This window comes from Eschrichtius robustus, chromosome 8 (assembly GCF_028021215.1).
Source record: "Eschrichtius robustus isolate mEscRob2 chromosome 8, mEscRob2.pri, whole genome shotgun sequence".
Taxonomy (NCBI): domain Eukaryota; kingdom Metazoa; phylum Chordata; class Mammalia; order Artiodactyla; family Eschrichtiidae; genus Eschrichtius; species Eschrichtius robustus.
In genome coordinates, this window is record NC_090831.1 from 29,893,517 (window position 1) to 30,037,695 (window position 144,179).

Consider the following 144,179-nt stretch of genomic DNA (forward strand, 5'->3'; position numbering starts at 1 on the left):
CAGTTACCTGCACAAAAAGCTTTAAAACCTGTGCTAATGGTCATTTCATAGGAACAAGTACTGCAGAACTGTAAATGAAACCTGCCCTCAAAATGTCTTGAGGGAGGTAATGGCCAAAACATTTCAAAATGTGACACATACTTTAAGAGAACCCTCTGAAGAACGAAGGGGTAATCACAGCTTGAAAAATAAAAAGGACATGTCTTAAAGCTCAATTTCAACGGATTATGAGGCACGTGCGAATTCAACCACAAAGCGGTATCAGCTCACAAGTGGCAGAATAACCATCAGCAAGAAAACTACAAACAATAAATGCTGAAGGTGTTGTGGAGAAATGCCTACCCTCAACTTCAAGGGGGACGTAACTTGGAAAGGGCCACGAACGAGAACAGAAGGGAGGTGCCTTGAAAAGGTAAACATTGAGCTACCATATGATCCAGCAGGCCCACTCCTCGACCTATAATCTAAGAAGAGAGAATTGGAAAGACACAGGCAGGCAAATCTGCATGGCACAGTATTACAATAGCCAAGATATGGAAGTAACCAAGAAGTCCACCAACAGACGGGTGGACACAGAAGAACTCCTCCATGTACAGATAGAATATTCGCTAGTGAAAAAAATGAAACAATGCCATTTGCAGCACCATAGATGAGTCTAGACGTAATCACGCCACCTGTAGTAAGTGAGAAAGCAAAAGACACATATCCTATCATATCACTTTCAGGAGTTACTTCAAAATTGATACCAGTGAAGATATTTCCACAGAGAAAGGCAATCACAGATTCATTAAAAAACTTATGGTTCACCAAATAGAAAGGGATGAGGATTGGACACACTACCATATTGGGGTTAACAGAGATATACAAACCATGTGAAATATATAATCACCAAAGATGTACGGAAGACCAGGAGAAGACTACTCAACATTGTGTCATAACCTACATGGGAAAAGGATGCGAGGAAGAATAGATACACGTATATGTGTGAAAGAAGCACATCTTGCACACCTAGAACAAACAAGGCATTGTAATCAAATGTGCTGGGATAAAACATAAAAAGTAAATTACAAATATGAACAAGAAGTAATGAGACATAACCTTAAAGGGCTTTTTCCTGGCACATTCCATTCTAATTTACAACCTAGAACACCACTTCCATTAAGCCTCTGTTTCCCTAGTAACCAAATTTGGTAAAGGAGAAATGCTGCCACCTTGTGGCCGTTTCCTGCAAGAGCAGCTTTAAACTCACAGCTAATGGTCACTTAACACTCAGAAGGACTGAGGGCTGTAAAGGACACCTGCCCTAAAAAAGTGTGCTGAAGTAGGGAGTGGACAAAAAAATTCAAAACAGGCAAATGTTTCAAGAGGAGGGTATGAAGAGTTAAGTTTTATTCACACTCTTTTTAAAAAGAAGGAAAATGGATAAAAGCTCAACCTCAGGGAGTGTTAGACCCATGCAATCTAATCTACAAAAGGTTTCAACTTACACCAGTCGACTGACCATCAGCAAAAAGTCTACAAACAATAAATGCTGAAGGGGTTTTAGAGAACTGTGTACCCTCTACCTGCTGGTGAGACGTAAAGGGGTCACAGCCAATAATGAGAACAGAAAGGAGCTCTGTTTCAAAGTAAAAATGGAGGTACCGTTCAATCCAGCAGGCGCACCATTGGACCTCTCACCTGAGAAGACAAGAATCGAGAAGACACAGGCCGCAAAAGCTGCAGAGCAGCCTTATTCACAAGAGCCAAGAGAGTAAAGCAATCAAAATGTACAACAACAGGTGAATGGATAAAGAAGAAGTGGTCCATGTACACAATGGAATATTAGCTATGGAAAACAATGAACCATTGCTCTCTGAGGCACCACAAATGAGTCTGGAGATAATCATGAAACATGAGGTAGGTCGGAAAGCAAAAGACCTATACTCTATGATATCACTTATAGGCGTTATCTAATGACTGACACAAATGAACATATTTCCACAGAGAAAGACACTCACAGAGTTAGAAAACAAACTATGCTCATCTAAAAGGAAAGGTGGGGGGAATGGATAAATTAAGATTAGTGTTACTATATGTATACAAACACATATTATATACATATCTCAAAAAGACCGACAATATAGCAAGGGAGGTCTGCGGAACCCTCTGTAACATTTTACAAGGGAAGAGGATCTGTACTTGAATAGACATATGTAATGTACAAATGAACCAGATTGTGTACACCTAGGACAAACAATATGCTAAGCTTTGCCCCAATTAAAAAAAAATTTTAAAACCAAGAAGAAATAATGAGACATAAACTTATGGGGGTTTCTCCATGCACATTCCAATGTAATTTCCAACCTAGGAACACGACTTCCAGAAAGTCTCTGCTGCCCTAGTACCCAGATTTGGGAATGGAGAAATGCTGCCTGCTTGAGGCCTCTTCCCACAACAGCAGCTTTAAACCCATTGCTAAAGGTCACTAAATATTCACCACACTTGCAGTTCGGTAAATGACACCTGCTCTCTAAAAAAATTCTGGGGTGGAAAATCGACCAAAAATTTCAAAAGAGGGCAACCTTCCAAGAAAACGATTTCAAGAGTTCTACTGTACTCCCAACTGTTTCCTTTTTTGAACAGAAAAGAAAACGGCGGAGAAAAATAATGAGTTTTACGAATTTTCAACGACATGCAAACCCAAATTACAAAATCCTATCAGCTCACAGCAGCCAGAAGGGCCATTAGCATACAGGCTGCAAACAATAAATGCTGAAGCGATTGTGGAGAAATGCGTACCCTCGATTCTAAGGGGGACATGGTAAGTGCCACTAATGAAAACGCAAAGGAGGTGCTTTGAAAAGGGAAACACGGTGCTACCAGTCAGTCAATCACACCCACAGCTGGGCCTATCACCTGAGAACATGAGAATCAAAAAGTCACAGGCTGGCAATCCTGCACTCCAACAATATTTACCATCGCCAACGCTTGGAAGCAATGAAAATGTCCATCAACCGAGGAATGCACAAAGTAGAAGTGGTCCACGTACACAGTGGAAAATTACTCCAATAAGAAATAAAAATTAAGTTTAAAAATCCAACAAAAGTAAGGAGACATCAGATTGTGTGGGTGTGTCCGGGCACACTCCACTCTAATTTATAACCGAGAAACACCACAGGCCGCAAGGGCTTTTCCCTAGGTACCAGGGTGGGGAACATAGAAAGGCTGCCCCCCTCTGGCAGTTACCTGCAAAAGCAGCTTTAAAACCTGTGCTAATGGTCATTTCATAGGAACAAGTACTGCAGAACTGTAAATGAAACCTGCCCTCAAAATGTCTTGAGGGAGGTAATGGCCAAAACATTTCAAAATGTGACACATACTTTAAGAGAACCCTCTGAAGAACGAAGGGGTAATCACAGCTTGAAAAATAAAAAGGACATGTCTTAAAGCTCAATTTCAACGGATTATGAGGCACGTGCGAATTCAACCACAAATCGGTATCAGCTCACAAGTGGCAGAATAACCATCAGCAAGAAAACTACAAACAATAAATGCTGAAGGTGTTGTGGAGAAATGCCTACCCTCAACTTCAAGGGGGACGTAACTTGGAAAGGGCCACGAACGAGAACAGAAGGGAGGTGCCTTAAAAAGGTAAACATTGAGCTACCATATGATCCAGCAGGCCCACTCCTCGACCTATAATCTAAGAAGAGAGAATTGGAAAGACACAGGCAGGCAAATCTGCATGGCACAGTATTACAATAGCCAAGATATGGAAGTAACCAAGAAGTCCACCAACAGACGGGTGGACACAGAAGAACTCCTCCATGTACAGATGGAATATTCGCTAGTGAAAAAAATGAAACAATGCCATTTGCAGCACCATAGATGAGTCTAGACGTAATCACGCCACCTGTAGTAAGTGAGAAAGCAAAAGACACATATCCTATCATATCACTTTCAGGAGTTACTTCAAAATTGATACCAGTGAAGATATTTCCACAGAGAAAGGCAATCACAGATTCATTAAAAAACTTATGGTTCACCAAATAGAAAGGGATGAGGATAGGACACACTACCATATTGGGGTTAACAGAGATATACAAACCATGTGAAATATATAATCACCAAAGATGTACGGAAGACCAGGAGAAGACTACTCAACATTGTGTCATAACCTACATGGGAAAAGGATGCGAGGAAGAATAGATACACGTATATGTGTGAAAGAAGCACATCTTGCACACCTAGAACAAACAAGGCATTGTAATCAAATGTGCTGGGATAAAACATAAAAAGTAAATTACAAATATGAACAAGAAGTAATGAGACATAACCTTAAAGGGCTTTTTCCTGGCACATTCCATTCTAATTTACAACCTAGAACACCACTTCCATTAAGCCTCTGTTTCCCTAGTAACCAAATGTGGTAAAGGAGAAATGCTGCCACCTTGTGGCCGTTTCCTGCAAGAGCAGCTTTAAACTCACAGCTAATGGTCACTTAACACTCAGAAGGACTGAGGGCTGTAAAGGACACCTGCCCTAAAAAAGTGTGCTGAAGTAGGGAGTGGACAAAAAAATTCAAAACAGGCAAATGTTTCAAGAGGAGGGTATGAAGAGTTAAGTTTTATTCACACTCTTTTTAAAAAGAAGGAAAATGGATAAAAGCTCAACCTCAGGGAGTGTTAGACCCATGCAATCTAATCTACAAAAAGTTTCAACTTACACCAGTCGACTGACCATCAGCAAAAAGTCTACAAACAATAAATGCTGAAGGGGTTTTAGAGAACTGTGTACCCTCTACCTGCTGGTGAGACGTAAAGGGGTCACAGCCAATAATGAGAACAGAAAGGAGCTCTGTTTCAAAGTAAAAATGGAGGTACCGTTCAATCCAGCAGGCGCACCATTGGACCTCTCACCTGAGAAGACAAGAATCGAGAAGACACAGGCCGCAAAAGCTGCAGAGCAGCCTTATTCACAAGAGCCAAGAGAGTAAAGCAATCAAAATGTACAACAACAGGTGAATGGATAAAGAAGAAGTGGTCCATGTACACAATGGAATATTAGCTACGGAAAACAATGAACCATTGCTCTCTGAGGCACCACAAATGAGTCTGGAGATAATCATGAAACATGAGGTAGGTCGGAAAGCAAAAGACCTATACTCTATGATATCACTTACAGGCGTTATCTAATAACTGACACAAATGAACATATTTCCACAGAGAAAGACACTCACAGAGTTAGAAAACAAACTATGCTCATCTAAAAGGAAAGGTGGGGGGAATGGATAAATTAAGATTAGTGTTACTATATGTATACAAACACATATTATATACATATCTCAAAAAGACCGACAATATAGCAAGGGAGGTCTGCGGAACCCTCTGTAACATTTTACAAGGGAAGAGGATCTGTACTTGAATAGACATATGTAATGTACAAATGAACCAGATTGTGTACACCTAGGACAAACAATATGCTAAGCTTTACCCCAATTAAAAAAATTTTTAAAACCAAGAAGAAATAATGAGACATAAACTTATGGGGGTTTCTCCATGCACATTCCAATGTAATTTACAACCTAGGAACACGACTTCCAGAAAGGCTCTGCTGCCCTAGTACCCAGATTTGGGAATGGAGAAATGCTGCCTGCTTGAGGCCTCTTCCCACAACAGCAGCTTTAAACCCATTGCTAAAGGTCACTAAATATTCACCACACTTGCAGTTCGGTAAATGACACCTGCTCTCTAAAAAAATTCTGGGGTGGAAAATCGACCAAAAATTTCAAAAGAGGGCAACCTTCCAAGAGGACAATTTCAAGAGTTATACTGTACGCCCAACTGTTTCCTTTTTTGAACAGAAAAGAAAACGGCGGAGAAAAATAATGAGTTTTACGAATTTTCAAAGACATGCAAACCCAAATTACAAAATCCTATCAGCTCACAGCAGCCAGAAGGGCCATTAGCATACAGGCTGCAAACAATAAATGCTGAAGCGATTGTGGAGAAATGCGTACCCTCGATTCTAAGGGGGACGTGGTAAGTGCCACTAATGAAAACGCAAAGAAGGTGCTTTGAAAAGGGAAACACGGTGCTACCAGTCAGTCAATCACACCCACTGCTGGGCCTATCACCTGAGAACATGAGAATCAAAAAGTCACAGGCTGGCAATCCTGCACTCCAACAATATTTACCATCGCCAACGCTTGGAAGCAATGAAAATGTCCATCAACCGAGGAATGCACAAAGTAGAAGTGGTCCACGTACACAGTCGAAAATTACTCCAATAAGAAATAAAAATTAAGTTTAAAAATCCAACAAAAGTAAGGAGACATCAGATTGTGTGGGTGTGTCCGGGCACACTCCACTCTAATTTATAACCGAGAAACACCACAGGCCGCAAGGGCTTTTCCCTAGGTACCAGGGTGGGGAACATAGAAAGGCTGCCCCCCTCTGGCAGTTACCTGCACAAGCAGCTTTAAAGCCTGTGCTAATGGTCATTGCATAGGAACAAGTACTGCAGAACTGTAAATGAAACCTGCCCTCAAAATGTCTTGAGGGAGGTAATGGCCAAAACATTTCAAAATGTGACACATACTTTAAGAGAACCCTCTGAAGAACGAAGGGGTAATCACAGCTTGAAAAATAAAAAGGACATGTCTTAAAGCTCAATTTCAACGGATTATGAGGCACGTGCGAATTCAACCACAAAGCGGTATCAGCTCACAAGTGGCAGAATAACCATCAGCAAGAAAACTACAAACAATAAATGCTGAAGGTGTTGTGGAGAAATGCCTACCCTCAACTTCAAGGGGGACGTAACTTGGAAAGGGCCACGAACGAGAACAGAAGGGAGGTGCCTTAAAAAGGTAAACATTGAGCTACCATATGATCCAGCAGGCCCACTCCTCGACCTATAATCTAAGAAGAGAGAATTGGAAAGACACAGGCAGGCAAATCTGCATGGCACAGTATTACAATAGCCAAGATATGGAAGTAACCAAGAAGTCCACCAACAGACGGGTGGACACAGAAGAACTCCTCCATGTACAGATGGAATATTCGCTAGTGAAAAAAATGAAACAATGCCATTTGCAGCACCATAGATGAGTCTAGACGTAATCACGCCACCTGTAGTAAGTGAGAAAGCAAAAGACACATATCCTATCATATCACTTTCAGGAGTTACTTCAAAATTGATACCAGTGAAGATATTTCCACAGAGAAAGGCAATCACAGATTCATTAAAAAACTTATGGTTCACCAAATAGAAAGGGATGAGGATTGGACACACTACCATATTGGGGTTAACAGAGATATACAAACCATGTGAAATATATAATCACCAAAGATGTACGGAAGACCAGGAGAAGACTACTCAACATTGTGTCATAACCTACATGGGAAAAGGATGCGAGGAAGAATAGATACACGTATATGTGTGAAAGAAGCACATCTTGCACACCTAGAACAAACAAGGCATTGTAATCAAATGTGCTGGGATAAAAAATAAAAAGTAAATTACAAATATGAACAAGAAGTAATGAGACATAACCTTAAAGGGCTTTTTCCTGGCACATTCCATTCTAATTTACAACCTAGAACACCACTTCCATTAAGCCTCTGTTTCCCTAGTAACCAAATTTGGTAAAGGAGAAATGCTGCCACCTTGTGGCCGTTTCCTGCAAGAGCAGCTTTAAACTCACAGCTAATGGTCACTTAACACTCAGAAGGACTGAGGGCTGTAAAGGACACCTGCCCTAAAAAAGTGTGCTGAAGTAGGGAGTGGACACAAAAATTCAAAACAGGCAAATGTTTCAAGAGGAGGGTATGAAGAGTTAAGTTTTATTCACACTCTTTTTAAAAAGAATGAAAATGGATAAAAGCTCAACCTCAGGGAGTGTTAGACCCATGCAATCTAATCTACAAAAAGTTTCAACTTACACCAGTCGACTGACCATCAGCAAAAAGTCTACAAACAATAAATGCTGAAGGGGTTTTAGAGAACTGTGTACCCTCTACCTGCTGGTGAGACGTAAAGGGGTCACAGCCAATAATGAGAACAGAAAGGAGCTCTGTTTCAAAGTAAAAATGGAGGTACCGTTCAATCCAGCAGGCGCACCATTGGACCTCTCACCTGAGAAGACAAGAATCGAGAAGACACAGGCCGCAAAAGCTGCAGAGCAGCCTTATTCACAAGAGCCAAGAGAGTAAAGCAATCAAAATGTACAACAACAGGTGAATGGATAAAGAAGAAGTGGTCCATGTACACAATGGAATATTAGCTACGGAAAACAATGAACCATTGCTCTCTGAGGCACCACAAATGAGTCTGGAGATAATCATGAAACATGAGGTAGGTCGGAAAGCAAAAGACCTATACTCTATGATATCACTTACAGGCGTTATCTAATAACTGACACAAATGAACATATTTCCACAGAGAAAGACACTCACAGAGTTAGAAAACAAACTATGCTCATCTAAAAGGAAAGGTGGGGGGAATGGATAAATTAAGATTAGTGTTACTATATGTATACAAACACATATTATATACATATCTCAAAAAGACCGACAATATAGCAAGGGAGGTCTGCGGAACCCTCTGTAACATTTTACAAGGGAAGAGGATCTGTACTTGAATAGACATATGTAATGTACAAATGAACCAGATTGTGTACACCTAGGACAAACAATATGCTAAGCTTTACCCCAATTAAAAAAATTTTTAAAACCAAGAAGAAATAATGAGACATAAACTTATGGGGGTTTCTCCATGCACATTCCAATGTAATTTACAACCTAGGAACACGACTTCCAGAAAGGCTCTGCTGCCCTAGTACCCAGATTTGGGAATGGAGAAATGCTGCCTGCTTGAGGCCTCTTCCCACAACAGCAGCTTTAAACCCATTGCTAAAGGTCACTAAATATTCACCACACTTGCAGTTCGGTAAATGACACCTGCTCTCTAAAAAAATTCTGGGGTGGAAAATCGACCAAAAATTTCAAAAGAGGGCAACCTTCCAAGAGGACAATTTCAAGAGTTATACTGTACGCCCAACTGTTTCCTTTTTTGAACAGAAAAGAAAACGGCGGAGAAAAATAATGAGTTTTACGAATTTTCAAAGACATGCAAACCCAAATTACAAAATCCTATCAGCTCACAGCAGCCAGAAGGGCCATTAGCATACAGGCTGCAAACAATAAATGCTGAAGCGATTGTGGAGAAATGCGTACCCTCGATTCTAAGGGGGACGTGGTAAGTGCCACTAATGAAAACGCAAAGAAGGTGCTTTGAAAAGGGAAACACGGTGCTACCAGTCAGTCAATCACACCCACTGCTGGGCCTATCACCTGAGAACATGAGAATCAAAAAGTCACAGGCTGGCAATCCTGCACTCCAACAATATTTACCATCGCCAACGCTTGGAAGCAATGAAAATGTCCATCAACCGAGGAATGCACAAAGTAGAAGTGGTCCACGTACACAGTCGAAAATTACTCCAATAAGAAATAAAAATTAAGTTTAAAAATCCAACAAAAGTAAGGAGACATCAGATTGTGTGGGTGTGTCCGGGCACACTCCACTCTAATTTATAACCGAGAAACACCACAGGCCGCAAGGGCTTTTCCCTAGGTACCAGGGTGGGGAACATAGAAAGGCTGCCCCCCTCTGGCAGTTACCTGCACAAGCAGCTTTAAAGCCTGTGCTAATGGTCATTGCATAGGAACAAGTACTGCAGAACTGTAAATGAAACCTGCCCTCAAAATGTCTTGAGGGAGGTAATGGCCAAAACATTTCAAAATGTGACACATACTTTAAGAGAACCCTCTGAAGAACGAAGGGGTAATCACAGCTTGAAAAATAAAAAGGACATGTCTTAAAGCTCAATTTCAACGGATTATGAGGCACGTGCGAATTCAACCACAAAGCGGTATCAGCTCACAAGTGGCAGAATAACCATCAGCAAGAAAACTACAAACAATAAATGCTGAAAGTGTTGTGGAGAAATGCCTACCCTCAACTTCAAGGGGGACGTAACTTGGAAAGGGCCACGAACGAGAACAGAAGGGAGGTGCCTTAAAAAGGTAAACATTGAGCTACCATATGATCCAGCAGGCCCACTCCTCGACCTATAATCTAAGAAGAGAGAATTGGAAAGACACAGGCAGGCAAATCTGCATGGCACAGTATTACAATAGCCAAGATATGGAAGTAACCAAGAAGTCCACCAACAGACGGGTGGACACAGAAGAACTCCTCCATGTACAGATGGAATATTCGCTAGTGAAAAAAATGAAACAATGCCATTTGCAGCACCATAGATGAGTCTAGACGTAATCACGCCACCTGTAGTAAGTGAGAAAGCAAAAGACACATATCCTATCATATCACTTTCAGGAGTTACTTCAAAATTGATACCAGTGAAGATATTTCCACAGAGAAAGGCAATCACAGATTCATTAAAAAACTTATGGTTCACCAAATAGAAAGGGATGAGGATTGGACACACTACCATATTGGGGTTAACAGAGATATACAAACCATGTGAAATATATAATCACCAAAGATGTACGGAAGACCAGGAGAAGACTACTCAACATTGTGTCATAACCTACATGGGAAAAGGATGCGAGGAAGAATAGATACACGTATATGTGTGAAAGAAGCACATCTTGCACACCTAGAACAAACAAGGCATTGTAATCAAATGTGCTGGGATAAAAAATAAAAAGTAAATTACAAATATGAACAAGAAGTAATGAGACATAACCTTAAAGGGCTTTTTCCTGGCACATTCCATTCTAATTTACAACCTAGAACACCACTTCCATTAAGCCTCTGTTTCCCTAGTAACCAAATTTGGTAAAGGAGAAATGCTGCCACCTTGTGGCCGTTTCCTGCAAGAGCAGCTTTAAACTCACAGCTAATGGTCACTTAACACTCAGAAGGACTGAGGGCTGTAAAGGACACCTGCCCTAAAAAAGTGTGCTGAAGTAGGGAGTGGACAAAAAAATTCAAAACAGGCAAATGTTTCAAGAGGAGGGTATGAAGAGTTAAGTTTTATTCACACTCTTTTTAAAAAGAAGGAAAATGGATAAAAGCTCAACCTCAGGGAGTGTTAGACCCATGCAATCTAATCTACAAAAAGTTTCAACTTACACCAGTCGACTGACCATCAGCAAAAAGTCTACAAACAATAAATGCTGAAGGGGTTTTAGAGAACTGTGTACCCTCTACCTGCTGGTGAGACGTAAAGGGGTCACAGCCAATAATGAGAACAGAAAGGAGCTCTGTTTCAAAGTAAAAATGGAGGTACCGTTCAATCCAGCAGGCGCACCATTGGACCTCTCACCTGAGAAGACAAGAATCGAGAAGACACAGGCCGCAAAAGCTGCAGAGCAGCCTTATTCACAAGAGCCAAGAGAGTAAAGCAATCAAAATGTACAACAACAGGTGAATGGATAAAGAAGAAGTGGTCCATGTACACAATGGAATATTAGCTACGGAAAACAATGAACCATTGCTCTCTGAGGCACCACAAATGAGTCTGGAGATAATCATGAAACATGAGGTAGGTCGGAAAGCAAAAGACCTATACTCTATGATATCACTTACAGGCGTTATCTAATAACTGACACAAATGAACATATTTCCACAGAGAAAGACACTCACAGAGTTAGAAAACAAACTATGCTCATCTAAAAGGAAAGGTGGGGGGAATGGATAAATTAAGATTAGTGTTACTATATGTATACAAACACATATTATATACATATCTCAAAAAGACCGACAATATAGCAAGGGAGGTCTGCGGAACCCTCTGTAACATTTTACAAGGGAAGAGGATCTGTACTTGAATAGACATATGTAATGTACAAATGAACCAGATTGTGTACACCTAGGACAAACAATATGCTAAGCTTTACCCCAATTAAAAAAATTTTTAAAACCAAGAAGAAATAATGAGACATAAACTTATGGGGGTTTCTCCATGCACATTCCAATGTAATTTACAACCTAGGAACACGACTTCCAGAAAGGCTCTGCTGCCCTAGTACCCAGATTTGGGAATGGAGAAATGCTGCCTGCTTGAGGCCTCTTCCCACAACAGCAGCTTTAAACCCATTGCTAAAGGTCACTAAATATTCACCACACTTGCAGTTCGGTAAATGACACCTGCTCTCTAAAAAAATTCTGGGGTGGAAAATCGACCAAAAATTTCAAAAGAGGGCAACCTTCCAAGAGGACAATTTCAAGAGTTATACTGTACGCCCAACTGTTTCCTTTTTTGAACAGAAAAGAAAACGGCGGAGAAAAATAATGAGTTTTACGAATTTTCAAAGACATGCAAACCCAAATTACAAAATCCTATCAGCTCACAGCAGCCAGAAGGGCCATTAGCATACAGGCTGCAAACAATAAATGCTGAAGCGATTGTGGAGAAATGCGTACCCTCGATTCTAAGGGGGACGTGGTAAGTGCCACTAATGAAAACGCAAAGAAGGTGCTTTGAAAAGGGAAACACGGTGCTACCAGTCAGTCAATCACACCCACTGCTGGGCCTATCACCTGAGAACATGAGAATCAAAAAGTCACAGGCTGGCAATCCTGCACTCCAACAATATTTACCATAGCCAACGCTTGGAAGCAATGAAAATGTCCATCAACCGAGGAATGCACAAAGTAGAAGTGGTCCACGTACACAGTCGAAAATTACTCCAATAAGAAATAAAAATTAAGTTTAAAAATCCAACAAAAGTAAGGAGACATCAGATTGTGTGGGTGTGTCCGGGCACACTCCACTCTAATTTATAACCGAGAAACACCACAGGCCGCAAGGGCTTTTCCCTAGGTACCAGGGTGGGGAACATAGAAAGGCTGCCCCCCTCTGGCAGTTACCTGCACAAGCAGCTTTAAAGCCTGTGCTAATGGTCATTGCATAGGAACAAGTACTGCAGAACTGTAAATGAAACCTGCCCTCAAAATGTCTTGAGGGAGGTAATGGCCAAAACATTTCAAAATGTGACACATACTTTAAGAGAACCCTCTGAAGAACGAAGGGGTAATCACAGCTTGAAAAATAAAAAGGACATGTCTTAAAGCTCAATTTCAACGGATTATGAGGCACGTGCGAATTCAACCACAAATCGGTATCAGCTCACAAGTGGCAGAATAACCATCAGCAAGAAAACTACAAACAATAAATGCTGAAGGTGTTGTGGAGAAATGCCTACCCTCAACTTCAAGGGGGACGTAACTTGGAAAGGGCCACGAACGAGAACAGAAGGGAGGTGCCTTGAAAAGGTAAACATTGAGCTACCATATGATCCAGCAGGCCCACTCCTCGACCTATAATCTAAGAAGAGAGAATTGGAAAGACACAGGCAGGCAAATCTGCATGGCACAGTATTACAATAGCCAAGATATGGAAGTAACCAAGAAGTCCACCAACAGACGGGTGGACACAGAAGAACTCCTCCATGTACAGATGGAATATTCGCTAGTGAAAAAAATGAAACAATGCCATTTGCAGCACCATAGATGAGTCTAGACGTAATCACGCCACCTGTAGTAAGTGAGAAAGCAAAAGACACATATCCTATCATATAACTTTCAGGAGTTACTTCAAAATTGATACCAGTGAAGATATTTCCACAGAGAAAGGCAATCACAGATTCATTAAAAAACTTATGGTTCACCAAATAGAAAGGGATGAGGATTGGACACACTACCATATTGGGGTTAACAGAGATATACAAACCATGTGAAATATATAATCACCAAAGATGTACGGAAGACCAGGAGAAGACTACTCAACATTGTGTCATAACCTACATGGGAAAAGGATGCGAGGAAGAATAGATACACGTATATGTGTGAAAGAAGCACATCTTGCACACCTAGAACAAACAAGGCATTGTAATCAAATGTGCTGGGATAAAAAATAAAAAGTAAATTACAAATATGAACAAGTAGTAATGAGACATAACCTTAAAGGGCTTTTTCCTGGCACATTCCATTCTAATTTACAACCTAGAACACCACTTCCATTAAGCCTCTGTTTCCCTAGTAACCAAATTTGGTAAAGGAGAAATGCTGCCACCTTGTGGCCGTTTCCTGCAAGAGCAGCTTTAAACTCACAGCTAATGGTCACTTAACACTCAGAAGGACTGAGGGCTGTAAAGGACACCTGCCCTAAAAAAGTGTGCTGAAGTAGGGAGTGGACACAAAAATTCAAAACAGGCAAATGTTTCAAGAGGAGGGTATGAAGAGTTAAGTTTTATTCACACTCTTTTTAAAAAGAAGGAAAATGGATAAAAGCTCAACCTCAGGGAGTGTTAGACCCATGCAATCTAATCTACAAAAAGTTTCAACTTACACCAGTCGACTGACCATCAGCAAAAAGTCTACAAACAATAAATGCTGAAGGGGTTTTAGAGAACTGTGTACCCTCTACCTGCTGGTGAGACGTAAAGGGGTCACAGCCAATAATGAGAACAGAAAGGAGCTCTGTTTCAAAGTAAAAATGGAGGTACCGTTCAATCCAGCAGGCGCACCATTGGACCTCTCACCTGAGAAGACAAGAATCGAGAAGACACAGGCCGCAAAAGCTGCAGAGCAGCCTTATTCACAAGAGCCAAGAGAGTAAAGCAATCAAAATGTACAACAACAGGTGAATGGATAAAGAAGAAGTGGTCCATGTACACAATGGAATATTAGCTACGGAAAACAATGAACCATTGCTCTCTGAGGCACCACAAATGAGTCTGGAGATAATCATGAAACATGAGGTAGGTCGGAAAGCAAAAGACCTATACTCTATGATATCACTTACAGGCGTTATCTAATAACTGACACAAATGAACATATTTCCACAGAGAAAGACACTCACAGAGTTAGAAAACAAACTATGCTCATCTAAAAGGAAAGGTGGGGGGAATGGATAAATTAAGATTAGTGTTACTATATGTATACAAACACATATTATATACATATCTCAAAAAGACCGACAATATAGCAAGGGAGGTCTGCGGAACCCTCTGTAACATTTTACAAGGGAAGAGGATCTGTACTTGAATAGACATATGTAATGTACAAATGAACCAGATTGTGTACACCTAGGACAAACAATATGCTAAGCTTTACCCCAATTAAAAAAATTTTTAAAACCAAGAAGAAATAATGAGACATAAACTTATGGGGGTTTCTCCATGCACATTCCAATGTAATTTACAACCTAGGAACACGACTTCCAGAAAGGCTCTGCTGCCCTAGTACCCAGATTTGGGAATGGAGAAATGCTGCCTGCTTGAGGCCTCTTCCCACAACAGCAGCTTTAAACCCATTGCTAAAGGTCACTAAATATTCACCACACTTGCAGTTCGGTAAATGACACCTGCTCTCTAAAAAAATTCTGGGGTGGAAAATCGACCAAAAATTTCAAAAGAGGGCAACCTTCCAAGAGGACAATTTCAAGAGTTATACTGTACGCCCAACTGTTTCCTTTTTTGAACAGAAAAGAAAACGGCGGAGAAAAATAATGAGTTTTACGAATTTTCAAAGACATGCAAACCCAAATTACAAAATCCTATCAGCTCACAGCAGCCAGAAGGGCCATTAGCATACAGGCTGCAAACAATAAATGCTGAAGCGATTGTGGAGAAATGCGTACCCTCGATTCTAAGGGGGACGTGGTAAGTGCCACTAATGAAAACGCAAAGAAGGTGCTTTGAAAAGGGAAACACGGTGCTACCAGTCAGTCAATCACACCCACTGCTGGGCCTATCACCTGAGAACATGAGAATCAAAAAGTCACAGGCTGGCAATCCTGCACTCCAACAATATTTACCATAGCCAACGCTTGGAAGCAATGAAAATGTCCATCAACCGAGGAATGCACAAAGTAGAAGTGGTCCCCGTACACAGTCGAAAATTACTCCAATAAGAAATAAAAATTAAGTTTAAAAATCCAACAAAAGTAAGGAGACATCAGATTGTGTGGGTGTGTCCGGGCACACTCCACTCTAATTTATAACCGAGAAACACCACAGGCCGCAAGGGCTTTTCCCTAGGTACCAGGGTGGGGAACATAGAAAGGCTGCCCCCCTCTGGCAGTTACCTGCACAAGCAGCTTTAAAGCCTGTGCTAATGGTCATTGCATAGGAACAAGTACTGCAGAACTGTAAATGAAACCTGCCCTCAAAATGTCTTGAGGGAGGTAATGGCCAAAACATTTCAAAATGTGACACATACTTTAAGAGAACCCTCTGAAGAACGAAGGGGTAATCACAGCTTGAAAAATAAAAAGGACATGTCTTAAAGCTCAATTTCAACGGATTATGAGGCACGTGCGAATTCAACCACAAATCGGTATCAGCTCACAAGTGGCAGAATAACCATCAGCAAGAAAACTACAAACAATAAATGCTGAAGGTGTTGTGGAGAAATGCCTACCCTCAACTTCAAGGGGGACGTAACTTGGAAAGGGCCACGAACGAGAACAGAAGGGAGGTGCCTTGAAAAGGTAAACATTGAGCTACCATATGATCCAGCAGGCCCACTCCTCGACCTATAATCTAAGAAGAGAGAATTGGAAAGACACAGGCAGGCAAATCTGCATGGCACAGTATTACAATAGCCAAGATATGGAAGTAACCAAGAAGTCCACCAACAGACGGGTGGACACAGAAGAACTCCTCCATGTACAGATGGAATATTCGCTAGTGAAAAAAATGAAACAATGCCATTTGCAGCACCATAGATGAGTCTAGACGTAATCACGCCACCTGTAGTAAGTGAGAAAGCAAAAGACACATATCCTATCATATCACTTTCAGGAGTTACTTCAAAATTGATACCAGTGAAGATATTTCCACAGAGAAAGGCAATCACAGATTCATTAAAAAACTTATGGTTCACCAAATAGAAAGGGATGAGGATTGGACACACTACCATATTGGGGTTAACAGAGATATACAAACCATGTGAAATATATAATCACCAAAGATGTACGGAAGACCAGGAGAAGACTACTCAACATTGTGTCATAACCTACATGGGAAAAGGATGCGAGGAAGAATAGATACACGTATATGTGTGAAAGAAGCACATCTTGCACACCTAGAACAAACAAGGCATTGTAATCAAATGTGCTGGGATAAAAAATAAAAAGTAAATTACAAATATGAACAAGAAGTAATGAGACATAACCTTAAAGGGCTTTTTCCTGGCACATTCCATTCTAATTTACAACCTAGAACACCACTTCCATTAAGCCTCTGTTTCCCTAGTAACCAAATTTGGTAAAGGAGAAATGCTGCCACCTTGTGGCCGTTTCCTGCAAGAGCAGCTTTAAACTCACAGCTAATGGTCACTTAACACTCAGAAGGACTGAGGGCTGTAAAGGACACCTGCCCTAAAAAACTGTGCTGAAGTAGGGAGTGGACAAAAAAATTCAAAACAGGCAAATGTTTCAAGAGGAGGGTATGAAGAGTTAAGTTTTATTCACACTCTTTTTAAAAAGAAGGAAAATGGATAAAAGCTCAACCTCAGGGAGTGTTAGACCCATGCAATCTAATCTACAAAAAGTTTCAACTTACACCAGTCGACTGACCATCAGCAAAAAGTCTACAAACAATAAATGCTGAAGGGGTTTTAGAGAACTGTGTACCCTCTACCTGCTGGTGAGACGTAAAGGGGTCACAGCCAATAATGAGAACAGAAAGGAGCTCTGTTTCAAAGTAAAAATGGAGGTACCGTTCAATCCAGCAGGCGCACCATTGGACCTCTCACCTGAGAAGACAAGAATCGAGAAGACACAGGCCGCAAAAGCTGCAGAGCAGCCTTATTCACAAGAGCCAAGAGAGTAAAGCAATCAAAATGTACAACAACAGGTGAATGGATAAAGAAGAAGTGGTCCATGTACACAATGGAATATTAGCTATGGAAAACAATGAACCATTGCTCTCTGAGGCACCACAAATGAGTCTGGAGATAATCATGAAACATGAGGTAGGTCGGAAAGCAAAAGACCTATACTCTATGATATCACTTATAGGCGTTATCTAATGACTGACACAAATGAACATATTTCCACAGAGAAAGACACTCACAGAGTTAGAAAACAAACTATGCTCATCTAAAAGGAAAGGTGGGGGGAATGGATAAATTAAGATTAGTGTTACTATATGTATACAAACACATATTATATACATATCTCAAAAAGACCGACAATATAGCAAGGGAGGTCTGCGGAACCCTCTGTAACATTTTACAAGGGAAGAGGATCTGTACTTGAATAGACATATGTAATGTACAAATGAACCAGATTGTGTACACCTAGGACAAACAATATGCTAAGCTTTGCCCCAATTAAAAAAAAATTTTAAAACCAAGAAGAAATAATGAGACATAAACTTATGGGGGTTTCTCCATGCACATTCCAATGTAATTTACAACCTAGGAACACGACTTCCAGAAAGGCTCTGCTGCCCTAGTACCCAGATTTGGGAATGGAGAAATGCTGCCTGCTTGAGGCCTCTTCCCACAACAGCAGCTTTAAACCCATTGCTAAAGGTCACTAAATATTCACCACACTTGCAGTTCGGTAAATGACACCTGCTCTCTAAAAAAATTCTGGGGTGGAAAATCGACCAAAAATTTCAAAAGAGGGCAACCTTCCAAGAAGACGATTTCAAGAGTTCTACTGTACTCCCAACTGTTTCCTTTTTTGAACAGAAAAGAAAACGGCGGCGAAAAATAATGAGTTTTACGAATTTTCAACGACATGCAAACCCAAATTACAAAATCCTATCAGCTCACAGCAGCCAGAAGGGCCATTAGCATACAGGCTGCAAACAATAAATGCTGAAGCGATTGTGGAGAAATGCGTACCCTCGATTCTAAGGGGGACATGGTAAGTGCCACTAATGAAAACGCAAAGGAGGTGCTTTGAAAAGGGAAACACGGTGCTACCAGTCAGTCAATCACACCCACAGCTGGGCCTATCACCTGAGAACATGAGAATCAAAAAGTCACAGGCTGGCAATCCTGCACTCCAACAATATTTACCATCGCCAACGCTTGGAAGCAATGAAAATGTCCATCAACCGAGGAATGCACAAAGTAGAAGTGGTCCACGTACACAGTGGAAAATTACTCCAATAAGAAATAAAAATTAAGTTTAAAAATCCAACAAAAGTAAGGAGACATCAGATTGTGTGGGTGTGTCCGGGCACACTCCACTCTAATTTATAACCGAGAAACACCACAGGCCGCAAGGGCTTTTCCCTAGGTACCAGGGTGGGGAACATAGAAAGGCTGCCCCCCTCTGGCAGTTACCTGCACAAGCAGCTTTAAAGCCTGTGCTAATGGTCATTGCATAGGAACAAGTACTGCAGAACTGTAAATGAAACCTGCCCTCAAAATGTCTTGAGGGAGGTAATGGCCAAAACATTTCAAAATGTGACACATACTTTAAGAGAACCCTCTGAAGAACGAAGGGGTAATCACAGCTTGAAAAATAAAAAGGACATGTCTTAAAGCTCAATTTCAACGGATTATGAGGCACGTGCGAATTCAACCACAAATCGGTATCAGCTCACAAGTGGCAGAATAACCATCAGCAAGAAAACTACAAACAATAAATGCTGAAGGTGTTGTGGAGAAATGCCTACCCTCAACTTCAAGGGGGACGTAACTTGGAAAGGGCCACGAACGAGAACAGAAGGGAGGTGCCTTGAAAAGGTAAACATTGAGCTACCATATGATCCAGCAGGCCCACTCCTCGACCTATAATCTAAGAAGAGAGAATTGGAAAGACACAGGCAGGCAAATCTGCATGGCACAGTATTACAATAGCCAAGATATGGAAGTAACCAAGAAGTCCACCAACAGACGGGTGGACACAGAAGAACTCCTCCATGTACAGATGGAATATTCGCTAGTGAAAAAAATGAAACAATGCCATTTGCAGCACCATAGATGAGTCTAGACGTAATCACGCCACCTGTAGTAAGTGAGAAAGCAAAAGACACATATCCTATCATATCACTTTCAGGAGTTACTTCAAAATTGATACCAGTGAAGATATTTCCACAGAGAAAGGCAATCACAGATTCATTAAAAAACTTATGGTTCACCAAATAGAAAGGGATGAGGATTGGACACACTACCATATTGGGGTTAACAGAGATATACAAACCATGTGAAATATATAATCACCAAAGATGTACGGAAGACCAGGAGAAGACTACTCAACATTGTGTCATAACCTACATGGGAAAAGGATGCGAGGAAGAATAGATACACGTATATGTGTGAAAGAAGCACATCTTGCACACCTAGAACAAACAAGGCATTGTAATCAAATGTGCTGGGATAAAAAATAAAAAGTAAATTACAAATATGAACAAGAAGTAATGAGACATAACCTTAAAGGGCTTTTTCCTGGCACATTCCATTCTAATTTACAACCTAGAACACCACTTCCATTAAGCCTCTGTTTCCCTAGTAACCAAATTTGGTAAAGGAGAAATGCTGCCACCTTGTGGCCGTTTCCTGCAAGAGCAGCTTTAAACTCACAGCTAATGGTCACTTAACACTCAGAAGGACTGAGGGCTGTAAAGGACACCTGCCCTAAAAAACTGTGCTGAAGTAGGGAGTGGACAAAAAAATTCAAAACAGGCAAATGTTTCAAGAGGAGGGTATGAAGAGTTAAGTTTTATTCACACTCTTTTTAAAAAGAAGGAAAATGGATAAAAGCTCAACCTCAGGGAGTGTTAGACCCATGCAATCTAATCTACAAAAAGTTTCAACTTACACCAGTCGACTGACCATCAGCAAAAAGTCTACAAACAATAAATGCTGAAGGGGTTTTAGAGAACTGTGTACCCTCTACCTGCTGGTGAGACGTAAAGGGGTCACAGCCAATAATGAGAACAGAAAGGAGCTCTGTTTCAAAGTAAAAATGGAGGTACCGTTCAATCCAGCAGGCGCACCATTGGACCTCTCACCTGAGAAGACAAGAATCGAGAAGACACAGGCCGCAAAAGCTGCAGAGCAGCCTTATTCACAAGAGCCAAGAGAGTAAAGCAATCAAAATGTACAACAACAGGTGAATGGATAAAGAAGAAGTGGTCCATGTACACAATGGAATATTAGCTATGGAAAACAATGAACCATTGCTCTCTGAGGCACCACAAATGAGTCTGGAGATAATCATGAAACATGAGGTAGGTCGGAAAGCAAAAGACCTATACTCTATGATATCACTTATAGGCGTTATCTAATGACTGACACAAATGAACATATTTCCACAGAGAAAGACACTCACAGAGTTAGAAAACAAACTATGCTCATCTAAAAGGAAAGGTGGGGGGAATGGATAAATTAAGATTAGTTTTACTATATGTATACAAACACATATTATATACATATCTCAAAAAGACCGACAATATAGCAAGGGAGGTCTGCGGAACCCTCTGTAACACTTTACAAGGGAAGAGGATCTGTACTTGAATAGACATATGTAATGTACAAATGAACCAGATTGTGTACACCTAGGACAAACAATATGCTAAGCTTTGCCCCAATTAAAAAAAAATTTTAAAACCAAGAAGAAATAATGAGACATAAACTTATGGGGGTTTCTCCATGCACATTCCAATGTAATTTCCAACCTAGGAACACGACTTCCAGAAAGGCTCTGCTGCCCTAGTACCCAGATTTGGGAATGGAGAAATGCTGCCTGCTTGAGGCCTCTTCCCACAACAGCAGCTTTAAACCCATTGCTAAAGGTCACTAAATATTCACCACACTTGCAGTTCGGTAAATGACACCTGCTCTCTAAAAAAATTCTGGGGTGGAAAATCGACCAAAAATTTCAAAAGAGGGCAACCTTCCAAGAAGACGATTTCAAGAGTTCTACTGTACTCCCAACTGTTTCCTTTTTTGAACAGAAAAGAAAACGGCGGCGAAAAATAATGAGTTTTACGAATTTTCAACGACATGCAAACCCAAATTACAAAATCCTATCAGCTCACAGCAGCCAGAAGGGCCATTAGCATACAGGCTGCAAACAATAAATGCTGAAGCGATTGTGGAGAAATGCGTACCCTCGATTCTAAGGGGGACATGGTAAGTGCCACTAATGAAAACGCAAAGGAGGTGCTTTGAAAAGGGAAACACGGTGCTACCAGTCAGTCAATCACACCCACAGCTGGGCCTATCACCTGAGAACATGAGAATCAAAAAGTCACAGGCTGGCAATCCTGCACTCCAACAATATTTACCATCGCCAACGCTTGGAAGCAATGAAAATGTCCATCAACCGAGGAATGCACAAAGTAGAAGTGGTCCACGTACACAGTGGAAAATTACTCCAATAAGAAATAAAAATTAAGTTTAAAAATCCAACAAAAGTAAGGAGACATCAGATTGTGTGGGTGTGTCCGGGCACACTCCACTCTAATTTATAACCGAGAAACACCACAGGCCGCAAGGGCTTTTCCCTAGGTACCAGGGTGGGGAACATAGAAAGGCTGCCCCCCTCTGGCAGTTACCTGCACAAGCAGCTTTAAAGCCTGTGCTAATGGTCATTGCATAGGAACAAGTACTGCAGAACTGTAAATGAAACCTGCCCTCAAAATGTCTTGAGGGAGGTAATGGCCAAAACATTTCAAAATGTGACACATACTTTAAGAGAACCCTCTGAAGAACGAAGGGGTAATCACAGCTTGAAAAATAAAAAGGACATGTCTTAAAGCTCAATTTCAACGGATTATGAGGCACGTGCGAATTCAACCACAAATCGGTATCAGCTCACAAGTGGCAGAATAACCATCAGCAAGAAAACTACAAACAATAAATGCTGAAGGTGTTGTGGAGAAATGCCTACCCTCAACTTCAAGGGGGACGTAACTTGGAAAGGGCCACGAACGAGAACAGAAGGGAGGTGCCTTGAAAAGGTAAACATTGAGCTACCATATGATCCAGCAGGCCCACTCCTCGACCTATAATCTAAGAAGAGAGAATTGGAAAGACACAGGCAGGCAAATCTGCATGGCACAGTATTACAATAGCCAAGATATGGAAGTAACCAAGAAGTCCACCAACAGACGGGTGGACACAGAAGAACTCCTCCATGTACAGATGGAATATTCGCTAGTGAAAAAAATGAAACAATGCCATTTGCAGCACCATAGATGAGTCTAGACGTAATCACGCCACCTGTAGTAAGTGAGAAAGCAAAAGACACATATCCTATCATATCACTTTCAGGAGTTACTTCAAAATTGATACCAGTGAAGATATTTCCACAGAGAATGGCAATCACAGATTCATTAAAAAACTTATGGTTCACCAAATAGAAAGGGATGAGGATTGGACACACTACCATATTGGGGTTAACAGAGATATACAAACCATGTGAAATATATAATCACCAAAGATGTACGGAAGACCAGGAGAAGACTACTCAACATTGTGTCATAACCTACATGGGAAAAGGATGCGAGGAAGAATAGATACACGTATATGTGTGAAAGAAGCACATCTTGCACACCTAGAACAAACAAGGCATTGTAATCAAATGTGCTGGGATAAAAAATAAAAAGTAAATTACAAATATGAACAAGAAGTAATGAGACATAACCTTAAAGGGCTTTTTCCTGGCACATTCCATTCTAATTTACAACCTAGAACACCACTTCCATTAAGCCTCTGTTTCCCTAGTAACCAAATTTGGTAAAGGAGAAATGCTGCCACCTTGTGGCCGTTTCCTGCAAGAGCAGCTTTAAACTCACAGCTAATGGTCACTTAACACTCAGAAGGACTGAGGGCTGTAAAGGACACCTGCCCTAAAAAACTGTGCTGAAGTAGGGAGTGGACAAAAAAATTCAAAACAGGCAAATGTTTCAAGAGGAGGGTATGAAGAGTTAAGTTTTATTCACACTCTTTTTAAAAAGAAGGAAAATGGATAAAAGCTCAACCTCAGGGAGTGTTAGACCCATGCAATCTAATCTACAAAAAGTTTCAACTTACACCAGTCGACTGACCATCAGCAAAAAGTCTACAAACAATAAATGCTGAAGGGGTTTTAGAGAACTGTGTACCCTCTACCTGCTGGTGAGACGTAAAGGGGTCACAGCCAATAATGAGAACAGAAAGGAGCTCTGTTTCAAAGTAAAAATGGAGGTACCGTTCAATCCAGCAGGCGCACCATTGGACCTCTCACCTGAGAAGACAAGAATCGAGAAGACACAGGCCGCAAAAGCTGCAGAGCAGCCTTATTCACAAGAGCCAAGAGAGTAAAGCAATCAAAATGTACAACAACAGGTGAATGGATAAAGAAGAAGTGGTCCATGTACACAATGGAATATTAGCTATGGAAAACAATGAACCATTGCTCTCTGAGGCACCACAAATGAGTCTGGAGATAATCATGAAACATGAGGTAGGTCGGAAAGCAAAAGACCTATACTCTATGATATCACTTATAGGCGTTATCTAATGACTGACACAAATGAACATATTTCCACAGAGAAAGACACTCACAGAGTTAGAAAACAAACTATGCTCATCTAAAAGGAAAGGTGGGGGGAATGGATAAATTAAGATTAGTGTTACTATATGTATACAAACACATATTATATACATATCTCAAAAAGACCGACAATATAGCAAGGGAGGTCTGCGGAACCCTCTGTAACATTTTACAAGGGAAGAGGATCTGTACTTGAATAGACATATGTAATGTACAAATGAACCAGATTGTGTACACCTAGGACAAACAATATGCTAAGCTTTGCCCCAATTAAAAAAAAATTTTAAAACCAAGAAGAAATAATGAGACATAAACTTATGGGGGTTTCTCCATGCACATTCCAATGTAATTTCCAACCTAGGAACACGACTTCCAGAAAGGCTCTGCTGCCCTAGTACCCAGATTTGGGAATGGAGAAATGCTGCCTGCTTGAGGCCTCTTCCCACAACAGCAGCTTTAAACCCATTGCTAAAGGTCACTAAATATTCACCACACTTGCAGTTCGGTAAATGACACCTGCTCTCTAAAAAAATTCTGGGGTGGAAAATCGACCAAAAATTTCAAAAGAGGGCAACCTTCCAAGAAGACGATTTCAAGAGTTCTACTGTACTCCCAACTGTTTCCTTTTTTGAACAGAAAAGAAAACGGCGGCGAAAAATAATGAGTTTTACGAATTTTCAACGACATGCAAACCCAAATTACAAAATCCTATCAGCTCACAGCAGCCAGAAGGGCCATTAGCATACAGGCTGCAAACAATAAATGCTGAAGCGATTGTGGAGAAATGCGTACCCTCGATTCTAAGGGGGACATGGTAAGTGCCACTAATGAAAACGCAAAGGAGGTGCTTTGAAAAGGGAAACACGGTGCTACCAGTCAGTCAATCACACCCACAGCTGGGCCTATCACCTGAGAACATGAGAATCAAAAAGTCACAGGCTGGCAATCCTGCACTCCAACAATATTTACCATCGCCAACGCTTGGAAGCAATGAAAATGTCCATCAACCGAGGAATGCACAAAGTAGAAGTGGTCCACGTACACAGTGGAAAATTACTCCAATAAGAAATAAAAATTAAGTTTAAAAATCCAACAAAAGTAAGGAGACATCAGATTGTGTGGGTGTGTCCGGGCACACTCCACTCTAATTTATAACCGAGAAACACCACAGGCCGCAAGGGCTTTTCCCTAGGTACCAGGGTGGGGAACATAGAAAGGCTGCCCCCCTCTGGCAGTTACCTGCACAAGCAGCTTTAAAGCCTGTGCTAATGGTCATTGCATAGGAACAAGTACTGCAGAACTGTAAATGAAACCTGCCCTCAAAATGTCTTGAGGGAGGTAATGGCCAAAACATTTCAAAATGTGACACATACTTTAAGAGAACCCTCTGAAGAACGAAGGGGTAATCACAGCTTGAAAAATAAAAAGGACATGTCTTAAAGCTCAATTTCAACGGATTATGAGGCACGTGCGAATTCAACCACAAATCGGTATCAGCTCACAAGTGGCAGAATAACCATCAGCAACAAAACTACAAACAATAAATGCTGAAGGTGTTGTGGAGAAATGCCTACCCTCAACTTCAAGGGGGACGTAACTTGGAAAGGGCCACGAACGAGAACAGAAGGGAGGTGCCTTGAAAAGGTAAACATTGAGCTACCATATGATCCAGCAGGCCCACTCCTCGACCTATAATCTAAGAAGAGAGAATTGGAAAGACACAGGCAGGCAAATCTGCATGGCACAGTATTACAATAGCCAAGATATGGAAGTAACCAAGAAGTCCACCAACAGACGGGTGGACACAGAAGAACTCCTCCATGTACAGATGGAATATTCGCTAGTGAAAAAAATGAAACAATGCCATTTGCAGCACCATAGATGAGTCTAGACGTAATCACGCCACCTGTAGTAAGTGAGAAAGCAAAAGACACATATCCTATCATATCACTTTCAGGAGTTACTTCAAAATTGATACCAGTGAAGATATTTCCACAGAGAAAGGCAATCACAGATTCATTAAAAAACTTATGGTTCACCAAATAGAAAGGGATGAGGATTGGACACACTACCATATTGGGGTTAACAGAGATATACAAACCATGTGAAATATATAATCACCAAAGATATACGGAAGACCAGGAGAAGACTACTCAACATTGTGTCATAACCTACATGGGAAAAGGATGCGAGGAAGAATAGATACACGTATATGTGTGAAAGAAGCACATCTTGCACACCTAGAACAAACAAGGCATTGTAATCAAATGTGCTGGGATAAAAAATAAAAAGTAAATTACAAATATGAACAAGAAGTAATGAGACATAACCTTAAAGGGCTTTTTCCTGGCACATTCCATTCTAATTTACAACCTAGAACACCACTTCCATTAAGCCTCTGTTTCCCTAGTAACCAAATTTGGTAAAGGAGAAATGCTGCCACCTTGTGGCCGTTTCCTGCAAGAGCAGCTTTAAACTCACAGCTAATGGTCACTTAACACTCAGAAGGACTGAGGGCTGTAAAGGACACCTGCCCTAAAAAAGTGTGCTGAAGTAGGGAGTGGACAAAAAAATTCAAAACAGGCAAATGTTTCAAGAGGAGGGTATGAAGAGTTAAGTTTTATTCACACTCTTTTTAAAAAGAAGGAAAATGGATAAAAGCTCAACCTCAGGGAGTGTTAGACCCATGCAATCTAATCTACAAAAAGTTTCAACTTACACCAGTCGACTGACCATCAGCAAAAAGTCTACAAACAATAAATGCTGAAGGGGTTTTAGAGAACTGTGTACCCTCTACCTGCTGGTGAGACGTAAAGGGGTCACAGCCAATAATGAGAACAGAAAGGAGCTCTGTTTCAAAGTAAAAATGGAGGTACCGTTCAATCCAGCAGGCGCACCATTGGACCTCTCACCTGAGAAGACAAGAATCGAGAAGACACAGGCCGCAAAAGCTGCAGAGCAGCCTTATTCACAAGAGCCAAGAGAGTAAAGCAATCAAAATGTACAACAACAGGTGAATGGATAAAGAAGAAGTGGTCCATGTACACAATGGAATATTAGCTATGGAAAACAATGAACCATTGCTCTCTGAGGCACCACAAATGAGTCTGGAGATAATCATGAAACATGAGGTAGGTCGGAAAGCAAAAGACCTATACTCTATGATATCACTTATAGGCGTTATCTAATGACTGACACAAATGAACATATTTCCACAGAGAAAGACACTCACAGAGTTAGAAAACAAACTATGCTCATCTAAAAGGAAAGGTGGGGGGAATGGATAAATTAAGATTAGTGTTACTATATGTATACAAACACATATTATATACATATCTCAAAAAGACCGACAATATAGCAAGGGAGGTCTGCGGAACCCTCTGTAACATTTTACAAGGGAAGAGGATCTGTACTTGAATAGACATATGTAATGTACAAATGAACCAGATTGTGTACACCTAGGACAAACAATATGCTAAGCTTTGCCCCAATTAAAAAAAAATTTTAAAACCAAGAAGAAATAATGAGACATAAACTTATGGGGGTTTCTCCATGCACATTCCAATGTAATTTCCAACCTAGGAACACGACTTCCAGAAAGGCTCTGCTGCCCTAGTACCCAGATTTGGGAATGGAGAAATGCTGCCTGCTTGAGGCCTCTTCCCACAACAGCAGCTTTAAACCCATTGCTAAAGGTCACTAAATATTCACCACACTTGCAGTTCGGTAAATGACACCTGCTCTCTAAAAAAATTCTGGGGTGGAAAATCGACCAAAAATTTCAAAAGAGGGCAACCTTCCAAGAAGACGATTTCAAGAGTTCTACTGTACTCCCAACTGTTTCCTTTTTTGAACAGAAAAGAAAACGGCGGCGAAAAATAATGAGTTTTACGAATTTTCAACGACATGCAAACCCAAATTACAAAATCCTATCAGCTCACAGCAGCCAGAAGGGCCATTAGCATACAGGCTGCAAACAATAAATGCTGAAGCGATTGTGGAGAAATGCGTACCCTCGATTCTAAGGGGGACATGGTAAGTGCCACTAATGAAAACGCAAAGGAGGTGCTTTGAAAAGGGAAACACGGTGCTACCAGTCAGTCAATCACACCCACAGCTGGGCCTATCACCTGAGAACATGAGAATCAAAAAGTCACAGGCTGGCAATCCTGCACTCCAACAATATTTACCATCGCCAACGCTTGGAAGCAATGAAAATGTCCATCAACCGAGGAATGCACAAAGTAGAAGTGGTCCACGTACACAGTTGGAAATTACTCCAATAAGAAATAAAAATTAAGTTTAAAAATCCAACAAAAGTAAGGAGACATCAGATTGTGTGGGTGTGTCCGGGCACACTCCACTCTAATTTATAACCGAGAAACACCACAGGCCGCAAGGGCTTTTCCCTAGGTACCAGGGTGGGGAACATAGAAAGGCTGCCCCCCTCTGGCAGTTACCTGCACAAAAAGCTTTAAAACCTGTGCTAATGGTCATTGCATAGGAACAAGTACTGCAGAACTGTAAATGAAACCTGCCCTCAAAATGTCTTGAGGGAGGTAATGGCCAAAACATTTCAAAATGTGACACATACTTTAAGAGAACCCTCTGAAGAACGAAGGGGTAATCACAGCTTGAAAAATAAAAAGGACATGTCTTAAAGCTCAATTTCAACGGATTATGAGGCACGTGCGAATTCAACCACAAAGCGGTATCAGCTCACAAGTGGCAGAATAACCATCAGCAAGAAAACTACAAACAATAAATGCTGAAGGTGTTGTGGAGAAATGCCTACCCTCAACTTCAAGGGGGACGTAACTTGGAAAGGGCCACGAACGAGAACAGAAGGGAGGTGCCTTGAAAAGGTAAACATTGAGCTACCATATGATCCAGCAGGCCCACTCCTCGACCTATAATCTAAGAAGAGAGAATTGGAAAGACACAGGCAGGCAAATCTGCATGGCACAGTATTACAATAGCCAAGATATGGAAGTAACCAAGAAGTCCACCAACAGACGGGTGGACACAGAAGAACTCCTCCATGTACAGATGGAATATTCGCTAGTGAAAAAAATGAAACAATGCCATTTGCAGCACCATAGATGAGTCTAGACGTAATCACGCCACCTGTAGTAAGTGAGAAAGCAAAAGACACATATCCTATCATATCACTTTCAGGAGTTACTTCAAAATTGATACCAGTGAAGATATTTCCACAGAGAAAGGCAATCACAGATTCATTAAAAAACTTATGGTTCACCAAATAGAAAGGGATGAGGATTGGACACACTACCATATTGGGGTTAACAGAGATATACAAACCATGTGAAATATATAATCACCAAAGATGTACGGAAGACCAGGAGAAGACTACTCAACATTGTGTCATAACCTACATGGGAAAAGGATGCGAGGAAGAATAGATACACGTATATGTGTGAAAGAAGCACATCTTGCACACCTAGAACAAACAAGGCATTGTAATCAAATGTGCTGGGATAAAAAATAAAAAGTAAATTACAAATATGAACAAGAAGTAATGAGACATAACCTTAAAGGGCTTTTTCCTGGCACATTCCATTCTAATTTACAACCTAGAACACCACTTCCATTAAGCCTCTGTTTCCCTAGTAACCAAATTTGGTAAAGGAGAAATGCTGCCACCTTGTGGCCGTTTCCTGCAAGAGCAGCTTTAAACTCACAGCTAATGGTCACTTAACACTCAGAAGGACTGAGGGCTGTAAAGGACACCTGCCCTAAAAAAGTGTGCTGAAGTAGGGAGTGGACAAAAAAATTCAAAACAGGCAAATGTTTCAAGAGGAGGGTATGAAGAGTTAAGTTTTATTCACACTCTTTTTAAAAAGAAGGAAAATGGATAAAAGCTCAACCTCAGGGAGTGTTAGACCCATGCAATCTAATCTACAAAAAGTTTCAACTTACACCAGTCGACTGACCATCAGCAAAAAGTCTACAAACAATAAATGCTGAAGGGGTTTTAGAGAACTGTGTACCCTCTACCTGCTGGTGAGACGTAAAGGGGTCACAGCCAATAATGAGAACAGAAAGGAGCTCTGTTTCAAAGTAAAAATGGAGGTACCGTTCAATCCAGCAGGCGCCCCATTGGACCTCTCACCTGAGAAGACAAGAATCGAGAAGACACAGGCCGCTAAAGCTGCAGAGCAGCCTTATTCACAATAGCCAAGAGAGTAAAGCAATCAAAATGTACAACAACAGGTGAATGGATAAAGAAGAAGTGGTCCATGTACACAATGGAATATTAGCTATGGAAAACAATGAACCATTGCTCTCTGAGGCACCACAAATGAGTCTGGAGATAATCATGAAACATGAGGTAGGTCGGAAAGCAAAAGACCTATACTCTATGATATCACTTATAGGCGTTATCTAATGACTGACACAAATGAACATATTTCCACAGAGAAAGACACTCACAGAGTTAGAAAACAAACTATGCTCATCTAAAAGGAAAGGTGGGGGGAATGGATAAATTAAGATTAGTGTTACTATATGTATACAAACACATATTATATACATATCTCAAAAAGACCGACAATATAGCAAGGGAGGTCTGCGGAACCCTCTGTAACATTTTACAAGGGAAGAGGATCTGTACTTGAATAGACATATGTAATGTACAAATGAACCAGATTGTGTACACCTAGGACAAACAATATGCTAAGCTTTACCCCAATTAAAAAAATTTTTAAAACCAAGAAGAAATAATGAGACATAAACTTATGGGGGTTTCTCCATGCACATTCCAATGTAATTTCCAACCTAGGAACACGACTTCCAGAAAGGCTCTGCTGCCCTAGTACCCAGATTTGGGAATGGAGAAATGCTGCCTGCTTGAGGCCTCTTCCCACAACAGCAGCTTTAAACCCATTGCTAAAGGTCACTAAATATTCACCACACTTGCAGTTCGGTAAATGACACCTGCTCTCTAAAAAAATTCTGGGGTGGAAAATCGACCAAAAATTTCAAAAGAGGGCAACCTTCCAAGACGACGATTTCAAGAGTTATACTGTACTCCCAACTGTTTCCTTTTTTGAACAGAAAAGAAAACGGCGGAGAAAAATAATGAGTTTTACGAATTTTCAACGACATGCAAACCCAAATTACAAAATCCTATCAGCTCACAGCAGCCAGAAGGGCCATTAGCATAAATGCTGCAAACAATAAATGCTGAAGCGATTGTGGAGAAATGCGTACCCTCGATTCTAAGGGGGACGTGGTAAGTGCCACTAATGAAAACGCAAAGAAGGTGCTTTGAAAAGGGAAACACGGTGCTACCAGTCAGTCAATCACACCCACTGCTGGGCCTATCACCTGAGAACATGAGAATCAAAAAGTCACAGTCTGGCAATCCTGCACTCCAACAATATTTACCATAGCCAACACTTGAAAGCAATGAAAATGTCCATCAACCGAGGAATGCACAAAGTAGAAGCGGTCCACGTACACAGTGGAAAATTACTCCAATAAGAAATAAAAATTAAGTTTAAAAATCCAACAAAAGTAAGGAGACATCAGATTGTGTGGGTGTGTCCGGGCACACTCCACTCTAATTTATAACCAAGAAACACCACAGGCCGCAAGGGCTTTTCCCTAGGTACCAGGGTGGGGAACATAGAAAGGCTGCCACCCTCTGGCAGTTACCTGCACAAGCAGCTTTAAAGCCTGTGCTAATGGTCATTGCATAGGAACAAGTACTGCAGAACTGTAAATGAAACCTGCCCTCAAAATGTCTTGAGGGAGGTAATGGCCAAAACATTTCAAAATGTGACACATACTTTAAGAGAACCCTCTGAAGAACGAAGGGGTAATCACAGCTTGAAAAATAAAAAGGACATGTCTTAAAGCTCAATTTCAACGGATTATGAGGCACGTGCGAATTCAACCACAAAGCGGTATCAGCTCACAAGTGGCAGAATAACCATCAGCAAGAAAACTACAAACAATAAATGCTGAAGGTGTTGTGGAGAAATGCCTACCCTCAACTTCAAGGGGGACGTAACTTGGAAAGGGCCACGAACGAGAACAGAAGGGAGGTGCCTTAAAAAGTTAAACATTGAGCTACCATATGATCCAGCAGGCCCACTCCTCGACCTATAATCTAAGAAGAGAGAATTGGAAAGACACAGGCAGGCAAATCTGCATGGCACAGTATTACAATAGCCAAGATATGGAAGTAACCAAGAAGTCCACCAACAGACGGGTGGACACAGAAGAACTCCTCCATGTACAGATGGAATAGTCGCTAGTGAAAAAAATGAAACAATGCCATTTGCAGCACCATAGATGAGTCTAGACGTAATCACGCCACCTGTAGTAAGTGAGAAAGCAAAAGACACATATCCTATCATATCACTTTCAGGAGTTACTTCAAAATTGATACCAGTGAAGATATTTCCACAGAGAAAGGCAATCACAGATTCATTAAAAAACTTATGGTTCACCAAATAGAAAGGGATGAGGATTGGACACACTACCATATTGGGGTTAACAGAGATATACAAACCATGTGAAATATATAATCACCAAAGATGTACGGAAGGCCAGGAGAAGACTACTCAACATTGTGTCATAACCTACATGGGAAAAGGATGCGAGGAAGAATAGATACACGTATATGTGTGAAAGAAGCACATCTTGCACACCTAGAACAAACAAGGCATTGTAATCAAATGTGCTGGGATAAAAAATAAAAAGTAAATTACAAATATGAACAAGAAGTAATGAGACATAACCTTAAAGGGCTTTTTCCTGGCACATTCCATTCTAATTTACAACCTAGAACACCACTTCCATTAAGCCTCTGTTTCCCTAGTAACCAAATTTGGTAAAGGAGAAATGCTGCCACCTTGTGGCCGTTTCCTGCAAGAGCAGCTTTAAACTCACAGCTAATGGTCACTTAACACTCAGAAGGACTGAGGGCTGTAAAGGACACCTGCCCTAAAAAAGTGTGCTGAAGTAGGGAGTGGACAAAAAAATTCAAAACAGGCAAATGTTTCAAGAGGAGGGTATGAAGAGTTAAGTTTTATTCACACTCTTTTTAAAAAGAATGAAAATGGATAAAAGCTCAACCTCAGGGAGTGTTAGACCCATGCAATCTAATCTACAAAAAGTTTCAACTTACACCAGTCGACTGACCATCAGCAAAAAGTCTACAAACAATAAATGCTGAAGGGGTTTTAGAGAACTGTGTACCCTCTACCTGCTGGTGAGACGTAAAGGGGTCACAGCCAATAATGAGAACAGAAAGGAGCTCTGTTTCAAAGTAAAAATGGAGGTACCGTTCAATCCAGCAGGCGCACCATTGGACCTCTCACCTGAGAAGACAAGAATCGAGAAGACACAGGCCGCAAAAGCTGCAGAGCAGCCTTATTCACAATAGCCAAGAGAGTAAAGCAATCAAAATGTACAACAACAGGTGAATGGATAAAGAAGAAGTGGTCCATGTACACAATGGAATATTAGCTATGGAAAACAATGAACCATTGCTCTCTGAGGCACCACAAATGAGTCTGGAGATAATCATGAAACATGAGGTAGGTCGGAAAGCAAAAGACCTATACTCTATGATATCACTTATAGGCGTTATCTAATAACTGACACAAATGAACATATTTCCACAGAGAAAGACACTCACAGAGTTAGAAAACAAACTATGCTCATCTAAAAGGAAAGGTGGGGGGAATGGATAAATTAAGATTAGTGTTACTATATGTATACAAACACATATTATATACATATCTCAAAAAGACCGACAATATAGCAAGGGAGGTCTGCGGAACCCTCTGTAACATTTTACAAGGGAAGAGGATCTGTACTTGAATAGACATATGTAATGTACAAATGAACCAGATTGTGTACACCTAGGACAAACAATATGCTAAGCTTTGCCCCAATTAAAAAAAAATTTTAAAACCAAGAAGAAATAATGAGACATAAACTTATGGGGGTTTCTCCATGCACATTCCAATGTAATTTACAACCTAGGAACACGACTTCCAGAAAGGCTCTGCTGCCCTAGTACCCAGATTTGGGAATGGAGAAATGCTGCCTGCTTGACGCCTCTTCCCACAACAGCAGCTTTAAACCCATTGCTAAAGGTCACTAAATATTCACCACACTTGCAGTTCGGTAAATGACACCTGCTCTCTAAAAAAATTCTGGGGTGGAAAATCGACCAAAAATTTCAAAAGAGGGCAACCTTCCAAGAGGACAATTTCAAGAGTTATACTGTACGCCCAACTGTTTCCTTTTTTGAACAGAAAAGAAAACGGCGGAGAAAAATAATGAGTTTTACGAATTTTCAAAGACATGCAAACCCAAATTACAAAATCCTATCAGCTCACAGCAGCCAGAAGGGCCATTAGCATACAGGCTGCAAACAATAAATGCTGAAGCGATTGTGGAGAAATGCGTACCCTCGATTCTAAGGGGGACGTGGTAAGTGCCACTAATGAAAACGCAAAGAAGGTGCTTTGAAAAGGGAAACACGGTGCTACCAGTCAGTCAATCACACCCACTGCTGGGCCTATCACCTGAGAACATGAGAATCAAAAAGTCACAGGCTGGCAATCCTGCACTCCAACAATATTTACCATCGCCAACGCTTGGAAGCAATGAAAATGTCCATCAACCGAGGAATGCACAAAGTAGAAGCGGTCCACGTACACAGTGGAAAATTACTCCAATAAGAAATAAAAATTAAGTTTAAAAATCCAACAAAAGTAAGGAGACATCAGATTGTGTGGGTGTGTCCGGGCACACTCCACTCTAATTTATAACCGAGAAACACCACAGGCCGCAAGGGCTTTTCCCTAGGTACCAGGGTGGGGAACATAGAAAGGCTGCCCCCCTCTGGCAGTTACCTGCACAAGCAGCTTTAAAGCCTGTGCTAATGGTCATTGCATAGGAACAAGTACTGCAGAACTGTAAATGAAACCTGCCCTCAAAATGTCTTGAGGGAGGTAATGGCCAAAACATTTCAAAATGTGACACATACTTTAAGAGAACCCTCTGAAGAACGAAGGGGTAATCACAGCTTGAAAAATAAAAAGGACATGTCTTAAAGCTCAATTTCAACGGATTATGAGGCACGTGCGAATTCAACCACAAAGCGGTATCAGCTCACAAGTGGCAGAATAACCATCAGCAAGAAAACTACAAACAATAAATGCTGAAGGTGTTGTGGAGAAATGCCTACCCTCAACTTCAAGGGGGACGTAACTTGGAAAGGGCCACGAACGAGAACAGAAGGGAGGTGCCTTAAAAAGGTAAACATTGAGCTACCATATGATCCAGCAGGCCCACTCCTCGACCTATAATCTAAGAAGAGAGAATTGGAAAGACACAGGCAGGCAAATCTGCATGGCACAGTATTACAATAGCCAAAATATGGAAGTAACCAAAAAGTCCACCAACAGACGGGTGGACACAGAAGAACTCCTCCATGTACAGATGGAATAGTCGCTAGTGAAAAAAATGAAACAATGCCATTTGCAGCACCATAGATGAGTCTAGACGTAATCACGCCACCTGTAGTAAGTGAGAAAGCAAAAGACACATATCCTATCATATCACTTTCAGGAGTTACTTCAAAATTGATACCAGTGAAGATATTTCCACAGAGAAAGGCAATCACAGATTCATTAAAAAACTTATGGTTCACCAAATAGAAAGGGATGAGGATTGGACACACTACCATATTGGGGTTAACAGAGATATACAAACCATGTGAAATATATAATCACCAAAGATGTACGGAAGGCCAGGAGAAGACTACTCAACATTGTGTCATAACCTACATGGGAAAAGGATGCGAGGAAGAATAGATACACGTATATGTGTGAAAGAACCACATCTTGCACACCTAGAACAAACAAGGCATTGTAATCAAATGTGCTGGGATAAAAAATAAAAAGTAAATTACAAATATGAACAAGAAGTAATGAGACATAACCTTAAAGGGCTTTTTCCTGGCACATTCCATTCTAATTTACAACCTAGAACACCACTTCCATTAAGCCTCTGTTTCCCTAGTAACCAAATTTGGTAAAGGAGAAATGCTGCCACCTTGTGGCCGTTTCCTGCAAGAGCAGCTTTAAACTCACAGCTAATGGTCACTTAACACTCAGAAGGACTGAGGGCTGTAAAGGACACCTGCCCTAAAAAAGTGTGCTGAAGTAGGGAGTGGACAAAAAAATTCAAAACAGGCAAATGTTTCAAGAGGAGGGTATGAAGAGTTAAGTTTTATTCACACTCTTTTTAAAAAGAAGGAAAATGGATAAAAGCTCAACCTCAGGGAGTGTTAGACCCATGCAATCTAATCTACAAAAAGTTTCAACTTACACCAGTCGACTGACCATCAGCAAAAAGTCTACAAACAATAAATGCTGAAGGGGTTTTAGAGAACTGTGTACCCTCTACCTGCTGGTGAGACGTAAAGGGGTCACAGCCAATAATGAGAACAGAAAGGAGCTCTGTTTCAAAGTAAAAATGGAGGTACCGTTCAATCCAGCAGGCGCACCATTGGACCTCTCACCTGAGAAGACAAGAATCGAGAAGACACAGGCCGCAAAAGCTGCAGAGCAGCCTTATTCACAATAGCCAAGAGAGTAAAGCAATCAAAATGTACAACAACAGGTGAATGGATAAAGAAGAAGTGGTCCATGTACACAATGGAATATTAGCTATGGAAAACAATGAACCATTGCTCTCTGAGGCACCACAAATGAGTCTGGAGATAATCATGAAACATGAGGTAGGTCGGAAAGCAAAAGACCTATACTCTATGATATCACTTATAGGCGTTATCTAATAACTGACACAAATGAACATATTTCCACAGAGAAAGACACTCACAGAGTTAGAAAACAAACTATGCTCATCTAAAAGGAAAGGTGGGGGGAATGGATAAATTAAGATTAGTGTTACTATATGTATACAAACACATATTATATACATATCTCAAAAAGACCGACAATATAGCAAGGGAGGTCTGCGGAACCCTCTGTAACATTTTACAAGGGAAGAGGATCTGTACTTGAATAGACATATGTAATGTACAAATGAACCAGATTGTGTACACCTAGGACAAACAATATGCTAAGCTTTGCCCCAATTAAAAAAAAATTTTAAAACCAAGAAGAAATAATGAGACATAAACTTATGGGGGTTTCTCCATGCACATTCCAATGTAATTTACAACCTAGGAACACGACTTCCAGAAAGGCTCTGCTGCCCTAGTACCCAGATTTGGGAATGGAGAAATGCTGCCTGCTTGACGCCTCTTCCCACAACAGCAGCTTTAAACCCATTGCTAAAGGTCACTAAATATTCACCACACTTGCAGTTCGGTAAATGACACCTGCTCTCTAAAAAAATTCTGGGGTGGAAAATCGACCAAAAATTTCAAAAGAGGGCAACCTTCCAAGAGGACAATTTCAAGAGTTATACTGTACGCCCAACTGTTTCCTTTTTTGAACAGAAAAGAAAACGGCGGAGAAAAATAATGAGTTTTACGAATTTTCAACGACATGCAAACCCAAATTACAAAATCCTATCAGCTCACAGCAGCCAGAAGGGCCATTAGCATACAGGCTGCAAACAATAAATGCTGAAGCGATTGTGGAGAAATGCGTACCCTCGATTCTAAGGGGGACGTGGTAAGTGCCACTAATGAAAACGCAAAGAAGGTGCTTTGAAAAGGGAAACACGGTGCTACCAGTCAGTCAATCACACCCACTGCTGGGCCTATCACCTGAGAACATGAGAATCAAAAAGTCACAGGCTGGCAATCCTGCACTCCAACAATATTTACCATCGCCAACGCTTGGAAGCAATGAAAATGTCCATCAACCGAGGAATGCACAAAGTAGAAGTGGTCCACGTACACAGTGGAAAATTACTCCAATAAGAAATAAAAATTAAGTTTAAAAATCCAACAAAAGTAAGGAGACATCAGATTGTGTGGGTGTGTCCGGGCACACTCCACTCTAATTTATAACCGAGAAACACCACAGGCCGCAAGGGCTTTTCCCTAGGTACCAGGGTGGGGAACATAGAAAGGCTGCCACCCTCTGGCAGTTACCTGCACAAGCAGCTTTAAAGCCTGTGCTAATGGTCATTGCATAGGAACAAGTACTGCAGAACTGTAAATGAAACCTGCCCTCAAAATGTCTTGAGGGAGGTAATGGCCAAAACATTTCAAAATGTGACACATACTTTAAGAGAACCCTCTGAAGAACGAAGGGGTAATCACAGCTTGAAAAATAAAAAGGACATGTCTTAAAGCTCAATTTCAACGGATTATGAGGCACGTGCGAATTCAACCACAAAGCGGTATCAGCTCACAAGTGGCAGAATAACCATCAGCAAGAAAACTACAAACAATAAATGCTGAAGGTGTTGTGGAGAAATGCCTACCCTCAACTTCAAGGGGGACGTAACTTGGAAAGGGCCACGAACGAGAACAGAAGGGAGGTGCCTTAAAAAGGTAAACATTGAGCTACCATATGATCCAGCAGGCCCACTCCTCGACCTATAATCTAAGAAGAGAGAATTGGAAAGACACAGGCAGGCAAATCTGCATGGCACAGTATTACAATAGCCAAGATATGGAAGTAACCAAGAAGTCCACCAACAGACGGGTGGACACAGAAGAACTCCTCCATGTACAGATGGAATAGTCGCTAGTGAAAAAAATGAAACAATGCCATTTGCAGCACCATAGATGAGTCTAGACGTAATCACGCCACCTGTAGTAAGTGAGAAAGCAAAAGACACATATCCTATCATATCACTTTCAGGAGTTACTTCAAAATTGATACCAGTGAAGATATTGCCACAGAGAAAGGCAATCACAGATTCATTAAAAAACTTATGGTTCACCAAATAGAAAGGGATGAGGATTGGACACACTACCATATTGGGGTTAACAGAGATATACAAACCATGTGAAATATATAATCACCAAAGATGTACGGAAGGCCAGGAGAAGACTACTCAACATTGTGTCATAACCTACATGGGAAAAGGATGCGAGGAAGAATAGATACACGTATATGTGTGAAAGAACCACATCTTGCACACCTAGAACAAACAAGGCATTGTAATCAAATGTGCTGGGATAAAAAATAAAAAGTAAATTACAAATATGAACAAGAAGTAATGAGACATAACCTTAAAGGGCTTTTTCCTGGCACATTCCATTCTAATTTACAACCTAGAACACCACTTCCATTAAGCCTCTGTTTCCCTAGTAACCAAATTTGGTAAAGGAGAAATGCTGCCACCTTGTGGCCGTTTCCTGCAAGAGCAGCTTTAAACTCACAGCTAATGGTCACTTAACACTCAGAAGGACTGAGGGCTGTAAAGGACACCTGCCCTAAAAAAGTGTGCTGAAGTAGGGAGTGGACACAAAAATTCAAAACAGGCAAATGTTTCAAGAGGAGGGTATGAAGAGTTAAGTTTTATTCACACTCTTTTTAAAAAGAAGGAAAATGGATAAAAGCTCAACCTCAGGGAGTGTTAGACCCATGCAATCTAATCTACAAAAAGTTTCAACTTACACCAGTCGACTGACCATCAGCAAAAAGTCTACAAACAATAAATGCTGAAGGGGTTTTAGAGAACTGTGTACCCTCTACCTGCTGGTGAGACGTAAAGGGGTCACAGCCAATAATGAGAACAGAAAGGAGCTCTGTTTCAAAGTAAAAATGGAGGTACCGTTCAATCCAGCAGGCGCACCATTGGACCTCTCACCTGAGAAGACAAGAATCGAGAAGACACAGGCCGCAAAAGCTGCAGAGCAGCCTTATTCACAAGAGCCAAGAGAGTAAAGCAATCAAAATGTACAACAACAGGTGAATGGATAAAGAAGAAGTGGTCCATGTACACAATGGAATATTAGCTATGGAAAACAATGAACCATTGCTCTCTGAGGCACCACAAATGAGTCTGGAGATAATCATGAAACATGAGGTAGGTCGGAAAGCAAAAGACCTATACTCTATGATATCACTTATAGGCGTTATCTAATAACTGACACAAATGAACATATTTCCACAGAGAAAGACACTCACAGAGTTAGAAAACAAACTATGCTCATCTAAAAGGAAAGGTGGGGGGAATGGATAAATTAAGATTAGTGTTACTATATGTATACAAACACATATTATATACATATCTCAAAAAGACCGACAATATAGCAAGGGAGGTCTGCGGAACCCTCTGTAACATTTTACAAGGGAAGAGGATCTGTACTTGAATAGACATATGTAATGTACAAATGAACCAGATTGTGTACACCTAGGACAAACAATATGCTAAGCTTTGCCCCAATTAAAAAAAAATTTTAAAACCAAGAAGAAATAATGAGACATAAACTTATGGGGGTTTCTCCATGCACATTCCAATGTAATTTACAACCTAGGAACACGACTTCCAGAAAGGCTCTGCTGCCCTAGTACCCAGATTTGGGAATGGAGAAATGCTGCCTGCTTGACGCCTCTTCCCACAACAGCAGCTTTAAACCCATTGCTAAAGGTCACTAAATATTCACCACACTTGCAGTTCGGTAAATGACACCTGCTCTCTAAAAAAATTCTGGGGTGGAAAATCGACCAAAAATTTCAAAAGAGGGCAACCTTCCAAGAGGACAATTTCAAGAGTTATACTGTACGCCCAACTGTTTCCTTTTTTGAACAGAAAAGAAAACGGCGGAGAAAAATAATGAGTTTTACGAATTTTCAACGACATGCAAACCCAAATTACAAAATCCTATCAGCTCACAGCAGCCAGAAGGGCCATTAGCATACAGGCTGCAAACAATAAATGCTGAAGCGATTGTGGAGAAATGCGTACCCTCGATTCTAAGGGGGACGTGGTAAGTGCCACTAATGAAAACGCAAAGAAGGTGCTTTGAAAAGGGAAACACGGTGCTACCAGTCAGTCAATCACACCCACTGCTGGGCCTATCACCTGAGAACATGAGAATCAAAAAGTCACAGGCTGGCAATCCTGCACTCCAACAATATTTACCATCGCCAACGCTTGGAAGCAATGAAAATGTCCATCAACCGAGGAATGCACAAAGTAGAAGTGGTCCACGTACACAGTGGAAAATTACTCCAATAAGAAATAAAAATTAAGTTTAAAAATCCAACAAAAGTAAGGAGACATCAGATTGTGTGGGTGTGTCCGGGCACACTCCACTCTAATTTATAACCGAGAAACACCACAGGCCGCAAGGGCTTTTCCCTAGGTACCAGGGTGGGGAACATAGAAAGGCTGCCACCCTCTGGCAGTTACCTGCACAAGCAGCTTTAAAGCCTGTGCTAATGGTCATTGCATAGGAACAAGTACTGCAGAACTGTAAATGAAACCTGCCCTCAAAATGTCTTGAGGGAGGTAATGGCCAAAACATTTCAAAATGTGACACATACTTTAAGAGAACCCTCTGAAGAACGAAGGGGTAATCACAGCTTGAAAAATAAAAAGGACATGTCTTAAAGCTCAATTTCAACGGATTATGAGGCACGTGTGAATTCAACCACAAAGCGGTATCAGCTCACAAGTGGCAGAATAACCATCAGCAAGAAAACTACAAACAATAAATGCTGAAGGTGTTGTGGAGAAATGCCTACCCTCAACTTCAAGGGGGACGTAACTTGGAAAGGGCCACGAACGAGAACAGAAGGGAGGTGCCTTAAAAAGGTAAACATTGAGCTACCATATGATCCAGCAGGCCCACTCCTCGACCTATAATCTAAGAAGAGAGAATTGGAAAGACACAGGCAGGCAAATCTGCATGGCACAGTATTACAATAGCCAAGATATGGAAGTAACCAAGAAGTCCACCAACAGACGGGTGGACACAGAAGAACTCCTCCATGTACAGATGGAATAGTCGCTAGTGAAAAAAATGAAACAATGCCATTTGCAGCACCATAGATGAGTCTAGACGTAATCACGCCACCTGTAGTAAGTGAGAAAGCAAAAGACACATATCCTATCATATCACTTTCAGGAGTTACTTCAAAATTGATACCAGTGAAGATATTGCCACAGAGAAAGGCAATCACAGATTCATTAAAAAACTTATGGTTCACCAAATAGAAAGGGATGAGGATTGGATACACTACCATTTTGGGGTTAACAGAGATATACAAACCATGTGAAATATATAATCACCAAAGATGTACGGAAGGCCAGGAGAAGACTACTCAACATTGTGTCATAACCTACATGGGAAAAGGATGCGAGGAAGAATAGATACACGTATATGTGTGAAAGAACCACATCTTGCACACCTAGAACAAACAAGGCATTGTAATCAAATGTGCTGGGATAAAAAATAAAAAGTAAATTACAAATATGAACAAGAAGTAATGAGACATAACCTTAAAGGGCTTTTTCCTGGCACATTCCATTCTAATTTACAACCTAGAACACCACTTCCATTAAGCCTCTGTTTCCCTAGTAACCAAATTTGGTAAAGGAGAAATGCTGCCACCTTGTGGCCGTTTCCTGCAAGAGCAGCTTTAAACTCACAGCTAATGGTCACTTAACACTCAGAAGGACTGAGGGCTGTAAAGGACACCTGCCCTAAAAAAGTGTGCTGAAGTAGGGAGTGGACAAAAAAATTCAAAACAGGCAAATGTTTCAAGAGGAGGGTATGAAGAGTTAAGTTTTATTCACACTCTTTTTAAAAAGAAGGAAAATGGATAAAAGCTCAACCTCAGGGAGTGTTAGACCCATGCAATCTAATCTACAAAAAGTTTCAACTTACACCAGTCGACTGACCATCAGCAAAAAGTCTACAAACAATAAATGCTGAAGGGGTTTTAGAGAACTGTGTACCCTCTACCTGCTGGTGAGACGTAAAGGGGTCACAGCCAATAATGAGAACAGAAAGGAGCTCTGTTTCAAAGTAAAAATGGAGGTACCGTTCAATCCAGCAGGCGCACCATTGGACCTCTCACCTGAGAAGACAAGAATCGAGAAGACACAGGCCGCAAAAGCTGCAGAGCAGCCTTATTCACAAGAGCCAAGAGAGTAAAGCAATCAAAATGTACAACAACAGGTGAATGGATAAAGAAGAAGTGGTCCATGTACACAATGGAATATTAGCTATGGAAAACAATGAACCATTGCTCTCTGAGGCACCACAAATGAGTCTGGAGATAATCATGAAACATGAGGTAGGTCGGAAAGCAAAAGACCTATACTCTATGATATCACTTATAGGCGTTATCTAATAACTGACACAAATGAACATATTTCCACAGAGAAAGACACTCACAGAGTTAGAAAACAAACTATGCTCATCTAAAAGGAAAGGTGGGGGGAATGGATAAATTAAGATTAGTGTTACTATATGTATACAAACACATATTATATACATATCTCAAAAAGACCGACAATATAGCAAGGGAGGTCTGCGGAACCCTCTGTAACATTTTACAAGGGAAGAGGATCTGTACTTGAATAGACATATGTAATGTACAAATGAACCAGATTGTGTACACCTAGGACAAACAATATGCTAAGCTTTGCCCCAATTAAAAAAAAATTTTAAAACCAAGAAGAAATAATGAGACATAAACTTATGGGGGTTTCTCCATGCACATTCCAATGTAATTTACAACCTAGGAACACGACTTCCAGAAAGGCTCTGCTGCCCTAGTACCCAGATTTGGGAATGGAGAAATGCTGCCTGCTTGACGCCTCTTCCCACAACAGCAGCTTTAAACCCATTGCTAAAGGTCACTAAATATTCACCACACTTGCAGTTCGGTAAATGACACCTGCTCTCTAAAAAAATTCTGGGGTGGAAAATCGACCAAAAATTTCAAAAGAGGGCAACCTTCCAAGAGGACAATTTCAAGAGTTATACTGTACGCCCAACTGTTTCCTTTTTTGAACAGAAAAGAAAACGGCGGAGAAAAATAATGAGTTTTACGAATTTTCAACGACATGCAAACCCAAATTACAAAATCCTATCAGCTCACAGCAGCCAGAAGGGCCATTAGCATACAGGCTGCAAACAATAAATGCTGAAGCAATTGTGGAGAAATGCGTACCCTCGATTCTAAGGGGGACGTGGTAAGTGCCACTAATGAAAACGCAAAGAAGGTGCTTTGAAAAGGGAAACACGGTGCTACCAGTCAGTCAATCACACCCACTGCTGGGCCTATCACCTGAGAACATGAGAATCAAAAAGTCACAGGCTGGCAATCCTGCACTCCAACAATATTTACCATCGCCAACGCTTGGAAGCAATGAAAATGTCCATCAACCGAGGAATGCACAAAGTAGAAGTGGTCCACGTACACAGTGGAAAATTACTCCAATAAGAAATAAAAATTAAGTTTAAAAATCCAACAAAAGTAAGGAGACATCAGATTGTGTGGGTGTGTCCGGGCACACTCCACTCTAATTTATAACCGAGAAACACCACAGGCCGCAAGGGCTTTTCCCTAGGTACCAGGGTGGGGAACATAGAAAGGCTGCCACCCTCTGGCAGTTACCTGCACAAGCAGCTTTAAAGCCTGTGCTAATGGTCATTGCATAGGAACAAGTACTGCAGAACTGTAAATGAAACCTGCCCTCAAAATGTCTTGAGGGAGGTAATGGCCAAAACATTTCAAAATGTGACACATACTTTAAGAGAACCCTCTGAAGAACGAAGGGGTAATCACAGCTTGAAAAATAAAAAGGACATGTCTTAAAGCTCAATTTCAACGGATTATGAGGCACGTGTGAATTCAACCACAAAGCGGTATCAGCTCACAAGTGGCAGAATAACCATCAGCAAGAAAACTACAAACAATAAATGCTGAAGGTGTTGTGGAGAAATGCCTACCCTCAACTTCAAGGGGGACGTAACTTGGAAAGGGCCACGAACGAGAACAGAAGGGAGGTGCCTTAAAAAGGTAAACATTGAGCTACCATATGATCCAGCAGGCCCACTCCTCGACCTATAATCTAAGAAGAGAGAATTGGAAAGACACAGGCAGGCAAATCTGCATGGCACAGTATTACAATAGCCAAGATATGGAAGTAACCAAGAAGTCCACCAACAGACGGGTGGACACAGAAGAACTCCTCCATGTACAGATGGAATAGTCGCTAGTGAAAAAAATGAAACAATGCCATTTGCAGCACCATAGATGAGTCTAGACGTAATCACGCCACCTGTAGTAAGTGAGAAAGCAAAAGACACATATCCTATCATATCACTTTCAGGAGTTACTTCAAAATTGATACCAGTGAAGATATTGCCACAGAGAAAGGCAATCACAGATTCATTAAAAAACTTATGGTTCACCAAATAGAAAGGGATGAGGATTGGATACACTACCATTTTGGGGTTAACAGAGATATACAAACCATGTGAAATATATAATCACCAAAGATGTACGGAAGGCCAGGAGAAGACTACTCAACATTGTGTCATAACCTACATGGGAAAAGGATGCGAGGAAGAATAGATACACGTATATGTGTGAAAGAAACACATCTTGCACACCTAGAACAAACAAGGCATTGTAATCAAATGTGCTGGGATAAAAAATAAAAAGTAAATTACAAATATGAACAAGAAGTAATGAGACATAACCTTAAAGGGCTTTTTCCTGGCACATTCCATTCTAATTTACAACCTAGAACACCACTTCCATTAAGCCTCTGTTTCCCTAGTAACCAAATTTGGTAAAGGAGAAATGCTGCCACCTTGTGGCCGTTTCCTGCAAGAGCAGCTTTAAACTCACAGCTAATGGTCACTTAACACTCAGAAGGACTGAGGGCTGTAAAGGACACCTGCCCTAAAAAAGTGTGCTGAAGTAGGGAGTGGACAAAAAAATTCAAAACAGGCAAATGTTTCAAGAGGAGGGTATGAAGAGTTAAGTTTTATTCACACTCTTTTTAAAAAGAAGGAAAATGGATAAAAGCTCAACCTCAGGGAGTGTTAGACCCATGCAATCTAATCTACAAAAAGTTTCAACTTACACCAGTCGACTGACCATCAGCAAAAAGTCTACAAACAATAAATGCTGAAGGGGTTTTAGAGAACTGTGTACCCTCTACCTGCTGGTGAGACGTAAAGGGGTCACAGCCAATAATGAGAACAGAAAGGAGCTCTGCTTCAAAGTAAAAATGGAGGTACCGTTCAATCCAGCAGGCGCCCCATTGGACCTCTCACCTGAGAAGACAAGAATCGAGAAGACACAGGCCGCAAAAGCTGCAGAGCAGCCTTATTCACAAGAGCCAAGAGAGTAAAGCAATCAAAATGTACAACAACAGGTGAATGGATAAAGAAGAAGTGGTCCATGTACACAATGGAATATTAGCTATGGAAAACAATGAACCATTGCTCTCTGAGGCACCACAAATGAGTCTGGAGATAATCATGAAACATGAGGTAGGTCGGAAAGCAAAAGACCTATACTCTATGATATCACTTATAGGCGTTATCTAATAACTGACACAAATGAACATATTTCCACAGAGAAAGACACTCACAGAGTTAGAAAACAAACTATGCTCATCTAAAAGGAAAGGTGGGGGGAATGGATAAATTAAGATTAGTGTTACTATATGTATACAAACACATATTATATACATATCTCAAAAAGACCGACAATATAGCAAGGGAGGTCTGCGGAACCCTCTGTAACATTTTACAAGGGAAGAGGATCTGTACTTGAATAGACATATGTAATGTACAAATGAACCAGATTGTGTACACCTAGGACAAACAATATGCTAAGCTTTGCCCCAATTAAAAAAAAAATTTTAAAACCAAGAAGAAATAATGAGACATAAACTTATGGGGGTTTCTCCATGCACATTCCAATGTAATTTACAACCTAGGAACACGACTTCCAGAAAGGCTCTGCTGCCCTAGTACCCAGATTTGGGAATGGAGAAATGCTGCCTGCTTGACGCCTCTTCCCACAACAGCAGCTTTAAACCCATTGCTAAAGGTCACTAAATATTCACCACACTTGCAGTTCGGTAAATGACACCTGCTCTCTAAAAAAATTCTGGGGTGGAAAATCGACCAAAAATTTCAAAAGAGGGCAACCTTCCAAGAGGACAATTTCAAGAGTTATACTGTACGCCCAACTGTTTCCTTTTTTGAACAGAAAAGAAAACGGCGGAGAAAAATAATGAGTTTTACGAATTTTCAACGACATGCAAACCCAAATTACAAAATCCTATCAGCTCACAGCAGCCAGAAGGGCCATTAGCATACAGGCTGCAAACAATAAATGCTGAAGCGATTGTGGAGAAATGCGTACCCTCGATTCTAAGGGGGACGTGGTAAGTGCCACTAATGAAAACGCAAAGAAGGTGCTTTGAAAAGGGAAACACGGTGCTACCAGTCAGTCAATCACACCCACTGCTGGGCCTATCACCTGAGAACATGAGAATCAAAAAGTCACAGGCTGGCAATCCTGCACTCCAACAATATTTACCATCGCCAACGCTTGGAAGCAATGAAAATGTCCATCAACCGAGGAATGCACAAAGTAGAAGTGGTCCACGTACACAGTGGAAAATTACTCCAATAAGAAATAAAAATTAAGTTTAAAAATCCAACAAAAGTAAGGAGACATCAGATTGTGTGGGTGTGTCCGGGCACACTCCACTCTAATTTATAACCGAGAAACACCACAGGCCGCAAGGGCTTTTCCCTAGGTACCAGGGTGGGGAACATAGAAAGGCTGCCACCCTCTGGCAGTTACCTGCACAAGCAGCTTTAAAGCCTGTGCTAATGGTCATTGCATAGGAACAAGTACTGCAGAACTGTAAATGAAACCTGCCCTCAAAATGTCTTGAGGGAGGTAATGGCCAAAACATTTCAAAATGTGACACATACTTTAAGAGAACCCTCTGAAGAACGAAGGGGTAATCACAGCTTGAAAAATAAAAAGGACATGTCTTAAAGCTCAATTTCAACGGATTATGAGGCACGTGTGAATTCAACCACAAAGCGGTATCAGCTCACAAGTGGCAGAATAACCATCAGCAAGAAAACTACAAACAATAAATGCTGAAGGTGTTGTGGAGAAATGCCTACCCTCAACTTCAAGGGGGACGTAACTTGGAAAGGGCCACGAACGAGAACAGAAGGGAGGTGCCTTAAAAAGGTAAACATTGAGCTACCATATGATCCAGCAGGCCCACTCCTCGACCTATAATCTAAGAAGAGAGAATTGGAAAGACACAGGCAGGCAAATCTGCATGGCACAGTATTACAATAGCCAAGATATGGAAGTAACCAAGAAGTCCACCAACAGACGGGTGGACACAGAAGAACTCCTCCATGTACAGATGGAATAGTCGCTAGTGAAAAAAATGAAACAATGCCATTTGCAGCACCATAGATGAGTCTAGACGTAATCACGCCACCTGTAGTAAGTGAGAAAGCAAAAGACACATATCCTATCATATCACTTTCAGGAGTTACTTCAAAATTGATACCAGTGAAGATATTGCCACAGAGAAAGGCAATCACAGATTCATTAAAAAACTTATGGTTCACCAAATAGAAAGGGATGAGGATTGGATACACTACCATTTTGGGGTTAACAGAGATATACAAACCATGTGAAATATATAATCACCAAAGATGTACGGAAGGCCAGGAGAAGACTACTCAACATTGTGTCATAACCTACATGGGAAAAGGATGCGAGGAAGAATAGATACACGTATATGTGTGAAAGAACCACATCTTGCACACCTAGAACAAACAAGGCATTGTAATCAAATGTGCTGGGATAAAAAATAAAAAGTAAATTACAAATATGAACAAGAAGTAATGAGACATAACCTTAAAGGGCTTTTTCCTGGCACATTCCATTCTAATTTACAACCTAGAACACCACTTCCATTAAGCCTCTGTTTCCCTAGTAACCAAATTTGGTAAAGGAGAAATGCTGCCACCTTGTGGCCGTTTCCTGCAAGAGCAGCTTTAAACTCACAGCTAATGGTCACTTAACACTCAGAAGGACTGAGGGCTGTAAAGGACACCTGCCCTAAAAAAGTGTGCTGAAGTAGGGAGTGGACAAAAAAATTCAAAACAGGCAAATGTTTCAAGAGGAGGGTATGAAGAGTTAAGTTTTATTCACACTCTTTTTAAAAAGAAGGAAAATGGATAAAAGCTCAACCTCAGGGAGTGTTAGACCCATGCAATCTAATCTACAAAAAGTTTCAACTTACACCAGTCGACTGACCATCAGCAAAAAGTCTACAAACAATAAATGCTGAAGGGGTTTTAGAGAACTGTGTACCCTCTACCTGCTGGTGAGACGTAAAGGGGTCACAGCCAATAATGAGAACAGAAAGGAGCTCTGCTTCAAAGTAAAAATGGAGGTACCGTTCAATCCAGCAGGCGCCCCATTGGACCTCTCACCTGAGAAGACAAGAATCGAGAAGACACAGGCCGCAAAAGCTGCAGAGCAGCCTTATTCACAAGAGCCAAGAGAGTAAAGCAATCAAAATGTACAACAACAGGTGAATGGATAAAGAAGAAGTGGTCCATGTACACAATGGAATATTAGCTATGGAAAACAATGAACCATTGCTCTCTGAGGCACCACAAATGAGTCTGGAGATAATCATGAAACATGAGGTAGGTCGGAAAGCAAAAGACCTATACTCTATGATATCACTTATAGGCGTTATCTAATAACTGACACAAATGAACATATTTCCACAGAGAAAGACACTCACAGAGTTAGAAAACAAACTATGCTCATCTAAAAGGAAAGGTGGGGGGAATGGATAAATTAAGATTAGTGTTACTATATGTATACAAACACATATTATATACATATCTCAAAAAGACCGACAATATAGCAAGGGAGGTCTGCGGAACCCTCTGTAACATTTTACAAGGGAAGAGGATCTGTACTTGAATAGACATATGTAATGTACAAATGAACCAGATTGTGTACACCTAGGACAAACAATATGCTAAGCTTTGCCCCAATTAAAAAAAAAATTTTAAAACCAAGAAGAAATAATGAGACATAAACTTATGGGGGTTTCTCCATGCACATTCCAATGTAATTTACAACCTAGGAACACGACTTCCAGAAAGGCTCTGCTGCCCTAGTACCCAGATTTGGGAATGGAGAAATGCTGCCTGCTTGACGCCTCTTCCCACAACAGCAGCTTTAAACCCATTGCTAAAGGTCACTAAATATTCACCACACTTGCAGTTCGGTAAATGACACCTGCTCTCTAAAAAAATTCTGGGGTGGAAAATCGACCAAAAATTTCAAAAGAGGGCAACCTTCCAAGAGGACAATTTCAAGAGTTATACTGTACGCCCAACTGTTTCCTTTTTTGAACAGAAAAGAAAACGGCGGAGAAAAATAATGAGTTTTACGAATTTTCAACGACATGCAAACCCAAATTACAAAATCCTATCAGCTCACAGCAGCCAGAAGGGCCATTAGCATACAGGCTGCAAACAATAAATGCTGAAGCGATTGTGGAGAAATGCGTACCCTCGATTCTAAGGGGGACGTGGTAAGTGCCACTAATGAAAACGCAAAGAAGGTGCTTTGAAAAGGGAAACACGGTGCTACCAGTCAGTCAATCACACCCACTGCTGGGCCTATCACCTGAGAACATGAGAATCAAAAAGTCACAGGCTGGCAATCCTGCACTCCAACAATATTTACCATCGCCAACGCTTGGAAGCAATGAAAATGTCCATCAACCGAGGAATGCACAAAGTAGAAGTGGTCCACGTACACAGTGGAAAATTACTCCAATAAGAAATAAAAATTAAGTTTAAAAATCCAACAAAAGTAAGGAGACATCAGATTGTGTGGGTGTGTCCGGGCACACTCCACTCTAATTTATAACCGAGAAACACCACAGGCCGCAAGGGCTTTTCCCTAGGTACCAGGGTGGGGAACATAGAAAGGCTGCCACCCTCTGGCAGTTACCTGCACAAGCAGCTTTAAAGCCTGTGCTAATGGTCATTGCATAGGAACAAGTACTGCAGAACTGTAAATGAAACCTGCCCTCAAAATGTCTTGAGGGAGGTAATGGCCAAAACATTTCAAAATGTGACACATACTTTAAGAGAACCCTCTGAAGAACGAAGGGGTAATCACAGCTTGAAAAATAAAAAGGACATGTCTTAAAGCTCAATTTCAACGGATTATGAGGCACGTGTGAATTCAACCACAAAGCGGTATCAGCTCACAAGTGGCAGAATAACCATCAGCAAGAAAACTACAAACAATAAATGCTGAAGGTGTTGTGGAGAAATGCCTACCCTCAACTTCAAGGGGGACGTAACTTGGAAAGGGCCACGAACGAGAACAGAAGGGAGGTGCCTTAAAAAGGTAAACATTGAGCTACCATATGATCCAGCAGGCCCACTCCTCGACCTATAATCTAAGAAGAGAGAATTGGAAAGACACAGGCAGGCAAATCTGCATGGCACAGTATTACAATAGCCAAGATATGGAAGTAACCAAGAAGTCCACCAACAGACGGGTGGACACAGAAGAACTCCTCCATGTACAGATGGAATAGTCGCTAGTGAAAAAAATGAAACAATGCCATTTGCAGCACCATAGATGAGTCTAGACGTAATCACGCCACCTGTAGTAAGTGAGAAAGCAAAAGACACATATCCTATCATATCACTTTCAGGAGTTACTTCAAAATTGATACCAGTGAAGATATTGCCACAGAGAAAGGCAATCACAGATTCATTAAAAAACTTATGGTTCACCAAATAGAAAGGGATGAGGATTGGATACACTACCATTTTGGGGTTAACAGAGATATACAAACCATGTGAAATATATAATCACCAAAGATGTACGGAAGGCCAGGAGAAGACTACTCAACATTGTGTCATAACCTACATGGGAAAAGGATGCGAGGAAGAATAGATACACGTATATGTGTGAAAGAACCACATCTTGCACACCTAGAACAAACAAGGCATTGTAATCAAATGTGCTGGGATAAAAAATAAAAAGTAAATTACAAATATGAACAAGAAGTAATGAGACATAACCTTAAAGGGCTTTTTCCTGGCACATTCCATTCTAATTTACAACCTAGAACACCACTTCCATTAAGCCTCTGTTTCCCTAGTAACCAAATTTGGTAAAGGAGAAATGCTGCCACCTTGTGGCCGTTTCCTGCAAGAGCAGCTTTAAACTCACAGCTAATGGTCACTTAACACTCAGAAGGACTGAGGGCTGTAAAGGACACCTGCCCTAAAAAAGTGTGCTGAAGTAGGGAGTGGACAAAAAAATTCAAAACAGGCAAATGTTTCAAGAGGAGGGTATGAAGAGTTAAGTTTTATTCACACTCTTTTTAAAAAGAAGGAAAATGGATAAAAGCTCAACCTCAGGGAGTGTTAGACCCATGCAATCTAATCTACAAAAAGTTTCAACTTACACCAGTCGACTGACCATCAGCAAAAAGTCTACAAACAATAAATGCTGAAGGGGTTTTAGAGAACTGTGTACCCTCTACCTGCTGGTGAGACGTAAAGGGGTCACAGCCAATAATGAGAACAGAAAGGAGCTCTGCTTCAAAGTAAAAATGGAGGTACCGTTCAATCCAGCAGGCGCCCCATTGGACCTCTCACCTGAGAAGACAAGAATCGAGAAGACACAGGCCGCAAAAGCTGCAGAGCAGCCTTATTCACAAGAGCCAAGAGAGTAAAGCAATCAAAATGTACAACAACAGGTGAATGGATAAAGAAGAAGTGGTCCATGTACACAATGGAATATTAGCTATGGAAAACAATGAACCATTGCTCTCTGAGGCACCACAAATGAGTCTGGAGATAATCATGAAACATGAGGTAGGTCGGAAAGCAAAAGACCTATACTCTATGATATCACTTATAGGCGTTATCTAATAACTGACACAAATGAACATATTTCCACAGAGAAAGACACTCACAGAGTTAGAAAACAAACTATGCTCATCTAAAAGGAAAGGTGGGGGGAATGGATAAATTAAGATTAGTGTTACTATATGTATACAAACACATATTATATACATATCTCAAAAAGACCGACAATATAGCAAGGGAGGTCTGCGGAACCCTCTGTAACATTTTACAAGGGAAGAGGATCTGTACTTGAATAGACATATGTAATGTACAAATGAACCAGATTGTGTACACCTAGGACAAACAATATGCTAAGCTTTGCCCCAATTAAAAAAAAAATTTTAAAACCAAGAAGAAATAATGAGACATAAACTTATGGGGGTTTCTCCATGCACATTCCAATGTAATTTACAACCTAGGAACACGACTTCCAGAAAGGCTCTGCTGCCCTAGTACCCAGATTTGGGAATGGAGAAATGCTGCCTGCTTGACGCCTCTTCCCACAACAGCAGCTTTAAACCCATTGCTAAAGGTCACTAAATATTCACCACACTTGCAGTTCGGTAAATGACACCTGCTCTCTAAAAAAATTCTGGGGTGGAAAATCGACCAAAAATTTCAAAAGAGGGCAACCTTCCAAGAGGACAATTTCAAGAGTTATACTGTACGCCCAACTGTTTCCTTTTTTGAACAGAAAAGAAAACGGCGGAGAAAAATAATGAGTTTTACGAATTTTCAACGACATGCAAACCCAAATTACAAAATCCTATCAGCTCACAGCAGCCAGAAGGGCCATTAGCATACAGGCTGCAAACAATAAATGCTGAAGCGATTGTGGAGAAATGCGTACCCTCGATTCTAAGGGGGACGTGGTAAGTGCCACTAATGAAAACGCAAAGAAGGTGCTTTGAAAAGGGAAACACGGTGCTACCAGTCAGTCAATCACACCCACTGCTGGGCCTATCACCTGAGAACATGAGAATCAAAAAGTCACAGGCTGGCAATCCTGCACTCCAACAATATTTACCATCGCCAACGCTTGGAAGCAATGAAAATGTCCATCAACCGAGGAATGCACAAAGTAGAAGTGGTCCACGTACACAGTGGAAAATTACTCCAATAAGAAATAAAAATTAAGTTTAAAAATCCAACAAAAGTAAGGAGACATCAGATTGTGTGGGTGTGTCCGGGCACACTCCACTCTAATTTATAACCGAGAAACACCACAGGCCGCAAGGGCTTTTCCCTAGGTACCAGGGTGGGGAACATAGAAAGGCTGCCACCCTCTGGCAGTTACCTGCACAAGCAGCTTTAAAGCCTGTGCTAATGGTCATTGCATAGGAACAAGTACTGCAGAACTGTAAATGAAACCTGCCCTCAAAATGTCTTGAGGGAGGTAATGGCCAAAACATTTCAAAATGTGACACATACTTTAAGAGAACCCTCTGAAGAACGAAGGGGTAATCACAGCTTGAAAAATAAAAAGGACATGTCTTAAAGCTCAATTTCAACGGATTATGAGGCACGTGTGAATTCAACCACAAAGCGGTATCAGCTCACAAGTGGCAGAATAACCATCAGCAAGAAAACTACAAACAATAAATGCTGAAGGTGTTGTGGAGAAATGCCTACCCTCAACTTCAAGGGGGACGTAACTTGGAAAGGGCCACGAACGAGAACAGAAGGGAGGTGCCTTAAAAAGGTAAACATTGAGCTACCATATGATCCAGCAGGCCCACTCCTCGACCTATAATCTAAGAAGAGAGAATTGGAAAGACACAGGCAGGCAAATCTGCATGGCACAGTATTACAATAGCCAAGATATGGAAGTAACCAAGAAGTCCACCAACAGACGGGTGGACACAGAAGAACTCCTCCATGTACAGATGGAATAGTCGCTAGTGAAAAAAATGAAACAATGCCATTTGCAGCACCATAGATGAGTCTAGACGTAATCACGCCACCTGTAGTAAGTGAGAAAGCAAAAGACACATATCCTATCATATCACTTTCAGGAGTTACTTCAAAATTGATACCAGTGAAGATATTGCCACAGAGAAAGGCAATCACAGATTCATTAAAAAACTTATGGTTCACCAAATAGAAAGGGATGAGGATTGGATACACTACCATTTTGGGGTTAACAGAGATATACAAACCATGTGAAATATATAATCACCAAAGATGTACGGAAGGCCAGGAGAAGACTACTCAACATTGTGTCATAACCTACATGGGAAAAGGATGCGAGGAAGAATAGATACACGTATATGTGTGAAAGAACCACATCTTGCACACCTAGAACAAACAAGGCATTGTAATCAAATGTGCTGGGATAAAAAATAAAAAGTAAATTACAAATATGAACAAGAAGTAATGAGACATAACCTTAAAGGGCTTTTTCCTGGCACATTCCATTCTAATTTACAACCTAGAACACCACTTCCATTAAGCCTCTGTTTCCCTAGTAACCAAATTTGGTAAAGGAGAAATGCTGCCACCTTGTGGCCGTTTCCTGCAAGAGCAGCTTTAAACTCACAGCTAATGGTCACTTAACACTCAGAAGGACTGAGGGCTGTAAAGGACACCTGCCCTAAAAAAGTGTGCTGAAGTAGGGAGTGGACAAAAAAATTCAAAACAGGCAAATGTTTCAAGAGGAGGGTATGAAGAGTTAAGTTTTATTCACACTCTTTTTAAAAAGAAGGAAAATGGATAAAAGCTCAACCTCAGGGAGTGTTAGACCCATGCAATCTAATCTACAAAAAGTTTCAACTTACACCAGTCGACTGACCATCAGCAAAAAGTCTACAAACAATAAATGCTGAAGGGGTTTTAGAGAACTGTGTACCCTCTACCTGCTGGTGAGACGTAAAGGGGTCACAGCCAATAATGAGAACAGAAAGGAGCTCTGTTTCAAAGTAAAAATGGAGGTACCGTTCAATCCAGCAGGCGCACCATTGGACCTCTCACCTGAGAAGACAAGAATCGAGAAGACACAGGCCGCAAAAGCTGCAGAGCAGCCTTATTCACAAGAGCCAAGAGAGTAAAGCAATCAAAATGTACAACAACAGGTGAATGGATAAAGAAGAAGTGGTCCATGTACACAATGGAATATTAGCTATGGAAAACAATGAACCATTGCTCTCTGAGGCACCACAAATGAGTCTGGAGATAATCATGAAACATGAGGTAGGTCGGAAAGCAAAAGACCTATACTCTATGATATCACTTATAGGCGTTATCTAATAACTGACACAAATGAACATATTTCCACAGAGAAAGACACTCACAGAGTTAGAAAACAAACTATGCTCATCTAAAAGGAAAGGTGGGGGGAATGGATAAATTAAGATTAGTGTTACTATATGTATACAAACACATATTATATACATATCTCAAAAAGACCGACAATATAGCAAGGGAGGTCTGCGGAACCCTCTGTAACATTTTACAAGGGAAGAGGATCTGTACTTGAATAGACATATGTAATGTACAAATGAACCAGATTGTGTACACCTAGGACAAACAATATGCTAAGCTTTGCCCCAATTAAAAAAAAATTTTAAAACCAAGAAGAAATAATGAGACATAAACTTATGGGGGTTTCTCCATGCACATTCCAATGTAATTTACAACCTAGGAACACGACTTCCAGAAAGGCTCTGCTGCCCTAGTACCCAGATTTGGGAATGGAGAAATGCTGCCTGCTTGACGCCTCTTCCCACAACAGCAGCTTTAAACCCATTGCTAAAGGTCACTAAATATTCACCACACTTGCAGTTCGGTAAATGACACCTGCTCTCTAAAAAAATTCTGGGGTGGAAAATCGACCAAAAATTTCAAAAGAGGGCAACCTTCCAAGAGGACAATTTCAAGAGTTATACTGTACGCCCAACTGTTTCCTTTTTTGAACAGAAAAGAAAACGGCGGAGAAAAATAATGAGTTTTACGAATTTTCAACGACATGCAAACCCAAATTACAAAATCCTATCAGCTCACAGCAGCCAGAAGGGCCATTAGCATACAGGCTGCAAACAATAAATGCTGAAGCGATTGTGGAGAAATGCGTACCCTCGATTCTAAGGGGGACGTGGTAAGTGCCACTAATGAAAACGCAAAGAAGGTGCTTTGAAAAGGGAAACACGGTGCTACCAGTCAGTCAATCACACCCACTGCTGGGCCTATCACCTGAGAACATGAGAATCAAAAAGTCACAGGCTGGCAATCCTGCACTCCAACAATATTTACCATCGCCAACGCTTGGAAGCAATGAAAATGTCCATCAACCGAGGAATGCACAAAGTAGAAGTGGTCCACGTACACAGTCGAAAATTACTCCAATAAGAAATAAAAATTAAGTTTAAAAATCCAACAAAAGTAAGGAGACATCAGATTGTGTGGGTGTGTCCGGGCACACTCCACTCTAATTTATAACCGAGAAACACCACAGGCCGCAAGGGCTTTTCCCTAGGTACCAGGGTGGGGAACATAGAAAGGCTGCCACCCTCTGGCAGTTACCTGCACAAGCAGGTTTAAAGCCTGTGCTAATGGTCATTGCATAGGAACAAGTACTGCAGAACTGTAAATGAAACCTGCCCTCAAAATGTCTTGAGGGAGGTAATGGCCAAAACATTTCAAAATGTGACACATACTTTAAGAGAACCCTCTGAAGAACGAAGGGGTAATCACAGCTTCAAAAATAAAAAGGACATGTCTTAAAGCTCAATTTCAACGGATTATGAGGCACGTGTGAATTCAACCACAAAGCGGTATCAGCTCACAAGTGGCAGAATAACCATCAGCAAGAAAACTACAAACAATAAATGCTGAAGGTGTTGTGGAGAAATGCCTACCCTCAACTTCAAGGGGGACGTAACTTGGAAAGGGCCACGAACGAGAACAGAAGGGAGGTGCCTTAAAAAGGTAAACATTGAGCTACCATATGATCCAGCAGGCCCAGTCCTCGACCTATAATCTAAGAAGAGAGAATTGGAAAGACACAGGCAGGCAAATCTGCATGGCACAGTATTACAATAGCCAAGATATGGAAGTAACCAAGAAGTCCACCAACAGACGGGTGGACACAGAAGAACTCCTCCATGTACAGATGGAATATTCGCTAGTGAAAAAAATGAAACAATGCCATTTGCAGCACCATAGATGAGTCTAGACGTAATCACGCCACCTGTAGTAAGTGAGAAAGCAAAAGACACATATCCTATCATATCACTTTCAGGAGTTACTTCAAAATTGATACCAGTGAAGATATTTCCAGAGAGAAAGGCAATCACAGATTCATTAAAAAACTTATGGTTCACCAAATAGAAAGGGATGAGGATTGGACACACTACCATATTGGGGTTAACAGAGATATACAAACCATGTGAAACATATAATCACCAAAGATGTACGGAAGACCAGGAGAAGACTACTCAACATTGTGTCATAACCTACATGGGAAAAGGATGCGAGGAAGAATAGATACACGTATATGTGTGAAAGAAGCACATCTTGCACACCTAGAACAAACAAGGCATTGTAATCAAATGTGCTGGGATAAAAAATAAAAAGTAAATTACAAATATGAACAAGAAGTAATGAGACATAACCTTAAAGGGCTTTTTCCTGGCACATTCCATTCTAATTTACAACCTAGAACACCACTTCCATTAAGCCTCTGTTTCCCTAGTAACCAAATTGGGTAAAGGAGAAATGCTGCCACCTTGTGGCCGTTTCCTGCAAGAGCAGCTTTAAACTCACAGCTAATGGTCACTTAACACTCAGAAGGACTGAGGGCTGTAAAGGACACCTGCCCTAAAAAAGTGTGCTGAAGTAGGGAGTGGACAAAAAAATTCAAAACAGGCAAATGTTTCAAGAGGAGGGTATGAAGAGTTAAGTTTTATTCACACTCTTTTTAAAAAGAAGGAAAATGGATAAAAGCTCAACCTCAGGGAGTGTTAGACCCATGCAATCTAATCTACAAAAAGTTTCAACTTACACCAGTCGACTGACCATCAGCAAAAAGTCTACAAACAATAAATGCTGAAGGGGTTTTAGAGAACTGTGTACCCTCTACCTGCTGGTGAGACGTAAAGGGGTCACAGCCAATAATGAGAACAGAAAGGAGCTCTGTTTCAAAGTAAAAATGGAGGTACCGTTCAATCCAGCAGGTGCACCATTGGACCTCTCACCTGAGAAGACAAGAATCGAGAAGACACAGGCCGCAAAAGCTGCAGAGCAGCCTTATTCACAAGAGCCAAGAGAGTAAAGCAATCAAAATGTACAACAACAGGTGAATGGATAAAGAAGAAGTGGTCCATGTACACAATGGAATATTAGCTACGGAAAACAATGAACCATTGCTCTCTGAGGCACCACAAATGAGTCTGGAGATAATCATGAAACATGAGGTAGGTCGGAAAGCAAAAGACCTATACTCTATGATATCACTTATAGGCGTTATCTAATGACTGACACAAATGAACATATTTCCACAGAGAAAGACACTCACAGAGTTAGAAAACAAACTATGCTCATCTAAAAGGAAAGGTGGGGGGAATGGATAAATTAAGATTAGTGTTACTATATGTATACAAACACATATTATATACATATCTCAAAAAGACCGACAATATAGCAAGGGAGGTCTGCGGAACCCTCTGTAACATTTTACAAGGGAAGAGGATCTGTACTTGAATAGACATATGTAATGTACAAATGAACCAGATTGTGTACACCTAGGACAAACAATATGCTAAGCTTTGCCCCAATTAAAAAAAAATTTTAAAACCAAGAAGAAATAATGAGACATAAACTTATGGGGGTTTCTCCATGCACATTCCAATGTAATTTCCAACCTAGGAACACGACTTCCAGAAAGGCTCTGCTGCCCTAGTACCCAGATTTGGGAATGGAGAAATGCTGCCTGCTTGAGGCCTCTTCCCACAACAGCAGCTTTAAACCCATTGCTAAAGGTCACTAAATATTCACCACACTTGCAGTTCGGTAAATGACACCTGCTCTCTAAAAAAATTCTGGGGTGGAAAATCGACCAAAAATTTCAAAAGAGGGCAACCTTCCAAGAAGACGATTTCAAGAGTTCTACTGTACTCCCAACTGTTTCCTTTTTTGAACAGAAAAGAAAACGGCGGCGAAAAATAATGAGTTTTACGAATTTTCAACGACATGCAAACCCAAATTACAAAATCCTATCAGCTCACAGCAGCCAGAAGGGCCATTAGCATACAGGCTGCAAACAATAAATGCTGAAGCGATTGTGGAGAAATGCGTACCCTCGATTCTAAGGGGGACATGGTAAGTGCCACTAATGAAAACGCAAAGGAGGTGCTTTGAAAAGGGAAACACGGTGCTACCAGTCAGTCAATCACACCCACAGCTGGGCCTATCACCTGAGAACATGAGAATCAAAAAGTCACAGGCTGGCAATCCTGCACTCCAACAATATTTACCATCGCCAACGCTTGGAAGCAATGAAAATGTCCATCAACCGAGGAATGCACAAAGTAGAAGTGGTCCACGTACACAGTGGAAAATTACTCCAATAAGAAATAAAAATTAAGTTTAAAAATCCAACAAAAGTAAGGAGACATCAGATTGTGTGGGTGTGTCCGGGCACACTCCACTCTAATTTATAACCGAGAAACACCACAGGCCGCAAGGGCTTTTCCCTAGGTACCAGGGTGGGGAACATAGAAAGGCTGCCCCCCTCTGGCAGTTACCTGCACAAAAAGCTTTAAAACCTGTGCTAATGGTCATTGCATAGGAACAAGTACTGCAGAACTGTAAATGAAACCTGCCCTCAAAATGTCTTGAGGGAGGTAATGGCCAAAACATTTCAAAATGTGACACATACTTTAAGAGAACCCTCTGAAGAACGAAGGGGTAATCACAGCTTGAAAAATAAAAAGGACATGTCTTAAAGCTCAATTTCAACGGATTATGAGGCACGTGCGAATTCAACCACAAAGCGGTATCAGCTCACAAGTGGCAGAATAACCATCAGCAAGAAAACTACAAACAATAAATGCTGAAGGTGTTGTGGAGAAATGCCTACCCTCAACTTCAAGGGGGACGTAACTTGGAAAGGGCCACGAACGAGAACAGAAGGGAGGTGCCTTGAAAAGGTAAACATTGAGCTACCATATGATCCAGCAGGCCCACTCCTCGACCTATAATCTAAGAAGAGAGAATTGGAAAGACACAGGCAGGCAAATCTGCATGGCACAGTATTACAATAGCCAAGATATGGAAGTAACCAAGAAGTCCACCAACAGACGGGTGGACACAGAAGAACTCCTCCATGTACAGATAGAATATTCGCTAGTGAAAAAAATGAAACAATGCCATTTGCAGCACCATAGATGAGTCTAGACGTAATCACGCCACCTGTAGTAAGTGAGAAAGCAAAAGACACATATCCTATCATATCACTTTCAGGAGTTACTTCAAAATTGATACCAGTGAAGATATTTCCACAGAGAAAGGCAATCACAGATTCATTAAAAAACTTATGGTTCACCAAATAGAAAGGGATGAGGATTGGACACACTACCATATTGGGGTTAACAGAGATATACAAACCATGTGAAATATATAATCACCAAAGATGTACGGAAGACCAGGAGAAGACTACTCAACATTGTGTCATAACCTACATGGGAAAAGGATGCGAGGAAGAATAGATACACGTATATGTGTGAAAGAAGCACATCTTGCACACCTAGAACAAACAAGGCATTGTAATCAAATGTGCTGGGATAAAAAATAAAAAGTAAATTACAAATATGAACAAGAAGTAATGAGACATAACCTTAAAGGGCTTTTTCCTGGCACATTCCATTCTAATTTACAACCTAGAACACCACTTCCATTAAGCCTCTGTTTCCCTAGTAACCAAATTTGGTAAAGGAGAAATGCTGCCACCTTGTGGCCGTTTCCTGCAAGAGCAGCTTTAAACTCACAGCTAATGGTCACTTAACACTCAGAAGGACTGAGGGCTGTAAAGGACACCTGCCCTAAAAAAGTGTGCTGAAGTAGGGAGTGGACAAAAAAATTCAAAACAGGCAAATGTTTCAAGAGGAGGGTATGAAGAGTTAAGTTTTATTCACACTCTTTTTAAAAAAAAGGAAAATGGATAAAAGCTCAACCTCAGGGAGTGTTAGACCCATGCAATCTAATCTACAAAAGGTTTCAACTTACACCAGTCGACTGACCATCAGCAAAAAGTCTACAAACAATAAATGCTGAAGGGGTTTTAGAGAACTGTGTACCCTCTACCTGCTGGTGAGACGTAAAGGGGTCACAGCCAATAATGAGAACAGAAAGGAGCTCTGTTTCAAAGTAAAAATGGAGGTACCGTTCAATCCAGCAGGCGCACCATTGGACCTCTCACCTGAGAAGACAAGAATCGAGAAGACACAGGCCGCAAAAGCTGCAGAGCAGCCTTATTCACAAGAGCCAAGAGAGTAAAGCAATCAAAATGTACAACAACAGGTGAATGGATAAAGAAGAAGTGGTCCATGTACACAATGGAATATTAGCTATGGAAAACAATGAACCATTGCTCTCTGAGGCACCACAAATGAGTCTGGAGATAATCATGAAACATGAGGTAGGTCGGAAAGCAAAAGACCTATACTCTATGATATCACTTATAGGCGTTATCTAATGACTGACACAAATGAACATATTTCCACAGAGAAAGACACTCACAGAGTTAGAAAACAAACTATGCTCATCTAAAAGGAAAGGTGGGGGGAATGGATAAATTAAGATTAGTGTTACTATATGTATACAAACACATATTATATACATATCTCAAAAAGACCGACAATATAGCAAGGGAGGTCTGCGGAACCCTCTGTAACATTTTACAAGGGAAGAGGATCTGTACTTGAATAGACATATGTAATGTACAAATGAACCAGATTGTGTACACCTAGGACAAACAATATGCTAAGCTTTGCCCCAATTAAAAAAAATTTTAAAACCAAGAAGAAATAATGAGACATAAACTTATGGGGGTTTCTCCATGCACATTCCAATGTAATTTCCAACCTAGGAACACGACTTCCAGAAAGGCTCTGCTGCCCTAGTACCCAGATTTGGGAATGGAGAAATGCTGCCTGCTTGAGGCCTCTTCCCACAACAGCAGCTTTAAACCCATTGCTAAAGGTCACTAAATATTCACCACACTTGCAGTTCGGTAAATGACACCTGCTCTCTAAAAAAATTCTGGGGTGGAAAATCGACCAAAAATTTCAAAAGAGGGCAACCTTCCAAGAAGACGATTTCAAGAGTTCTACTGTACTCCCAACTGTTTCCTTTTTTGAACAGAAAAGAAAACGGCGGCGAAAAATAATGAGTTTTACGAATTTTCAACGACATGCAAACCCAAATTACAAAATCCTATCAGCTCACAGCAGCCAGAAGGGCCATTAGCATACAGGCTGCAAACAATAAATGCTGAAGCGATTGTGGAGAAATGCGTACCCTCGATTCTAAGGGGGACATGGTAAGTGCCACTAATGAAAACGCAAAGGAGGTGCTTTGAAAAGGGAAACACGGTGCTACCAGTCAGTCAATCACACCCACAGCTGGGCCTATCACCTGAGAACATGAGAATCAAAAAGTCACAGGCTGGCAATCCTGCACTCCAACAATATTTACCATCGCCAACGCTTGGAAGCAATGAAAATGTCCATCAACCGAGGAATGCACAAAGTAGAAGTGGTCCACGTACACAGTGGAAAATTACTCCAATAAGAAATAAAAATTAAGTTTAAAAATCCAACAAAAGTAAGGAGACATCAGATTGTGTGGGTGTGTCCGGGCACACTCCACTCTAATTTATAACCGAGAAACACCACAGGCCGCAAGGGCTTTTCCCTAGGTACCAGGGTGGGGAACATAGAAAGGCTGCCCCCCTCTGGCAGTTACCTGCACAAAAAGCTTTAAAACCTGTGCTAATGGTCATTTCATAGGAACAAGTACTGCAGAACTGTAAATGAAACCTGCCCTCAAAATGTCTTGAGGGAGGTAATGGCCAAAACATTTCAAAATGTGACACATACTTTAAGAGAACCCTCTGAAGAACGAAGGGGTAATCACAGCTTGAAAAATAAAAAGGACATGTCTTAAAGCTCAATTTCAACGGATTATGAGGCACGTGCGAATTCAACCACAAAGCGGTATCAGCTCACAAGTGGCAGAATAACCATCAGCAAGAAAACTACAAACAATAAATGCTGAAGGTGTTGTGGAGAAATGCCTACCCTCAACTTCAAGGGGGACGTAACTTGGAAAGGGCCACGAACGAGAACAGAAGGGAGGTGCCTTGAAAAGGTAAACATTGAGCTACCATATGATCCAGCAGGCCCACTCCTCGACCTATAATCTAAGAAGAGAGAATTGGAAAGACACAGGCAGGCAAATCTGCATGGCACAGTATTACAATAGCCAAGATATGGAAGTAACCAAGAAGTCCACCAACAGACGGGTGGACACAGAAGAACTCCTCCATGTACAGATAGAATATTCGCTAGTGAAAAAAATGAAACAATGCCATTTGCAGCACCATAGATGAGTCTAGACGTAATCACGCCACCTGTAGTAAGTGAGAAAGCAAAAGACACATATCCTATCATATCACTTTCAGGAGTTACTTCAAAATTGATACCAGTGAAGATATTTCCACAGAGAAAGGCAATCACAGATTCATTAAAAAACTTATGGTTCACCAAATAGAAAGGGATGAGGATTGGACACACTACCATATTGGGGTTAACAGAGATATACAAACCATGTGAAATATATAATCACCAAAGATGTACGGAAGACCAGGAGAAGACTACTCAACATTGTGTCATAACCTACATGGGAAAAGGATGCGAGGAAGAATAGATACACGTATATGTGTGAAAGAAGCACATCTTGCACACCTAGAACAAACAAGGCATTGTAATCAAATGTGCTGGGATAAAACATAAAAAGTAAATTACAAATATGAACAAGAAGTAATGAGACATAACCTTAAAGGGCTTTTTCCTGGCACATTCCATTCTAATTTACAACCTAGAACACCACTTCCATTAAGCCTCTGTTTCCCTAGTAACCAAATTTGGTAAAGGAGAAATGCTGCCACCTTGTGGCCGTTTCCTGCAAGAGCAGCTTTAAACTCACAGCTAATGGTCACTTAACACTCAGAAGGACTGAGGGCTGTAAAGGACACCTGCCCTAAAAAAGTGTGCTGAAGTAGGGAGTGGACAAAAAAATTCAAAACAGGCAAATGTTTCAAGAGGAGGGTATGAAGAGTTAAGTTTTATTCACACTCTTTTTAAAAAGAAGGAAAATGGATAAAAGCTCAACCTCAGGGAGTGTTAGACCCATGCAATCTAATCTACAAAAGGTTTCAACTTACACCAGTCGACTGACCATCAGCAAAAAGTCTACAAACAATAAATGCTGAAGGGGTTTTAGAGAACTGTGTACCCTCTACCTGCTGGTGAGACGTAAACGGGTCACAGCCAATAATGAGAACAGAAAGGAGCTCTGTTTCAAAGTAAAAATGGAGGTACCGTTCAATCCAGCAGGCGCACCATTGGACCTCTCACCTGAGAAGACAAGAATCGAGAAGACACAGGCCGCAAAAGCTGCAGAGCAGCCTTATTCACAAGAGCCAAGAGAGTAAAGCAATCAAAATGTACAACAACAGGTGAATGGATAAAGAAGAAGTGGTCCATGTACACAATGGAATATTAGCTATGGAAAACAATGAACCATTGCTCTCTGAGGCACCACAAATGAGTCTGGAGATAATCATGAAACATGAGGTAGGTCGGAAAGCAAAAGACCTATACTCTATGATATCACTTATAGGCGTTATCTAATGACTGACACAAATGAACATATTTCCACAGAGAAAGACACTCACAGAGTTAGAAAACAAACTATGCTCATCTAAAAGGAAAGGTGGGGGGAATGGATAAATTAAGATTAGTGTTACTATATGTATACAAACACATATTATATACATATCTCAAAAAGACCGACAATATAGCAAGGGAGGTCTGCGGAACCCTCTGTAACATTTTACAAGGGAAGAGGATCTGTACTTGAATAGACATATGTAATGTACAAATGAACCAGATTGTGTACACCTAGGACAAACAATATGCTAAGCTTTGCCCCAATTAAAAAAAAATTTTAAAACCAAGAAGAAATAATGAGACATAAACTTATGGGGGTTTCTCCATGCACATTCCAATGTAATTTCCAACCTAGGAACACGACTTCCAGAAAGTCTCTGCTGCCCTAGTACCCAGATTTGGGAATGGAGAAATGCTGCCTGCTTGAGGCCTCTTCCCACAACAGCAGCTTTAAACCCATTGCTAAAGGTCACTAAATATTCACCACACTTGCAGTTCGGTAAATGACACCTGCTCTCTAAAAAAATTCTGGGGTGGAAAATCGACCAAAAATTTCAAAAGAGGGCAACCTTCCAAGAAAACGATTTCAAGAGTTCTACTGTACTCCCAACTGTTTCCTTTTTTGAACAGAAAAGAAAACGGCGGAGAAAAATAATGAGTTTTACGAATTTTCAACGACATGCAAACCCAAATTACAAAATCCTATCAGCTCACAGCAGCCAGAAGGGCCATTAGCATACAGGCTGCAAACAATAAATGCTGAAGCGATTGTGGAGAAATGCGTACCCTCGATTCTAAGGGGGACATGGTAAGTGCCACTAATGAAAACGCAAAGGAGGTGCTTTGAAAAGGGAAACACGGTGCTACCAGTCAGTCAATCACACCCACAGCTGGGCCTATCACCTGAGAACATGAGAATCAAAAAGTCACAGGCTGGCAATCCTGCACTCCAACAATATTTACCATCGCCAACGCTTGGAAGCAATGAAAATGTCCATCAACCGAGGAATGCACAAAGTAGAAGTGGTCCACGTACACAGTGGAAAATTACTCCAATAAGAAATAAAAATTAAGTTTAAAAATCCAACAAAAGTAAGGAGACATCAGATTGTGTGGGTGTGTCCGGGCACACTCCACTCTAATTTATAACCGAGAAACACCACAGGCCGCAAGGGCTTTTCCCTAGGTACCAGGGTGGGGAACATAGAAAGGCTGCCCCCCTCTGGCAGTTACCTGCAAAAGCAGCTTTAAAACCTGTGCTAATGGTCATTTCATAGGAACAAGTACTGCAGAACTGTAAATGAAACCTGCCCTCAAAATGTCTTGAGGGAGGTAATGGCCAAAACATTTCAAAATGTGACACATACTTTAAGAGAACCCTCTGAAGAACGAAGGGGTAATCACAGCTTGAAAAATAAAAAGGACATGTCTTAAAGCTCAATTTCAACGGATTATGAGGCACGTGCGAATTCAACCACAAATCGGTATCAGCTCACAAGTGGCAGAATAACCATCAGCAAGAAAACTACAAACAATAAATGCTGAAGGTGTTGTGGAGAAATGCCTACCCTCAACTTCAAGGGGGACGTAACTTGGAAAGGGCCACGAACGAGAACAGAAGGGAGGTGCCTTAAAAAGGTAAACATTGAGCTACCATATGATCCAGCAGGCCCACTCCTCGACCTATAATCTAAGAAGAGAGAATTGGAAAGACACAGGCAGGCAAATCTGCATGGCACAGTATTACAATAGCCAAGATATGGAAGTAACCAAGAAGTCCACCAACAGACGGGTGGACACAGAAGAACTCCTCCATGTACAGATGGAATATTCGCTAGTGAAAAAAATGAAACAATGCCATTTGCAGCACCATAGATGAGTCTAGACGTAATCACGCCACCTGTAGTAAGTGAGAAAGCAAAAGACACATATCCTATCATATCACTTTCAGGAGTTACTTCAAAATTGATACCAGTGAAGATATTTCCACAGAGAAAGGCAATCACAGATTCATTAAAAAACTTATGGTTCACCAAATAGAAAGGGATGAGGATAGGACACACTACCATATTGGGGTTAACAGAGATATACAAACCATGTGAAATATATAATCACCAAAGATGTACGGAAGACCAGGAGAAGACTACTCAACATTGTGTCATAACCTACATGGGAAAAGGATGCGAGGAAGAATAGATACACGTATATGTGTGAAAGAAGCACATCTTGCACACCTAGAACAAACAAGGCATTGTAATCAAATGTGCTGGGATAAAACATAAAAAGTAAATTACAAATATGAACAAGAAGTAATGAGACATAACCTTAAAGGGCTTTTTCCTGGCACATTCCATTCTAATTTACAACCTAGAACACCACTTCCATTAAGCCTCTGTTTCCCTAGTAACCAAATGTGGTAAAGGAGAAATGCTGCCACCTTGTGGCCGTTTCCTGCAAGAGCAGCTTTAAACTCACAGCTAATGGTCACTTAACACTCAGAAGGACTGAGGGCTGTAAAGGACACCTGCCCTAAAAAAGTGTGCTGAAGTAGGGAGTGGACAAAAAAATTCAAAACAGGCAAATGTTTCAAGAGGAGGGTATGAAGAGTTAAGTTTTATTCACACTCTTTTTAAAAAGAAGGAAAATGGATAAAAGCTCAACCTCAGGGAGTGTTAGACCCATGCAATCTAATCTACAAAAAGTTTCAACTTACACCAGTCGACTGACCATCAGCAAAAAGTCTACAAACAATAAATGCTGAAGGGGTTTTAGAGAACTGTGTACCCTCTACCTGCTGGTGAGACGTAAAGGGGTCACAGCCAATAATGAGAACAGAAAGGAGCTCTGTTTCAAAGTAAAAATGGAGGTACCATTCAATCCAGCAGGCGCACCATTGGACCTCTCACCTGAGAAGACAAGAATCGAGAAGACACAGGCCGCAAAAGCTGCAGAGCAGCCTTATTCACAAGAGCCAAGAGAGTAAAGCAATCAAAATGTACAACAACAGGTGAATGGATAAAGAAGAAGTGGTCCATGTACACAATGGAATATTAGCTACGGAAAACAATGAACCATTGCTCTCTGAGGCACCACAAATGAGTCTGGAGATAATCATGAAACATGAGGTAGGTCGGAAAGCAAAAGACCTATACTCTATGATATCACTTACAGGCGTTATCTAATAACTGACACAAATGAACATATTTCCACAGAGAAAGACACTCACAGAGTTAGAAAACAAACTATGCTCATCTAAAAGGAAAGGTGGGGGGAATGGATAAATTAAGATTAGTGTTACTATATGTATACAAACACATATTATATACATATCTCAAAAAGACCGACAATATAGCAAGGGAGGTCTGCGGAACCCTCTGTAACATTTTACAAGGGAAGAGGATCTGTACTTGAATAGACATATGTAATGTACAAATGAACCAGATTGTGTACACCTAGGACAAACAATATGCTAAGCTTTGCCCCAATTAAAAAAAAATTTTAAAACCAAGAAGAAATAATGAGACATAAACTTATGGGGGTTTCTCCATGCACATTCCAATGTAATTTCCAACCTAGGAACACGACTTCCAGAAAGGCTCTGCTGCCCTAGTACCCAGATTTGGGAATGGAGAAATGCTGCCTGCTTGAGGCCTCTTCCCACAACAGCAGCTTTAAACCCATTGCTAAAGGTCACTAAATATTCACCACACTTGCAGTTCGGTAAATGACACCTGCTCTCTAAAAAAATTCTGGGGTGGAAAATCGACCAAAAATTTCAAAAGAGGGCAACCTTCCAAGAAGACGATTTCAAGAGTTCTACTGTACTCCCAACTGTTTCCTTTTTTGAACAGAAAAGAAAACGGCGGAGAAAAATAATGAGTTTTACGAATTTTCAACGACATGCAAACCCAAATTACAAAATCCTATCAGCTCACAGCAGCCAGAAGGGCCATTAGCATAGAGGCTGCAAACAATAAATGCTGAAGCGATTGTGGAGAAATGCGTACCCTCGATTCTAAGGGGGACGTGGTAAGTGCCACTAATGAAAACGCAAAGGAGGTGCTTTGAAAAGGGAAACACGGTGCTACCAGTCAGTCAATCACACCCACAGCTGGGCCTATCACCTGAGAACATGAGAATCAAAAAGTCACAGGCTGGCAATCCTGCACTCTAACAATATTTACCATCGCCAACGCTTGGAAGCAATGAAAATGTCCATCAACCGAGGAATGCACAAAGTAGAAGTGGTCCACGTACACAGTGGAAAATTACTCCAATAAGAAATAAAAATTAAGTTTAAAAATCCAACAAAAGTAAGGAGACATCAGATTGTGTGGGTGTGTCCGGGCACACTCCACTCTAATTTATAACCGAGAAACACCACAGGCCGCAAGGGCTTTTCCCTAGGTACCAGGGTGGGGAACATAGAAAGGCTGCCACCCTCTGGCAGTTACCTGCACAAGCAGCTTTAAAGCCTGTGCTAATGGTCATTGCATAGGAACAAGTACTGCAGAACTGTAAATGAAACCTGCCCTCAAAATGTCTTGAGGGAGGTAATGGCCAAAACATTTCAAAATGTGACACATACTTTAAGAGAACCCTCTGAAGAACGAAGGGGTAATCACAGCTTGAAAAATAAAAAGGACATGTCTTAAAGCTCAATTTCAACGGATTATGAGGCACGTGCGAATTCAACCACAAATCGGTATCAGCTCACAAGTGGCAGAATAACCATCAGCAAGAAAACTACAAACAATAAATGCTGAAGGTGTTGTGGAGAAATGCCTACCCTCAACTTCAAGGGGGACGTAACTTGGAAAGGGCCACGAACGAGAACAGAAGGGAGGTGCCTTAAAAAGGTAAACATTGAGCTACCATATGATCCAGCAGGCCCACTCCTCGACCTATAATCTAAGAAGAGAGAATTGGAAAGACACAGGCAGGCAAATCTGCATGGCACAGTATTACAATAGCCAAGATATGGAAGTAACCAAGAAGTCCACCAACAGACGGGTGGACACAGAAGAACTCCTCCATGTACAGATGGAATATTCGCTAGTGAAAAAAATGAAACAATGCCATTTGCAGCACCATAGATGAGTCTAGACGTAATCACGCCACCTGTAGTAAGTGAGAAAGCAAAAGACACATATCCTATCATATCACTTTCAGGAGTTACTTCAAAATTGATACCAGTGAAGATATTTCCACAGAGAAAGGCAATCACAGATTCATTAAAAAACTTATGGTTCACCAAATAGAAAGGGATGAGGATTGGACACACTACCATATTGGGGTTAACAGAGATATACAAACCATGTGAAATATATAATCACCAAAGATGTACGGAAGACCAGGAGAAGACTACTCAACATTGTGTCATAACCTACATGGGAAAAGGATGCGAGGAAGAATAGATACACGTATATGTGTGAAAGAAGCACATCTTGCACACCTAGAACAAACAAGGCATTGTAATCAAATGTGCTGGGATAAAAAATAAAAAGTAAATTACAAATATGAACAAGAAGTAATGAGACATAACCTTAAAGGGCTTTTTCCTGGCACATTCCATTCTAATTTACAACCTAGAACACCACTTCCATTAAGCCTCTGTTTCCCTAGTAACCAAATTTGGTAAAGGAGAAATGCTGCCACCTTGTGGCCGTTTCCTGCAAGAGCAGCTTTAAACTCACAGCTAATGGTCACTTAACACTCAGAAGGACTGAGGGCTGTAAAGGACACCTGCCCTAAAAAAGTGTGCTGAAGTAGGGAGTGGACACAAAAATTCAAAACAGGCAAATGTTTCAAGAGGAGGGTATGAAGAGTTAAGTTTTATTCACACTCTTTTTAAAAAGAAGGAAAATGGATAAAAGCTCAACCTCAGGGAGTGTTAGACCCATGCAATCTAATCTACAAAAGGTTTCAACTTACACCAGTCGACTGACCATCAGCAAAAAGTCTACAAACAATAAATGCTGAAGGGGTTTTAGAGAACTGTGTACCCTCTACCTGCTGGTGAGACGTAAAGGGGTCACAGCCAATAATGAGAACAGAAAGGAGCTCTGTTTCAAAGTAAAAATGGAGGTACCGTTCAATCCAGCAGGCGCACCATTGGACCTCTCACCTGAGAAGACAAGAATCGAGAAGACACAGGCCGCAAAAGCTGCAGAGCAGCCTTATTCACAAGAGCCAAGAGAGTAAAGCAATCAAAATGTACAACAACAGGTGAATGGATAAAGAAGAAGTGGTCCATGTACACAATGGAATATTAGCTATGGAAAACAATGAACCATTGCTCTCTGAGGCACCACAAATGAGTCTGGAGATAATCATGAAACATGAGGTAGGTCGGAAAGCAAAAGACCTATACTCTATGATATCACTTATAGGCGTTATCTAATGACTGACACCAATGAACATATTTCCACAGAGAAAGACACTCACAGAGTTAGAAAACAAACTATGCTCATCTAAAAGGAAAGGTGGGGGGAATGGATAAATTAAGATTAGTGTTACTATATGTATACAAACACATATTATATACATATCTCAAAAAGACCGACAATATAGCAAGGGAGGTCTGCGGAACCCTCTGTAACATTTTACAAGGGAAGAGGAGCTGTACTTGAATAGACATATGTAATGTACAAATGAACCAGATTGTGTACACCTAGGACAAACAATATGCTAAGCTTTGCCCCAATTAAAAAAAAATTTTAAAACCAAGAAGAAATAATGAGACATAAACTTATGGGGGTTTCTCCATGCACATTCCAATGTAATTTACAACCTAGGAACACGACTTCCAGAAAGGCTCTGCTGCCCTAGTACCCAGATTTGGGAATGGAGAAATGCTGCCTGCTTGAGGCCTCTTCCCACAACAGCAGCTTTAAACCCATTGCTAAAGGTCACTAAATATTCACCACACTTGCAGTTCGGTAAATGACACCTGCTCTCTAAAAAAATTCTGGGGTGGAAAATCGACCAAAAATTTCAAAAGAGGGCAACCTTCCAAGAAGACGATTTCAAGAGTTCTACTGTACTCCCAACTGTTTCCTTTTTTGAACAGAAAAGAAAACGGCGGAGAAAAATAATGAGTTTTACGAATTTTCAACGACATGCAAACCCAAATTACAAAATCCTATCAGCTCACAGCAGCCAGAAGGGCCATTAGCATAGAGGCTGCAAACAATAAATGCTGAAGCGATTGTGGAGAAATGCGTACCCTCGATTCTAAGGGGGACATGGTAAGTGCCACTAATGAAAACGCAAAGGAGGTGCTTTGAAAAGGGAAACACGGTGCTACCAGTCAGTCAATCACACCCACAGCTGGGCCTATCACCTGAGAACACGAGAATCAAAAAGTCACAGGCTGGCAATCCTGCACTCCAACAATATTTACCATCGCCAACGCTTGGAAGCAATGAAAATGTCCATCAACCGAGGAATGCACAAAGTAGAAGTGGTCCACGTACACAGTGGAAAATTACTCCAATAAGAAATAAAAATTAAGTTTAAAAATCCAACAAAAGTAAGGAGACATCAGATTGTGTGGGTGTGTCCGGGCACACTCCACTCTAATTTATAACCGAGAAACACCACAGGCCGCAAGGGCTTTTCCCTAGGTACCAGGGTGGGGAACATAGAAAGGCTGCCCCCCTCTGGCAGTTACCTGCACAAAAAGCTTTAAAACCTGTGCTAATGGTCATTTCATAGGAACAAGTACTGCAGAACTGTAAATGAAACCTGCCCTCAAAATGTCTTGAGGGAGGTAATGGCCAAAACATTTCAAAATGTGACACATACTTTAAGAGAACCCTCTGAAGAACGAAGGGGTAATCACAGCTTGAAAAATAAAAAGGACATGTCTTAAAGCTCAATTTCAACGGATTATGAGGCACGTGCGAATTCAACCACAAATCGGTATCAGCTCACAAGTGGCAGAATAACCATCAGCAAGAAAACTACAAACAATAAATGCTGAAGGTGTTGTGGAGAAATGCCTACCCTCAACTTCAAGGGGGACGTAACTTGGAAAGGGCCACGAACGAGAACAGAAGGGAGGTGCCTTAAAAAGGTAAACATTGAGCTACCATATGATCCAGCAGGCCCACTCCTCGACCTATAATCTAAGAAGAGAGAATTGGAAAGACACAGGCAGGCAAATCTGCATGGCACAGTATTACAATAGCCAAGATATGGAAGTAACCAAGAAGTCCACCAACAGACGGGTGGACACAGAAGAACTCCTCCATGTACAGATGGAATATTCGCTAGTGAAAAAAATGAAACAATGCCATTTGCAGCACCATAGATGAGTCTAGACGTAATCACGCCACCTGTAGTAAGTGAGAAAGCAAAAGACACATATCCTATCATATCACTTTCAGGAGTTACTTCAAAATTGATACCAGTGAAGATATTTCCACAGAGAAAGGCAATCACAGATTCATTAAAAAACTTATGGTTCACCAAATAGAAAGGGATGAGGATTGGACACACTACCATATTGGGGTTAACAGAGATATACAAACCATGTGAAATATATAATCACCAAAGATGTACGGAAGACCAGGAGAAGACTACTCAACATTGTGTCATAACCTACATGGGAAAAGGATGCGAGGAAGAATAGATACACGTATATGTGTGAAAGAAGCACATCTTGCACACCTAGAACAAACAAGGCATTGTAATCAAATGTGCTGGGATAAAAAATAAAAAGTAAATTACAAATATGAACAAGAAGTAATGAGACATAACCTTAAAGGGCTTTTTCCTGGCACATTCCATTCTAATTTACAACCTAGAACACCACTTCCATTAAGCCTCTGTTTCCCTAGTAACCAAATTTGGTAAAGGAGAAATGCTGCCACCTTGTGGCCGTTTCCTGCAAGAGCAGCTTTAAACTCACAGCTAATGGTCACTTAACACTCAGAAGGACTGAGGGCTGTAAAGGACACCTGCCCTAAAAAAGTGTGCTGAAGTAGGGAGTGGACAAAAAAATTCAAAACAGGCAAATGTTTCAAGAGGAGGGTATGAAGAGTTAAGTTTTATTCACACTCTTTTTAAAAAAAAGGAAAATGGATAAAAGCTCAACCTCAGGGAGTGTTAGACCCATGCAATCTAATCTACAAAAGGTTTCAACTTACACCAGTCGACTGACCATCAGCAAAAAGTCTACAAACAATAAATGCTGAAGGGGTTTTAGAGAACTGTGTACCCTCTACCTGCTGGTGAGACGTAAAGGGGTCACAGCCAATAATGAGAACAGAAAGGAGCTCTGTTTCAAAGTAAAAATGGAGGTACCGTTCAATCCAGCAGGCGCACCATTGGACCTCTCACCTGAGAAGACAAGAATCGAGAAGACACAGGCCGCAAAAGCTGCAGAGCAGCCTTATTCACAAGAGCCAAGAGAGTAAAGCAATCAAAATGTACAACAACAGGTGAATGGATAAAGAAGAAGTGGTCCATGTACACAATGGAATATTAGCTATGGAAAACAATGAACCATTGCTCTCTGAGGCACCACAAATGAGTCTGGAGATAATCATGAAACATGAGGTAGGTCGGAAAGCAAAAGACCTATACTCTATGATATCACTTATAGGCGTTATCTAATGACTGACACAAATGAACATATTTCCACAGAGAAAGACACTCACAGAGTTAGAAAACAAACTATGCTCATCTAAAAGGAAAGGTGGGGAAATGGATAAATTAAGATTAGTGTTACTATATGTATACAAACACATATTATATACATATCTCAAAAAGACCGACAATATAGCAAGGGAGGTCTGCGGAACCCTCTGTAACATTTTACAAGGGAAGAGGATCTGTACTTGAATAGACATATGTAATGTACAAATGAACCAGATTGTGTACACCTAGGACAAACAATATGCTAAGCTTTGCCCCAATTAAAAAAAAATTTTAAAACCAAGAAGAAATAATGAGACATAAACTTATGGGGGTTTCTCCATGCACATTCCAATGTAATTTCCAACCTAGGAACACGACTTCCAGAAAGGCTCTGCTGCCCTAGTACCCAGATTTGGGAATGGAGAAATGCTGCCTGCTTGAGGCCTCTTCCCACAACAGCAGCTTTAAACCCATTGCTAAAGGTCACTAAATATTCACCACACTTGCAGTTCGGTAAATGACACCTGCTCTCTAAAAAAATTCTGGGGTGGAAAATCGACCAAAAATTTCAAAAGAGGGCAACCTTCCAAGAAGACGATTTCAAGAGTTCTACTGTACTCCCAACTGTTTCCTTTTTTGAACAGAAAAGAAAACGGCGGAGAAAAATAATGAGTTTTACGAATTTTCAACGACATGCAAACCCAAATTACAAAATCCTATCAGCTCACAGCAGCCAGAAGGGCCATTAGCATAGAGGCTGCAAACAATAAATGCTGAAGCGATTGTGGAGAAATGCGTACCCTCGATTCTAAGGGGGACATGGTAAGTGCCACTAATGAAAACGCAAAGGAGGTGCTTTGAAAAGGGAAACACGGTGCTACCAGTCAGTCAATCACACCCACAGCTGGGCCTATCACCTGAGAACATGAGAATCAAAAAGTCACAGGCTGGCAATCCTGCACTCCAACAATATTTACCATCGCCAACGCTTGGAAGCAATGAAAATGTCCATCAACCGAGGAATGCACAAAGTAGAAGTGGTCCACGTACACAGTGGAAAATTACTCCAATAAGAAATAAAAATTAAGTTTAAAAATCCAACAAAAGTAAGGAGACATCAGATTGTGTGGGTGTGTCCGGGCACACTCCACTCTAATTTATAACCGAGAAACACCACAGGCCGCAAGGGCTTTTCCCTAGGTACCAGGGTGGGGAACATAGAAAGGCTGCCCCCCTCTGGCAGTTACCTGCACAAAAAGCTTTAAAACCTGTGCTAATGGTCATTTCATAGGAACAAGTACTGCAGAACTGTAAATGAAACCTGCCCTCAAAATGTCTTGAGGGAGGTAATGGCCAAAACATTTCAAAATGTGACACATACTTTAAGAGAACCCTCTGAAGAACGAAGTGGTAATCACAGCTTGAAAAATAAAAAGGACATGTCTTAAAGCTCAATTTCAACGGATTATGAGGCACGTGCGAATTCAACCACAAAGCGGTATCAGCTCACAAGTGGCAGAATAACCATCAGCAAGAAAACTACAAACAATAAATGCTGAAGGTGTTGTGGAGAAATGCCTACCCTCAACTTCAAGGGGGACGTAACTTGGAAAGGGCCACGAACGAGAACAGAAGGGAGGTGCCTTAAAAAGGTAAACATTGAGCTACCATATGATCCAGCAGGCCCACTCCTCGACCTATAATCTAAGAAGAGAGAATTGGAAAGACACAGGCAGGCAAATCTGCATGGCACAGTATTACAATAGCCAAGATATGGAAGTAACCAAGAAGTCCACCAACAGACGGGTGGACACAGAAGAACTCCTCCATGTACAGATGGAATATTCGCTAGTGAAAAAAATGAAACAATGCCATTTGCAGCACCATAGATGAGTCTAGACGTAATCACGCCACCTGTAGTAAGTGAGAAAGCAAAAGACACATATCCTATCATATCACTTTCAGGAGTTACTTCAAAATTGATACCAGTGAAGATATTTCCACAGAGAAAGGCAATCACAGATTCATTAAAAAACTTATGGTTCACCAAATAGAAAGGGATGAGGATTGGACACACTACCATATTGGGGTTAACAGAGATATACAAACCATGTGAAATATATAATCACCAAAGATGTACGGAAGACCAGGAGAAGACTACTCAACATTGTGTCATAACCTACATGGGAAAAGGATGCGAGGAAGAATAGATACACGTATATGTGTGAAAGAAGCACATCTTGCACACCTAGAACAAACAAGGCATTGTAATCAAATGTGCTGGGATAAAAAATAAAAAGTAAATTACAAATATGAACAAGAAGTAATGAGACATAACCTTAAAGGGCTTTTTCCTGGCACATTCCATTCTAATTTACAACCTAGAACACCACTTCCATTAAGCCTCTGTTTCCCTAGTAACCAAATTTGGTAAAGGAGAAATGCTGCCACCTTGTGGCCGTTTCCTGCAAGAGCAGCTTTAAACTCACAGCTAATGGTCACTTAACACTCAGAAGGACTGAGGGCTGTAAAGGACACCTGCCCTAAAAAAGTGTGCTGAAGTAGGGAGTGGACAAAAAAATTCAAAACAGGCAAATGTTTCAAGAGGAGGGTATGAAGAGTTAAGTTTTATTCACACTCTTTTTAAAAAAAAGGAAAATGGATAAAAGCTCAACCTCAGGGAGTGTTAGACCCATGCAATCTAATCTACAAAAGGTTTCAACTTACACCAGTCGACTGACCATCAGCAAAAAGTCTACAAACAATAAATGCTGAAGGGGTTTTAGAGAACTGTGTACCCTCTACCTGCTGGTGAGACGTAAAGGGGTCACAGCCAATAATGAGAACAGAAAGGAGCTCTGTTTCAAAGTAAAAATGGAGGTACCGTTCAATCCAGCAGGCGCACCATTGGACCTCTCACCTGAGAAGACAAGAATCGAGAAGACACAGGCCGCAAAAGCTGCAGAGCAGCCTTATTCACAAGAGCCAAGAGAGTAAAGCAATCAAAATGTACAACAACAGGTGAATGGATAAAGAAGAAGTGGTCCATGTACACAATGGAATATTAGCTATGGAAAACAATGAACCATTGCTCTCTGAGGCACCACAAATGAGTCTGGAGATAATCATGAAACATGAGGTAGGTCGGAAAGCAAAAGACCTATACTCTATGATATCACTTATAGGCGTTATCTAATGACTGACACAAATGAACATATTTCCACAGAGAAAGACACTCACAGAGTTAGAAAACAAACTATGCTCATCTAAAAGGAAAGGTGGGGGGAATGGATAAATTAAGATTAGTGTTACTATATGTATACAAACACATATTATATACATATCTCAAAAAGACCGACAATATAGCAAGGGAGGTCTGCGGAACCCTCTGTAACATTTTACAAGGGAAGAGGATCTGTACTTGAATAGACATATGTAATGTACAAATGAACCAGATTGTGTACACCTAGGACAAACAATATGCTAAGCTTTGCCCCAATTAAAAAAAAATTTTAAAACCAAGAAGAAATAATGAGACATAAACTTATGGGGGTTTCTCCATGCACATTCCAATGTAATTTCCAACCTAGGAACACGACTTCCAGAAAGGCTCTGCTGCCCTAGTACCCAGATTTGGGAATGGAGAAATGCTGCCTGCTTGAGGCCTCTTCCCACAACAGCAGCTTTAAACCCATTGCTAAAGGTCACTAAATATTCACCACACTTGCAGTTCGGTAAATGACACCTGCTCTCTAAAAAAATTCTGGGGTGGAAAATCGACCAAAAATTTCAAAAGAGGGCAACCTTCCAAGAAGACGATTTCAAGAGTTCTACTGTACTCCCAACTGTTTCCTTTTTTGAACAGAAAAGAAAACGGCGGCGAAAAATAATGAGTTTTACGAATTTTCAACGACATGCAAACCCAAATTACAAAATCCTATCAGCTCACAGCAGCCAGAAGGGCCATTAGCATACAGGCTGCAAACAATAAATGCTGAAGCGACTGTGGAGAAATGCGTACCCTCGATTCTAAGGGGGACATGGTAAGTGCCACTAATGAAAACGCAAAGGAGGTGCTTTGAAAAGGGAAACACGGTGCTACCAGTCAGTCAATCACACCCACAGCTGGGCCTATCACCTGAGAACATGAGAATCAAAAAGTCACAGGCTGGCAATCCTGCACTCCAACAATATTTACCATCGCCAACGCTTGGAAGCAATGAAAATGTCCATCAACCGAGGAATGCACAAAGTAGAAGTGGTCCACGTACACAGTGGAAAATTACTCCAATAAGAAATAAAAATTAAGTTTAAAAATCCAACAAAAGTAAGGAGACATCAGATTGTGTGGGTGTGTCCGGGCACACTCCACTCTAATTTATAACCGAGAAACACCACAGGCCGCAAGGGCTTTTCCCTAGGTACCAGGGTGGGGAACATAGAAAGGCTGCCCCCCTCTGGCAGTTACCTGCACAAAAAGCTTTAAAACCTGTGCTAATGGTCATTTCATAGGAACAAGTACTGCAGAACTGTAAATGAAACCTGCCCTCAAAATGTCTTGAGGGAGGTAATGGCCAAAACATTTCAAAATGTGACACATACTTTAAGAGAACCCTCTGAAGAACGAAGTGGTAATCACAGCTTGAAAAATAAAAAGGACATGTCTTAAAGCTCAATTTCAACGGATTATGAGGCACGTGCGAATTCAACCACAAAGCGGTATCAGCTCACAAGTGGCAGAATAACCATCAGCAAGAAAACTACAAACAATAAATGCTGAAGGTGTTGTGGAGAAATGCCTACCCTCAACTTCAAGGGGGACGTAACTTGGAAAGGGCCACGAACGAGAACAGAAGGGAGGTGCCTTAAAAAGGTAAACATTGAGCTACCATATGATCCAGCAGGCCCACTCCTCGACCTATAATCTAAGAAGAGAGAATTGGAAAGACACAGGCAGGCAAATCTGCATGGCACAGTATTACAATAGCCAAGATATGGAAGTAACCAAGAAGTCCACCAACAGACGGGTGGACACAGAAGAACTCCTCCATGTACAGATGGAATATTCGCTAGTGAAAAAAATGAAACAATGCCATTTGCAGCACCATAGATGAGTCTAGACGTAATCACGCCACCTGTAGTAAGTGAGAAAGCAAAAGACACATATCCTATCATATCACTTTCAGGAGTTACTTCAAAATTGATACCAGTGAAGATATTTCCACAGAGAAAGGCAATCACAGATTCATTAAAAAACTTATGGTTCACCAAATAGAAAGGGATGAGGATTGGACACACTACCATATTGGGGTTAACAGAGATATACAAACCATGTGAAATATATAATCACCAAAGATGTACGGAAGACCAGGAGAAGACTACTCAACATTGTGTCATAACCTACATGGGAAAAGGATGCGAGGAAGAATAGATACACGTATATGTGTGAAAGAAGCACATCTTGCACACCTAGAACAAACAAGGCATTGTAATCAAATGTGCTGGGATAAAACATAAAAAGTAAATTACAAATATGAACAAGAAGTAATGAGACATAACCTTAAAGGGCTTTTTCCTGGCACATTCCATTCTAATTTACAACCTAGAACACCACTTCCATTAAGCCTCTGTTTCCCTAGTAACCAAATTTGGTAAAGGAGAAATGCTGCCACCTTGTGGCCGTTTCCTGCAAGAGCAGCTTTAAACTCACAGCTAATGGTCACTTAACACTCAGAAGGACTGAGGGCTGTAAAGGACACCTGCCCTAAAAAAGTGTGCTGAAGTAGGGAGTGGACAAAAAAATTCAAAACAGGCAAATGTTTCAAGAGGAGGGTATGAAGAGTTAAGTTTTATTCACACTCTTTTTAAAAAAAAGGAAAATGGATAAAAGCTCAACCTCAGGGAGTGTTAGACCCATGCAATCTAATCTACAAAAGGTTTCAACTTACACCAGTCGACTGACCATCAGCAAAAAGTCTACAAACAATAAATGCTGAAGGGGTTTTAGAGAACTGTGTACCCTCTACCTGCTGGTGAGACGTAAAGGGGTCACAGCCAATAATGAGAACAGAAAGGAGCTCTGTTTCAAAGTAAAAATGGAGGTACCGTTCAATCCAGCAGGCGCACCATTGGACCTCTCACCTGAGAAGACAAGAATCGAGAAGACACAGGCCGCAAAAGCTGCAGAGCAGCCTTATTCACAAGAGCCAAGAGAGTAAAGCAATCAAAATGTACAACAACAGGTGAATGGATAAAGAAGAAGTGGTCCATGTACACAATGGAATATTAGCTATGGAAAACAATGAACCATTGCTCTCTGAGGCACCACAAATGAGTCTGGAGATAATCATGAAACATGAGGTAGGTCGGAAAGCAAAAGACCTATACTCTATGATATCACTTATAGGCGTTATCTAATGACTGACACAAATGAACATATTTCCACAGAGAAAGACACTCACAGAGTTAGAAAACAAACTATGCTCATCTAAAAGGAAAGGTGGGGGGAATGGATAAATTAAGATTAGTGTTACTATATGTATACAAACACATATTATATACATATCTCAAAAAGACCGACAATATAGCAAGGGAGGTCTGCGGAACCCTCTGTAACATTTTACAAGGGAAGAGGATCTGTACTTGAATAGACATATGTAATGTACAAATGAACCAGATTGTGTACACCTAGGACAAACAATATGCTAAGCTTTGCCCCAATTAAAAAAAAATTTTAAAACCAAGAAGAAATAATGAGACATAAACTTATGGGGGTTTCTCCATGCACATTCCAATGTAATTTCCAACCTAGGAACACGACTTCCAGAAAGGCTCTGCTGCCCTAGTACCCAGATTTGGGAATGGAGAAATGCTGCCTGCTTGAGGCCTCTTCCCACAACAGCAGCTTTAAACCCATTGCTAAAGGTCACTAAATATTCACCACACTTGCAGTTCGGTAAATGACACCTGCTCTCTAAAAAAATTCTGGGGTGGAAAATCGACCAAAAATTTCAAAAGAGGGCAACCTTCCAAGAAGACGATTTCAAGAGTTCTACTGTACTCCCAACTGTTTCCTTTTTTGAACAGAAAAGAAAACGGCGGCGAAAAATAATGAGTTTTACGAATTTTCAACGACATGCAAACCCAAATTACAAAATCCTATCAGCTCACAGCAGCCAGAAGGGCCATTAGCATACAGGCTGCAAACAATAAATGCTGAAGCGATTGTGGAGAAATGCGTACCCTCGATTCTAAGGGGGACATGGTAAGTGCCACTAATGAAAACGCAAAGGAGGTGCTTTGAAAAGGGAAACACGGTGCTACCAGTCAGTCAATCACACCCACAGCTGGGCCTATCACCTGAGAACATGAGAATCAAAAAGTCACAGGCTGGCAATCCTGCACTCCAACAATATTTACCATCGCCAACGCTTGGAAGCAATGAAAATGTCCATCAACCGAGGAATGCACAAAGTAGAAGTGGTCCACGTACACAGTGGAAAATTACTCCAATAAGAAATAAAAATTAAGTTTAAAAATCCAACAAAAGTAAGGAGACATCAGATTGTGTGGGTGTGTCCGGGCACACTCCACTCTAATTTATAACCGAGAAACACCACAGGCCGCAAGGGCTTTTCCCTAGGTACCAGGGTGGGGAACATAGAAAGGCTGCCCCCCTCTGGCAGTTACCTGCACAAAAAGCTTTAAAACCTGTGCTAATGGTCATTGCATAGGAACAAGTACTGCAGAACTGTAAATGAAACCTGCCCTCAAAATGTCTTGAGGGAGGTAATGGCCAAAACATTTCAAAATGTGACACATACTTTAAGAGAACCCTCTGAAGAACGAAGGGGTAATCACAGCTTGAAAAATAAAAAGGACATGTCTTAAAGCTCAATTTCAACGGATTATGAGGCATGTGCGAATTCAACCACAAATCGGTATCAGCTCACAAGTGGCAGAATAACCATCAGCAAGAAAACTACAAACAATAAATGCTGAAGGTGTTGTGGAGAAATGCCTACCCTCAACTTCAAGGGGGACGTAACTTGGAAAGGGCCACGAACGAGAACAGAAGGGAGGTGCCTTAAAAAGGTAAACATTGAGCTACCATATGATCCAGCAGGCCCACTCCTCGACCTATAATCTAAGAAGAGAGAATTGGAAAGACACAGGCAGGCAAATCTGCATGGCACAGTATTACAATAGCCAAGATATGGAAGTAACCAAGAAGTCCACCAACAGACGGGTGGACACAGAAGAACTCCTCCATGTACAGATGGAATATTCGCTAGTGAAAAAAATGAAACAATGCCATTTGCAGCACCATAGATGAGTCTAGACGTAATCACGCCACCTGTAGTAAGTGAGAAAGCAAAAGACACATATCCTATCATATCACTTTCAGGAGTTACTTCAAAATTGATACCAGTGAAGATATTTCCACAGAGAAAGGCAATCACAGATTCATTAAAAAACTTATGGTTCACCAAATAGAAAGGGATGAGGATTGGACACACTACCATATTGGGGTTAACAGAGATATACAAACCATGTGAAATATATAATCACCAAAGATGTACGGAAGACCAGGAGAAGACTACTCAACATTGTGTCATAACCTACATGGGAAAAGGATGCGAGGAAGAATAGATACACGTATATGTGTGAAAGAAGCACATCTTGCACACCTAGAACAAACAAGGCATTGTAATCAAATGTGCTGGGATAAAAAATAAAAAGTAAATTACAAATATGAACAAGAAGTAATGAGACATAACCTTAAAGGGCTTTTTCCTGGCACATTCCATTCTAATTTACAACCTAGAACACCACTTCCATTAAGCCTCTGTTTCCCTAGTAACCAAATTTGGTAAAGGAGAAATGCTGCCACCTTGTGGCCGTTTCCTGCAAGAGCAGCTTTAAACTCACAGCTAATGGTCACTTAACACTCAGAAGGACTGAGGGCTGTAAAGGACACCTGCCCTAAAAAAGTGTGCTGAAGTAGGGAGTGGACAAAAAAATTCAAAACAGGCAAATGTTTCAAGAGGAGGGTATGAAGAGTTAAGTTTTATTCACACTCTTTTTAAAAAAAAGGAAAATGGATAAAAGCTCAACCTCAGGGAGTGTTAGACCCATGCAATCTAATCTACAAAAGGTTTCAACTTACACCAGTCGACTGACCATCAGCAAAAAGTCTACAAACAATAAATGCTGAAGGGGTTTTAGAGAACTGTGTACCCTCTACCTGCTGGTGAGACGTAAAGGGGTCACAGCCAATAATGAGAACAGAAAGGAGCTCTGTTTCAAAGTAAAAATGGAGGTACCGTTCAATCCAGCAGGCGCACCATTGGACCTCTCACCTGAGAAGACAAGAATCGAGAAGACACAGGCCGCAAAAGCTGCAGAGCAGCCTTATTCACAAGAGCCAAGAGAGTAAAGCAATCAAAATGTACAACAACAGGTGAATGGATAAAGAAGAAGTGGTCCATGTACACAATGGAATATTAGCTATGGAAAACAATGAACCATTGCTCTCTGAGGCACCACAAATGAGTCTGGAGATAATCATGAAACATGAGGTAGGTCGGAAAGCAAAAGACCTATACTCTATGATATCACTTATAGGCGTTATCTAATAACTGACACAAATGAACATATTTCCACAGAGAAAGACACTCACAGAGTTAGAAAACAAACTATGCTCATCTAAAAGGAAAGGTGGGGGGAATGGATAAATTAAGATTAGTGTTACTATATGTATACAAACACATATTATATACATATCTCAAAAAGACCGACAATATAGCAAGGGAGGTCTGCGGAACCCTCTGTAACATTTTACAAGGGAAGAGGATCTGTACTTGAATAGACATATGTAATGTACAAATGAACCAGATTGTGTACACCTAGGACAAACAATATGCTAAGCTTTGCCCCAATTAAAAAAAAAATTTAAAACCAAGAAGAAATAATGAGACATAAACTTATGGGGGTTTCTCCATGCACATTCCAATGTAATTTACAACCTAGGAACACGACTTCCAGAAAGGCTCTGCTGCCCTAGTACCCAGATTTGGGAATGGAGAAATGCTGCCTGCTTGAGGCCTCTTCCCACAACAGCAGCTTTAAACCCATTGCTAAAGGTCACTAAATATTCACCACACTTGCAGTTCGGTAAATGACACCTGCTCTCTAAAAAAATTCTGGGGTGGAAAATCGACCAAAAATTTCAAAAGAGGGCAACCTTCCAAGAAGACGATTTCAAGAGTTCTACTGTACTCCCAACTGTTTCCTTTTTTGAACAGAAAAGAAAACGGCGGAGAAAAATAATGAGTTTTACGAATTTTCAACGACATGCAAACACAAATTACAAAATCCTATCAGCTCACAGCAGCCAGAAGGGCCATTAGCATACAGGCTGCAAACAATAAATGCTGAAGCGATTGTGGAGAAATGCGTACCCTCGATTCTAAGGGGGACATGGTAAGTGCCACTAATGAAAACGCAAAGGAGGTGCTTTGAAAAGGGAAACACGGTGCTACCAGTCAGTCAATCACACCCACAGCTGGGCCTATCACCTGAGAACATGAGAATCAAAAAGTCACAGGCTGGCAATCCTGCACTCCAACATTATTTACCATCGCCAACGCTTGGAAGCAATGAAAATGTCCATCAACCGAGGAATGCACAAAGTAGAAGTGGTCCACGTACACAGTGGAAAATTACTCCAATAAGAAATAAAAATTAAGTTTAAAAATCCAACAAAAGTAAGGAGACATCAGATTGTGTGGGTGTGTCCGGGCACACTCCACTCTAATTTATAACCGAGAAACACCACAGGCCGCAAGGGCTTTTCCCTAGGTACCAGGGTGGGGAACATAGAAAGGCTGCCCCCCTCTGGCAGTTACCTGCAAAAGCAGCTTTAAAACCTGTGCTAATGGTCATTTCATAGGAACAAGTACTGCAGAACTGTAAATGAAACCTGCCCTCAAAATGTCTTGAGGGAGGTAATGGCCAAAACATTTCAAAATGTGACACATACTTTAAGAGAACCCTCTGAAGAACGAAGGGGTAATCACAGCTTGAAAAATAAAAAGGACATGTCTTAAAGCTCAATTTCAACGGATTATGAGGCATGTGCGAATTCAACCACAAATCGGTATCAGCTCACAAGTGGCAGAATAACCATCAGCAAGAAAACTACAAACAATAAATGCTGAAGGTGTTGTGGAGAAATGCCTACCCTCAACTTCAAGGGGGACGTAACTTGGAAAGGGCCACGAACGAGAACAGAAGGGAGGTGCCTTAAAAAGGTAAACATTGAGCTACCATATGATCCAGCAGGCCCACTCCTCGACCTATAATCTAAGAAGAGAGAATTGGAAAGACACAGGCAGGCAAATCTGCATGGCACAGTATTACAATAGCCAAGATATGGAAGTAACCAAGAAGTCCACCAACAGACGGGTGGACACAGAAGAACTCCTCCATGTACAGATGGAATATTCGCTAGTGAAAAAAATGAAACAATGCCATTTGCAGCACCATAGATGAGTCTAGACGTAATCACGCCACCTGTAGTAAGTGAGAAAGCAAAAGACACATATCCTATCATATCACTTTCAGGAGTTACTTCAAAATTGATACCAGTGAAGATATTTCCACAGAGAAAGGCAATCACAGATTCATTAAAAAACTTATGGTTCACCAAATAGAAAGGGATGAGGATTGGACACACTACCATATTGGGGTTAACAGAGATATACAAACCATGTGAAATATATAATCACCAAAGATGTACGGAAGACCAGGAGAAGACTACTCAACATTGTGTCATAACCTACATGGGAAAAGGATGCGAGGAAGAATAGATACACGTATATGTGTGAAAGAAGCACATCTTGCACACCTAGAACAAACAAGGCATTGTAATCAAATGTGCTGGGATAAAAAATAAAAAGTAAATTACAAATATGAACAAGAAGTAATGAGACATAACCTTAAAGGGCTTTTTCCTGGCACATTCCATTCTAATTTACAACCTAGAACACCACTTCCATTAAGCCTCTGTTTCCCTAGTAACCAAATTTGGTAAAGGAGAAATGCTGCCACCTTGTGGCCGTTTCCTGCAAGAGCAGCTTTAAACTCACAGCTAATGGTCACTTAACACTCAGAAGGACTGAGGGCTGTAAAGGACACCTGCCCTAAAAAAGTGTGCTGAAGTAGGGAGTGGACAAAAAAATTCAAAACAGGCAAATGTTTCAAGAGGAGGGTATGAAGAGTTAAGTTTTATTCACACTCTTTTTAAAAAGAAGGAAAATGGATAAAAGCTCAACCTCAGGGAGTGTTAGACCCATGCAATCTAATCTACAAAAAGTTTCAACTTACACCAGTCGACTGACCATCAGCAAAAAGTCTACAAACAATAAATGCTGAAGGGGTTTTAGAGAACTGTGTACCCTCTACCTGCTGGTGAGACGTAAAGGGGTCACAGCCAATAATGAGAACAGAAAGGAGCTCTGTTTCAAAGTAAAAATGGAGGTACCGTTCAATCCAGCAGGCGCACCATTGGACCTCTCACCTGAGAAGACAAGAATCGAGAAGACACAGGCCGCAAAAGCTGCAGAGCAGCCTTATTCACAAGAGCCAAGAGAGTAAAGCAATCAAAATGTACAACAACAGGTGAATGGATAAAGAAGAAGTGGTCCATGTACACAATGGAATATTAGCTATGGAAAACAATGAACCATTGCTCTCTGAGGCACCACAAATGAGTCTGGAGATAATCATGAAACATGAGGTAGGTCGGAAAGCAAAAGACCTATACTCTATGATATCACTTATAGGCGTTATCTAATAACTGACACAAATGAACATATTTCCACAGAGAAAGACACTCACAGAGTTAGAAAACAAACTATGCTCATCTAAAAGGAAAGGTGGGGGGAATGGATAAATTAAGATTAGTGTTACTATATGTATACAAACACATATTATATACATATCTCAAAAAGACCGACAATATAGCAAGGGAGGTCTGCGGAACCCTCTGTAACATTTTACAAGGGAAGAGGATCTGTAATTGAATAGACATATGTAATGTACAAATGAACCAGATTGTGTACACCTAGGACAAACAATATGCTAAGCTTTGCCCCAATTAAAAAAAAATTTTAAAACCAAGAAGAAATAATGAGACATAAACTTATGGGGGTTTCTCCATGCACATTCCAATGTAATTTCCAACCTAGGAACACGACTTCCAGAAAGGCTCTGCTGCCCTAGTACCCAGATTTGGGAATGGAGAAATGCTGCCTGCTTGAGGCCTCTTCCCACAACAGCAGCTTTAAACCCATTGCTAAAGGTCACTAAATATTCACCACACTTGCAGTTCGGTAAATGACACCTGCTCTCTAAAAAAATTCTGGGGTGGAAAATCGACCAAAAATTTCAAAAGAGGGCAACCTTCCAAGAAGACGATTTCAAGAGTTCTACTGTACTCCCAACTGTTTCCTTTTTTGAACAGAAAAGAAAACGGCGGAGAAAAATAATGAGTTTTACGAATTTTCAACGACATGCAAACCCAAATTACAAAATCCTATCAGCTCACAGCAGCCAGAAGGGCCATTAGCATACAGGCTGCAAACAATAAATGCAGAAGCGATTGTGGAGAAATGCGTACCCTCGATTCTAAGGGGGACATGGTAAGTGCCACTAATGAAAACGCAAAGGAGGTGCTTTGAAAAGGGAAACACGGTGCTAACAGTCAGTCAATCACACCCACAGCTGGGCCTATCACCTGAGAACATGAGAATCAAAAAGTCACAGGCTGGCAATCCTGCACTCCAACAATATTTACCATCGCCAACGCTTGGAAGCAATGAAAATGTCCATCAACCGAGGAATGCACAAAGTAGAAGTGGTCCACGTACACAGTGGAAAATTACTCCAATAAGAAATAAAAATTAAGTTTAAAAATCCAACAAAATTAAGGAGACATCAGATTGTGTGGGTGTGTCCGGGCACACTCCACTCTAATTTATAACCGAGAAACACCACAGGCCGCAAGGGCTTTTCCCTAGGTACCAGGGTGGGGAACATAGAAAGGCTGCCCCCCTCTGGCAGTTACCTGCAAAAGCAGCTTTAAAACCTGTGCTAATGGTCATTTCATAGGAACAAGTACTGCAGAACTGTAAATGAAACCTGCCCTCAAAATGTCTTGAGGGAGGTAATGGCCAAAACATTTCAAAATGTGACACATACTTTAAGAGAACCCTCTGAAGAACGAAGGGGTAATCACAGCTTGAAAAATAAAAAGGACATGTCTTAAAGCTCAATTTCAACGGATTATGAGGCACGTGCGAATTCAACCACAAATCGGTATCAGCTCACAAGTGGCAGAATAACCATCAGCAAGAAAACTACAAACAATAAATGCTGAAGGTGTTGTGGAGAAATGCCTACCCTCAACTTCAAGGGGGACGTAACTTGGAAAGGGCCACGAACGAGAACAGAAGGGAGGTGCCTTAAAAAGGTAAACATTGAGCTACCATATGATCCAGCAGGCCCACTCCTCGACCTATAATCTAAGAAGAGAGAATTGGAAAGACACAGGCAGGCAAATCTGCATGGCACAGTATTACAATAGCCAAGATATGGAAGTAACCAAGAAGTCCACCAACAGACGGGTGGACACAGAAGAACTCCTCCATGTACAGATGGAATATTCGCTAGTGAAAAAAATGAAACAATGCCATTTGCAGCACCATAGATGAGTCTAGACGTAATCACGCCACCTGTAGTAAGTGAGAAAGCAAAAGACACATATCCTATCATATCACTTTCAGGAGTTACTTCAAAATTGATACCAGTGAAGATATTTCCACAGAGAAAGGCAATCACAGATTCATTAAAAAACTTATGGTTCACCAAATAGAAAGGGATGAGGATTGGACACACTACCATATTGGGGTTAACAGAGATATACAAACCATGTGAAATATATAATCACCAAAGATGTACGGAAGACCAGGAGAAGACTACTCAACATTGTGTCATAACCTACATGGGAAAAGGATGCGAGGAAGAATAGATACACGTATATGTGTGAAAGAAGCACATCTTGCACACCTAGAACAAACAAGGCATTGTAATCAAATGTGCTGGGATAAAAAATAAAAAGTAAATTACAAATATGAACAAGAAGTAATGAGACATAACCTTAAAGGGCTTTTTCCTGGCACATTCCATTCTAATTTACAACCTAGAACACCACTTCCATTAAGCCTCTGTTTCCCTAGTAACCAAATTTGGTAAAGGAGAAATGCTGCCACCTTGTGGCCGTTTCCTGCAAGAGCAGCTTTAAACTCACAGCTAATGGTCACTTAACACTCAGAAGGACTGAGGGCTGTAAAGGACACCTGCCCTAAAAAAGTGTGCTGAAGTAGGGAGTGGACAAAAAAATTCAAAACAGGCAAATGTTTCAAGAGGAGGGTATGAAGAGTTAAGTTTTATTCACACTCTTTTTAAAAAGAAGGAAAATGGATAAAAGCTCAACCTCAGGGAGTGTTAGACCCATGCAATCTAATCTACAAAAAGTTTCAACTTACACCAGTCGACTGACCATCAGCAAAAAGTCTACAAACAATAAATGCTGAAGGGGTTTTAGAGAACTGTGTACCCTCTACCTGCTGGTGAGACGTAAAGGGGTCACAGCCAATAATGAGAACAGAAAGGAGCTCTGTTTCAAAGTAAAAATGGAGGTACCGTTCAATCCAGCAGGCGCACCATTGGACCTCTCACCTGAGAAGACAAGAATCGAGAAGACACAGGCCGCAAAAGCTGCAGAGCAGCCTTATTCACAAGAGCCAAGAGAGTAAAGCAATCAAAATGTACAACAACAGGTGAATGGATAAAGAAGAAGTGGTCCATGTACACAATGGAATATTAGCTATGGAAAACAATGAACCATTGCTCTCTGAGGCACCACAAATGAGTCTGGAGATAATCATGAAACATGAGGTAGGTCGGAAAGCAAAAGACCTATACTCTATGATATCACTTATAGGCGTTATCTAATAACTGACACCAATGAACATATTTCCACAGAGAAAGACACTCACAGAGTTAGAAAACAAACTATGCTCATCTAAAAGGAAAGGTGGGGGGAATGGATAAATTAAGATTAGTGTTACTATATGTATACAAACACATATTATATACATATCTCAAAAAGACCGACAATATAGCAAGGGAGGTCTGCGGAACCCTCTGTAACATTTTACAAGGGAAGAGGATCTGTAATTGAATAGACATATGTAATGTACAAATGAACCAGATTGTGTACACCTAGGACAAACAATATGCTAAGCTTTGCCCCAATTAAAAAAAAAATTTAAAACCAAGAAGAAATAATGAGACATAAACTTATGGGGGTTTCTCCATGCACATTCCAATGTAATTTCCAACCTAGGAACACGACTTCCAGAAAGGCTCTGCTGCCCTAGTACCCAGATTTGGGAATGGAGAAATGCTGCCTGCTTGAGGCCTCTTCCCACAACAGCAGCTTTAAACCCATTGCTAAAGGTCACTAAATATTCACCACACTTGCAGTTCGGTAAATGACACCTGCTCTCTAAAAAAATTCTGGGGTGGAAAATCGACCAAAAATTTCAAAAGAGGGCAACCTTCCAAGAGGACAATTTCAAGAGTTCTACTGTACGCCCAACTGTTTCCTTTTTTGAACAGAAAAGAAAACGGCGGAGAAAAATAATGAGTTTTACGAATTTTCAACGACATGCAAACCCAAATTACAAAATCCTATCAGCTCACAGCAGCCAAAAGGGCCATTAGCATACAGGCTGCAAACAATAAATGCTGAAGCGACTGTGGAGAAATGCGTACCCTCGATTCTAAGGGGGACGTGGTAAGTGCCACTAATGAAAACGCAAAGAAGGTGCTTTGAAAAGGGAAACACGGTGCTACCAGTCAGTCAATCACACCCACTGCTGGGCCTATCACCTGAGAACATGAGAATCAAAAAGTCACAGGCTGGCAATCCTGCACTCCAACAATATTTACCATAGCCAACGCTTGGAAGCAATGAAAATGTCCATCAACCGAGGAATGCACAAAGTAGAAGTGGTCCACGTACACAGTCGAAAATTACTCCAATAAGAAATAAAAATTAAGTTTAAAAATCCAACAAAAGTAAGGAGACATCAGATTGTGTGGGTGTGTCCGGGCACACTCCACTCTAATTTATAACCGAGAAACACCACAGGCCGCAAGGGCTTTTCCCTAGGTACCAGGGTGGGGAACATAGAAAGGCTGCCCCCCTCTGGCAGTTACCTGCACAAAAAGCTTTAAAACCTGTGCTAATGGTCATTTCATAGGAACAAGTACTGCAGAACTGTAAATGAAACCTGCCCTCAAAATGTCTTGAGGGAGGTAATGGCCAAAACATTTCAAAATGTGACACATACTTTAAGAGAACCCTCTGAAGAACGAAGGGGTAATCACAGCTTGAAAAATAAAAAGGACATGTCTTAAAGCTCAATTTCAACGGATTATGAGCCACGTGCGAATTCAACCACAAAGCGGTATCAGCTCACAAGTGGCAGAATAACCATCAGCAAGAAAACTACAAACAATAAATGCTGAAGGTGTTGTGGAGAAATGCCTACCCTCAACTTCAAGGGGGACGTAACTTGGAAAGGGCCACGAACGAGAACAGAAGGGAGGTGCCTTAAAAAGGTAAACATTGAGCTACCATATGATCCAGCAGGCCCACTCCTCGACCTATAATCTAAGAAGAGAGAATTGGAAAGACACAGGCAGGCAAATCTGCATGGCACAGTATTACAATAGCCAAGATATGGAAGTAACCAAGAAGTCCACCAACAGACGGGTGGACACAGAAGAACTCCTCCATGTACAGATGGAATATTCGCTAGTGAAAAAAATGAAACAATGCCATTTGCAGCACCATAGATGAGTCTAGACGTAATCACGCCACCTGTAGTAAGTGAGAAAGCAAAAGACACATATCCTATCATATCACTTTCAGGAGTTACTTCAAAATTGATACCAGTGAAGATATTTCCACAGAGAAAGGCAATCACAGATTCATTAAAAAACTTATGGTTCACCAAATAGAAAGGGATGAGGATTGGACACACTACCATATTGGGGTTAACAGAGATATACAAACCATGTGAAATATATAATCACCAAAGATGTACGGAAGACCAGGAGAAGACTACTCAACATTGTGTCATAACCTACATGGGAAAAGGATGCGAGGAAGAATAGATACACGTATATGTGTGAAAGAAGCACATCTTGCACACCTAGAACAAACAAGGCATTGTAATCAAATGTGCTGGGATAAAAAATAAAAAGTAAATTACAAATATGAACAAGAAGTAATGAGACATAACCTTAAAGGGCTTTTTCCTGGCACATTCCATTCTAATTTACAACCTAGAACACCACTTCCATTAAGCCTCTGTTTCCCTAGTAACCAAATTTGGTAAAGGAGAAATGCTGCCACCTTGTGGCCGTTTCCTGCAAGAGCAGCTTTAAACTCACAGCTAATGGTCACTTAACACTCAGAAGGACTGAGGGCTGTAAAGGACACCTGCCCTAAAAAAGTGTGCTGAAGTAGGGAGTGGACAAAAAAATTCAAAACAGGCAAATGTTTCAAGAGGAGGGTATGAAGAGTTAAGTTTTATTCACACTCTTTTTAAAAAGAAGGAAAATGGGTAAAAGCTCAACCTCAGGGAGTGTTAGACCCATGCAATCTAATCTACAAAAAGTTTCAACTTACACCAGTCGACTGACCATCAGCAAAAAGTCTACAAACAATAAATGCTGAAGGGGTTTTAGAGAACTGTGTACCCTCTACCTGCTGGTGAGACGTAAAGGGGTCACAGCCAATAATGAGAACAGAAAGGAGCTCTGTTTCAAAGTAAAAATGGAGGTACCGTTCAATCCAGCAGGCGCACCATTGGACCTCTCACCTGAGAAGACAAGAATCGAGAAGACACAGGCCGCAAAAGCTGCAGAGCAGCCTTATTCACAAGAGCCAAGAGAGTAAAGCAATCAAAATGTACAACAACAGGTGAATGGATAAAGAAGAAGTGGTCCATGTACACAATGGAATATTAGCTATGGAAAACAATGAACCATTGCTCTCTGAGGCACCACAAATGAGTCTGGAGATAATCATGAAACATGAGGTAGGTCGGAAAGCAAAAGACCTATACTCTATGATATCACTTATAGGCGTTATCTAATAACTGACACCAATGAACATATTTCCACAGAGAAAGACACTCACAGAGTTAGAAAACAAACTATGCTCATCTAAAAGGAAAGGTGGGGGGAATGGATAAATTAAGATTAGTGTTACTATATGTATACAAACACATATTATATACATATCTCAAAAAGACCGACAATATAGCAAGGGAGGTCTGCGGAACCCTCTGTAACATTTTACAAGGGAAGAGGAGCTGTACTTGAATAGACATATGTAATGTACAAATGAACCAGATTGTGTACACCTAGGACAAACAATATGCTAAGCTTTGCCCCAATTAAAAAAAAATTTTAAAACCAAGAAGAAATAATGAGACATAAACTTATGGGGGTTTCTCCATGCACATTCCAATGTAATTTACAACCTAGGAACACGACTTCCAGAAAGGCTCTGCTGCCCTAGTACCCAGATTTGGGAATGGAGAAATGCTGCCTGCTTGAGGCCTCTTCCCACAACAGCAGCTTTAAACCCATTGCTAAAGGTCACTAAATATTCACCACACTTGCAGTTCGGTAAATGACACCTACTCTCTAAAAAAATTCTGGGGTGGAAAATCGACCAAAAATTTCAAAAGAAGGCAACCTTCCAAGAGGACAATTTCAAGAGTTCTACTGTACTCCCAACTGTTTCCTTTTTTGAACAGAAAAGAAAACGGCGGAGAAAAATAATGAGTTTTACGAATTTTCAACGACATGCAAACCCAAATTACAAAATCCTATCAGCTCACAGCAGCCAGAAGGGCCATTAGCATACAGGCTGCAAACAATAAATGCTGAAGCGATTGTGGAGAAATGCGTACCCTCGATTCTAAGGGGGACGTGGTAAGTGCCACTAATGAAAACGCAAAGAAGGTGCTTTGAAAAGGGAAACACGGTGCTACCAGTCAGTCAATCACACCCACAGCTGGGCCTATCACCTGAGAACATGAGAATCAAAAAGTCACAGGCTGGCAATCCTGCACTCCAACAATATTTACCATAGCCAACGCTTGGAAGCAATGAAAATGTCCATCAACCGAGGAATGCACAAAGTAGAAGTGGTCCACGTACACAGTGGAAAATTACTCCAATAAGAAATAAAAATTAAGTTTAAAAATCCAACAAAAGTAAGGAGACATCAGATTGTGTGGGTGTGTCCGGGCACACTCCACTCCAATTTATAACCGAGAAACACCACAGGCCGCAAGGGCTTTTCCCTAGGTACCAGGGTGGGGAACATAGAAAGGCTGCCACCCTCTGGCAGTTACCTGCACAAGCAGCTTTAAAGCCTGTGCTAATGGTCATTGCATAGGAACAAGTACTGCAGAACTGTAAATGAAACCTGCCCTCAAAATGTCTTGAGGGAGGTAATGGCCAAAACATTTCAAAATGTGACACATACTTTAAGAGAACCCTCTGAAGAACGAAGGGGTAATCACAGCTTGAAAAATAAAAAGGACATGTCTTAAAGCTCAATTTCAACGGATTATGAGGCACGTGCGAATTCAACCACAAAGCGGTATCAGCTCACAAGTGGCAGAATAACCATCAGCAAGAAAACTACAAACAATAAATGCTGAAGGTGTTGTGGAGAAATGCCTACCCTCAACTTCAAGGGGGACGTAACTTGGAAAGGGCCACGAACGAGAACAGAAGGGAGGTGCCTTAAAAAGGTAAACATTGAGCTACCATATGATCCAGCAGGCCCACTCCTCGACCTATAATCTAAGAAGAGAGAATTGGAAAGACACAGGCAGGCAAATCTGCATGGCACAGTATTACAATAGCCAAGATATGGAAGTAACCAAGAAGTCCACCAACAGACGGGTGGACACAGAAGAACTCCTCCATGTACAGATGGAATATTCGCTAGTGAAAAAAATGAAACAATGCCATTTGCAGCACCATAGATGAGTCTAGACGTAATCACGCCACCTGTAGTAAGTGAGAAAGCAAAAGACACATATCCTATCATATCACTTTCAGGAGTTACTTCAAAATTGATACCAGTGAAGATATTTCCACAGAGAAAGGCAATCACAGATTCATTAAAAAACTTATGGTTCACCAAATAGAAAGGGATGAGGATTGGACACACTACCATATTGGGGTTAACAGAGATATACAAACCATGTGAAATATATAATCACCAAAGATGTACGGAAGACCAGGAGAAGACTACTCAACATTGTGTCATAACCTACATGGGAAAAGGATGCGAGGAAGAATAGATACACGTATATGTGTGAAAGAAGCACATCTTGCACACCTAGAACAAACAAGGCATTGTAATCAAATGTGCTGGGATAAAAAATAAAAAGTAAATTACAAATATGAACAAGAAGTAATGAGACATAACCTTAAAGGGCTTTTTCCTGGCACATTCCATTCTAATTTACAACCTAGAACACCACTTCCATTAAGCCTCTGTTTCCCTAGTAACCAAATTTGGTAAAGGAGAAATGCTGCCACCTTGTGGCCGTTTCCTGCAAGAGCAGCTTTAAACTCACAGCTAATGGTCACTTAACACTCAGAAGGACTGAGGGCTGTAAAGGACACCTGCCCTAAAAAAGTGTGCTGAAGTAGGGAGTGGACAAAAAAATTCAAAACAGGCAAATGTTTCAAGAGGAGGGTATGAAGAGTTAAGTTTTATTCACACTCTTTTTAAAAAGAAGGAAAATGGATAAAAGCTCAACCTCAGGGAGTGTTAGACCCATGCAATCTAATCTACAAAAAGTTTCAACTTACACCAGTCGACTGACCATCAGCAAAAAGTCTACAAACAATAAATGCTGAAGGGGTTTTAGAGAACTGTGTACCCTCTACCTGCTGGTGAGACGTAAAGGGGTCACAGCCAATAATGAGAACAGAAAGGAGCTCTGCTTCAAAGTAAAAATGGAGGTACCGTTCAATCCAGCAGGCGCCCCATTGGACCTCTCACCTGAGAAGACAAGAATCGAGAAGACACAGGCTGCTAAAGCTGCAGAGCAGCCTTATTCACAATAGCCAAGAGAGTAAAGCAATCAAAATGTACAACAACAGGTGAATGGATAAAGAAGAAGTGGTCCATGTACACAATGGAATATTAGCTATGGAAAACAATGAACCATTGCTCTCTGAGGCACCACAAATGAGTCTGGAGATAATCATGAAACATGAGGTAGGTCGGAAAGCAAAAGACCTATACTCTATGATATCACTTATAGGCGTTATCTAATAACTGACACAAATGAACATATTTCCACAGAGAAAGACACTCACAGAGTTAGAAAACAAACTATGCTCATCTAAAAGGAAAGGTGGGGGGAATGGATAAATTAAGATTAGTGTTACTATATGTATACAAACACATATTATATACATATCTCAAAAAGACCGACAATATAGCAAGGGAGGTCTGCGGAACCCTCTGTAACATTTTACAAGGGAAGAGGATCTGTACTTGAATAGACATATGTAATGTACAAATGAACCAGATTGTGTACACCTAGGACAAACAATATGCTAAGCTTTACCCCAATTAAAAAAATTTTTAAAACCAAGAAGAAATAATGAGACATAAGCTTATGGGGGTTTCTCCATGCACATTCCAATGTAATTTACAACCTAGGAACACGACTTCCAGAAAGGCTCTGCTGCCCTAGTACCCAGATTTGGGAATGGAGAAATGCTGCCTGCTTGAGGCCTCTTCCCACAACAGCAGCTTTAAACCCATTGCTAAAGGTCACTAAATATTCACCACACTTGCAGTTCGGTAAATGACACCTGCTCTCTAAAAAAATTCTGGGGTGGAAAATCGACCAAAAATTTCAAAAGAGGGCAACCTTCCAAGAGGACAATTTCAAGAGTTCTACTGTACGCCCAACTGTTTCCTTTTTTGAACAGAAAAGAAAACGGCGGAGAAAAATAATGAGTTTTACGAATTTTCAACGACATGCAAACCCAAATTACAAAATCCTATCAGCTCACAGCAGCCAAAAGGGCCATTAGCATACAGGCTGCAAACAATAAATGCTAAAGCGACTGTGGAGAAATGCGTACCCTCGATTCTAAGGGGGACGTGGTAAGTGCCACTAATGAAAACGCAAAGAAGGTGCTTTGAAAAGGGAAACACGGTGCTACCAGTCAGTCAATCACACCCACTGCTGGGCCTATCACCTGAGAACATGAGAATCAAAAAGTCACAGGCTGGCAATCCTGCACTCCAACAATATTTACCATAGCCAACGCTTGGAAGCAATGAAAATGTCCATCAACCGAGGAATGCACAAAGTAGAAGTGGTCCACGTACACAGTCGAAAATTACTCCAATAAGAAATAAAAATTAAGTTTAAAAATCCAACAAAAGTAAGGAGACATCAGATTGTGTGGGTGTGTCCGGGCACACTCCACTCTAATTTATAACCGAGAAACACCACAGGCCGCAAGGGCTTTTCCCTAGGTACCAGGGTGGGGAACATAGAAAGGCTGCCCCCCTCTGGCAGTTACCTGCACAAAAAGCTTTAAAACCTGTGCTAATGGTCATTGCATAGGAACAAGTACTGCAGAACTGTAAATGAAACCTGCCCTCAAAATGTCTTGAGGGAGGTAATGGCCAAAACATTTCAAAATGTGACACATACTTTAAGAGAACCCTCTGAAGAACGAAGGGGTAATCACAGCTTGAAAAATAAAAAGGACATGTCTTAAAGCTCAATTTCAACGGATTATGAGGCACGTGCGAATTCAACCACAAAGCGGTATCAGCTCACAAGTGGCAGAATAACCATCAGCAAGAAAACTACAAACAATAAATGCTGAAGGTGTTGTGGAGAAATGCCTACCCTCAACTTCAAGGGGGACGTAACTTGGAAAGGGCCACGAACGAGAACAGAAGGGAGGTGCCTTGAAAAGGTAAACATTGAGCTACCATATGATCCAGCAGGCCCACTCCTCGACCTATAATCTAAGAAGAGAGAATTGGAAAGACACAGGCAGGCAAATCTGCATGGCACAGTATTACAATAGCCAAGATATGGAAGTAACCAAGAAGTCCACCAACAGACGGGTGGACACAGAAGAACTCCTCCATGTACAGATGGAATATTCGCTAGTGAAAAAAATGAAACAATGCCATTTGCAGCACCATAGATGAGTCTAGACGTAATCACGCCACCTGTAGTAAGTGAGAAAGCAAAAGACACATATCCTATCATATCACTTTCAGGAGTTACTTCAAAATTGATACCAGTGAAGATATTTCCACAGAGAAAGGCAATCACAGATTCATTAAAAAACTTATGGTTCACCAAATAGAAAGGGATGAGGATTGGACACACTACCATATTGGGGTTAACAGAGATATACAAACCATGTGAAATATATAATCACCAAAGATGTACGGAAGACCAGGAGAAGACTACTCAACATTGTGTCATAACCTACATGGGAAAAGGATGCGAGGAAGAATAGATACACGTATATGTGTGAAAGAAGCACATCTTGCACACCTAGAACAAACAAGGCATTGTAATCAAATGTGCTGGGATAAAAAATAAAAAGTAAATTACAAATATGAACAAGAAGTAATGAGACATAACCTTAAAGGGCTTTTTCCTGGCACATTCCATTCTAATTTACAACCTAGAACACCACTTCCATTAAGCCTCTGTTTCCCTAGTAACCAAATTTGGTAAAGGAGAAATGCTGCCACCTTGTGGCCGTTTCCTGCAAGAGCAGCTTTAAACTCACAGCTAATGGTCACTTAACACTCAGAAGGACTGAGGGCTGTAAAGGACACCTGCCCTAAAAAAGTGTGCTGAAGTAGGGAGTGGACAAAAAAATTCAAAACAGGCAAATGTTTCAAGAGGAGGGTATGAAGAGTTAAGTTTTATTCACACTCTTTTTAAAAAGAAGGAAAATGGATAAAAGCTCAACCTCAGGGAGTGTTAGACCCATGCAATCTAATCTACAAAAAGTTTCAACTTACACCAGTCGACTGACCATCAGCAAAAAGTCTACAAACAATAAATGCTGAAGGGGTTTTAGAGAACTGTGTACCCTCTACCTGCTGGTGAGACGTAAAGGGGTCACAGCCAATAATGAGAACAGAAAGGAGCTCTGTTTCAAAGTAAAAATGGAGGTACCGTTCAATCCAGCAGGCGCACCATTGGACCTCTCACCTGAGAAGACAAGAATCGAGAAGACACAGGCCGCAAAAGCTGCAGAGCAGCCTTATTCACAAGAGCCAAGAGAGTAAAGCAATCAAAATGTACAACAACAGGTGAATGGATAAAGAAGAAGTGGTCCATGTACACAATGGAATATTAGCTATGGAAAACAATGAACCATTGCTCTCTGAGGCACCACAAATGAGTCTGGAGATAATCATGAAACATGAGGTAGGTCGGAAAGCAAAAGACCTATACTCTATGATATCACTTATAGGCGTTATCTAATAACTGACACCAATGAACATATTTCCACAGAGAAAGACACTCACAGAGTTAGAAAACAAACTATGCTCATCTAAAAGGAAAGGTGGGGGGAATGGATAAATTAAGATTAGTGTTACTATATGTATACAAACACATATTATATACATATCTCAAAAAGACCGACAATATAGCAAGGGAGGTCTGCGGAACCCTCTGTAACATTTTACAAGGGAAGAGGAGCTGTACTTGAATAGACATATGTAATGTACAAATGAACCAGATTGTGTACACCTAGGACAAACAATATGCTAAGCTTTGCCCCAATTAAAAAAAAATTTTAAAACCAAGAAGAAATAATGAGACATAAACTTATGGGGGTTTCTCCATGCACATTCCAATGTAATTTACAACCTAGGAACACGACTTCCAGAAAGGCTCTGCTGCCCTAGTACCCAGATTTGGGAATGGAGAAATGCTGCCTGCTTGAGGCCTCTTCCCACAACAGCAGCTTTAAACCCATTGCTAAAGGTCACTAAATATTCACCACACTTGCAGTTCGGTAAATGACACCTACTCTCTAAAAAAATTCTGGGGTGGAAAATCGACCAAAAATTTCAAAAGAAGGCAACCTTCCAAGAGGACAATTTCAAGAGTTCTACTGTACTCCCAACTGTTTCCTTTTTTGAACAGAAAAGAAAACGGCGGAGAAAAATAATGAGTTTTACGAATTTTCAACGACATGCAAACCCAAATTACAAAATCCTATCAGCTCACAGCAGCCAGAAGGGCCATTAGCATACAGGCTGCAAACAATAAATGCTGAAGCGATTGTGGAGAAATGCGTACCCTCGATTCTAAGGGGGACGTGGTAAGTGCCACTAATGAAAACGCAAAGAAGGTGCTTTGAAAAGGGAAACACGGTGCTACCAGTCAGTCAATCACACCCACTGCTGGGCCTATCACCTGAGAACATGAGAATCAAAAAGTCACAGGCTGGCAATCCTGCACTCCAACAATATTTACCATAGCCAACGCTTGGAAGCAATGAAAATGTCCATCAACCGAGGAATGCACAAAGTAGAAGTGGTCCACGTACACAGTGGAAAATTACTCCAATAAGAAATAAAAATTAAGTTTAAAAATCCAACAAAAGTAAGGAGACATCAGATTGTGTGGGTGTGTCCGGGCACACTCCACTCCAATTTATAACCGAGAAACACCACAGGCCGCAAGGGCTTTTCCCTAGGTACCAGGGTGGGGAACATAGAAAGGCTGCCACCCTCTGGCAGTTACCTGCACAAGCAGCTTTAAAGCCTGTGCTAATGGTCATTGCATAGGAACAAGTACTGCAGAACTGTAAATGAAACCTGCCCTCAAAATGTCTTGAGGGAGGTAATGGCCAAAACATTTCAAAATGTGACACATACTTTAAGAGAACCCTCTGAAGAACGAAGGGGTAATCACAGCTTGAAAAATAAAAAGGACATGTCTTAAAGCTCAATTTCAACGGATTATGAGGCACGTGCGAATTCAACCACAAAGCGGTATCAGCTCACAAGTGGCAGAATAACCATCAGCAAGAAAACTACAAACAATAAATGCTGAAGGTGTTGTGGAGAAATGCCTACCCTCAACTTCAAGGGGGACGTAACTTGGAAAGGGCCACGAACGAGAACAGAAGGGAGGTGCCTTAAAAAGGTAAACATTGAGCTACCATATGATCCAGCAGGCCCACTCCTCGACCTATAATCTAAGAAGAGAGAATTGGAAAGACACAGGCAGGCAAATCTGCATGGCACAGTATTACAATAGCCAAGATATGGAAGTAACCAAGAAGTCCACCAACAGACGGGTGGACACAGAAGAACTCCTCCATGTACAGATGGAATATTCGCTAGTGAAAAAAATGAAACAATGCCATTTGCAGCACCATAGATGAGTCTAGACGTAATCACGCCACCTGTAGTAAGTGAGAAAGCAAAAGACACATATCCTATCATATCACTTTCAGGAGTTACTTCAAAATTGATACCAGTGAAGATATTTCCACAGAGAAAGGCAATCACAGATTCATTAAAAAACTTATGGTTCACCAAATAGAAAGGGATGAGGATTGGACACACTACCATATTGGGGTTAACAGAGATATACAAACCATGTGAAATATATAATCACCAAAGATGTACGGAAGACCAGGAGAAGACTACTCAACATTGTGTCATAACCTACATGGGAAAAGGATGCGAGGAAGAATAGATACACGTATATGTGTGAAAGAAGCACATCTTGCACACCTAGAACAAACAAGGCATTGTAATCAAATGTGCTGGGATAAAAAATAAAAAGTAAATTACAAATATGAACAAGAAGTAATGAGACATAACCTTAAAGGGCTTTTTCCTGGCACATTCCATTCTAATTTACAACCTAGAACACCACTTCCATTAAGCCTCTGTTTCCCTAGTAACCAAATTTGGTAAAGGAGAAATGCTGCCACCTTGTGGCCGTTTCCTGCAAGAGCAGCTTTAAACTCACAGCTAATGGTCACTTAACACTCAGAAGGACTGAGGGCTGTAAAGGACACCTGCCCTAAAAAAGTGTGCTGAAGTAGGGAGTGGACAAAAAAATTCAAAACAGGCAAATGTTTCAAGAGGAGGGTATGAAGAGTTAAGTTTTATTCACACTCTTTTTAAAAAGAAGGAAAATGGATAAAAGCTCAACCTCAGGGAGTGTTAGACCCATGCAATCTAATCTACAAAAAGTTTCAACTTACACCAGTCGACTGACCATCAGCAAAAAGTCTACAAACAATAAATGCTGAAGGGGTTTTAGAGAACTGTGTACCCTCTACCTGCTGGTGAGACGTAAAGGGGTCACAGCCAATAATGAGAACAGAAAGGAGCTCTGCTTCAAAGTAAAAATGGAGGTACCGTTCAATCCAGCAGGCGCCCCATTGGACCTCTCACCTGAGAAGACAAGAATCGAGAAGACACAGGCTGCTAAAGCTGCAGAGCAGCCTTATTCACAATAGCCAAGAGAGTAAAGCAATCAAAATGTACAACAACAGGTGAATGGATAAAGAAGAAGTGGTCCATGTACACAATGGAATATTAGCTATGGAAAACAATGAACCATTGCTCTTTGAGGCACCACAAATGAGTCTGGAGATAATCATGAAACATGAGGTAGGTCGGAAAGCAAAAGACCTATACTCTATGATATCACTTATAGGCGTTATCTAATGACTGACACAAATGAACATATTTCCACAGAGAAAGACACTCACAGAGTTAGAAAACAAACTATGCTCATCTAAAAGGAAAGGTGGGGGGAATGGATAAATTAAGATTAGTGTTACTATATGTATACAAACACATATTATATACATATCTCAAAAAGACCGACAATATAGCAAGGGAGGTCTGCGGAACCCTCTGTAACATTTTACAAGGGAAGAGGATCTGTACTTGAATAGACATATGTAATGTACAAATGAACCAGATTGTGTACACCTAGGACAAACAATATGCTAAGCTTTACCCCAATTAAAAAAAATTTTAAAACCAAGAAGAAATAATGAGACATAAACTTATGGGGGTTTCTCCATGCACATTCCAATGTAATTTCCAACCTAGGAACACGACTTCCAGAAAGGCTATGCTGCCCTAGTACCCAGATTTGAGAATGGAGAAATGCTGCCTGCTTGAGGCCTCTTCCCACAACAGCAGCTTTAAACCCATTGCTAAAGGTCACTAAATATTCACCACACTTGCAGTTCGGTAAATGACACCTGCTCTCTAAAAAAATTCTGGGGTGGAAAATCGACCAAAAATTTCAAAAGAGGGCAACCTTCCAAGACGACGATATCAAGAGTTCTACTGTACTCCCAACTGTTTCCTTTTTTGAACAGAAAAGAAAACGGCGGAGAAAAATAATGAGTTTTACGAATTTTCAACGACATGCAAACCCAAATTACAAAATCCTATCAGCTCACAGCAGCCAGAAGGGCCATTAGCATACAGGCTGCAAACAATAAATGCAGAAGCGATTGTGGAGAAATGCGTACCCTCGATTCTAAGGGGGACGTGGTAAGTGCCACTAATGAAAACGCAAAGAAGGTGCTTTGAAAAGGGAAACACGGTGCTACCAGTCAGTCAATCACACCCACTGCTGGGCCTATCACCTGAGAACATGAGAATCAAAAAGTCACAGGCTGGCAATCCTGCACTCCAACAATATTTACCATAGCCAACGCTTGGAAGCAATGAAAATGTCCATCAACCGAGGAATGCACAAAGTAGAAGTGGTCCACGTACACAGTGGAAAATTACTCCAATAAGAAATAAAAATTAAGTTTAAAAATCCAACAAAAGTAAGGAGACATCAGATTGTGTGGGTGTGTCCGGGCACACTCCACTCTAATTTATAACCGAGAAACACCACAGGCCGCAAGGGCTTTTCCCTAGGTACCAGGGTGGGGAACATAGAAAGGCTGCCACCCTCTGGCAGTTACCTGCACAAGCAGCTTTAAAGCCTGTGCTAATGGTCATTGCATAGGAACAAGTACTGCAGAACTGTAAATGAAACCTGCCCTCAAAATGTCTTGAGGGAGGTAATGGCCAAAACATTTCAAAATGTGACACATACTTTAAGAGAACCCTCTGAAGAACGAAGGGGTAATCACAGCTTGAAAAATAAAAAGGACATGTCTTAAAGCTCAATTTCAACGGATTATGAGGCACGTGCGAATTCAACCACAAAGCGGTATCAGCTCACAAGTGGCAGAATAACCATCAGCAAGAACACTACAAACAATAAATGCTGAAGGTGTTGTGGAGAAATGCCTACCCTCAACTTCAAGGGGGACGTAACTTGGAAAGGGCCACGAACGAGAACAGAAGGGAGGTGCCTTGAAAAGGTAAACATTGAGCTACCATATGATCCAGCAGGCCCACTCCTCGACCTATAATCTAAGAAGAGAGAATTGGAAAGACACAGGCAGGCAAATCTGCATGGCACAGTATTACAATAGCCAAGATATGGAAGTAACCAAGAAGTCCACCAACAGACGGGTGGACACAGAAGAACTCCTCCATGTACAGATGGAATATTCGCTAGTGAAAAAAATGAAACAATGCCATTTGCAGCACCACAGATGAGTCTAGACGTAATCACACCACCTGTAGTAAGTGAGAAAGCAAAAGACACATATCCTATCATATCACTTTCAGGAGTTACTTCAAAATTGATACCAGTGAAGATATTTCCACAGAGAAAGGCAATCACAGATTCATTAAAAAACTTATGGTTCACCAAATAGAAAGGGATGAGGATTGGACACACTACCATATTGGGGTTAACAGAGATATACAAACCATGTGAAATATATAATCACCAAAGATGTACAGAAGACCAGGAGAAGACTACTCAACATTGTGTCATAACCTACATGGGAAAAGGATGCGAGGAAGAATAGATACACGTATATGTGTGAAAGAAGCACATCTTGCACACCTAGAACAAACAAGGCATTGTAATCAAATGTGCTGGGATAAAAAATAAAAAGTAAATTACAAATATGAACAAGAAGTAATGAGACATAACCTTAAAGGGCTTTTTCCTGGCACATTCCATTCTAATTTACAACCTAGAACACCACTTCCATTAAGCCTCTGTTTCCCTAGTAACCAAATTTGGTAAAGGAGAAATGCTGCCACCTTGTGGCCGTTTCCTGCAAGAGCAGCTTTAAACTCACAGCTAATGGTCACTTAACACTCAGAAGGACTGAGGGCTGTAAAGGACACCTGCCCTAAAAAAGTGTGCTGAAGTAGGGAGTGGACACAAAAATTCAAAACAGGCAAATGTTTCAAGAGGAGGGTATGAAGAGTTAAGTTTTATTCACACTCTTTTTAAAAAAAAGGAAAATGGATAAAAGCTCAACCTCAGGGAGTGTTAGACCCATGCAATCTAATCTACAAAAGGTTTCAACTTACACCAGTCGACTGACCATCAGCAAAAAGTCTACAAACAATAAATGCTGAAGGGGTTTTAGAGAACTGTGTACCCTCTACCTGCTGGTGAGACGTAAAGGGGTCACAGCCAATAATGAGAACAGAAAGGAGCTCTGTTTCAAAGTAAAAATGGAGGTACCGTTCAATCCAGCAGGCGCACCATTGGACCTCTCACCTGAGAAGACAAGAATCGAGAAGACACAGGCCGCAATCACAGACTTATTAAAAAAAATACTATGCTTATCTAAAAGGAAAGGTGGGGGGAATGGATAAATGAAGATTAGCGTTACCATATGTATACAAACACATATTATACACATATATCAAAAAGACCGACCATACAGCAAGGAGGGTTTACGCAACACTCTGTAATAATTTACACGGGAAGAGGATCTCTACATAAATAGGTATATAGAATATGTAGATGAACCAGAGTGCATACACCTTGGACAAGCAACATTCTAACCTTTACCCCAATTGAAAAAATTAAAACCACGAACTAGGAGTAATGAGACATGAACTTATGGGGGGTTTTCCTGGCCCATTCCATTCAAATTTACAACCTAGGCAAACGACTTCCAGAACGGCTCTGCTGCCCTAATACCCAGATTTGGGAATGGAGAAATGCTGCATCCTTGTGGCCGTTTCCCACAACAGCAGCTTTAAACCCACTGCAAAAGGTCACTAAATATTCACCAATTGCAGTGCTGTAAATGACACCTGCCCTCCAAAAAATACTGAGGTCGAAAATCGACCAAAAATTTCTAGACTGCAACCTTCCAAAAAGGAAATTTGAAGAGGTATAATATACTCACACTTTTTTTCTTTTTTCTTTTAACAGAAAAGAAAAAAGCGTGGAAAAATGATGAATTGTAGGAATTTTTACAGACACGTAAACCCAAATTACAAAAACCTATCAGCTCACACCAGTCAGAATGGCCATCAACAAAAATGCTGCAAACAATAAATGCTGACGTGATTGTGGAGAAATGCGTACCCTCGATTCTAAGGGGGACGTGGTAAGAGCCACTAATGAAAGCACAATTGAGGTGCCTTGAAAAGGTAAATGTTGAGCTACCATACCAGTCAATCAATCATACCCACTGCTGGGTCTATCACCTGAGAAAATGAAAATCAAAAATCACAGGCTGCCAATCCTGCACTCCAGCAATATTTACCATAGGCAACACTTGGAAGCAACGAAAATGTCCATCAACAGAGGAATGCACCAAGAAGAAGTGGTCCATGTACACAATGGAATATTAGCCATGGAAAACATTGAAGCACTGCTCTTTGAGGCACCATAGATGAGCCTGGAGATAATCACAAAACATGAAGTAGGTCGGAAAGCAAAAGGCCTATAGCCTATATTATCACTTATGGCATTATCTAATAACTGACACAGATGAACAGATTTCCAAAGAGAAAGACACTCACAGGCTTAGAAAACAAACTATGCTCATCTACAAGGAATGGAGGGGGGGAAATTGAGAAATGAAGATTAGTGTTACTATACATATACAAATACATATTATATACATGTATCAAAAAGACCGAACATATAGCAAGGGAGGTCGACGGAACACCTGAATATTTTACATGGGAAGAGGATCTGTACGTTAATAGACATACATTATGTACAAATGAACCAGATTGTGTACACCTAGGACAAACAATATTCTAAACTTTACCCAGATTAAAAAAAATTTAAAAACCAAGAAGAAGTAATGAGACATAAACTTATGGGGATTTCTCCTGGCAAATTCCATTCTAATTTACAACCTAGGACAATGACTTCCAGAAAGGCTCTGCTGCCCTAGTACCCCGATTGGGGCATGGAGAAATGCTACCTCCTTGTGGCCGTTTCCCACAACAGCAGCTTTGAACCCACTGCAAAAGGTCACTAAATTTTCACCAACTTGCAGTTCTGTAAATGACACCAGCCCTCCAGAAAATGTCTGGGGTCAAAAATCGACCAAAAAATTCAAAAGAGGGCAACCTTCGAAGAAGACAATTTCAAGAGCTCTATTGTACTCACGGTTTTTTCTTTTAAGAGAAAAGAAAAAGGCGTAGGAATATGATGAATTTTAAAAATTTTAATGACATGCATACCCATACTACAAAAACCTATCAGCTCACAGCAGTCAGAATGGCCATTAGGAAAAATGCTGCAAAAATTAAATGGTGAAGGGAGTGTGGAGAAATGCGTACCCTCGGTTGTAAGGGGGGGCATGTAAAGAGCCACTAATGAAAACACAATGTAGGTGCTTTGAAAAGGGAAACATTGAGCTACCAGTCAATCAATCACAACCGCTGCTTGGCCTATCACCTGAGAAAATGAGAATCAAAAAGTCACAGGCTGGCAAACCTGTACGCCAGCAAGATTTACCACAGCCATCACTTGGAAGCCATGAAAATGTCCATCAACAGAGGAATGCACCAAGAAGAAGTGGTCCACGTACACAATGGACTATTACTCTAATAATAAATAGAAATTAAATTTAAAAACAAACAAAAGCAAGGAGACATCAACATTTGTGGGTTTACCCGGGCACATTGCACTCTAATTTATAACCGAAGAACACCCCTGGCCGGTAGGTCTGTTTCCCTAGTACCAGCATGGGGAACGTAGAAAGGCTGCCGCTCTCTGGCCGTTACCTGCAAAAGCAGGTTTAAAGCCTGAGCGAACGGTCACTTCATATGAACAAGTACTGCAGGGCTGTAAATGAAACCTGCCCTCAAAATGTCTTGAGGGAGATAATGGCCAAAATATTTCAAATGGTGACACATACTTTAAGAAAACACTTTGAAGAAATAAGCTCTAATCACAGCTGGAAAAATAAAAAGGACGTGTCTTAAAGCTCAATTTCAACGCATTATGAGACACATGCAAATTCAACCACAAAGAGGTATCAGCTCACCCCACTCAGAATAACCATCAGCAAAAACTACAAAGAATAAATGCTGAAGGTGCTGGGAAGAAATACATACCCTCCACTTTAAGTGGGACGTAACCTGGAAAGAGCCACTAAGGAGAACAAAATAGAGGTGCCTTGAAAAGGTAAACATTGAGCTACCATATGATCCAGCAGACCTATTCCTGGACCTATAAACTAAGAAGACAGAATTGGAAGGACACAGGCACGCAAATCGGCATTGCATAGTATTACAATAGCCAAGATATGGAAGTAAACAAAAAGTCCAACGACAGATGGTTGGACAAAGAAAGCTGCTACCCGTACAGATGGAATATGAGCTAGTGAAAAAATGAAACAATGCCATTTGCAGCACCATAGATGAGTCTAGAAGTAATCACGCCACTTGGAGTAAGTGAGAAAGCGAAAGACACATATCCTATCATATCACATATAGGTGTTACCTAAAAAATGATACAAACAAAGATATTTCCACAGAGAAACACTATCATAGATTCATTAAAAAAACTTATGGTTCGCCATATGGAATGGTGTGAGGATTGGATACATTACCATATTGAGGTTAACAGAGAGATACATACACATATGAAATATATAATCACCAAAGACCTACGCAATACCAAGAGAAGACTACTCAACATTGTGTCATAACCTACATGGGAAAAGGATCCGAAGAAGAACAGATATATGTATATGTGTGAAAGAACCACATCTTGCACACCTAGAACAAACAAAACATTGTAATCAAGTTTGCTGTGATACAAAATAAAAATTAAGTTAAAAATACCAACAAGAAGTAATGAGACATAAATTAAAGGGCTGTTTCCTCGCACATTCCATTCTAATTGACAACCTAGAACACCACTTCCAGTAAGGCTCTGTTGCCCTAGTAACCAGATTTGGTAAAGGAGAAATGCTGCCGCCTTGTGGCCGATTCCCGCAAGAGCAGCTTTTAACCCACAGCTAATGGTCACTTACCATTCACAAGGACTCAGGGCTGTAAAGGACACCTGCCCTCAAAATTGTGCTGAGGTAGGGAATGGATAAAAAAAATTCAAAACAGGCAAAATTTTCAAGAAGATAGTATGAAGAGGTAAGTTTTACTCACTCTCTTTTTAAAGAAAGGAAAATGGATAAAAGCTCAACCTCAGGAATTAGTAGACTCATGCAATCTAATCTACAAAAAGTTTTCAACTCGCACCAGTCGACTGACCATTGGCAAAAAGTCTACAAACAATAAATGCTGAAGAGGTTTTAGACAACTGTGTACCCTCTAGCTGCTGGTGAGATGTAAAAGGGTTAAACGCTAATAATGAGAACAGAAAGGAGCTGCGTTTAAAAGGAAAAATTGAGGTACCATTCAATCCAGCAGGCGCACCAATGGGCCTCTCACCTGAGAAGACCAGAATGAAGACGACCCGGGCTGCCAAAGCTGCACTGCAGCCTTATTCACAATAGACAGGACAGTGAAGCAACCAAAATGTCCATCAACAGATGAAAGGATAAAGAAGATGTGGTCCATGTACACAATGAATACTAGCCATGGAAAACAATGAAATACTGCTCTTTGAGGCACCATAGATGATCTTGGAGATAATCACAGAACATGAGGTAAGTCGGAAAGCAAAAGTCCTATATCCTATGATATCACTTAGAGGCGTTATCTAATAACTGACATAAATGAACATATTTCCACAGAGAAAGTCAATCACAGACTTATTAAAAAAATACTATGCTTATCTAAAAGGAAAGGTGGGGGGAATGGATAAATGAAGATTAGCGTTACCATATGTATACAAACACATATTATACACATATATCAAAAAGACCGACCATACAGCAAGGAGGGTTTACGCAACACTCTGTAATAATTTACACGGGAAGAGGATCTCTACATAAATAGGTATATAGAATATGTAGATGAACCAGAGTGCGTACACCTTGGACAAGCAACATTCTAACCTTTACCCCAATTGAAAAAATTAAAACCACGAACTAGGAGTAATGAGACATGAACTTATGGGGGGTTTTCCTGGCCCATTCCATTCAAATTTACAACCTAGGCAAACGACTTCCAGAACGGCTCTGCTGCCCTAGTACCCAGATTTGGGAATGGAGAAATGCTGCATCCTTGTGGCCGTTTCCCACAACAGCAGCTTTAAACCCACTGCAAAAGGTCACTAAATATTCACCAATTGCAGTGCTGTAAATGACACCTGCCCTCCAAAAAATACTGAGGTCGAAAATCGACCAAAAAATTCTAGAGTGCAACCTTCCAAAAAGGAAAATTGAAGAGGTATATTATACTCACACTTTTTTTCTTTTTTCTTTTAACAGAAAAGAAAAAGGCGTGGAAAAATGATGAATTGTAGGAATTTTTACAGACACGTAAACCCAAATTACAAAAACCTATCAGCTCACACCAGTCAGAATGGCCATCAACAAAAATGCTGCAAACAATAAATGCTGACGTGATTGTGGAGAAATGCGTACCCTCGATTCTAAGCGGGACGTGGTAAGAGCCACTAATGAAAGCACAATTGAGGTGCCTTGAAAAGGTAAACGTTGAGCTACCATACCAGTCAATCAATCATACCCACTGCTGGGTCTATCACCTGAGAAAATGAAAATCAAAAATCACAGGCTGCCAATCCTGCACTCCAGCAATATTTACCATAGGCAACACTTGGAAGCAACGAAAATGTCCATCAACAGAGGAATGCACCAAGAAGAAGTGGTCCATGTACACAATGGAATATTAGCCATGGAAAACATTGAAGCACTGCTCTTTGAGGCACCATAGATGAGCCTGGAGATAATCACAAAACATGAAGTAGGTCGGAAAGCAAAAGGCCTATAGCCTATATTATCACTTATGGCATTATCTAATAACTGACACAGATGAACAGATTTCCAAAGAGAAAGACACTCACAGGCTTAGAAAACAAACTATGCTCATCTACAAGGAATGGAGGGGGGGAAATTGAGAAATGAAGATTAGTGTTACTATACATATACAAATACATATTATATACATGTATCAAAAAGACCGAACATATAGCAAGGGAGGTCGACGGAACACCTGAATATTTTACATGGGAAGAGGATCTGTACGTTAATAGACATACATTATGTACAAATGAACCAGATTGTGTACACCTAGGACAAACAATATTCTAAACTTTACCCAGATTAAAAAAAATTTAAAAACCAAGAAGAAGTAATGAGACATAAACTTATGGGGATTTCTCCTGGCAAATTCCATTCTAATTTACAACCTAGGACAATGACTTCCAGAAAGGCTCTGCTGCCCTAGTACCCCGATTGGGGCATGGAGAAATGCTACCTCCTTGTGGCCGTTTCCCACAACAGCAGCTTTGAACCCACTGCAAAAGGTCACTAAATTTTCACCAACTTGCAGTTCTGTAAATGACACCAGCCCTCCAGAAAATGTCTGGGGTCAAAAATCGACCAAAAAATTCAAAAGAGGGCAACCTTCGAAGAAGACAATTTCAAGAGCTCTATTGTACTCACGGTTTTTTCTTTTAAGAGAAAAGAAAAAGGCGTAGGAATATGATGAATTTTAAAAATTTTAATGACATGCATACCCATACTACAAAAACCTATCAGCTCACAGCAGTCAGAATGGCCATTAGGAAAAATGCTGCAAAAATTAAATGGTGAAGGGAGTGTGGAGAAATGCGTACCCTCGGTTGTAAGGGGGGGCATGTAAAGAGCCACTAATGAAAACACAATGTAGGTGCTTTGAAAAGGGAAACATTGAGCTACCAGTCAATCAATCACAACCGCTGCTTGGCCTATCACCTGAGAAAATGAGAATCAAAAAGTCACAGGCTGGCAAACCTGTACGCCAGCAAGATTTACCACAGCCATCACTTGGAAGCCATGAAAATGTCCATCAACAGAGGAATGCACCAAGAAGAAGTGGTCCACGTACACAATGGACTATTACTCTAATAATAAATAGAAATTAAATTTAAAAACAAACAAAAGCAAGGAGACATCAACATTTGTGGGTTTACCCGGGCACATTGCACTCTAATTTATAACCGAAGAACACCCCTGGCCGGTAGGTCTGTTTCCCTAGTACCAGCATGGGGAACGTAGAAAGGCTGCCGCTCTCTGGCCGTTACCTGCAAAAGCAGGTTTAAAGCCTGAGCGAACGGTCACTTCATATGAACAAGTACTGCAGGGCTGTAAATGAAACCTGCCCTCAAAATGTCTTGAGGGAGATAATGGCCAAAATATTTCAAATGGTGACACATACTTTAAGAAAACACTTTGAAGAAATAAGCTCTAATCACAGCTGGAAAAATAAAAAGGACGTGTCTTAAAGCTCAATTTCAACGCATTATGAGACACATGCAAATTCAACCACAAAGAGGTATCAGCTCACCCCACTCAGAATAACCATCAGCAAAAACTACAAAGAATAAATGCTGAAGGTGCTGGGAAGAAATACATACCCTCCACTTTAAGTGGGACGTAACCTGGAAAGAGCCACTAAGGAGAACAAAATAGAGGTGCCTTGAAAAGGTAAACATTGAGCTACCATATGATCCAGCAGACCTATTCCTGGACCTATAAACTAAGAAGACAGAATTGGAAGGACACAGGCACGCAAATCGGCATTGCATAGTATTACAATAGCCAAGATATGGAAGTAAACAAAAAGTCCAACGACAGATGGTTGGACAAAGAAAGCTGCTACCCGTACAGATGGAATATGAGCTAGTGAAAAAATGAAACAATGCCATTTGCAGCACCATAGATGAGTCTAGAAGTAATCACGCCACTTGGAGTAAGTGAGAAAGCGAAAGACACATATCCTATCATATCACATATAGGTGTTACCTAAAAAATGATACAAACAAAGATATTTCCACAGAGAAACACTATCATAGATTCATTAAAAAAACTTATGGTTCGCCATATGGAATGGTGTGAGGATTGGATACATTACCATATTGAGGTTAACAGAGAGATACATACACATATGAAATATATAATCACCAAAGACCTACGCAATACCAAGAGAAGACTACTCAACATTGTGTCATAACCTACATGGGAAAAGGATCCGAAGAAGAACAGATATATGTATATGTGTGAAAGAACCACATCTTGCACACCTAGAACAAACAAAACATTGTAATCAAGTTTGCTGTGATACAAAATAAAAATTAAGTTAAAAATACCAACAAGAAGTAATGAGACATAAATTAAAGGGCTGTTTCCTCGCACATTCCATTCTAATTGACAACCTAGAACACCACTTCCAGTAAGGCTCTGTTGCCCTAGTAACCAGATTTGGTAAAGGAGAAATGCTGCCGCCTTGTGGCCGATTCCCGCAAGAGCAGCTTTTAACCCACAGCTAATGGTCACTTACCATTCACAAGGACTCAGGGCTGTAAAGGACACCTGCCCTCAAAATTGTGCTGAGGTAGGGAATGGATAAAAAAAATTCAAAACAGGCAAAATTTTCAAGAAGATAGTATGAAGAGGTAAGTTTTACTCACTCTCTTTTTAAAGAAAGGAAAATGGATAAAAGCTCAACCTCAGGAATTAGTAGACTCATGCAATCTAATCTACAAAAAGTTTTCAACTCGCACCAGTCGACTGACCATTGGCAAAAAGTCTACAAACAATAAATGCTGAAGAGGTTTTAGACAACTGTGTACCCTCTAGCTGCTGGTGAGATGTAAAAGGGTTAAACGCTAATAATGAGAACAGAAAGGAGCTGCGTTTAAAAGGAAAAATTGAGGTACCATTCAATCCAGCAGGCGCACCAATGGGCCTCTCACCTGAGAAGACCAGAATGAAGACGACCCGGGCTGCCAAAGCTGCACTGCAGCCTTATTCACAATAGACAGGACAGTGAAGCAACCAAAATGTCCATCAACAGATGAAAGGATAAAGAAGATGTGGTCCATGTACACAATGAATACTAGCCATGGAAAACAATGAAATACTGCTCTTTGAGGCACCATAGATGATCTTGGAGATAATCACAGAACATGAGGTAAGTCGGAAAGCAAAAGTCCTATATCCTATGATATCACTTAGAGGCGTTATCTAATAACTGACATAAATGAACATATTTCCACAGAGAAAGTCAATCACAGACTTATTAAAAAAATACTATGCTTATCTAAAAGGAAAGGTGGGGGGAATGGATAAATGAAGATTAGCGTTACCATATGTATACAAACACATATTATACACATATATCAAAAAGACCGACCATACAGCAAGGAGGGTTTACGCAACACTCTGTAATAATTTACACGGGAAGAGGATCTCTACATAAATAGGTATATAGAATATGTAGATGAACCAGAGTGCGTACACCTTGGACAAGCAACATTCTAACCTTTACCCCAATTGAAAAAATTAAAACCACGAACTAGGAGTAATGAGACATGAACTTATGGGGGGTTTTCCTGGCCCATTCCATTCAAATTTACAACCTAGGCAAACGACTTCCAGAACGGCTCTGCTGCCCTAGTACCCAGATTTGGGAATGGAGAAATGCTGCATCCTTGTGGCCGTTTCCCACAACAGCAGCTTTAAACCCACTGCAAAAGGTCACTAAATATTCACCAATTGCAGTGCTGTAAATGACACCTGCCCTCCAAAAAATACTGAGGTCGAAAATCGACCAAAAAATTCTAGAGTGCAACCTTCCAAAAAGGAAAATTGAAGAGGTATATTATACTCACACTTTTTTTCTTTTTTCTTTTAACAGAAAAGAAAAAGGCGTGGAAAAATGATGAATTGTAGGAATTTTTACAGACACGTAAACCCAAATTACAAAAACCTATCAGCTCACACCAGTCAGAATGGCCATCAACAAAAATGCTGCAAACAATAAATGCTGACGTGATTGTGGAGAAATGCGTACCCTCGATTCTAAGCGGGACGTGGTAAGAGCCACTAATGAAAGCACAATTGAGGTGCCTTGAAAAGGTAAACGTTGAGCTACCATACCAGTCAATCAATCATACCCACTGCTGGGTCTATCACCTGAGAAAATGAAAATCAAAAATCACAGGCTGCCAATCCTGCACTCCAGCAATATTTACCATAGGCAACACTTGGAAGCAACGAAAATGTCCATCAACAGAGGAATGCACCAAGAAGAAGTGGTCCATGTACACAATGGAATATTAGCCATGGAAAACATTGAAGCACTGCTCTTTGAGGCACCATAGATGAGCCTGGAGATAATCACAAAACATGAAGTAGGTCGGAAAGCAAAAGGCCTATAGCCTATATTATCACTTATGGCATTATCTAATAACTGACACAGATGAACAGATTTCCAAAGAGAAAGACACTCACAGGCTTAGAAAACAAACTATGCTCATCTACAAGGAATGGAGGGGGGGAAATTGAGAAATGAAGATTAGTGTTACTATACATATACAAATACATATTATATACATGTATCAAAAAGACCGAACATATAGCAAGGGAGGTCGACGGAACACCTGAATATTTTACATGGGAAGAGGATCTGTACGTTAATAGACATACATTATGTACAAATGAACCAGATTGTGTACACCTAGGACAAACAATATTCTAAACTTTACCCAGATTAAAAAAAATTTAAAAACCAAGAAGAAGTAATGAGACATAAACTTATGGGGATTTCTCCTGGCAAATTCCATTCTAATTTACAACCTAGGACAATGACTTCCAGAAAGGCTCTGCTGCCCTAGTACCCCGATTGGGGCATGGAGAAATGCTACCTCCTTGTGGCCGTTTCCCACAACAGCAGCTTTGAACCCACTGCAAAAGGTCACTAAATTTTCACCAACTTGCAGTTCTGTAAATGACACCAGCCCTCCAGAAAATGTCTGGGGTCAAAAATCGACCAAAAAATTCAAAAGAGGGCAACCTTCGAAGAAGACAATTTCAAGAGCTCTATTGTACTCACGGTTTTTTCTTTTAAGAGAAAAGAAAAAGGCGTAGGAATATGATGAATTTTAAAAATTTTAATGACATGCATACCCATACTACAAAAACCTATCAGCTCACAGCAGTCAGAATGGCCATTAGGAAAAATGCTGCAAAAATTAAATGGTGAAGGGAGTGTGGAGAAATGCGTACCCTCGGTTGTAAGGGGGGGCATGTAAAGAGCCACTAATGAAAACACAATGTAGGTGCTTTGAAAAGGGAAACATTGAGCTACCAGTCAATCAATCACAACCGCTGCTTGGCCTATCACCTGAGAAAATGAGAATCAAAAAGTCACAGGCTGGCAAACCTGTACGCCAGCAAGATTTACCACAGCCATCACTTGGAAGCCATGAAAATGTCCATCAACAGAGGAATGCACCAAGAAGAAGTGGTCCACGTACACAATGGACTATTACTCTAATAATAAATAGAAATTAAATTTAAAAACAAACAAAAGCAAGGAGACATCAACATTTGTGGGTTTACCCGGGCACATTGCACTCTAATTTATAACCGAAGAACACCCCTGGCCGGTAGGTCTGTTTCCCTAGTACCAGCATGGGGAACGTAGAAAGGCTGCCGCTCTCTGGCCGTTACCTGCAAAAGCAGGTTTAAAGCCTGAGCGAACGGTCACTTCATATGAACAAGTACTGCAGGGCTGTAAATGAAACCTGCCCTCAAAATGTCTTGAGGGAGATAATGGCCAAAATATTTCAAATGGTGACACATACTTTAAGAAAACACTTTGAAGAAATAAGCTCTAATCACAGCTGGAAAAATAAAAAGGACGTGTCTTAAAGCTCAATTTCAACGCATTATGAGACACATGCAAATTCAACCACAAAGAGGTATCAGCTCACCCCACTCAGAATAACCATCAGCAAAAACTACAAAGAATAAATGCTGAAGGTGCTGGGAAGAAATACATACCCTCCACTTTAAGTGGGACGTAACCTGGAAAGAGCCACTAAGGAGAACAAAATAGAGGTGCCTTGAAAAGGTAAACATTGAGCTACCATATGATCCAGCAGACCTATTCCTGGACCTATAAACTAAGAAGACAGAATTGGAAGGACACAGGCACGCAAATCGGCATTGCATAGTATTACAATAGCCAAGATATGGAAGTAAACAAAAAGTCCAACGACAGATGGTTGGACAAAGAAAGCTGCTACCCGTACAGATGGAATATGAGCTAGTGAAAAAATGAAACAATGCCATTTGCAGCACCATAGATGAGTCTAGAAGTAATCACGCCACTTGGAGTAAGTGAGAAAGCGAAAGACACATATCCTATCATATCACATATAGGTGTTACCTAAAAAATGATACAAACAAAGATATTTCCACAGAGAAACACTATCATAGATTCATTAAAAAAACTTATGGTTCGCCATATGGAATGGTGTGAGGATTGGATACATTACCATATTGAGGTTAACAGAGAGATACATACACATATGAAATATATAATCACCAAAGACCTACGCAATACCAAGAGAAGACTACTCAACATTGTGTCATAACCTACATGGGAAAAGGATCCGAAGAAGAACAGATATATGTATATGTGTGAAAGAACCACATCTTGCACACCTAGAACAAACAAAACATTGTAATCAAGTTTGCTGTGATACAAAATAAAAATTAAGTTAAAAATACCAACAAGAAGTAATGAGACATAAATTAAAGGGCTGTTTCCTCGCACATTCCATTCTAATTGACAACCTAGAACACCACTTCCAGTAAGGCTCTGTTGCCCTAGTAACCAGATTTGGTAAAGGAGAAATGCTGCCGCCTTGTGGCCGATTCCCGCAAGAGCAGCTTTTAACCCACAGCTAATGGTCACTTACCATTCACAAGGACTCAGGGCTGTAAAGGACACCTGCCCTCAAAATTGTGCTGAGGTAGGGAATGGATAAAAAAAATTCAAAACAGGCAAAATTTTCAAGAAGATAGTATGAAGAGGTAAGTTTTACTCACTCTCTTTTTAAAGAAAGGAAAATGGATAAAAGCTCAACCTCAGGAATTAGTAGACTCATGCAATCTAATCTACAAAAAGTTTTCAACTCGCACCAGTCGACTGACCATTGGCAAAAAGTCTACAAACAATAAATGCTGAAGAGGTTTTAGACAACTGTGTACCCTCTAGCTGCTGGTGAGATGTAAAAGGGTTAAACGCTAATAATGAGAACAGAAAGGAGCTGCGTTTAAAAGGAAAAATTGAGGTACCATTCAATCCAGCAGGCGCACCAATGGGCCTCTCACCTGAGAAGACCAGAATGAAGACGACCCGGGCTGCCAAAGCTGCACTGCAGCCTTATTCACAATAGACAGGACAGTGAAGCAACCAAAATGTCCATCAACAGATGAAAGGATAAAGAAGATGTGGTCCATGTACACAATGAATACTAGCCATGGAAAACAATGAAATACTGCTCTTTGAGGCACCATAGATGATCTTGGAGATAATCACAGAACATGAGGTAAGTCGGAAAGCAAAAGTCCTATATCCTATGATATCACTTAGAGGCGTTATCTAATAACTGACATAAATGAACATATTTCCACAGAGAAAGTCAATCACAGACTTATTAAAAAAATACTATGCTTATCTAAAAGGAAAGGTGGGGGGAATGGATAAATGAAGATTAGCGTTACCATATGTATACAAACACATATTATACACATATATCAAAAAGACCGACCATACAGCAAGGTGGGTTTACGCAACACTCTGTAATAATTTACACGGGAAGAGGATCTCTACATAAATAGGTATATAGAATATGTAGATGAACCAGAGTGCGTACACCTTGGACAAGCAACATTCTAACCTTTACCCCAATTGAAAAAATTAAAACCACGAACTAGGAGTAATGAGACATGAACTTATGGGGGGTTTTCCTGGCCCATTCCATTCAAATTTACAACCTAGGCAAACGACTTCCAGAACGGCTCTGCTGCCCTAGTACCCAGATTTGGGAATGGAGAAATGCTGCATCCTTGTGGCCGTTTCCCACAACAGCAGCTTTAAACCCACTGCAAAAGGTCACTAAATATTCACCAATTGCAGTGCTGTAAATGACACCTGCCCTCCAAAAAATACTGAGGTCGAAAATCGACCAAAAAATTCTAGAGTGCAACCTTCCAAAAAGGAAATTTGAAGAGGTATATTATACTCACACTTTTTTTCTTTTTTCTTTTAACAGAAAAGAAAAAGGCGTGGAAAAATGATGAATTGTAGGAATTATTACAGACACGTAAACCCAAATTACAAAAACCTATCAGCTCACACCAGTCAGAATGGCCATCAACAAAAATGCTGCAAAAAATAGATGCTGACGATTGTGGAGAAATGCGTACCCTCGATTCTAAGGGGGACGTGGTAAGAGCCACTAATGAAAGCACAATTGAGGTGCCTTGAAAAGGTAAACGTTGAGCTACCATACCAGTCAATCAATCATACCCACTGCTGGGTCTATCACCTGAGAAAATGAAAATCAAAAATCACAGGCTGCCAATCCTGCACTCCAGCAATATTTACCATAGGCAACACTTGGAAGCAACGAAAATGTCCATCAACAGAGGAATGCACCAAGAAGAAGTGGTCCATGTACACAATGGAATATTAGCCATGGAAAACATTGAAGCACTGCTCTTTGAGGCACCATAGATGAGCCTGGAGATAATCACAAAACATGAAGTAGGTCGGAAAGCAAAAGGCCTATAGCCTATATTATCACTTATGGCATTATCTAATAACTGACACAGATGAACAGATTTCCAAAGAGAAAGACACTCACAGGCTTAGAAAACAAACTATGCTCATCTAAAAGGAAAGGAGGGCGGGAAATTGAGAAATGAAGATTAGTGTTACTATACATATACAAATACATATTATATACATGTATCAAAAAGACCGAACCTATAACAAGGGAGGTCGATGGACCACTGGAATATTTTACATGGGAAGAGGATCTGTACGTTAATAGACATACATGATGTACAAATGAACCAGATTGTGTACACCTAGGACGAACAATATTCTAAACTTTACCCAGATTAAAAAAAATAATTAAAAACCAAGAAGAAGTAATGAGACATAAACTTATGGGGATTTCTCCTGGCAAATTCCATTCTAATTTACAACCTAGGACAATGACTTCCAGAAAGGCTCTGCTGCCCTAGTACCCAGATTGGGGCATGGAGAAATGCTACGTCCTTGTGGCCGTTTCCCACAACAGCAGATTTGAACCCACTGCAAAAGGTCACTAAATTTTCACCAAATTGCAGTTCTGTAAATGACACCAGCCCTCCAGAAAATGTCTGGGGTCAAAAATCGACCAAAAAATTCAAAAGAGGGCAACCTTCGAAGAAGACAATTTCAAGAGCTCTATTGTACTCACGGTTTTTTCTTTTAAGAGAAAAGAAAAAAGGCGTAGGAATATGATGAATTTTAAAAATTTTAATGACATGCATACCCATACTACAAAAACCTATCAGCTCACAGCAGTCAGAATGGCCATTAGGAAAAATGCTGCAAAAATTAAATGGTGAAGGGAGTGTGGAGAAATGCGTACCTTCAGTTGTAAGGGGGGGCATGTAAAGAGCCAATAATGAAAACACAATGTAGGTGCTTTGAAAAGGGAAACATTGAGCTACCAGTCAATCAATCACAACCGCTGCTTGGCCTATCACCTGAGAAAATGAGAATCAAAAAGTCACAGGCTGGCAAACCTGTACGCCAGCAAGATTTACCACAGCCAGCACTTGGAAGCCATGAAAATGTCCATCAACAGAGGAATGCACCAAGAAGAAGTGGTCCACGTACACAATGGACTATTACTCTAATAATAAATAGAAATTAAATTTAAAAACAAACAAAAGCAAGGAGACATCAACATTTGTGGGTTTACCCGGGCACATTGCACTCTAATTTATAACCGAAGAACACCACTGGCCGGTAGGTCTGTTTCCCTAGTACCAGCATGGGGAACGTAGAAAGGCTGCCGCTCTCTGGCCGTTACCTGCAAAAGCAGGTTTAAAGCCTGAGCTAACGGTCACTTCATATGAACAAGTACTGCAGGGCTGTAAATGAAACCTGCCCTCAAAATGTCTTGAGGGAGATAATGGCCAAAATATTTCAAATGGTGACACAAACTTTAAGAAAACACTTTGAAGAAATAAGCTCTAATCACAGCTGGAAAAATAAAAAGGACATGTCTTAAAGCTCAATTTCAACGCATTATGTGACACATGCAAATTCAACCACAAAGAGGTATCAGCTCACACCACTCAGAATAACCATCAGCAAAAACTACAAAGAATAAATGCTGAAGGTGCTGGGAAGACATACATACCCTCCACTTTAAGTGGGACGTAACCTGGAAAGAGCCACTAAGGAGAAGAAAATAGAGGTGCCTTGAAAAGGTAAACATTGAGCTACCATATGATCCAGCAGACCTATTCCTGGACCTATAAACTAAGAAGACAGAATTGGAAGGACACAGGCACGCAAATCTGCATTGCATAGTATTACAATAGCCAAGATATGGAAGTAACCAAAAAGTCCAACGACAGATGGGTGGACAAAGAAAGCTGCTACCTGTACAGATGGAATATGAGCTAGTGAAAAAATGAAACAATGCCATTTGCAGCACCATAGATGAGTCTAGAAGTAATCACGCAACTTGGAGTAAGTGAGAAAGCGAAAGACACATATCCTATCATATCACACATAGGTGTTACCTAAAAAATGATACAAACAAAGATATTTCCACAGAGAAACACTATCATAGATTCATTAAAAAAACTTATGGTTCGCCATATGGAATGGTGTGAGGATTGGATACATTACCATATTGAGGTTAACAGAGAGATACATACACATATGAAATATATAATCACCAAAGACCTACGCAATACCAAGAGAAGACTACTCAACATTGTGTCATAACCTACATGGGAAAAGGATCCGAAGAAGAACAGATATATGTATATGTGTGAAAGAACCACATCTTGCACACCTAGAACAAACAAAACATTGTAATCAAGTTTGCTGTGATAAAAAATAAAAATTAAGTTAAAAATACCAACAAGAAGTAATGAGACATAAATTAAAGGGCTGTTTCCTCGCACATTCCATTCTAATTTACAACCTAGAACACCACTTCCAGTAAGGCTCTGTTGCCCTAGTAACCAGATTTGGTAAAGGAGAAATGCTGCCGCCTTGTGGCCGATTCCCGCAAGAGCAGCTTTTAACCCACAGCTAATGGTCACTTACCATTCACAAGGACTCAGGGCTGTAAAGGACACCTGCCCTCAAAATTGTGCTGAGGTAGGGAATGGATAAAAAAAATTCAAAACAGGCAAAATTTTCAAGAAGATAGTATGAATAGGTAAGTTTTACTCACTCTCTTTTTAAAGAAAGGAAAATGGATAAAAGCTCAACCTCAGGAATTAGTAGACTCATGCAATCTAATCTACAAAAAGTTTTCAACTCGCACCAGTCGACTGACCATTGGCAAAAAGTCTACAAACAATAAATGCTGAAGAGGTTTTAGACAACTGTGTACCCTCTAGCTGCTGGTGAGATGTAAAAGGGTTAAACGCTAATAATGAGAACAGAAAGGAGCTGCGTTTAAAAGGAAAAATTGAGGTACCATTCAATCCAGCAGGCGCACCAATGGGCCTCTCACCTGAGAAGACCAGAATGAAGAAGACCCGGGCTGTCAAAGCTGCACTGCAGCCTTATTCACAATAGACAGGACAGTGAAGCAACCAAAATGTCCATCAACAGACGAAAGGGTAAAGAAGAAGTGGTCCATGTACACAATGAATACTAGCCATGGAAAACAATGAAACACTGCTCTTTGAGGCACCATAGATGATCTTGGAGATAATCACAGAACATGAGGTAAGTCGGAAAGCAAAAGTCCTATATCCTATGATATCACTTAGAGGCGTTATCTAATAACTGACACAAATGAACATATTTCCACAGAGAAAGTCAATCACAGACTTATTAAAAAAAATACTATGCTTATCTAAAAGGAAAGGTGGGGGGAATGGATAAATGAAGATTAGCGTTACCATATGTATACAAACACATATTATACACATATATCAAAAAGACCGACCATAGAGCAAGGAGGTTTTACGCAACACTCTGTAATAATTTACACGGGAAGAGGATCTCTACATAAATAGGTATATAGAATATGTAGATGAACCAGAGTGCGTATTCCTTGGACAAGCAACATTCTAACCTTTACCCCAATTGAAAAAATTAAAACCACAAACTAGGAGTAATGAGAAATGAACTTATGGGGGGTTTTCCTGGCCCATTCCATTCAAATTTACAACCTAGGCAAACGACTTCCAGAACGGCTCTGCTGCCCTAGTACCCAGATTTGGGAATGGAGAAATGCTGCATCCTTGTGGCCGTTTCCCACAACAGCAGCTTTAAACCCACTGCAAAAGGTCACTAAATATTCACCAATTGCAGTGCTGTAAATGACACCTGCCCTCCAAAAAATCCTGAGGTCGAAAATCGACCAAAAATTTCTAGAGTGCAACCTTCCAAAAAGGAAATTTGAAGAGGTATATTATACTCACACTTTTTTTCTTTTTTCTTTTAACAGAAAAGAAAAAGGCGTGGAAAAATGATGAATTGTAGGAATTTTTACAGACACGTAAACCCAAATTACAAAAACCTATCAGCTCACACCAGTCAGAATGGCCATCAAAAAAATGCTGCAAAAAATAGATGCTGACGATTGTGGAGAAATGCGTACCCTCGATTCTAAGGGGGACGTGGTAAGAGCCACTAATGAAAGCACAATTGAGGTGCCTTGAAAAGGTAAACGTTGAGCTACCATACCAGTCAATCAATCATACACACTGCTGGGTCTATCACCTGAGAACATGAAAATCAAAAATCACAGGCTGCCAATCCTGCACTCCAGCAATATTTACCATAGGCAACACTTGGAAGCAACGAAAATGTCCATCAACAGAGGAATGCACCAAGAAGAAGTGGTCCATGTACACAATGGAATATTAGCCATGGAAAACATTGAAGCACTGCTCTTTGAGGCACCATAGTTGAGCCTGGAGATAATCACAAAACATGAAGTAGGTCGAAAAGCAAAAGGCCTATAGCCTATATTATCACTTATGGCATTATCTAATAACTGACACAGATGAGCAGATTTCCAAAGAGAAAGACACTCACAGGCTTAGAAAACAAACTATGCTCATCTACAAGGAAAGGAGGTGGGGAAATTGAGAAATGAAGATTAGTGTTAGTATACATATACAAATACATATTATATACATGTATCAAAAAGACCGAACATATAACAAGGGAGGTCGATGGACCACTGGAATATTTTACATGGGAAGAGGATCTGTACGTTAATAGACATACATGATGTACAAATGAACCAGATTGTGTACACCTAGGACAAACAATATTCTAAACTTTACCCAGATTAAAAAAAATAAATAAAAACCAAGAAGAAGTAATGAGACATAAACTTATGGGGATTTCTCCTGGCAAATTCCATTCTAATTTACAACCTAGTACAATGACTTCCAGAAAGGCTCTGCTGCCCTAGTACCGATTGGGGCATGGAGAAATGCTACCTCCTTGTGGCCGTTTCCCACAACAGCAGCTTTGAACCCACTGCAAAAAGTCACTAAATTTTCAACAACTTGCAGTTCTGTAAATGACACCAGCCCTCCAGAAAATGTCTGGGGTCAAAAATCGACCAAAAAATTCAAAAGAGGGCAACCTTCGAAGAAGACAATTTCAAGAGCTCTATTGTACTCACGGTTTTTTCTTTTAAGAGAAAAGAAAAAGGCGTAGGAATATGATGAATTTTAAAAATTTTAATGACATGCATACCCATACTACAAAAACCTATCAGCTCACAGCAGTCAGAATGGCCATTAGGAAAAATGCTGCAAAAATTAAATGGTGAAGGGAGTGTGGAGAAATGCGTACCTTCAGTTGTAAAGGGGGGCATGTAAAGAGCCAATAATGAAAACACAATGTAGGTGCTTTGAAAAGGGAAACATTGAGCTACCAGTCAATCAATCACAACCGCTGCTTGGCCTATCACCTGAGAAAATGAGAATCAAAAAGTCACAGGCTGGCAAACCTGTACGCCAGCAAGATTTACCACAGCCAGCACTTGGAAGCCATGAAAATGTCCATCAACAGAGGAATGCACCAAGAAGAAGTGGTCCACGTACACAATGGACTATTACTCTAATAATAAATAGAAATTAAATTTAAAAACAAACAAAAGCAAGGAGACATCAACATTTTTGGGTTTACCCGGGCACATTGCACTCTAATTTATAACCGAAGAACACCACTGGCCGTTAGGTCTGTTTCCCTAGTACCAGCATGGGGAACGTAGAAAGGCTGCCGCTCTCTGGCCGTTACCTGCAAAAGCAGGTTTAAAGCCTGAGCTAACGGTCACTTCATATGAACAAGTACTGCAGGGCTGTAAATGAAACCTGCCCTCAAAATGTCTTGAGGGAGATAATGGCCAAAATATTTCAAATGGTGACACAAACTTTAAGAAAACACTTTGAAGAAATAAGCTCTAATCACAGCTGGAAAAATAAAAAGGACATGTCTTAAAGCTCAATTTCAACGCATTATGTGACACATGCAAATTCAACCACAAAGAGGTATCAGCTCACACCACTCAGAATAACCATCAGCAAAAACTACAAAGAATAAATGCTGAAGGTGCTGGGAAGACATACATACCCTCCACTTTAAGTGGGACGTAACCTGGAAAGAGCCACTAAGGAGAACAAAATAGAGGTGCCTTGAAAAGGTAAACATTGAGCTACCATATGATCCAGCAGACCTATTCCTGGACCTATAAACTAAGAAGACAGAATTGGAAGGACACAGGCACGCAAATCTGCATTGCATAGTATTACAATAGCCAAGATATGGAAGTAACCAAAAAGTCCAACGACAGATGGGTGGACAAAGAAAGCTGCTACCTGTACAGATGGAATATGAGCTAGTGAAAAAATGAAACAATGCCATTTGCAGCACCATAGATGAGTCTAGAAGTAATCACGCCACTTGGAGTAAGTGAGAAAGTGAAAGACACATATCCTATCATATCACACATAGGTGTTACCTAAAAAATGATACAAACAAAGATATTTCCACAGAGAAACACTATCATAGATTCATTAAAAAAACTTATGGTTCGCCATATGGAATGGTGTGAGGATTGGATACATTACCATATTGAGGTTAACAGAGAGATACATACACATATGAAATATATAATCACCAAAGACCTACGCAATACCAAGAGAAGACTACTCAACATTGTGTCATAACCTACATGGGAAAAGGATCCGAAGAAGAACAGATATATGTATATGTGTGAAAGAACCACATCTTGCACACCTAGAACAAACAAAACATTGTAATCAAGTTTGCTGTGATAAAAAATAAAAATTAAGTTAAAAATACCAACAAGAAGTAATGAGACATAAATTAAAGGGCTGTTTCCTCGCACATTCCATTCTAATTTACAACCTAGAACACCACTTCCAGTAAGGCTCTGTTGCCCTAGTAACCAGATTTGGTAAAGGAGAAATGCTGCCGCCTTGTGGCCGATTCCCGCAAGAGCAGCTTTTAACCCACAGCTAATGGTCACTTACCATTCACAAGGACTCAGGGCTGTAAAGGACACCTGCCCTCAAAATTGTGCTGAGGTAGGGAATGGATAAAAAAAATTCAAAACAGGCAAAATTTTCAAGAAGATAGTATGAAGAGGTAAGTTTTACTCACTCTCTTTTTAAAGAAAGGAAAATGGATAAAAGCTCAACCTCAGGAATTAGTAGACTCATGCAATCTAATCTACAAAAAGTTTTCAACTCGCACCAGTCGACTGACCATTGGCAAAAAGTCTACAAACAATAAATGCTGAAGAGGTTTTAGACAACTGTGTACCCTCTAGCTGCTGGTGAGATGTAAAAGGGTTAAACGCTAATAATGAGAACAGAAAGGAGCTGCGTTTAAAAGGAAAAATTGAGGTACCATTCAATCCAGCAGGCGCACCAATGGGCCTCTCACCTGAGAAGACCAGAATGAAGACGACCCGGGCTGCCAAAGCTGCACTGCAGCCTTATTCACAATAGACAGGACAGTGAAGCAACTAAAATGTCCATCAACAGATGAAAGGGTAAAGAAGAAGTGGTCCATGTACACAATGAATACTAGCCATGGAAAACAATGAAACACTGCTCTTTGAGGCACCATAGATGATCTTGGAGATAATCACAGAACATGAGGTAAGTCGGAAAGCAAAAGTCCTATATCCTATGATATCACTTAGAGGCGTTATCTAATAACTGACACAAATGAACATATTTCCACAGAGAAAGTCAATCACAGACTTATTACAAAAAATACTATGCTTATCTAAAAGGAAAGGTGGGGGGAATGGATAAATGAAGATTAGCGTTACCATATGTATACAAACACATATTATACACATATATCAAAAAGACCGACCATAGAGCAAGGAGGTTTTACGCAACACTCTGTAATAATTTACACGGGAAGAGGATCTCTACATAAATAGGTATATAGAATATGTAGATGAACCAGAGTGCGTATTCCTTGGACAAGCAACATTCTAACCTTTACCCCAATTGAAAAAATTAAAACCACAAACTAGGAGTAATGAGAAATGAACTTATGGGGGGTTTTCCTGGCCCATTCCATTCAAATTTACAACCTAGGCAAACGACTTCCAGAACGGCTCTGCTGCCCTAGTACCCAGATTTGGGAATGGAGAAATGCTGCATCCTTGTGGCCGTTTCCCACAACAGCAGCTTTAAACCCACTGCAAAAGGTCACTAAATATTCACCAATTGCAGTGCTGTAAATGACACCTGCCCTCCAAAAAATCCTGAGGTCGAAAATCGACCAAAAATTTCTAGAGTGCAACCTTCCAAAAAGGAAATTTGAAGAGGTATATTATACTCACACTTTTTTTCTTTTTTCTTTTAACAGAAAAGAAAAAGGCGTGGAAAAATGATGAATTGTAGGAATTTTTACAGACACGTAAACCCAAATTACAAAAACCTATCAGCTCACACCAGTCAGAATGGCCATCAAAAAAATGCTGCAAAAAATAGATGCTGACGATTGTGGAGAAATGCGTACCCTCGATTCTAAGGGGGACGTGGTAAGAGCCACTAATGAAAGCACAATTGAGGTGCCTTGAAAAGGTAAACGTTGAGCTACCATACCAGTCAATCAATCATACCCACTGCTGGGTCTATCACCTGAGAACATGAAAATCAAAAATCACAGGCTGCCAATCCTGCACTCCAGCAATATTTACCATAGGCAACACTTGGAAGCAACGAAAATGTCCATCAACAGAGGAATGCACCAAGAAGAAGTGGTCCATGTACACAATGGAATATTAGCCATGGAAAACATTGAAGCACTGCTCTTTGAGGCACCATAGATGAGCCTGGAGATAATCACAAAACATGAAGTAGGGCGAAAAGCAAAAGGCCTATAGCCTATATTATCACTTAAGGCATTATCTAATAACTGACACAGATGAGCAGATTTCCAAAGAGAAAGACACTCACAGGCTTAGAAAACAAACTATGCTCATCTACAAGGAATGGAGGGGGGGAAATTGAGAAATGAAGATTAGTGTTACTATACATATACAAATACATATTATATACATGTATCAAAAAGACCGAACATATAACAAGGGAGGTCGATGGACCACTGGAATATTTTACATGGGAAGAGGATCTGTACGTTAATAGACATACATGATGTACAAATGAACCAGATTGTGTACACCTAGGACAAACAATATTCTAAACTTTACCCAGATTAAAAAAAATTTAAAAACCAAGAAGAAGTAATGAGACATAAACTTATGGGGATTTCTCCTGGCAAATTCCATTCTAATTTACAACCTAGGACAATGACTTCCAGAAAGGCTCTGCTGCCCTAGTACCCCGATTGGGGCATGGAGAAATGCTACCTCATTGTGGCCGTTTCCCACAACAGCAGTTTTGAACCCACTGCAAAAGGTCACTAAATTTTCACCAACTTGCAGTTCTGTAAATGACACCAGCCCTCCAGAAAATGTCTGGGGTCAAAAATCGACCAAAAAATTCAAAAGAGGGCAACCTTCGAAGAAGACAATTTCAAGAGCTCTATTGTACTCACGGTTTTTTCTTTTAAGATAAAAGAAAAAGGCGTAGGAATATGATGAATTTTAAAAATTTTAATGACATGCATACCCATACTACAAAAACCTATCAGCTCACAGCAGTCAGAATGGCCATTAGGAAAAATGCTGCAAAAATTAAATGGTGAAGGGAGTGTGGAGAAATGCGTACCCTCGGTTGTAAGGGGGGGCATGTAAAGAGCCACTAATGAAAACACAATGTAGGTGCTTTGAAAAGGGAAACATTGAGCTACCAGTCAATCAATCACAACCGCTGCTTGGCCTATCACCTGAGAAAATGAGAATCAAAAAGTCACAGGCTGGCAAACCTGTACGCCAGCAAGATTTACCACAGCCAGCACTTGGAAGCCATGAAAATGTCCATCAACAGAGGAATGCACCAAGAAGTAGTGGTCCACGTACACAATGGACTATTACTCTAATAATAAATAGAAATTAAATTTAAAAACAAACAAAAGCAAGGAGACATCAACATTTGTGGGTTTACCCGGGCACATTGCACTCTAATTTATAACCGAAGAACACCCCTGGCCGGTAGGTCTGTTTCCCTAGTACCAGCATGGGGAACGTAGAAAGGCTGCCGCTCTCTGGCTGTTACTTGCAAAAGCAGGTTTAAAGCCTGAGCGAACGGTCACTTCATATGAACAAGTACTGCAGGGCTGTAAATGAAACCTGCCCTCAAAATGTCTTGAGGGAGATAATGGCCAAAATATTTCAAATGGTGACACATACTTTAAGAAAACACTTTGAAGAAATAAGCTCTAATCACAGCTGGAAAAATAAAAAGGACGTGTCTTAAAGCTCAATTTCAACGCATTATGAGACACATGCAAATTCAACCACAAAGAGGTATCAGCTCACACCACTCAGAATAACCATCAGCAAAAACTACAAAGAATAAATGCTGAAGGTGCTGGGAAGAAATACATACCCTCCACTTTAAGTGGGACGTAACCTGGAAAGAGCCACTAAGGAGAACAAAATAGAGGTGCCTTGAAAAGGTAAACATTGAGCTACCATATGATCCAGCAGACCTATTCCTGGACCTATAAACTAAGAAGACAGAATTGGAAGGACACAGGCACGCAAATCTGCATTGCATAGTATTACAATAGCCAAGATATGGAAGTAAACAAAAAGTCCAACGACAGATGGTTGGACAAAGAAAGCTGCTACCCGTACAGTTGGAATATGAGCTAGTGAAAAAATGAAACAATGCCATTTGCAGCACCATAGATGAGTCTAGAAGTAATCACGCCACTTGGAGTAAGTGAGAAAGCGAAAGACACATATCCTATCATATCACATATAGGTGTTACCTAAAAAATGATACAAACAAAGATATTTCCACAGAGAAACACTATCATAGATTCATTAAAAAAACTTATGGTTCGCCATATGGAATGGTGTGAGGATTGGATACATTACCATATTGAGGTTAACAGAGAGATACATACACATATGAAATATATAATCACCAAAGACCTACGCAATACCAAGAGAAGACTACTCAACATTGTGTCATAACCTACATGGGAAAAGGATCCGAAGAAGAACAGATATATGTATATGTGTGAAAGAACCACATCTTGCACACCTAGAACAAACAAAACATTGTAATCAAGTTTGCTGTGATAAAAAATAAAAATTAAGTTAAAAATACCAAGAAGAAGTAATGAGACATAAATTAAAGGGCTGTTTCCTCGCACATTCCATTCTAATTTACAACCTAGAACACCACTTCCAGTAAGGCTCTGTTGCCCTAGTAACCAGATTTGGTAAAGGAGAAATGCTGCCGCCTTGTGGCCGATTCCCGCAAGAGCAGCTTTTAACCCACAGCTAATGGTCACTTACCATTCACAAGGACTCAGGGCTGTAAAGGACACCTGCCCTCAAAATTGTGCTGAGGTAGGGAATGGATAAAAAAAATTCAAAACAGGCAAAATTTTCAAGAAGATAGTATGAAGAGGTAAGTTTTACTCACTCTCTTTTTAAAGAAAGGAAAATGGATAAAAGCTCAACCTCAGGAATTAGTAGACTCATGCAATCTAATCTACAAAAAGTTTTCAACTCGCACCAGTCGACTGACCATTGGCAAAAAGTCTACAAACAATAAATGCTGAAGAGGTTTTAGACAACTGTGTACCCTCTAGCTGCTGGTGAGATGTAAAAGGGTTAAACGCTAATAATGAGAACAGAAAGGAGCTGCGTTTAAAAGGAAAAATTGAGGTACCATTCAATCCAGCAGGCGCACCAATGGGCCTCTCACCTGAGAAGACCAGAATGAAGAAGACCCGGGCTGTCAAAGCTGCACTGCAGCCTTATTCACAATAGACAGGACAGTGAAGCAACCAAAATGTCCATCAACAGATGAAAGGGTAAAGAAGAAGTGGTCCATGTACACAATGAATACTAGCCATGGAAAACAATGAAACACTGCTCTTTGAGGCACCATAGATGATCTTGGAGATAATCACAGAACATGAGGTAAGTCGGAAAGCAAAAGTCCTATATCCTATGATATCACTTAGAGGCGTTATCTAATAACTGACACAAATGAACATATTTCCACAGAGAAAGTCAATCACAGACTTATTACAAAAAATACTATGCTTATCTAAAAGGAAAGGTGGGGGGAATGGATAAATGAAGATTAGCGTTACCATATGTATACAAACACATATTATACACATATATCAAAAAGACCGACCATAGAGCAAGGAGGTTTTACGCAACACTCTGTAATAATTTACACGGGAAGAGGATCTCTACATAAATAGGTATATAGAATATGTAGATGAACCAGAGTGCGTATTCCTTGGACAAGCAACATTCTAACCTTTACCCCAATTGAAAAAATTAAAACCACAAACTAGGAGTAATGAGAAATGAACTTATGGGGGGTTTTCCTGGCCCATTCCATTCAAATTTACAACCTAGGCAAACGACTTCCAGAACGGCTCTGCTGCCCTAGTACCCAGATTTGGGAATGGAGAAATGCTGCATCCTTGTGGCCGTTTCCCACAACAGCAGCTTTAAACCCACTGCAAAAGGTCACTAAATATTCACCAATTGCAGTGCTGTAAATGACACCTGCCCTCCAAAAAATCCTGAGGTCGAAAATCGACCAAAAATTTCTAGAGTGCAACCTTCCAAAAAGGAAATTTGAAGAGGTATATTATACTCACACTTTTTTTCTTTTTTCTTTTAACAGAAAAGAAAAAGGCGTGGAAAAATGATGAATTGTAGGAATTTTTACAGACACGTAAACCCAAATTACAAAAACCTATCAGCTCACACCAGTCAGAATGGCCATCAAAAAAATGCTGCAAAAAATAGATGCTGACGATTGTGGAGAAATGCGTACCCTCGATTCTAAGGGGGACGTGGTAAGAGCCACTAATGAAAGCACAATTGAGGTGCCTTGAAAAGGTAAACGTTGAGCTACCATACCAGTCAATCAATCATACACACTGCTGGGTCTATCACCTGAGAACATGAAAATCAAAAATCACAGGCTGCCAATCCTGCACTCCAGCAATATTCACCATAGGCAACACTTGGAAGCAACGAAAATGTCCATCAACAGAGGAATGCACCAAGAAGAAGTGGTCCATGTACACAATGGAATATTAGCCATGGAAAACATTGAAGCACTGCTCTTTGAGGCACCATAGTTGAGCCTGGAGATAATCACAAAACATGAAGTAGGTCGAAAAGCAAAAGGCCTATAGCCTATATTATCACTTATGGCATTATCTAATAACTGACACAGATGAGCAGATTTCCAAAGAGAAAGACACTCACAGGCTTAGAAAACAAACTATGCTCATCTACAAGGAAAGGAGGTGGGGAAATTGAGAAATGAAGATTAGTGTTAGTATACATATACAAATACATATTATATACATGTATCAAAAAGACCGAACATATAACAAGGGAGGTCGATGGACCACTGGAATATTTTACATGGGAAGAGGATCTGTACGTTAATAGACATACATGATGTACAAATGAACCAGATTGTGTACACCTAGGACAAACAATATTCTAAACTTTACCCAGATTAAAAAAAATAAATAAAAACCAAGAAGAAGTAATGAGACATAAACTTATGGGGATTTCTCCTGGCAAATTCCATTCTAATTTACAACCTAGGACAATGACTTCCAGAAAGGCTCTGCTGCCCTAGTACCGATTGGGGCATGGAGAAATGCTACCTCCTTGTGGCCGTTTCCCACAACAGCAGCTTTGAACCCACTGCAAAAAGTCACTAAATTTTCAACAACTTGCAGTTCTGTAAATGACACCAGCCCTCCAGAAAATGTCTGGGGTCAAAAATCGACCAAAAAATTCAAAAGAGGGCAACCTTCGAAGAAGACAATTTCAAGAGCTCTATTGTACTCACGGTTTTTTCTTTTAAGAGAAAAGAAAAAGGCGTAGGAATATGATGAATTTTAAAAATTTTAATGACATGCATACCCATACTACAAAAACCTATCAGCTCACAGCAGTCAGAATGGCCATTAGGAAAAATGCTGCAAAAATTAAATGGTGAAGGGAGTGTGGAGAAATGCGTACCTTCAGTTGTAAAGGGGGGCATGTAAAGAGCCAATAATGAAAACACAATGTAGGTGCTTTGAAAAGGGAAACATTGAGCTACCAGTCAATCAATCACAACCGCTGCTTGGCCTATCACCTGAGAAAATGAGAATCAAAAAGTCACAGGCTGGCATACCTGTACGCCAGCAAGATTTACCACAGCCAGCACTTGGAAGCCATGAAAATGTCCATCAACAGAGGAATGCACCAAGAAGAAGTGGTCCACGTACACAATGGACTATTACTCTAATAATAAATAGAAATTAAATTTAAAAACAAACAAAAGCAAGGAGACATCAACATTTTTGGGTTTACCCGGGCACATTGCACTCTAATTTATAACCGAAGAACACCACTGGCCGTTAGGTCTGTTTCCCTAGTACCAGCATGGGGAACGTAGAAAGGCTGCCGCTCTCTGGCCGTTACCTGCAAAAGCAGGTTTAAAGCCTGAGCTAACGGTCACTTCATATGAACAAGTACTGCAGGGCTGTAAATGAAACCTGCCCTCAAAATGTCTTGAGGGAGATAATGGCCAAAATATTTCAAATGGTGACACAAACTTTAAGAAAACACTTTGAAGAAATAAGCTCTAATCACAGCTGGAAAAATAAAAAGGACATGTCTTAAAGCTCAATTTCAACGCATTATGTGACACATGCAAATTCAACCACAAAGAGGTATCAGCTCACACCACTCAGAATAACCATCAGCAAAAACTACAAAGAATAAATGCTGAAGGTGCTGGGAAGACATACATACCCTCCACTTTAAGTGGGACGTAACCTGGAAAGAGCCACTAAGGAGAAGAAAATAGAGGTGCCTTGAAAAGGTAAACATTGAGCTACCATATGATCCAGCAGACCTATTCCTGGACCTATAAACTAAGAAGACAGAATTGGAAGGACACAGGCACGCAAATCTGCATTGCATAGTATTACAATAGCCAAGATATGGAAGTAACCAAAAAGTCCAACGACAGATGGGTGGACAAAGAAAGCTGCTACCTGTACAGATGGAATATGAGCTAGTGAAAAAATGAAACAATGCCATTTGCAGCACCATAGATGAGTCTAGAAGTAATCACGCCACTTGGAGTAAGTGAGAAAGCGAAAGACACATATCCTATCATATCACATATAGGTGTTACCTAAAAAATGATACAAACAAAGATATTTCCACAGAGAAACACTATCATAGATTCATTAAAAAAACTTATGGTTCGCCATATGGAATGGTGTGAGGATTGGATACATTACCATATTGAGGTTAACAGAGAGATACATACACATATGAAATATATAATCACCAAAGACCTACGCAATACCAAGAGAAGACTACTCAACATTGTGTCATAACCTACATGGGAAAAGGATCCGAAGAAGAACAGATATATGTATATGTGTGAAAGAACCACATCTTGCACACCTAGAACAAACAAAACATTGTAATCAAGTTTGCTGTGATACAAAATAAAAATTAAGTTAAAAATACCAACAAGAAGTAATGAGACATAAATTAAAGGGCTGTTTCCTCGCACATTCCATTCTAATTGACAACCTAGAACACCACTTCCAGTAAGGCTCTGTTGCCCTAGTAACCAGATTTGGTAAAGGAGAAATGCTGCCGCCTTGTGGCCGATTCCCGCAAGAGCAGCTTTTAACCCACAGCTAATGGTCACTTACCATTCACAAGGACTCAGGGCTGTAAAGGACACCTGCCCTCAAAATTGTGCTGAGGTAGGGAATGGATAAAAAAAATTCAAACCAGGCAAAATTTTCAAGAAGATAGTATGAAGAGGTAAGTTTTACTCACTCTCTTTTTAAAGAAAGGAAAATGGATAAAAGCTCAACCTCAGGAATTAGTAGACTCATGCAATCTAATCTACAAAAAGTTTTCAACTCGCACCAGTCGACTGACCACTGGCAAAAAGTCTACAAACAATAAATGCTGAAGAGGTTTTAGACAACTGTGTACCCTCTAGCTGCTGGTGAGATGTAAAAGGGTTAAACGCTAATAATGAGAACAGAAAGGAGCTGCGTTTAAAAGGAAAAATTGAGGTACCATTCAATCCAGCAGGCGCACCAATGGGCCTCTCACCTGAGAAGACCAGAATGAAGAAGACCCGGGCTGCCAAAGCTGCACTGCAGCCTTATTCACAATAGACAGGACAGTGAAGCAACTAAAATGTCCATCAACAGATGAAAGGGTAAAGAAGAAGTGGTCCATGTACACAATGAATACTAGCCATGGAAAACAATGAAACACTGCTCTTTGAGGCACCATAGATGATCTTGGAGATAATCACAGAACATGAGGTAAGTCGGAAAGCAAAAGTCCTATATCCTATGATATCACTTAGAGGCGTTATCTAATAACTGACACAAATGAACATATTTCCACAGAGAAAGTCAATCACAGACTTATTACAAAAAAATACTATGCTTATCTAAAAGGAAAGGTGGGGGGAATGGATAAATGAAGATTAGCGTTACCATATGTATACAAACACATATTATACACATATATCAAAAAGACCGACCATAGAGCAAGGAGGTTTTACGCAACACTCTGTAATAATTTACACGGGAAGAGGATCTCTACATAAATAGGTATATAGAATATGTAGATGAACCAGAGTGCGTATTCCTTGGACAAGCAACATTCTAACCTTTACCCCAATTGAAAAAATTAAAACCACGAACTAGGAGTAATGAGACATGAACTTATGGGGGGTTTTCCTGGCCCATTCCATTCAAATTTACAACCTAGGCAAACGACTTCCAGAACGGCTCTGCTGCCCTAGTACCCAGATTTGGGAATGGAGAAATGCTGCATCCTTGTGGCCGTTTCCCACAACAGCAGCTTTAAACCCACTGCAAAAGGTCACTAAATATTCACCAATTGCAGTGCTGTAAATGACACCTGCCCTCCAAAAAATCCTGAGGTCGAAAATCGACCAAAAATTTCTAGAGTGCAACCTTCCAAAAAGGAAATTTGAAGAGGTATATTATACTCACACTTTTTTTCTTTTTTCTTTTAACAGAAAAGAAAAAGTCGTGGAAAAATGATGAATTGTAGGAATTTTTACAGACACGTAAACCCAAATTACAAAAACCTATCAGCTCACACCAGTCAGAATGGCCATCAAAAAAATGCTGCAAAAAATAGATGCTGACGATTGTGGAGAAATGCGGACCCTCGATTCTAAGGGGGACGTGGTAAGAGCCACTAATGAAAGCACAATTGAGGTGCCTTGAAAAGGTAAACGTTGAGCTACCATACCAGTCAATCAATCATACCCACTGCTGGGTCTATCACCTGAGAACATGAAAATCAAAAATCACAGGCTGCCAATCCTGCACTCCAGCAATATTTACCATAGGCAACACTTGGAAGCAACGAAAATGTCCATCAACAGAGGAATGCACCAAGAAGAAGTGGTCCATGTACACAATGGAATATTAGCCATGGAAAACATTGAAGCACTGCTCTTTGAGGCACCATAGATGAGCCTGGAGATAATCACAAAACATGAAGTAGGTCAAAAAGCAAAAGGCCTATAGCCTATATTATCACTTATGGCATTATCTAATAACTGACACAGATGAGCAGATTTCCAAAGAGAAAGACACTCACAGGCTTAGAAAACAAACTATGCTCATCTACAAGGAAAGGAGGTGGGGAAATTGAGAAATGAAGATTAGTGTTACTATACATATACAAATACATATTATATACATGTATCAAAAAGACCGAACATATAACAAGGGAGGTCGATGGACCACTGGAATATTTTACATGGGAAGAGGATCTGTACGTTAATAGACATACATGATGTACAAATGAACCAGATTTTGTACACCTAGGACAAACAATATTCTAAACTTTACCCAGATTAAAAAAAATAATTAAAAACCAAGAAGAAGTAATGAGACATAAACTTATGGGGATTTCTCCTGGCAAATTCCATTCTAATTTACAACCTAGGACAATGACTTCCAGAAAGGCTCTGCTGCCCTAGTACCGATTGGGGCATGGAGAAATGCTACCTCCTTGTGGCCGTTTCCCACAACAGCAGCTTTGAACCCACTGCAAAAGGTCACTAAATTTTCACCAACTTGCAGTTCTGTAAATGACACCAGCCCTCCAGAAAATGTCTGGGGTCAAAAATCGACCAAAAAATTCAAAAGAGGGCAACCTTCGAAGAAGACAATTTCAAGAGCTCTATTGTACTCACGGTTTTTTCTTTTAAGAGAAAAGAAAAAAGGCGTAGGAATATGATGAATTTTAAAAATTTTAATGACATGCATACCCATACTACAAAAACCTATCAGCTCACAGCAGTCAGAATGGCCATTAGGAAAAATGCTGCAAAAATTAAATGGTGAAGGGAGTGTGGAGAAATGCGTACCCTCGGTTGTAAGGGGGGGCATGTAAAGATCCACTAATGAAAACACAATGTAGGTGCTTTGAAAAGGGAAACATTGAGCTACCAGTCAATCAATCACAACCGCTGCTTGGCCTATCACCTGAGAAAATGAGAATCAAAAAGTCACAGGCTGGCAAACCTGTACGCCAGCAAGATTTACCACAGCCAGCACTTGGAAGCCATGAAAATGTCCATCAACAAAGGAATGCACCAAGAAGAAGTGGTCCACGTACACAATGGACTATTACTCTAATAATAAATAGAAATTAAATTTAAAAACAAACAAAAGCAAGGAGACATCAACATTTGTGGGTTTACCCGGGCACATTGCACTCTAATTTATAACCGAAGAACACCACTGGCCGGTAGGTCTGTTTCCCTAGTACCAGAATGGGGAACGTAGAAAGGCTGCCGCTCGCTGGCCGTTACCTGCAAAAGCAGGTTTAAAGCCTGAGCTAACGGTCACTTCATATGAACAAGTACTGCAGGGTTGTAAATGAAACCTGCCCTCAAAATGTCTTGAGGGAGATAATGGCCAAAATATTTCAAAACGGTGACACATACTTTAAGAAAACACTTTGAAGAAATAAGCTCTAATCACAGCTGGAAAAATAAAAAGGACATGTCTTAAAGCTCAATTTCAACGCATTATGTGACACATGCAAATTCAACCAAAAAGAGGTATCAGCTCACACCACTCAGTATAACCATCAGCAAAAACTACAAAGAATAAATGCTGAAGGTGCTGGGAAGAAATACATACCCTCCACTTTAAGTGGGACGTAACCTGGAAAGAGCCACTAAGGAGAACAAAATAGAGGTGCCTTGAAAAGGTAAACATTGAGCTACCATATGATCCAGCCGACCTATTCCTGGAACTATAAACTAAGAAGACAGAATTGGAAGGACACAGGCACGCAAATCTGCATTGCATAGTATTACAATAGCCAAGATATGGAAGTAACCAAAAAGTCCAACGACAGATGGGTGGACAAAGAAAGCTGCTACCTGTACAGATGGAATATGAGCTAGTGAAAAAATGAAACAATGCCATTTGCAGCACCATAGATGAGTCTGGAAGTAATCACGCAACTTGGAGTAAGTGAGAAAGCGAAAGACACATATCCTATCATATCACACATAGGTGTTACCTAAAAAATGATACAAACAAAGATATTTCCACAGAGAAACACTATCATAGATTCATTAAAAAAACTTATGGTTCGCCATATGGAATGGTGTGAGGATTGGATACATTACCATATTGAGGTTAACAGAGAGATACATACACATATGAAATATATAATCACCAAAGACCTACGCAATACCAAGAGAAGACTACTCAACATTGTGTCATAACCTACATGGGAAAAGGATCCGAAGAAGAACAGATATATGTATATGTGTGAAAGAACCACATCTTGCACACCTAGAACAAACAAAACATTGTAATCAAGTTTGCTGTGATACAAAATAAAAATTAAGTTAAAAATACCAACAAGAAGTAATGAGACATAAATTAAAGGGCTGTTTCCTCGCACATTCCATTCTAATTTACAACCTAGAACACCACTTCCAGTAAGGCTCTGTTGCCCTAGTAACCAGATTTGGTAAAGGAGAAATGCTGCCGCCTTGTGGCCGATTCCCGCAAGAGCAGCTTTTAACCCACAGCTAATGGTCACTTACCATTCACAAGGACTCAGGGCTGTAAAGGACACCTGCCCTCAAAATTGTGCTGAGGTAGGGAATGGATAAAAAAAATTCAAACCAGGCAAAATTTTCAAGAAGATAGTATGAAGAGGTAAGTTTTACTCACTCTCTTTTTAAAGAAAGGAAAATGGATAAAAGCTCAACCTCAGGAATTAGTAGACTCATGCAATCTAATCTACAAAAAGTTTTCAACTCGCACCAGTCGACTGACCACTGGCAAAAAGTCTACAAACAATAAATGCTGAAGAGGTTTTAGACAACTGTGTACCCTCTAGCTGCTGGTGAGATGTAAAAGGGTTAAACGCTAATAATGAGAACAGAAAGGAGCTGCGTTTAAAAGGAAAAATTGAGGTACCATTCAATCCAGCAGGCGCACCAATGGGCCTCTCACCTGAGAAGACCAGAATGAAGAAGACCCGGGCTGCCAAAGCTGCACTGCAGCCTTATTCACAATAGACAGGACAGTGAAGCAACTAAAATGTCCATCAACAGATGAAAGGGTAAAGAAGAAGTGGTCCATGTACACAATGAATACTAGCCATGGAAAACAATGAAACACTGCTCTTTGAGGCACCATAGATGATCTTGGAGATAATCACAGAACATGAGGTAAGTCGGAAAGCAAAAGTCCTATATCCTATGATATCACTTAGAGGCGTTATCTAATAACTGACACAAATGAACATATTTCCACAGAGAAAGTCAATCACAGACTTATTACAAAAAAATACTATGCTTATCTAAAAGGAAAGGTGGGGGGAATGGATAAATGAAGATTAGCGTTACCATATGTATACAAACACATATTATACACATATATCAAAAAGACCGACCATAGAGCAAGGAGGTTTTACGCAACACTCTGTAATAATTTACACGGGAAGAGGATCTCTACATAAATAGGTATATAGAATATGTAGATGAACCAGAGTGCGTATTCCTTGGACAAGCAACATTCTAACCTTTACCCCAATTGAAAAAATTAAAACCACGAACTAGGAGTAATGAGACATGAACTTATGGGGGGTTTTCCTGGCCCATTCCATTCAAATTTACAACCTAGGCAAACGACTTCCAGAACGGCTCTGCTGCCCTAGTACCCAGATTTGGGAATGGAGAAATGCTGCATCCTTGTGGCCGTTTCCCACAACAGCAGCTTTAAACCCACTGCAAAAGGTCACTAAATATTCACCAATTGCAGTGCTGTAAATGACACCTGCCCTCCAAAAAATCCTGAGGTCGAAAATCGACCAAAAATTTCTAGATTGCAACCTTCCAAAAAGGAAATTTGAAGAGGTATATTATACTCACACTTTTTTTCTTTTTTCTTTTAACAGAAAAGAAAAAGTCGTGGAAAAATGATGAATTGTAGGAATTTTTACAGACACGTAAACCCAAATTACAAAAACCTATCAGCTCACACCAGTCA